The following is a 144,179-nucleotide window of genomic DNA, read 5'->3' on the forward strand; positions in this document are numbered from 1 at the left end:
TAAAAATTGCGTCGTTGTCTTATCGTGATTGGATAATGTAGGCATCGCCTTGGCCCATTTTGTAAAATAATAAATGACAACGATAATATACCCATGCCCCCCGACCAAGTGAGGGTTATAGGTCATAAAATCTATGCCCCATTTAGCGAAAGGACCGACGGTAATGACAGGATGAAAAGGGGATGGGGTGCACACATCTTCTGTTGGTAAATTTGGCATGCATGACAGGAACGGACAGCGAGAATGTAATCCTTAAAAATAAGGGGCCAAAAATAACCAAAACAGAGGATTTTTGGGGCAGTAGAATAACCAGACATGTGACCACGACAGGCACTAAAGTGGCAGTCATTCAAGACTCGTTCAGCTTCCTCAAATTTCAAACAAAGTCGGAGAACTGAATCAATGCCAAGACGGTACAAAGTGTCCCCAACAATGCGATAAGGCTGAGAATGATGGCGAATACGTCGCCGAGCATCCTTGGACAAATCAGGACGAAAGGAGGACGTCTGTAGGTAGACAATAATGTCACTGTACTAGGGATCGAGGGGACTGATCAAGAAAAGGTATCATCCGGAATGCGATCCTCTAACCGAGAGGGAAGTATAGCGGACGGTAACAAGCAAATAAATTCAGTGAAGACAAGGGACTTCTTGGACTTGGTAGTAGTAAACTCCAAATATAACTCTTGAAGGATAACAATCCATTTTGAGTGCTTCCCCCCCAACAACTGACGTGACAATATGTACATCATCGGGTTGCAATCGGAAATCACTGTCGTCGTGCGCAAAAAAATATAATGATGGAAACGTTGGACAACGTGAATAGCTACCAAGGCAAGCTTCTCGACACAAGCATATCGAGTTTCAGTGTCAAGGAGGTTGCAGCTAAGATAATAAATAACATGCTCGAAACCATCGTCGTCGTCTTGAATCAAAACCATGCCAATAGTGTTGTCCGCAACAGCGAGATAAAGAGTATAGTCATGATGGTAATCAGGTGGATGCAATAAGGGATCATAAACAAGGAGTGCTTTGAGTTGCTCGAATGACTCTTGGGCAATGTCATCCCAAACAAAGGGAGTGTCACGCTTTAGAAGTCAGGTGTAGCCTTTAGCAACTTCGGCATAGTTAGCTATAAAACGATGTAAGAAATTGGCTTTTCCCTGCAAAATCTGCAATTGCTGCAAAGAAGCAGGAGGAGGGAGATTCAATATAGCTTCAACTTTGAGGGGATCTAGATGAATTCCCTCTTTAGAGACGACAAACCCAAGAAGTCTTCCGGATTCGATGCAGAAGACACACTTATGCAGATTAATACGAATATGGTAATGTCGACAGCGAATAAAAGTCTCGTGAAGGTGGTTTGGATGGTCAGGTCGTTTAGCTGAATGAGCCAGGAGGTCATCCAGATATGGCTGAACAATGGGATGAATGTCATGAAATGCATAAGATATTGCTCGCTAGAAGGTAGCACTGGAATTTTTAAGGCCGAAAGGAAGCTTCTTGTAAGAAAAGGTACCCCACAGATAGATGAAGGCAGTTTTGTATTGATCTGCAGGCGAAATATTAATCTAGTTATAACCAGAAAATCCGTCCATAAACGAGTAGATCTCACTCCCAGCACAATTTTTGATGAGCTGCTTGATAAAGGGTGTAGGATAATTATCCTTTGAGCATGCACGGTTGATGTCACGGTAATCAACACAAACCCTAATAGTGCCCTGCTTTTTGGTCATAGGGACAATATTAGAGACCCAATTAGTCAATGGGATAGGGTAGATAAACCTGGCCTTGAGAGTTTTTCAACTTCTCCCTTAATAGTCGCAGCCTTTCTCAGGTGCACGGGACATAAACATTGTCGAACAGGCTTGGCACCAAGATACGTAGGGATCTCGTGTACCACGATACTAGGGTCAATACGGGCATTTCTTCATATGACCAAGCGAACATGTCGCGAAATTCTCTGAAAAGATCGGTATAGAGATGAATCTCCTCTAGAGTACAGGTAACTCAAATGTGGATATTCTCAACAATCCCCAGTGAAGTCGCCAACTTGTGAGGTAGGAAATGTTCCCTCTACAGACAAAGGCAACCCCTCTAGCTCTATAGTGGGTCTAATCACAGCAAGACAAAACAACAACTAATTTCCTTAAACATTGATTGTTGAAAGAGCCTACCTCAAACTGGTGTTCGATGGAGCTTTCATTGTGCCGCTTCAACTATCATTTCCTTCTCCTCAATGAGCAATTAACCTGAAACAACACAAGAGAACAGCATAACACGTAACCGAGAAAAAAAGTGATCTATTCACTTACAGAGTCAAGGAACCATAAGCTATCAAGTATATTTCACACAAGACATAGGAACCCGTTAATGCAATATAAATCAAAGCATAATATTATAACTTACTTCTATTATCAATTTGCGGAAGCTTAAAGATCGAGTTGAACAATATAACCAGAAGAAGAAGAATCAATAGCACAATACACATGAAAATACTTTGGGGAAAGCCTCAACTAAAAACCCCACACTATTATATTATCATACATGGTGGAAATACATAGTAATTATACAAAGCCTTAGCTTTCACAGCTAGCTAGCTCTCAATACAATCCTCACAGATGCTCACAAGCAATCTTGGCTTCTCTCCATCCTTCCTCTATGCCCTCCAAGCTCCTATTTCCTTGCATTGTTCCTTGTGGATGATTTGCCTTTTTCCAAGAAGAAAAACAAGCCTTCAAAAATGTGCAATCCTCAAGGATGAATCCTTGACTGCATACATGAGTTTTCTCCATGAGAAAACACATGCAATTGATAGTACACTATCCTTGAACATTAATCTCAACTAGGTATTTCTCATAATAGACATGAATGAGTTTCTTATGAGGGAATCTTCAGTTAACTGGAGTAGCACTAGTTGAGTGCATTAATGCATCAACTGACTATTAACTCACTATTAGTTCCTCAAACACTTTGGAACTAATTTAACTGGACTTAACTCAATAAACTGAGTTAACTAATTACAACTCAAATATAACTCAATCTTATCTCCTTAATTTAAGGGATAACTCTTGCATGACTTCAGAAAGACTTCCAATTTGAATTTCTCCAACTAATTAATTTAAAATAAATTAATTAATTATTTCCAAGTAGTTGTTAAGACTAAATTCGATTTTAATTCACAATTTAATTCAAGGATAAATTAAATTGGAATATTCTTGTTGCCATATTTCAAAACTCCCTCTCAACAAGAAAAGGATTATCTGCCACCTCGATCCTGTCTCTATGGAACTCGAATTTACACTTTGACAATGCCTTTGTCAAAATGTCAGCATCTTGTTCCTTTGTCGAAATATGTTGCAGCAACATGATCCTCCTTGCTACACAGTCTCTAAGATGATGATACCAGATGTCGATGTGCTTGGACATATCATGAAATACTGGATTCTCAGATAGTTCGATACAACTCTTATTATCACAATAGATCACAGTTGGATCCATCCTTTGATCAAACAAACCAACTAGGATTTTCCACATCCAGATGGCCTCACATGTTGCCTGACTTGCAGCCATGTATTTTGCCTCTGTCGAGCTGAGTGCAACCGACCTCTGTTTCCTGCTATACCAAGAAAATGTCGCTAACCTAAGGTTGAAACTCTCTCCTAATGTGCTCTTCTAATCTGATGGACTCCTAGCCCAATCTGCATCAGTGAAGCCTTGTAGCTTCACTCCCTCTGTCTGTCTGTACCATAATCCATACTGAGATGTGCCTCTGAGGTATCTCAATACATGCTTTGTCGCCTTCCAAAACATCTTGGTAGGTTGAACTATCGCTTGATTCAGCTGGTTCACTGCATAGCACAAATCTGGTCATGTGTTCATTAAGTACATCAGTAAACCCATAAGCTGCCTATACACAGTAGCCTCTACCACTTCTCTTGAAGTAGCAACCTCCTTCCTCCAGTTACCTGCTAGAGGTGTCTGCATGGGCTTGCACTTCTCCATGTGGAATCTCCTGAGTATCTTGTTGGCATACTTGCCCTGAGACACAAACAACTCCCCATCCTTCTGCCACACTTCCATTGCAAGGAAGTAATGCATGAGACCCATGTATTTCATCTCGAATTCTCTTGTAAGGTCCTCCTTGCAAGACATGATCAATTGATCATCACCAGTCAATATGAGATCATCAACATAAAGTACGATGATCAATAGCTTACCTTTCACCACGATGTGGTATAAGTTCGCATCCGCTTCACTTTTTGTGAAGCCCAACCCGCTGAAGTAGTTGTCTATCCTGGTGTACCAAGCACGAGGTGCTTGCTTCAGCCCGTACAACACTCTCTTGAGTCGGCACACATGCAACTCACGATCGAAGGTCTCAAAATCTTCTAATTGCTCTATGTACACCTCTTCCTCAATCTGGCCATTGAGAAATGCAGTTTTCACATCCATTTGATGGATCTTCCAACCTATTTGTGCTGATAGTGCCAACATAGATCTGATAGATGAGTACCTTGCGATAGGAGAAAAAGTCTCATCATAGTCAATCCCCTCAACCTGTGAAAATCCACTGGCAACAAATCTTACCTTATGCTTCTCCACACTACCATCAGCAGCTTGCCTTACCTTGTAAAGCCAACGAGAACTCACAACTGACTTGTTCTCCAGTCTCGGAACCACGTCCCAAACACTGTTATGAACAATGGAGTCATAATCCTCCACCATGGCATCAACCCAAATCAGTTGTTGCATTGCTTCCTCAATGGAAGATGGCTCGGTCTTAACACATTCCCCAGCAAGGGCCATGTATCCAGTGTACTTCTCAGGTGCCCTCCTCTGTCTACGCTGAGAAAATGGTGCTCCCACATTCTCTCTCGCATCCTCCAATGATTTGTTAGCTTCTCTCGTGTGCTTCCGTCCATCTCTGGAACACTCTGCTTGAGTGGACGTCTCCACTCCTGGAACCTCTGCATGCAGCTGCTTCGCATCATTCCGAGGCTCCTCCTCCTTAGGAACCAACAATTCCTCCACAGCGTATAATTGGAGCTCCCTCTCAAGGAAAATTCGCATGGCCTTCTGCTCATCAAACTTGAGATCTTTGCATACCACTGTCATCCGAATGGTAGGCAAGTACACCCGATAGTTGTGAGGTGTATTGGTGTACCCCACAAATATCCCCAACTCTGTTGTCGACTCAAGCTTCTTCCATGCATCCTTTGTCACATGGCAATATACCGATGAGCCAAAGATCCTGAAGTGACCCACATCTGGTCTCTTACCGGAGAAAGCTTCCTCTGGTGTCTTCATCCCAAGTATGTGATGCGGGCTTCTATTTTGCAAATAGACCGCTGTGTTGCATGCCTCAGCCCACAAGTGAGGTGGTAGTCCTTAGTCATGCGGCATTGCCCGTGCTGCCCCTACAATAGCTCTGTTATTCCTCTCAGCCACCCCATTCTGTTGTGGTTTATGAGGTGCCGTCAACTCTCATTTAATTTCTTCCACTGCACAGAAGTCCTTAAACTCTTGAGAGACATATTCTCCACCATTATCTCTTCTCAAGGCCTTGATCTTCTTCCCTGACTCTTTCTCGACCAAAGCTTTGAACTCACCAAACTTTGTGAAGGTTTGGTCCTTCTTCTGCATGAAATAAATCCAGCGTTTACGAGAATAGTCATCAATGAAAATCACATAATACCTTTGCTTCGTTGTGGATGTTGTCGAGAATGGTCCACACAAATCAGTATGAACTCACTCTCAGATAGCCTCTGCTTGACTGTCTCGATCATGAAAGGAAGACTTGGTGTACTTTCCCAAGGTACAACCTTTGTATGTGTCAACTTGCTCAAGTTTACCTTTGGGAAGTCTTGTAGATATATGTTGCATTATCTTCAAAGCCCCATGATGAAAATGGCCCAACTACCTATGCCACAACTCGCCAATGTCTTGGCTTTGCACAAATTCTACTTTCATACTCAATGCTGCACAATTATCTACCTCTAGTTTATAGAGATTCTTCACCCAAATCCCTATCCTCTTGGTCTAACTCGTGGCTATGTCTTAGGAACACCTTTCCTTTACTGAAGACAACAATGTAGCCTTTGTCCTTCAACATCGCGACTGATACCAAGTTCTTCTTCATTCCAGGCACATACATCACATTTTTCAAGGTGAGAGGAGCTCCATGCTCCCTCTGAAAAGCAATCGTGCCCACTCCTGAAACACTATACCTTCTGTCATCACCCATCTCTATGCGCATCTTGAGGTCTTTCTCCTCCAAGGCACTAAATAATTTTTCATCACCGGTCATGTGGAATGAGGCTCCACTGTCAAGATACCAGACACAACCCATCATCGATGACACCATGCATGCGATGAGGGTAAAGTCCATTTCGAACTGAGAGGTTGATGCCTCACCTTCCGATCCTTCCGGGGATCCCTTCTTGGACTTCTTCGATGGGAAATTAGTTGCATAATGTCCCATCTTGTGACAATTAAAGAATCTTACTTTAAACATGTCACCCTTTTTCCCTCCATGAGAAGAATTTGATTTGAAATGCGAAGCCTTCCCCTTCCCTTTCCTTGCCTTACTTGCTAAGGCCAGATTTTCTTCACCATCATTCTTGGATGAAGAACCATCTCGTCTGCTCCTTCTGATCTCCTCTTGCATAAGATCTGACCATAGTCGTTCCCAATCCGACAGTTTCTCCCTTCCATTCACAGAGTCCTAGTAGTTATTCCAACTCTTTGGAAGGCTAAGGAGAGCGAGGCTCACCATATCATCATCGGCAGTAGTTATTCCCACACTGCCAAGCTCATCTCTGTAGGTGGTGAGCTTGTTCAGATATGTGGAAATAGTATCGCCCTTCTCCATCTTGATTCTTCGAAGCTTTTTTTTTAGCGCCAATTTCCTCTAGTCACTATTGTTCTGATAGAGGTCCTTCAATGTCTTCGACATTGAAAATGGAGTATCCTTCCCATGGAGACTCGAGAAAATATGGTCTCTAACTCCCTCAAGGATGATCCATCTCGCCTTCGCCACACACTTCTTCCACTCAGCCAACTCTTGTGCATTAGATGAAGCTGGCTTTGGGATTTCTTGATCAATGAATTCCTTCAAGCCATTTTCTTTTAATACAACCTCCATTCTATCTTTCCATGCTATGTAATTTGAGCTACCTTCCAAGGCATACTCGCGTCTCAAGCCATAGAATGCCATTGGCCAACCTTGAAGTATGATATGAATTCGATTTGCCCCTGCAACCCTGAACTTCAAACTTCGAATTCTCTTCTTAGTATACTATTCATAGCTCTGATACCATGTAGAAAATCTGTGATAGGTTAACCCGGTAATGCAATATAAATCAAAGCATAATATTATAACCTACTTCTACTATCAATTTGCGAAAGCTTAAAGATCGAACTGAACAATATAACCAGAAGAAGAAAAATCAATGGCACAATACACATGAAAATACTTTGGCAAAAGCCTCAGCTAAAAACCCCACACTATTGTATTATCATACATGGTGGAAATAAATAGGAATTATACAAAGCCTTAGCTCTCACAGCTAGCAAGCTCTCAGTACAATCCTCACAGATGCTCACAGGCAATCTTGGCTTCTCTCCAGCCTTCCTCTCTGCCCTCCAAGCTCCTATTTTCTTGCGTTGTTCCTTGTGGATGATTTGCCTATTACCAAGAAGAAAAACAAGCCTTCAAAACTGTGCAATCCTCAAGGATGAATCTTTGACTGCATGCATGAGTTTTCTCCATGAAAAAACGCATGCAACTGATAGTACATTGTCCTTGAACATTAATCTCAACTGGGTCTTTCTCAAAATAGACATGCATGAGTTTTTGATGAGGGAATCTTCAGTTAACTGGAGTAGCACTTGTTGAGTGCATTAATGCATCAACTGACTATTAACTCACTATTAGTTCCTCAAACAGTTTGGAACTAATTTAACTGGACTTAACTCAATAAACTGAGTTAACTAATTACAACTCAAATATAACTCAATCTTATCTCCTTAATTTAAGGGATAACTCTTGCATGACTTCAGAAAGACTTCTAACTTGAATTTCTCCAACTAATTAATTTAAAATTAATTAATTAATTATTTCCAAGTAGTTGTTAAGACTAAATTCGATTTTAATTCAAAGACAAATTAAATTGGAATATTTTTGGTGTCATATTTTAACAAATAAAAATTAATTCAAAATGAATAAAAACAAGAATAGAAACTTTAAAATTTAGAAACATGGTTCTTGCGTGGTGACATGTAAAACACACCAAAATAACGATGGACCATATTAGAGGGCTATTGTCGATCCTAGATGGACACCGAAATAACGATGGACCATATTAGAAGGCTATTGTCCATCCTAGATGGACACCAAGTCAATGCCTCAATATCAATCAATCAACCTCATTATCAATTAGATGAAATGTTGTAATACATGTCTACTATACAAATTATGATGGTTTTTAACTAAAACCTAAGAAAAAGCCATTATTTTTACTGTGTTGAATAAATAAATAAAATTATTTGAAATCAAGAGAAGAGATGGGGTGAAGTTGTCTAACAACTTATGAAATCATGCATACAATAGATGAAAATGAAATTTGCTTCTTGTAAATAATTCCTTTAAAAACTTGGTTATTGATTTTTAGACTCTTGTGGTGTAATATTGGATTGCAAGATTTCAGGAGAGAAATCCACAATAGTCTTTTTTGTTGGTGTACATTTCAGATATCTATTGTGGGTTTCTTTCCAGAATTCTTGCAATCCAACACGATTATTTTTCTTTTGTAGTTCTTTTTTCTTTTCATTAACTATGTCAAAATTATTCATTGTTCCAAATGTAAGTGTACACCCTAAACTACTAATTGATTTGTCTCCCAAGAGGCAAATGATCACTATTTAGCACATATACTTCCATGAATAAAGAGGAACCTATCTCAATTATATCCATACATTATCTTTAGCAATTGTGATAACCTAAATTTATATAAACAATTAACAAATCAAAAAATATCTTCATACACACTTTATCCATGCCTTTGATGGATTTGTTACAAATTCTCTAGGGGATTGCCAAATAACCTTAGGTGGAGACTATTATAAAAACTTAGATGAGAGTTTGGAAAGAAGCACCATAGGTAAGGAATTTGGAAACAACCTTAGATGTTCTTGTTTCAAATTATACTTCTAATAATCAAAAGCTTTAAGTAGGCTTGTAGCAAGCTCTCTAGATAATTAAATATCGTGTATTTTATATTTGAATTTTTTGGAACAATCCAATAGCAACCTCAATCCTTGGCTCAAATTTTTCAATCCCTTCCACCAAAAAGCCCAATTTCATGAAGCAACTTGGTTTAATCATTGTTCCCCTCTATTGTGTGTGATATTTTTTTCTATTAATGATTTCCTTCTTTGGATACTTTTCTCTTGTCATTGTTAATAATTGATGAAATGTAAAGGGTTGTTCATGAGCATGATATCCACCAAAATCGATAATCAAATTTAAACTAAGAAATTTAGATTTCCTTCTTTGGATACTTTTCTCTTGTCATTGTTAATAATTGACGAAATAAAAAAAGTTGTCGATGAGCATGATATCCACTAAAATCGATAATCAAATTTAAACAAAGAAATTTAGAGTTTAGTAATTGGAACTCTAAAATGTAGCAGTAATCAACACCCTTCCCATCATTAAAAGGGGCCTCATTTGGAGGATTGGGAATGGTGAGTCAGTCCGGATCGGGATTGATCCATGGATTGGCAGCGGAAATGCCTACCAACTCCCACAGGAACTAATCACACTGCTAAACCACAATGGTGTCCATTTCATCACACATCTCGAAGACCCTCGTAACTCAACCATCTTCCAGCAAGCATGGCATACAGGAGAGGCATGGAACATCCCGGAACAATGGCAAAGACAGTGGAGAAATTATTTGCAGACTTTAATAGAAACCCATGTGTGCCTAAGAGAAGAGGAGGATGAATTGATCTGGGGATATAATAAGAATGGGCACTATTCCTCCAAGGAAGGGTATGATATTATGCATGTTGATCACAAGCCGGACAGAGTGATGAGCTGGTAGAGACATTTATGGAAGTTAAAATCCCCTCCGCACACAAAGCTACTGATGTGGAACATTATAATGGATAAAACACCTACAAGAGCAAACCTCAGGAAATGGGCTTTCCCAGGCCCGACTTGGTGTGTTTTATGCCATGCAGAGGAGGAATCAAATCACCATTTATTCCTCACATGCCCCACTACCCAACTTCTCTGGTCTCAAATCCGGCACACACTAAGTATCATGCATTCCTGGAGTGGGGTCGATATCCCAAATGCTTGGGAAAGATGGTGGGAAGCTGCAACTGAGCCGAGAACTAGGAATCTGCCGCTTTTGGTCAACTGGCACATATGGATGTGCCGCAATAACATTATTTTTAGGGGCCGGAATATAATCTGGTCACTGATTCCACCAAAAATTTGTACGAGCTATGGGGAAATCTCGGCAGATGAACAAGTTTTTAGAACTCGGAACATCACACAGGAACTGATCGACAAAGCACACCCCTGGGCATACTTCGATGGTGCTGCACAAGTACAGGGATGTGGTGGAGGCATTATACTTTATCTATCTGATACACATTACTTTCACATTTGCATGGGGTTGGGAGAGGGTACAAATAACTTTGCAGAGTTGCTTACTCTCCGACATCTTTTACATTTTGCAATCCTCAAACAGTGCAGACACATACAAATTTTTGGAGATTCCAAAATAGTCATAAACTGGTTCAACAACACAACATCATGCCATGCATATACTCTCAGAACTATTTTGGATGATATTGTTTTTCTCAAAACACATTTTGTTCATATCTCATGCACTCATATTTACAAGGAGCGTAATGAAGGTGGGGACAAGCTATCGAAAGAGACAATGCATTGTCCTCGAGGAGAATGGATGATCACAGAGCACACACCTGAGCGAACCTATCAGTTCTTCCACAGACCATATATGGATCAGGAACTACGGAGGGCAGACAGGCCCTAATATCAACAGTCTTTAACAGTCTTTTACAGTTTTTCTATTATGTAATTATCACTTTTTGGCAATAGAACAGCAAACACCATTGGTGAATTTTTGAATATGTAATTATTTTATATATGAACAACAGTCACTAGCACACCCAACACAAGGTCTTTTTGTAGAACTTACAGTTCAAACTCTACACAGCTGACTACGGTCACAGTGCTTGCATATGCCTATGGCATTTACAGTGTGTAATTTTCAACAAATTAATGAAAATTACGATATTTTCTCCCCAGGGGGGAAAATATTATTTTATATAAATTTCTAGCATATGTCAAAAAAAACCTAAAAATTATAAAGCATTTGAATTCCAATGCTCTATCTTCCCTCTCCTTTCAAGTCCAAGATCAATGTATAAAATTGAACTTGTTACCCTCTAATTAACAAACACCAGGAACTCAATAGTCCTAGTCAACTTGTTATTTGGTAATGACTAAAATGCCCCCATAAAAAGATGGAACATCTAAACTTTGACATAAACAAAACTATATAGCACTTTACACCCATGTATTTAGAGAAAAAAAAAAGGGCAGCCGCCCTTCCCAATGGAAATTCCAGAATATAGAACCTTCCGAGTATGTTACATTTGAACTGTCCATTTGTAAATCAATTAATGGAATTTATGGAATACAATGCAAGCCCAGAGAGACAAAATGCAGAAAGCAAGCAAATGTGATGGACAAAAGAAAGAATCTAATCCCAAAATGAAATGCGCTTGATTTGTTTTATTTCAGGTGTCTAACCTTTAACGTGACTGTAAAAATGTTTGTTTTAGAGAATTGGAATCGAGGATGATTGCAAATGCCTCTGAACACCAATAAGACGCATTAGTTGTAAAATATTTAGTGACGTCCTTCGCGTTCTGAATTGAAGACACAAATCGGTTGCCATGGAATGGGACACTGGCTAGATTTGCATATACGACAGACCTCATGCCATTCCTTGTAAAAATCAAATGGTTACATAGAGGATTACATTTGAATAGATTGCATATACAATATAGCAGATGCCATTCCTTACAAAATTCAAATGGCTACATAGAGACTTCCATTTGAATAGATTATTTTTTTCTATTTGAAGAGGAGATGAATACAAGAATTATACAGTGGAGATATCAACTTAATCTAAAATTTATCTCACTTGGTTTATGTACGAAACTAGACACTTAAAAAAAACTACTATTCAAAACATTAGTATACAATGTCATGCACGAGTCCCAAACTTGCCTTGCAGTATCCAAGAGTAGTTCAAATTTGGGTCTGCACTAACAAATCCTGTTAGCCTGCTGAGAAGAACTCTGAAACATGATTACTATCCTAGGGGCCCTGCTCGTTGATAAACGCACATTGGGCAAAGTTCATTCAGAGAATCAACAGTCCTAAATCCACCAACTTCTTGCAATCCAGACCAACCACGTTGTGTGAGGAAATAGCGAAAATCTTCTTCAGTATAGAAGGTCTTCTCCTCAGTGGTACACGTCAAACTGTCAGACTCATCGTAAGTGCATACCTTGATGGTTAAGCCTATGATAACATCAAAAGTGTAAAACTTTTAGATTGGCAGCATATTAAGCCATAAGATTGTAATAAGAATGTAATGTCTGCTCTCTTGCTGTTATCTGCCAAGGGACTGCAGAAACCACCCTATACTCCCTAATGTTACTTGCGTGTATGAGAGAGTGAGAGAGATCTACCTACCCTCATCAAGACAAAGTATATAGGTTCCCAAAGGCATATTCCTGTCAAGGCTATGCACAACTCCATCCTCATCTTGTAACCAAAAAGACCTTTTAGTACGTAGTCCAAAAGCAGGTCTAATGGCCCCTGATATCGCTTCAGCCGTTCCATCAATACCAATTCGTCTGGTGATATCACCCCACTTAACCAGAATCACCTTTCCATTGTAAGGTGTTTGATTTTCTCCCCCTGCATTCAAAACTTGACCACATCAACCAAGCATACAAAACTGACTCTGAGCAACCTGTCCTAAACTGATATAACTGCCAAAATGAAGTCTTTGAAACCTGAAGCACTTCCACATTTAGTAATTATAACACCAGGAAAATTAAAAGCATAAATTATGTTCTTTGCAATGCCAATATTTTACTAATGCGCAGACCGGTGGTATGGCATTAGCAATGTCAAACTAAACATGAAAGACCTTTCTCATCAAATTATGGTCAATTAATGGAAATACAGCAAAAATTTACCATTTCCAGCGGCATCCCTCCAATTCCAGGGAGGCGTGCCATTGGCAGCAGTTGCATCAGATAATGGCATGGCCAGGGGAAGTCTGTCATGATCCAATCTCCGTTCCATATTGAATGGAGACCTGCCAGTTCCTACATAACACAAGGCCAATTGTACAATCATAAAACATAATATATATTGGATGACTTGCAGTCCTGGTCATAAACTCTGCACACAGCCAATATACCCCCAAAGTATAACAACCAGTTACAAAGATGAAGTCACCGGTCTCAAGTCCGTACTCAATGGTGGTTACATAGCTTCTATCAAAATCCAAACAGATAAAGCTGAAACTGTAGAAAGAAAAAAAAATGCTTTGCAAAAACAAATATTTCAACAGAATAAGCACGTGAAAAAAACAACACAAGTTTAGAGTCTACATTTTACGTTGATCAAAATCAGTTAAAAACTTAAAATCAAAACCATTTATAACTCAGATCCTACAACTACAAGGAAGCGAACCCATATATCACAGAGGGACCTCTATCTGATGCTAGCACCAGAGTGAAGGAGGATCTATCGCATCAAACCAGGGGACTTGCACCTCAAAGACAACTTCCAGATTAGGAAAGTTTTTGGTGCATATACTGCTTCAGAAAGCACCTTTGTTTCACTATTGTGATTGTCGACTTATGCACATACAGTTTAATCAACAGAATATGGTGAAAATATTTCAGGTCAATTTAAACTGCAAGGAAGTTTGATGTTATTTGCAATCACATAGATTCAGCTATACCCCTAATCCTAAGAAAAACAGCTGAGTAAACTAATCAAACCACAAAACAGGTCAGGCAAAGCTTGGAATTAACCATCTACCTATGGAAGGTAGCCCTAGGGGCGATAATGGGTATATGATGCCTACTGATACAATAAACTGATAACCAGAGAGAAACAGGACTGCTCCTAAGACCTTCTTCAGCAGCTCTTTCACCGTTCACGTGTTATATATTAAATGTAAGCACGATTGACATCAATTTGACTCTGTAACAATGGACCTTATATAAGATATATGATCATTTCCATTTCAAAACAGAGATATCATACATATCTTTAGTGCTAAATCTGAGATCAATCCTTCTATAATATAGCTGTAGTCTGTCTGTTATACATTTTGGAGGGTTTTTTGGCATATTTCGGTCTAATTTTCTCAGAATCTGGCAGGGATTTGTTGGAATCACAATTTTGAGTTGTGAACTCTCCACAATCCGAGTGCTCCAGGGATTCTTCAAGATGTTGAATCCATATATGCAGTCAAAAACCCATTTTAAACAACAAAGATCAAGATTTGACCCTAAAAAATTCATCGGAATCTGGCCAAAAACTCCAAAACATATGATAGTTGGACAACACCTATAATATATGGTCATATCCCTTTCAAAAAAAGGGATATCTTACATATCTTTTAGTGCTAAATGTGAGTTCATTGCCTAGACGAGAATAGGCAGGAGTATCCATAAATAAGTTAAGGTTTCAAAGGATCAGGTAGGGTATATTCAATAAGGTTTTGAATGATAGAGACCAGCATAAAGAGGGATCAAAAAGAAAATCAAAGTGCAAATCTCTCCATACTTGGAAGAACCAGAGATAAGATCGATCTATGCTGTGTGTGTGTGTTAAATTTCATTAATGATCTTGTTCTTTTTTACATTTCGATTTTGCATGATTGATTTTACTTTTGTCCATTTTCATTTATAGTGTCACACGTCACATCGAAATTGGTTTGTAAAATGCACTGAGCGATGCCCTAATATTTAATGAATAGACTTTATAATGGGATTTAAAGGATAGAAAGCCCAATAAATATCTTCATGACTGACAACCTCTATCGGTTCAGGCACATAACAATACTAACAAAATATGGATCTTTCATATCACAAATTACCATTTCCAAAGGTAAAAAACCAAGTTCACTCATACCCGAACCAAATATTCACTAAGTCAATACACAAAACACAAACTTCTGGTCACAAATTAGGACAGACACCTTCCGAAGTGTTACCCTAAAATCTATACTTTAATAGATAAGTCCAAACACCAAATCCGAACCCTAGGGCAACTTGAGGACATAACCTGTTGTCACCTTAATGATCGTCCATAAGTTCTGTTCTAACACAATGGATGGAATCCCTAATAAGACTACAAATCTACATTTTAAATGTAGATTTAGCCTTTTAAGATGTAAAGTGTGAAGACAAGCAAGACCTAGTGCCTTGTCTGTGAACAGCGGAGTTTACATTCTAGACAACAAATATAATAGTGAAAATGGATGAAGACGACATGATCAAATCACTAAACAGCAAGTCTTATCAACCGACAACCGCTCTGATATATATGAAACAGCAAGTCTTATCAACCGACAACCGCTCTGATATATATGAAACAGCCAAGTGAAATGCTCAATAAGACAACAATACATCCATAAACTTCTTGCAGCTATATAATATATCAAAGCTGAAATTAAGTATGAGAAACAGAATTCTATTGAATGAAGTTTGAACAGCTCCTTAATACTTCAGAAATCAAATCCGACATGAAATGAAGTGAAGAAGGTTTACAGGACACACTTCAGCATCCTCTTCAAGAAAAGAACAGTCAACTATGATAAGCCAAAACAGCCCTTTACACAAAGATGTGATAGCAATACATCAATGGCAAACATACTATTGACGGTGCCGGAAATTCCACCAAGACAAGGGTATCCCCCCAGTATAATGTCCCAATTAGACTCCATACCATTTGGGGTAGAAGTCCCATCCGGAATGATGGCCTGGCTGCCATTTAACTTAAAGGTTTGCCTTGGCTGCCATCAACAACATAAGAGCGCACATGCACAACTTTTGAGACAAACAATAAATGTTAGCTTTGTGAAACATGCAATTATAATGTGTATAAAGTACTTCCACGGGCAGAATAAAATGAAGTGAGCCTTTCGGAGAATAATAATAGTACCACTCTAATAAAGACACACACACATAAAAAGCATCGTTAATTAGTTTGAAAATAGTTCTCAAAATAACAACGATCATGAGAATCAAACAAAACACACATTCAATTAATATGTGTATTAAAGCTAATAAAATAGTTCATTCTCTTTAGCACGTAAACACAAACATATACCAAAGACATCAAAAGAAAAGTCTTACAACATTTCAGATATATGTTCATTCTCTTTAGCATATAAACACAAACATATACCGAAAACATCAAAAGAAAAGTCTTACAACATTTCAGATATATGTATGAAAGTACATCCGGCTCTTAGACCTTCAAAATATTGAGTGAAAGTGCCAAGATAGAAAAGTACAAAGATGTCTCACTTGTTTCAATAGTTAAATATGAAGCCACAACTTTCTCCTCAAAAGAATGATATCTCTTTCCTATGCTATGCTTGAGAAGCCAAGGCTAAAAGTCTTTTACTTGAGGCATGAGGGTTTATTTATAACAAATGAGGTGAACTTTCACCTTCTATGTGTGTAGTATATCTAGGGGGGGTATTATGGGGTACAGAGAGACGTACCCAAGGGAATAATGTAATAATGGGATGGGCCATAGTTAATAAATAAAGTGGTTAACCCGCATCATGTAAGGGACCACAAGTAGCTAGCAATAATGTAATAAGCCCATGGTATTAGACATATGGTATTGAAAGAACCATGGTAATGAACCATGCTATTGAATGTACAAATCTTATATAGAGAATAGAGACTCCCCATTGAGAGATGTCAAAAATTATTGTATTGGCAAGCATATGGCTTGTGGAGTGTTCTCCTTCCTTAAGGAGTGATTGTATGGTGTTACCCTACCTCAAGGGTTTGATATTAATAAAAATCTAAAGTTTATCTATTTCTATCTTGTTATTTCTGGGTATATTCCAATTTCCTATCATATATTTTCAGGTCAGATCTATAACAAGTGGTATCAGAGCACTTTTCTTGGGCAAAGCGGAGAATTTTTTTTTATTTTTGCAGGAACTTTTTGGGGCGACAAGTTTGCAGTTCAAATCTGTAACTTTTGGTGCAAAATTTGAAGAAACAAATTGCAGATCCGGATTTTTTGCGAAAAAATATCCAATTTCAAAAAAAAAAATCAGTCGAATCAAAGACTGGATGAGGGAGATTTCGCTGATTTAAAAATCCGTTGTGTTGCGGAAATGTTTTGACGAAAATTCGTGGACAGCGGATCTCCAGCTAATTTTTGTCATTTTTGTGGGGAATTTTTTATAAACTAATTGCAGATCTGAGATCCTCTTGAAAATTACCCAAATTAAAAAAATAAAATAAAAAATCGGTCGAATCAGAGTCCGAATGAAGGAGATATCGCTGATTTAAAATCAGCGCTCTTTTTTTACGGCGGGACAATTGCAGCGCAAATCTGAAATTCCAGAGTGCCCAAATCGGGATTTCTATCACATGGGAAGATGCAGAATGGTTGTTCTATTTCCGAAAACAGCTCATAATAAGGATTCTGAGCAATATTGACTAAACTGTGGCCATTTTAAATTTTCGCCAAGTGAATTTTTTTCAAAACCCTCTTCATGGCTTCTAGCAAAACGTTTTTTACAGGGAAAGTTGATGGGACGACTATTGAAAAATTTATACAAGATCAGAAGCAATGTTACCAGACTCTGAATTTGCAATAAATCGGCGAGGCAAAAGAGCAAAGAGTTTAATCGGAACGGCAAAAAATCAGTGAATTCAATAAATAAAAATATACACATATATTGAATTAAAAAAAAAAAAAAAAAAAAAAACATTTTTCATTAGTATTTGGTAAATCCATGTCTAAACAATGCATAATATCAATTGATGTGAAAAATATCATGAATGAATAAGTATCTCATATATGTTATGAGTCCAAACATGATCCAAAATACTAAGTCTTGAGTCTTGACTCCTAACCAATGACTACATAGAAGCAGAAGCATATGCTTCTAAAAATTTAAAAAAAACTGCATACTAATTAGGGAAAAAAAAAACAATAACTACGAGGCTAAGACTCTTAAGAGTGAGAACTAGAAGCGATTCCTCCCTCTCCTTCGCTTGCTTGAATCTCAAAGTTCTCCAAGTCATGTAGGCTTAAAAGAGGAGCCTTCTCTAATTGGACCCATTCTACCGCATTTATAGTTTGCAAATCTATCTCTTCAAGGTCGATTGGTGAATGATCCAAACCTGTCATTATCATGAATGATGAGACATTGAAATGTGAATTGGAGTTTGACTTTGAAGTTTGAACTTTAAAGTACAAATTAGATTATGAAACCTTCAAATTCAAGCTCTCAACTAGCATTTGCTTGTTGCGAAGTCGTAGATTGTAATGGACAAATACAAGGTCAATTAAGTGTTTTTGTGTCAATCGGTTGCGCTTCTTAGAATGCATTTTCTCAAACATGCTCCAGTTGCGCTCACAACCTGAATCACTACATACTTGGTTTAAGATTCGAATGGCAAATCTCTTCAAATCTGGCGTATCACTACCAAAGTTTTGCCACCAAAGACCTAGCAAGTGGCAAGGGTTTGTGAGTAGAAGTACTAAATACTAAATAGTAAAAACTTAAAAAGACAAGAAAATTTAATAAAACATTTAACATACAAAATAAAGTTTAAACAAATTTAATGAATTGATGAAGCCTTCAAGCTGGGTACCTGGCAACATCTTAGACCTTTCTCGTATAGCACTGGTATAGGCAAACAATTTAGATGGCGCCCTATAATCTTGTAGTTGGGAAAAGACACGACTTTGAAATTCTAGATCAGGGGAGCACCTTTCCATGCATGTCGTAAGTCCTCTGCCAACCTCCCCAGCCTCATTAAATTTGCTCTTATCATAAAAATATTATGGGTTTAAGAAGTACACAGCATCATGTAAGGGGGAATGCAATTTCCTATCCCAACGTGCATCAATAATGTCCAAAAGAGGCATATACTTTGCCTCTTCATCCCCATATCTTCTTTTGATGGCCTCCTTTCTGAGATCCATCGCCTCATAAATGTAACCCATAGCGGGTTTGTCACCATCAACCATCCTGAAAGTTCAAGCATTCAAATTTAAAGAAATATGAAACATTGTAAATAAAAAGAAGCTTGAAATTAAATTTTAAAAATGAAAAATTTAAAAGACTTGAAGTACCTGAGAACTCCAACAAGGGACTCCGTCAAAGCAATAATCCCTTCGGCATCTTTCCAGAAATCATCATTAAACACAAGTGCAACAATTGCAATGCTTTCAAGGGTCTTGGAATGTTTAGATGCCATCCACTCAGGTCCCAAGAACATCCTCTTCAAATCTATCTTTTGCTCAACCACAGATTGCAAAGATATGTAATTTGTTGCAAATCTAGTCACTGCAAGCTGAACAATTTCTTTACCTTCAATGTATTTTCTCATGGTGTTTAGGACAATAGTGTGGTTGTATAGGTATTTGGTTATGGATTTTGCCTTCTCCACAACCTCATGTATCCAATGAAACTTACCAATGTCCTCAAGCATTAAATCTATGCAATGGGCAGCACAAGAGGTCCAAAAAATAGTGGGGTGCCTAATCTCAAAAAGTCTACCAGCAGCCAAAAGTCTACCAGCAGCCATATAATTAGTTGCATTATCGGTGGCAATTTGTACAGCATGTTCTTCTCCCACTTCTTGAACGACTTCCTCCATCATTTCACATATAAGTTGGGCAGTCTTAACCTTGTCTAAAGCATCCACTAATTTGAGAAACATTCTGCCTGTTGGACAAGATACAAGGACATTTATTAAAGTTCTATTCCTCTGATCTATCCATCCAGCACTCATGATGGTGCACCCTGTTTCTACCCATGATGAACGAAACTCAGATAGCACAAGCATGACATCTTCAACACTCTCTAACAACATATATGTCCTAAGGCTCTTTGATGAAGGGGCTTTGAACCCTGGACCTGCAATAGCAATTGCATCAATCATAGCTTGCCAATAAGGACTTCTAGCACAGTGGAAAGGTATGTCAGAATAGTACCAAAAGTTAGCAATGGCTTTCCTTGCCCGACTATGGATATTTATTTTCCAACTAATGGCATCCAAGGTAGGTTGGGAACCGGGTTTTTTGCGGGGAGAAAAGAAGGTGTTTATGTTTCCACTTCCAGTGTTGAAGGAAGGAGGATTCATTTGGACTTCAGTTTGACTTGGACTTGGAGGCATGTGTGGGAAACTTGGGAACGACATTGAGGATTCAACAGAGGGAGGTGACAAAGAGGGTAGTGGAAGAAAAACCATCAACTCCAAGAGTTCCTATTTCAATATTTTTCTTTGCTTTCTTGGCATTATGCTGACGCAACATATCAAAGGCCAAGGTTGCTTGGTGTTTGACATTTTCGTCAACCTTGTTGCAGAGACCTATATCATGGCCAGGTATTTGTGCAAGGTGGAACTTGAATCTATAAATGCCTCCACTACATTTCGCTTTGCAAAATTTACGAAGGAGCTTGGGATCTCCGGGAATCTTGTCACAATAAGCCCAAGCAAAGTCCTTCTCCCTCAGCATTGTTGTTGTTTTGGACTTGTGTTTAAATTGTGGATTCTGTTAAGATTTGGAGTCGTGCCCATTGCCTTCTGTTTAATTTGGCTCCTATAAACAGTAAAAGACAATAAAAGATTAAAATTAAAAATTCCATATATGTGCTTATTGAATCATCCATGGAGACTCAAATGATGTATATGCAAGCTTGATAATTTATGTGTTGTCCTATATTTATGTGTTGATCAATGGTAAAAACAGGTGAAGGTAAAAGCCCAGTCATGCATGGAAATCCATCCCAAAGCCAACTCTCACGCGATAGAAAGTTAGAAACAGTAAGAAGTTAGAACCTGAAACCAATGTTTTACAACTCGGACTCGGATTCGGACTATCGACTCGGACTCGGACTCGGACTCGTAATGCTCGATTTCAATGACTCGGTCGTTGTAAAAAATACATTAAATATTTATTTTTTTATAAAAAAACATAATTTTAAATATTTTAAACATAATTTTAAAGATTTTCATTCAAGTTTCCAAACACACAACATTATAATATACATGGAAGACAACATATGATCAAAGTAGGCTCATGAACCAATCCATTATATCAAAATGGTACGGTGGTACCCAATGGCAATAGTAAATACATAGTCAACTGTAGTCTGTCATACATGATCAAAGACTCAAGAGTCAAAACAAAATACAAATAACCAAGGAGGCTAGTAGCTACTGCCAGAGGAGCCAAGAACATCTCGACCAATCTCTGGATCATCATCATCAGAGTCAGACAAGGGGCCCCATGGCTCCTCATCATCATCGTCTCCAACTGCAACTGTAGAAGTGGTGCCAGTACCACTAGGCTGTGCAGCAGATGCAAGCTGAGATAGAGTACAAATGCGGCTGCGCTTCTGTCGTGGCTGAGCAGAGGAAGCACCTACAACTGGAGTCCTACTAGCTGGCTGTGAGACTGAGGCTGGTGGATTGGGATCTGCATTCAACTGAACACGCTGCAGTGGATCTCCAACATCAATTTCATCAAGATCCTCATCAGGATCAAACTCTAGTAGACGACTCTCCACTACCCAATCTGATGTTGGATCAATGTCTTCCAACACAATGGGATCTGAATCAGGTCTTTTGTTCAGCAATTGGTTCCATCTGAGCCGAAGGTTGTATTGGACAAAAACTAGATCATTCAACCGTTTTTGCTCCAAACGGTTTCTCTTCTTTGTGTGAATCCTCTCAAAGACAGACCAATTGCGCTCACACCCAGATGCACTGCAAGTTTGACTCAAAATACGAATTGCAAACCTTTGCAATTCAGGGCACTGGCCACCAAAGGCCTCCCACCATTGTGCTGCAAAAAACATAGGAGTGTAATGAATTATGAGTTAGATGAAGGCTGAAGCTCAACAAAATTACAAATTATATCTAACTTTCAAATTATAAATGATTTAACAAACTTTAATAAAAAAAGTAAAACCATTAAGAAATTGAAAATTGAAATTTTTGTTTACCTGGCTCATCTGCTTCTCTTGCAATCTTTGCTAGGTTCTTCCCAAAGGTACCTGTTGCATTGCTGAAGGATGTGACCTGCTGATGTATCAGCAGCTGATCAGACTCCGATGGGACCATGCGCTCAATGCAATCAACCAGTCCATCTCTGACCTCCCCCCTCAAAGCTCCTGACTCCTTAGCTTTATAATGATACCGTGGGTTCAAAAAATACCCAGCTGCATGTATAGGGCGATGGAGTTGATTGTTCCATCTTTCATCAATGATTGCCCAAATGGGCCCATACTTTGCCACTCTATCCTTGTATGCTGTCTTTATTTGCTCCTTTGCTTGATCCATAGCCTCATAAATGAAGCCCATAGCCAACCTTTCCCCATCCACCAACCGCAACACCTTAACTAGTGGCTCAGCAACCTTCACAATCTCTGCTGCCTTTCTCCAAAAAGTTTCATCATGGACTTTCCTTTTCAATTCTCTGCCTTCTGGTTTGTTAGACCAACTGCTTTGATTCCAATCATCACTGGAAAACATCTTTTGCAAGTTTCTATGTTGGGAAAGCATAGATTGCAATGTCAAAAAATTTGTAGCAAATCTAGTGATGGCAGGCCTAATAATATCCTTGCCTCCAGTGTGTTTCCTCATGAGACTCAAAACCAGTGTATGATTGTAGATAAATTTTGTTATGCTTTTGGCATTATCTACAGTGTTTCTAACCCAATCTAATTTTCCAATATCCTCAAGCATGAGGTCTATGCAATGTGCAGCGCATGGGGTCCAAAAGATGGTCTTGTGTTTTTCCTCTAACAGTCTACCAGCAAGAACATAGTTAGAGGCATTGTCTGTGATGATTTGAACAACATTAGCCACCCCCACATCCTGAATAACCTCATCCAATAGCTGAAACAACAAGTGGCCATCTTTTACCTTATCAGATGCATCAACTGATTTTAAAACATGGTTCCCTGTGGGCAGAAGACAAGAAAGTTTATGATGGTACGGTTTCTTTGATCAGTCCATCCATCTGACATGATGGTACACCCTGTTCTTGCCCATGATTCCTTGAAATCTTGCAAATACTCATTAATTGATGTAATTTCTTTCTGCAAACGAAACCCCCTTAGCTCTTGCATAGTAGGGCCTTTGAAGCCTTTTCCAGCAGCATGTATGGCCTCAAACATAGGCTCATAATATGGTGAACGAGCAGCATTAAAGGGGATATCAGCATCATACCACCATCTAGCTATGTAGTCACAAGCAGTCTCCCTCAATTCTTTCTTCCAATGGTCATCTAAAGTGGGTTGAGCAAGACCTTTACTAACTTCAGGACCATGTGCATCTGATGGAGAGGAGCCTGAGTGAGTGAAAAAACTTTTGATAGTCCCATCACCCTTCATTCTACCCTTTCCCTTATCTTGAACAGAAGCAAAAGAGGGAGGAACATAACGGAAAGGGTTTGATGCATCAGTTTGAGGGATAGAGGAAGAACCCTCAAACTCATAGTGGGGGTTGGCAGCCATCATTCTTTGTATCTCCCTCTTCCTCCCAATTTCAGCCTGTATCTCTTTTTGCCTAGTCTTTTCTGCATTAAATTTTTCAAAGCTTTCCAACAAATTCTTTCTAATCTCCCCAATTTCATTAGATTTACATGCAGTAATATTGCCTTTAATCCCTGCCAAGTGTTGTTTCAGCCTATTAATCCCCCCAGGACCTGACTTAATTTTCCTATGGCAAAACTTGCAACACATCTCATCATCAACCATTTCAACATATGCCCAAGCAGGATCTTTTGCTCTAGGTGCCATTTTTTGACTAGGAAAACAATCTGAAAATGAAAAAAAAAAAAAAAAAATTGATTCAATGTTCATTTATTTGACTAAAAACACTCTCTAAGCTATCTTGATATGCACCTAAAATTTACTAAGTAAAAACAGATTTATAGAGGTGGAAAAAAATACCTCCAGGCACAAACTGCCTCCTCAAGCTTGCTCCAAAAATCAGCTCCTCAATGCTGCTCCAAATGGCTGCCCAAGAAGCTCCTCACTCCAGCTACAATGCTCCTCCAAGACTCCTCACTGCTGCTCCAAAACAAGCTCAAGAACTGCTCACTAACTCTCAAAGAAGACTCTCACTCAAATGCATAAGACTGCTGTGAGTGAAATGAGAGCATTTGGCTGTCTTAAATAGAGTTTGGGAGGGGGAAATGGACCCCAAAAGCATTAAACAAATCACAATAACCCTTTCAGCTCCACAAACCCTAACTAACTTTATAAAAAATCAGCAAAAAATTGATTTTTTTTTGGTAAATACGCTGCCCAGCCGTTTTGCTTTGACCCGGCCGAGTCAATACGGACCCGGCCGGGTTGACCGAGTCAGCTATGACTCGGCCGGGTCATTGGATGACCCGGCCGAGTCATAGCTGACTCGGTCAACCGAGCCGGGTCAAGGGCCGGGTCACTAATTTTTGCAATGAAACGGAACGAAACGGCCGTTTCCGTTTCGGTTCGGCCGTTTCGTAAAACAATGCCTGAAACCCCTCAATGTCGCTCGTCTCTGCAAACTATAAAGTCTGGAATGTGGCGTCGATACAACTGCAAACTGCAAAGTCTGGATTCTGGAATGCAGCATCTCTGCAAAGTTTTAACAATAGTGCACAGGCCCCATAAGTATCTTCTCGAATTTATAGAAGAAAAGGCCACCTGCTTTTGCATGAATCAATGTTGTTGAAGCATTTAACTTTGGAACATTCAAAATCTAACCAAACACTGAAATGTGCCAATTTGCACAAGATATCTATATGAAAAACTGTCCATGAGATGCCACCCAGCTACAGTGGTTGTTTACACAAACTATTTGAATTTTCAACCAAGGAATGTGATGTGCATTACCAATTAATGAAAATTGATATATACTACGACATGGCAGAAGAAAGCAGCAACATAGTAAGTCTATAAATATATAAATGAGGGAATCTGAGAACCTACGAATGTTTCCTCCACACATCATTAATCATAATATAAAAAAATATCTAACTGTTTCATACAGAAGAGTATAGTTTCTGGGATGTCCTACCAATTCATATATGAAGTACTGGTTCCTTAGCCCAACCACACAAAATATGTATGATTTAAGCAAGAATGACTCTGTTCTTATTGCATCACATATCACGGTAACAGTATGGAGTATAGACTCTAAAGAGAGTAAGGATGAACAATGGTTGACTGCAAACTAATGCAGTGTCTATTCAAACGGAAACGCCTAACGCAGTTTCTGCAAACTAGCTGCAAACAAACGCAACGTCTCTGCAAATGGAAACGCCTCAACGTCGCTGTCTCTACAAGGCCTGTGGCAAATGCGGCGTGCAAACTGCAAATATATTGAAGCTCTGGTATAAAAAGAAGAAAATTACATTGCAAGATATTTCCATTAAGACCCAAGCAGAGACTATGGAGGCAAAAGCACAAAGCTTTAATGACACTGACACATCAGATGATGAGCCTTTGATGGTCAACAACCAAACACAAACATCAAAACAGGTACCTGAAAAAGCACCAAACACCACTCAGGTTCCAATTGTGGAGGAATTCAAGAAAGATATTCCATCAGTTAAAGCTTTAGCATATCACCACCCACATCACCCAACGAGACAACAACTAATAAGGTAGCAAAGAACTAGAAACAAGGACAACAACCCCAGGACGACTGATAGAGTGGTGCGACGATCCACCCACAACACATCAACACAAAAAAGCTGCCAGTCTCAACTTCCATCTCAAGCAAGTGAGACACCAACTGGATCAAGGGTTCACCTTTCTCTTGGATGGATAGATGCACATGCATGATACCAATGGACTACTCTTTTGAGTAGGTCTTATTATTTGTGTTCTTCTTATGTTTCGGGGACGAAACATGTTTAAGGGGGGTGGAATGTAGTATACCTAGGGGGGGATATTATGGGGTACAGAAAGAGGTACTCAAGGAAATAATGTAATAATGGGATGGGCCATAGTTAATAAATAAAGTGGTTAACCCGCATCATGTAAGGGACACAAGTAGTTAGCAATAATGTGATAAGCCCATGGTATTAAATATATCGTATTGAGAGAACCATGGTATTGTATGTATGAATCCTATATAGAGGCTAGAAACTCCCCATTGAGAGATGTCAAGAATTATTGTATTGGCAAGCATATGGCTGGTGGAGTGTTCTCCTTCCTTACAGAGTGATTGTATGGTGTTACCCTACCTCAAGGGTTTGATATTAATAAAGGTCTGAAGTTTATCTATTTCTATCTTGTTATTTCTGGGTATATTTGCTATTTTCATATATTTTCAGGTCAGGTCTATTACAATGTGACTCCTGAACTTCTCATGACTCTTGAGCTCCCCTATGACCTTTGGACTTCCTAGTGACTCTTCAAATTCCACATGTCCTTTGGACTTCCTAGTGACTCTTCAAATTCCACACGTCCTTTGGACTTCCACACTTAATTTTCATTTTATTATTTTTTAAATACAAAATTACATCTGACAAAATTGTGGCAAAAGCCATAAAACAACATAGGCATATTTACATTCACATTAGGGAAACTGTATTTCAGCGACAGTGACATGCAGCTCCATTGTGACATATTAGTGCCAAGCTCTATATTTTGTTGCTATATCTCTGACCTTTTGTGGTAGATTTGGATTGAACCTGATCTTGCCCTCCAAAGCATCTGGATATATAGTTCTGGAGTCTGATTGTACATTGTTCCACAACGTGACTGGCTTCATATGTAACTTGACTAGCTCAACTACATATTGCAGAACAGAGTCTTCAATCACTTCCAAGTCATCTCGAGTGGTCACCTATCTAATGTGGTCCAAGAATTCTTCTAGTTCCTGCCTGATAATACTCCTATGTCTAACCTCCCCAAGTGCACCTATAGAAGGTATTTTGTGTACTCGCACCAAGGTTTCCAATCCGTTGTACAACCACATATATGCTGCCATAGTGTTGGTTATATGAGTGTTGAGTTGGTCATAGGTCTGCATATGCATCCTTATCTCTTCCTTATCCATCTCCACTTCATACCTTTTGTTTCCTAACCAACGATGCAAGCGCATTAAATGCTTGGCGCCCCATTCTTGGATTTTATCTATAGTTGTATAAGCTAACTTCAAGATTCTCCTGAAGCGTCATTGCCTTATGCAAAGTGATCATCTCTTCATGTGCTTGCTTCATTATGTCTTTCAATGGCTTGATTTCTTCGTGTATAGTTAGCAATAACTCTTCTCTGTTGGCGCTAGTGGAAGACAACCTTTGGTTTTCAACAAGGAGGTGATCAATTTGTTGCTTTTCACTAGCCAATTCCTTCTCCATTGTTCATTCTTTTGCATCAAGAAATCTATGTTCTTCTTTGTGGCTACTGCAAAGGTTGTGTTTGCTTAAGCGACTACTCTAGGATTGCTCTTGGTGTTTGACACAATGACCCTTTCTGTATTAATGGAAATAGGATGATCAAGATCATTTGGGAAATACCTCCTTCTTTCTTGAATGATCTTTTTTTTAGCTCATCAAAGGTCAAGTTGGAGATATCCACAATCCTATCATCAAGTGGAGGTGTAAACCCCATTTCACTGAACGGAAGATGCCCACTAAACAGAGGAGTTGAAGGTCGAATCTTTAGAGGAGCTATGGTTGGCTCAGTTTGAGTTGTCCAGTTCTCTTATTCTTGCTCATAATCTGCGTCTCAAGCCTCTAAATTGTGAAAATTCCAATATGGAATCCTATTGCAACAACTGGTATTATTTCTACTAATTGTTAATTAATTTAACAATTTATCTACTATGGCAAATATCGAAATAAAGTTATAAACATACTGCAACCTTCACAAATAAAATATTGTGGAAAATAATGCACTGGAAACTGAGAAATGCTAGCACACACATAAAATATGAGACAATTATTTTTGGACAAATGTCTGCGGAAAAACCCAACTTGGGAAAACCGGTGAAGCAGTGAGGGTTTTTGTTATTATGCAGCAGTGAAAATTTGAGTACAATATGGATCCCTGAAATTGGCAATCCACAGCAAGAAAATCTGCGCAAAACTATTGAAGGGAATTTACCCTTCCTCCACAAGCAATCCTGGCACAAGTTTCCTACAGAAAATTCGGCCTCCTTAAGTTTTTGCGTCACCCTCTATGCTGGACTACACAGTCACTATGACATCTAGCCTTTGACTGGTCTCTGATGAAGTCGTTCTACCTTTTGCTGCTGAGAAATTTGTCTCTCCGACCCTCTAGATCCTCTACCTGACCTCTAGATCTGAGAACAATTTTCTCTCCAGCGAATTGAACTACCCTCTCTAAAGCTCCTGCACAGAGCTCTACGCTGCCTCCCTAGGATACCTCGACCCTCTTGCTGCTGCCTCTCTGGATTTGGAAAACTTCCTCCAGATCACTGTCCCTACCCCTCACTCACTGCTTCAATCTCTAGCTCTCTCCGGCAACAAACCACTGCTACTCTGGAAATCGATCTTCCAAGAAATCGAACTGCTCAAGTGTCTTCTCCATCACCACATCGACCTCCTCTTATAATCCATTGTTGGAGCACAAACGGTCAAAATTAAAACATAATTGATGGCTAGGATCATCTTTAGATCGATCCGTGTGAGTTTCTAGACTATTCTCTCATTATCTCAACTAATGTTGATTAATTAACCATGTTCCCTACGTTTAAACATGGGAAATATTAAAAAAAACGGTTAATAATCTAATTGAGAAACTTCTAGGCCGAATTTCCAGAAACGATTTCTGGGTTTTGGAGATCTCATGTATTCTAGCCCCTCCACCAAATTTTGTGACTAGAACAAATCCGATGCTACAAAAACTGACATAAATATTCTTCTAACTTTCTCGCAAACTCCTCTTCCTATCTGTTAAAATTGGCAACTAGGGCCAAACTCCATGTCGGTCATCTTATTCATCGCTGATAATATTTTTATTAGATTCCTCTCGTCGAGGGGTGTAGGATTGATCTAAAGATCATCCAATTCTGATAAGTATTTATGGAGATATGAATTTATTTTTATTTGGAATAATTATCAAGCCGACCAGCAACTCATGTAGGCTCAGAAGCCCAACAGTCACATCTATTCAATCATCAACATTTGTATATAAATACAGGAGGTCTTTTCCTCATTTGGACATACTCATCTCACACATCTCTCTCTCTCTCTCTCTCCTGTGCAGAAAAAAGGCTCTTCTCCTACTGCGCAGAAAGAGACTCTTCTCTCACACGTGGAAGGAAGATGCAGAATTTAGGGCTGCAACTGCAGATCGGAAGTTTGACCACCAATGACCATCAGACTCTCTCTCAGAACTGCATTGTAAGTGGAACTGACACTCCTCTGAAGGCCGCATTTTTTGGTGAAGGAATCAAGCCGATCCGACGGTTGGTTTGCAAGATATTGTCTGCCCTAGTTTCGCTGATCTAGGGTTTGTTGCTGCTAATGTAAATCAGATTTATGTACTATTTCTCTCTTCTGAATTATTGAAGATAAAGGAAGATTTGATCAAAGGGTTTCACCACAATGAGGTTTGTCCCTGGCTAGCCGCCACATCTTGTGTCTCTTGTCTTGGCTTGTTTTTTGTCGATCGTTTAATGTTCTATCTGCTCTTTACTTTATGTACATGTGATTGCTAATTTGTGGATAATAATAAGAAAAAGAAGTAAACTGCTCTAAGCATAGAACATACCATAACTTAACACCTTCTGGTTTCTTCTTCATCCTATAGCCTTTGTTTCTCCTCTTCTTCCCTTTGTTTTCTAAGAACTTCTTCTTGGCTTCCTCTTCTTTTCTTTTCTTCAGTTCTTCTTTCTTCTTTTGCATGTCCTCTTGCTTCTTTTCTTGCACTCTTATTTCTTCTTACGTTATTCCTCTTCTTTCCTTTTACTAGCTTCTTCTAATTCTTTCCTTCTCCTTTCAGCCTCAATTGTGCCTATGGTGTGCAGATCAGTCTTGAATATCTTACTCTCTTCTTCAACATCATGTCCCTGCTTTCTCTTTGGCTCCTGTTGGGTCCCCTTCTTAATCAATGTCTAACATATGTGCTTATGAGAAGGGCCTGCTTCATCGCCTGGTCCAACTGGTCTAGAAGGATTATACCAGTTCTTGATCTTCTCTTCATCTTCCTGGGAGACATAAATATATGGTCAGGGGTATCTTAGCTTTACACAGTGTTGCTTGCAAACACCTCTAGGGTCATATCGGTGGACGCGCATCTCACCAAATCTGAGGTAGTTAAGTTCCTCCACTTATGCTTTTGCTACCTTTAGATTCTTTACTTCATATGACCCTATTTGCAGAGGGAATATAGGCCAAGGTGACTTCTTCGACTTCTGCAATTGTTGTGACAGTCCTGTGCAAAGCTGGTAACCCACCTGTGCAAAGCTGGTAACCCACCTCTTGCATGACTACCTTATTCGTTACATAATTCGGCATGAGATGTGGAGGCTTATAAGCACCGAAGACTCTGATAAATGTGCCCTGAGAAAATGTAAACCAATCTGCAACTTCAACAATCGCTTCTCTGGCCTTGTCAGTCATGCAAGGTGCCTCAACTTCAAATATCATTTGATATAGCATTGCAATGAAGTGCTCAGTTATCTTCTCATACACTCCCCTATAGTTGACCTTTGACATTGTCTTACAATAGGTATGGACAGGAGGTTGTTGCTTGGTCCATTTCCACTCTAGATCTAGGAATTCATTCTGGGCACAAATCCCATCAAGCAAGTAGGCTGACATAGAATTCAGGTTGCTCGCGTTGTGAAACTTTTTTCGCCTTTGCGACATTCCTCTGTAGTTGTTGGGCTAATATGTCCAACCAATTGAAGATCTTTCCCTCAAAAACACATGGGTAGGCCATATATACCCATCCTTCTTCGAAGAATTTTGTGCTTCGCATCCATGCAACTTGCAACACAAAGCCATAAGGTATCGATACACTTTCCTCAATGACTTTGTTCTGTAAAATCCTTCAAGCTTTAGCCTAATTTTCCTGATTCCTGCCACCATGTCTTAAGAACATCCCTTGTAATAAACTGAGAGTAACAAGCCACATAGAATTTTGAACTCAAGTACTCCTCTAGCTTCTGCGGCTTGTAATAGGAATGTAGATCATGGGGCTAATATGTAGCGAGCTCTTGCCCACTTGCACTACTAAGGATCATATTCGTAGAGTTGAGATGATGCAGTATCCATCCTATCACTTCTAAACAAGGTAATGTCGGATACCTACTAGCAATCTTGCAGAATCTGGACTTTTTAATATTGTCATACACTTCCCTGTCCTCGAGGTCTTATGGGAACTCGTCCTTGATAAATTCTCTGAATATCATTTGTCATGTTAAGGTGGTGGACTTATCAATGAAGCACTTTGCATCTAACAGAATAGGTATTTTGGCTCTCGGGTTGTCCATGACATCTTACATATTGCTCTCTATAGCCTCCCTTGTTGGTCCTTTCTGAGTGATTAGAGGTGTAGTGTCAATGGAACATGTCAAACTAATAAGCTTTGGATTTGCAGTACCTAGAAATTGGAATTCACTCATGGAAAACACACAATTAGTTCCACAAAACCTCTTATTTTATCTTGTTCATTTATGTAAAAGAAGTCACTATGAAGGGACACTGCACTGGTTCTAAGCACAAGAGTGCAGGCTTGAGGCAAGGGTGGTTTCACTGGCCACTAGAAGTGCACTCTGCACTAAGGGTTGAAAGAGGGACTGGCTTGAGCACAAGTTGCATCAACAGGAGGCATCGACTAGAGGCTTAGCTGCGAAGAATGCGCAGTGCGCTCATGCTAGAAGAGAGGCTCCTTCTTGAGCACAGGTCCCATCAGCAAGAGGTAGTAAGTGCATGCTTAGGTCCAGGAGATGCACAATGCGCTCTTGCTAGCAGAGAGACTCTCTCTTGAGTGCAGTTCGCATCAATAGTTGGCAAGGGATGCATGCTTGTCATCTAGGAATGCGCTCTACACTACATGAGAGAGAGTCTAGTGTTGGGTGCATGTCGCAAGTCTAGTGGACAAGGGGTTGGAGACTGTGGCCTGGAAGTGCACTCTATGCTCTTGGAGAAGACAAGTTCTTTGAAGGATGCAAGTCGCAATTCTAAGAAGCAAGGACTTGTTAGTTACTGTCTAGGAGAGTGCAATGCGTTGGTGAAGGATTGGATCATTAAGCGTTGTCGCAATACATGAAGACAAAGATCTACTCAAGAATTGACTAAGTGTTTGATGAGAGCAAGCAAGGGTAATCATATGGATCGAAAAGACTGGCATGCACACTCATATATACAACCATAATCATGATCGAAATGCAAACAATATTTAGAATACGAAGAGACACTAAAGTCATTATGCAAGCACTGAAGCGACATTTGTAAGAGTGAAATTTCAAAGCACGGCAGATGAGAAAGATTACCCGAAAGATGGCGCACTTGCAATCAAAAGTGGAGAATGCTCCTTGTGCTCCAAAAGTTCGCAAAGCTCCAAAGCGAAAGATACATGTGAAATGAGCTTTGGGCTAGGCTCTTTATATAGGGAGAGCACAAATTAGGGTTTGAGAGTGCGCTATTGCATGTCACAACAATCAAGGGGTAAGGATATGATAGCTTTCACTAATGAGTGTGATAGCATTATCTTTAGAAAGTGCGCTCTGGCTATCTTTGGAAAGTGCACTCTAACTGTCTCTAGAAGATGTGCCCAAACTATCAACAAGGAGTTCGCTAGGCTTGCTCCCAAGAAGTGCGCACATGTTTTCGACAGGAAGTGGGCTCTACCTGTTAACAAGGAATGTGCTCCGCTGTCTTCGAGAAGTGCGCTATGCCTATCTTAAAAAAGTGCACCATGAAGGGAAAATCACTGGGGATCGTGAATGCATGGTGCACCGACAATTAGGATTTTCTAGGAGAAGACTTGAACACTTAGAAAAATATGACCAAGTATGACTTTGATGACTTGAGACAACATATCACATGATCATTATGGGGCTCCAAAATTTAAATGAAGGCAAAATTTTGGAGGGTGTTGTAGCAGCGACAACACATACATACACATGAGATCAGTGAGAAAAGAAGAAATTGGAAGCTCCAATTCATTATGCCCGTTCTCCCTTGCCTGCAAAAATAAATTGTACTTAGCCTTAAGAGTGTTCTCCTCCTCTTGACGTTCTACTTTGCAAATGAGAAGATTTTACTTTAGTAGCTCCTCTCCTCAAACAACTTTCCAATAGAATATTATAATGAATAATCTAAAATGTTAGAGATCCATCTTTTCTTCCGATATATAATAATAAAATACATAGAAAAGTTTTTGTAATCTCCTTGAAGGACAACATTGTCCATTGTAGGTGAAGATATCCACAATGACATGTGTTTGCTCACACTAGCTATTCCCTCAATTTATGCCATTGAGCATTTCCATGAAAGATGCCATAATCATCATCATAATGTTCTTTAATTGTGGACCATTCCACATTTTGAGAGCCCCTTGCCTTCTTTGACGTGTAAAACTGAACTTGAGACCTGTTACCACAAAATCTGTCACCAAAGTGTAAAAGCCCAAGCACCTAGCTAATAGACTTGTATAACTAGGAGGTTGGCCATTGTCACCTTACCAAATCTCCTCTACGCTTTAAATGGGTTCTCCTCTGGCTCAAGGGAGGCTTCCTTAATTAGGGTTGTTGGAATTCTATGGAGTGCAAAGGTGATTTAGAGAGTAGGTTCCAGTAAAACAGACTTGTAAAAGTTGAAAAAAAAGTGGTTGGTAGGACCAGAACTTAGTGCCTAGTTCATTGGATGAAAAAGGTCAACCCTTGAACTTACCCCTTGCTAATTGGGGGCTTAAAGACCAGCACATTTTGTTAGGATGGATGTTCGGAGACAGATACAGATACACACTAGGGGTTGGTTCCCAAGGAAACTAGTTATAGGATTGATTCAGTAATAGTTCAGACACTTTTTACACAGATTGGAGAGAGTTGCTATTTTTAGCAGATTCCCTACTTTGTCGGAAATGGATTTCCTGGGATGGAACAATAGTATTGATCACATATTTGAAGTCCTTATGAACTCATGATTCCAATGAGGCTTTTCCAAGTGACATGCATGGCACTTACTATTTTTAGCAAATTCCATCTGCAGACTTGTCAAACATAAAGGTATACTCAGAATCCTTGCAGATTTTGGGTTTATTGAGTTAATTATAGGCAACATGCAAACACTTTTTATTTTTAACAATGCTTGCATGTCAATTTTGATCACGGATTTGCATTCCTTACTGAAAGATAAATCTGATGATTATAATTTCATGGAATTCCAAGGAATTAGCAGTGGTTCCATGTCAGGTTTAATTACATATTTAGGTTCCCCATTGATTATGATCCAATGGTGTTGTTTTCATGTAAATCTGAGAATTTTCTATTTTTAACAGTCGACACATGGCAGTGTTGATTATGTATTCAGGCTCCCCACTGAGTTCTGAGTTTGATGATGTTGGTTTCATCCAATTTTGAGAACTTCCTATTTTTAGCAATCTTCATGTGGCTGCACCAACAGCATATTCGGGTTCCCTTAGATTCTAAGAACAATGAGTATAATATTGTGGACATGCAGACATATTTCTATTTTAACAGTGCCTATTTTCAGGTGTGCTATATATGGCAGGGTCCCCCTATCTATTTCAAACATTTGATACCTTTTCCTATTTTTAGGGGGTTCCTAATTTGGCGTGTCTATTTTTAGCAGCATGAGGTGACAATCTAAGGGTTGACATGTGGCAACAATTGGGGATGCATGGTTGACAAGAAATTGGATAAGTCATTGGTGACATTGCAATTGAGCAAGTTGATATCTCTCAATCCATGTGCATTCCCTTTCCTAAATTCTCATATTTTCCCTCCTCCTTATCCCTATTTTCTCTCCTAGTTTTCTCCCCACTCATCCCCCTAAGTTTTCTTCTTTTTCTCTCATATTTTTCATATTTCCCTCCTAAAATTCCTCCTCATTTTCCCTCCATGAGATAGAAAGTAATTCAAACCCCTAAGACAAGTTCTAAAAAAGAGTTGAAACTTAAGTCAAATTGAAATTTTTTCTTCTTTGTAAGTCAGCAAGGAGACATTATATTACTAAATAAACATAGAGTACAAAAATGGCAACTGGTCTGCCAGATTGAAAACCTGACCAGCTGCAGAAAAATATGGATCACACTCTTGTCCAGGAAAAATATCAGATTGACGTGTAAAATTGAACTTGAGACCTGTTACCGCAAAATCTGTCATCATATAAGTGTAAAAGCCTAAGCAGTGAAGCACCTAGCTGATAGACTTGTATAACTAGGAGATTGGCCATTGTCACCTCACCAAATCTCCTCTACGTTTTAGATGGGTTCTCCTCTGGCTCAAGGGAGGCTTCCTTAATTAGGGTTGTTGGAATTCTATGGAGTGCAAAGGTGATTTAGGGAGTAGGTTACAGCAAAATAGATTTGTAAAAGTTGAAAAAAAAAGTGGTTGATAGGACCAGAACTTAGTGCCTAGTCCATTGGATGAAAAAGGTCAACCCTTGAACTTACCCCTTGCTTATTTGGAGGGTTAAAGACCAGCATATTTCATTAGGATGGAGGTTCGGAGACAGATACAGATACACACTAGGGGTTGGTTCCCAAGGAGACTAGTTATAGGATTGAATCAGTAATAGTTCAGACACCTTTTTACACAGATTGGGGAGAGTTGCTATTTTTAGCAGATTCCCTACTTTGTTGGAAATGAATTTCCAGGGATTATACAATAGTATTGATCACATATTTGAAGTCCTTATGAACATAGGATTCCAATGAGGCTTTTCCAAGTGATATGCATGGCACTTACTATTTTTAGCAAATTCCGTCTGCAGACTCACTTGTCAAACATAATGGTATACTCAGAATCCTTGCAGATTGTGGGTTTATTGAGTTAATTACAGGCAATATGCAAACACTTTTTATTTTTAACAATTCTTGCATGTCAATTTTGATCACGGATTTGGATTCCTTACTGAAAGATAAATCTGATGATTATAATTTCATGAAATTCCAAGGAATTAGCAGTGGTTCCATATCAGGTTTGATTACATATTTAGGTTACCCATTGCATTATGATCCAATGCTCTTGTTTTCATCTAAATCTGCAGTGGTTCCATATCAGGTTTGATTACATATTTAGGTTACCCATTGCATTATGATCCAATGCTCTTGTTTTCATCTAAATCTGAGAATTTTCTATGTTTAACAGCCGACGCATGGCAGTGTTGATTACATATTCAGGCTCCCCACTGAGTTCTGAGTTTGATGTTGTTGGTTTCATCCAATTTTGAGAGCTTCCTATTTTTAGCAATCTTTGTGTGGCTGCACCGACAGCATATTCGGGTTCCCTATTAGATTCTAAGAATAATGAGTATAATATTGTGGATATACAGACATATTTCTATTTTAGCAGTGCCTATTGTCAGGTGTGCTATATATGGCAAGGTCCCTTATCTATTTCGAACATTTGATACCTTTTCCTATTTTTAAGGGGATTCCTAATTTGGCGTGTCTATTTTTAGCAGCATGAGGTGACAATCTAAGGGTTGACATGTTGCAACAATTGAGGATGCACAGTTGACAAGAAATTGGATAAGTCATTGGTGACATGGCAATTGAGCAATTTTATTTCTCTCAATCCTTGTGCATTTCCCTTTCCTAAATTCTCATAATTTTCCCTCTTCCTTATCCCTATTTTCTCTCCTAGTTTTCCCCCCACTCATGCCCCTAAATTTTCTTCTTTTTCTCCCATATTCATATTTCCCTCGTAAAATTCTTCCTCATTTTCCCTCCATGAGATAGAAAGTAATTCGACTCCCTAACACAAGTTCTAAAAAAGAGGTGAAACTTAAGTCAAACTGAATTTATTTTTTTTGTGAGTCGGCAGAGAGACATTATATTACTAAATAAACATAGAGTACAAAAATGGCAACTGGTCTGGCAGATTGAAAACCTGACCAGCTGCAGAAAAATATTGTCTTGATCACACTCTTGTCTAGGCAAAACATCAGATTTTTCTGTCTCTGATATCTCTTATACTGTTCAAAAAATTGACCTTTCCTATGACTACTATTGGCATGTCTGCCTATCTGAAAATCTTGCCAACTATGTTCTGCAGACTTTGACTTAACAAAAGAAACACTATAATGCATAGATAAGCTAAAAACAAACATAACAATAAAACTAGTCACCGCCATGAACAACTATCAGAGGGTTTCCCCATGCTAAGACTTCATTTTACTTGGGTTGAAGCCGCCTCTAGACCCGCATCAGGAGCTTCCATAGGAGCCACCATTGGAGCCTCTAGAGCAGCTGAAGGTTGGACTCTTGCGCCACTAACCTCACGAACTCTATATTTCCTTAGACGGACAGGGGCCCCTTTCTCATCCCCCAGCGTAATATCCAAGATAGATTGAAAACATGGTATGAATATCCCCAATTCAACTAGCCTGCAGTTTCTCTATATTCATCAAACCCTTCAGAACATCTTCAATTTCCCTCAAGAGTTGGTTTTTGGCCTTTAACTGAATTTCTGCCTCAAGCTGCCTCTTGGCCCTCTCCTTTGCAGTCTCCACTTGCAGCTTCCCCACCAAAGTCTTGACGTGCCATGCAGTCTCTAAAGTTTTATGATACATAGTCGTTCGCATTCTAGATTTCCCGGTATTGATAATCCAATACACTTCTTCCTCTTCTCTGTTATCTGGGACAACCCTTCGATACCTTCGAATCTGCGACACTGTAGCATGGTAATTGACAGAACAATCCTTGTCGCCGCCTCCATGTGCGATTGCTTGTTGGAATTGTTGACCACTGGAGTGGCACCTAATGATTACATGAAGACTCCATGCCCAAGGATGTACCAATGGACACTTGTACCATCAGATATCATCAGTGAACAGAGTTTTTAAACTCTACTTCTATCTTCTCATCATCTTTCATGTACCCAGATTCCACACCCTGCGGGGAATTGTAATAAGTGATACTAGTAATGATGAGTTTCTTGAGTTTGTAACAGACCTAGGATGTTGGGACTCGATCAGAAAACGAGTACACCTTGAAGTGTTTTTTTTATCTGGTTAATCATCTCTTCTTTTACAGAGGCAGATCATTTTTTGGGTTTTTTCACTCACTTTTTACCCCAAAGCCGAGGTGACGGTTTAAAGGTTGAGCCCTTAACATATCTTAGTGTCTAGAGTCGATGTATATTACCATACTAGATCACACAAAAAATTTCGTGGAATTTGGTTAGGTCTAGGTAGTCATTTTTTAATTTTTTAGATTTCCGGCAGGTCAAAAATTGCAAATAAAATTGTATTTAAATTGTAATAAGTGTAGTCTAAAGAAGTTGTATGGGGTATGAGTAATGAAAATTACATCTCTCACCCTCAACTTTCTACTATGACACACTTTGAGGGGTTAATAATGTGTTTTGGACCCTCAAAACCCACTTTCCTAAGTTTAGGGGGAAAGCAGGCAATTAATTAAGCCAAAAATTAAATAAACGAAGAAAAATAAATATACATACATGCTAAATGTTGTGGAATGAAGTGGAAAATTATGGGGGAGTTAAAGTGAAGTCCCAAGGTGATGTGGACTCCTAAAATCAAGGAAAGGACATGTGCTCAAATAAAATCTGATTTCTAGCATTAAATGAGAAAACTGCTTACTTGGAAATTCGAATTTGTGAATTTAATGCACATCTGGGAGGATTTAGGAGAATATTTGGTGTATATTTTTGTGGAAAATTGTCCCCACATGGGGTACCACACATATACACTTGTCATTCCATCATAAAATTCGAATTTGGCACATAAGGGAAGAAGAAAATGATGTCCACTTGTTAGAATTCGATTTTTACACTTGACATTGGAGCTCCATTCAACAAATGCGAATTTCTCTTTGGGATTGTCACCTCATGCCACTTGTTTAATCACTTTTACATTGGGATTGGCTCCAATTCTATTTGTCATTGTCATTCTTCATTGGGATTTGTTCCCAACTCTCTATATAATAGAGCCATGGGCTCTCATATTGTATCATGTAATACGAGCTACTGTGCCTGAAGAGACTGCGAGATTGTATTCACTACTTGCAATATAATACAACAGCCTTTGGGGTAAAGCGTGATGGTGTTCTTCTCCTTGCATGTGTGGTATATTCTTGACTCATTGTTATGATTCTATATATTTCCTCGTGTCATTATTTCTTTCATGCTTGTTTCAAGTTATGTTAGTATGTAGTTATCTCATATTAGCATAAGAATTAATTATTTGCTTTAGGAAAAGAAATCTTCTAGTGGATAATAGATGTATCTCTAGGAATTCTTTCCACTGCACTTATTTAATTTCATGTCAATTTAATGATTTGTGGTGAAGTTTTGTAGATGAATCATTATTTGCTCAAGCTTTTCAAGCGTGAGGGGAAATTCTCGGAGGAATCAGCCCATTCTTGAAAAATATTGAAGTAGAACCCGCATGTTTTGAATTCCAAAGTCTCATTTATATTTGTGTCTTGCAGGGATTCTTTCAAATTTCTTAAAGCTTTTATTTCTTGCATCAAAATATTAAAATTGAAAAAAAATATTTTTTACATATTGTACTTCATTTATCAATATCTGACTATTTCAAAGAGCTAAGTCATGGCTAGTCAAAGAGGAGAGCTTGCTCATACTCTTTGGCCTAGTCTCTTGTAGATTATTTTTGTAACATACTTTGTTGTCATTTTGGTCTAACATTTAAGTTATTTTCGTATCCTTTTGAGCAAGATAGTTTCCATGCTTTGATTTGTAGACTTATTCATCTTGAAAGCATTTATAATATCTTGTGCTAACAATTTAGTGTTTCACTTTTCAGGGTTATTTTGGCTTTCCATTTGAAAGCATTTCACTTCATTTTAAGCAAAATACAATTTTATTTCTTAAAGAGAAAATACTTGGAAGGCACTGGTTGTTTATGTATTTCATGCTTATCTTATGATGGTTATTGCTCATATCAATTTTTTGTTTATAAATCTTAAAGAGATAATCTATTTAACTCTAACAATTCTCCTAGAAACTCACATCCTTTTAAATTAACTTTTCATTAGGGACCACCCCCCTTAGCTAACCTAGGACATAGCTCAAATGGAGAGAGTCGGGATTAGTGTGACAACCCCTTCTCTGAGTTCCCTGCCACCAACCACACCTTGTAGGTAGGTGTAGGCGGCAGAGTCAACATTTTTGGCGCCATTGTCGGGGACAGGTCTTCTTGTACCTGATAAATCCTTGAGAAATCAACTAAGTTTTGCGTTTTGCATGTTGGATTTTAGTGTTAGATTCCTGTTCAAGTGGCGACTCCACTTATTTCATTTTCTACAAGGATTTCTGCTTGAAGCTTGCTTCTTGTAGATTTCTTGCTAATCTTGGACATGAGCCTCTCTCTGGTATCCATTTTCTCTTTCAAGGTCAAGTGAGCATAACATCATGAATGATTTGTTCGCCCCTTGTGATTTTACTAACATTTCAGGCTATCCAAATTTCATTCCGGATGAAGCTATTAGGGCTATTGAAGAGTTGCCTTGTTTTCTAGGTAACAATGCCATTAGTACTGAAACTCACCTTAGGAATTTCCACCTTTGTGTGAGCAAATGGTGCCATGATATTAACCATGAGGACGTTAAAATGAGACTTTTCATCTTTTCATTAGATGACGATGCTATGGATTGGTTCATAGACTTACCTGCTAACAATTTTGATTCTCTAGAATCAATCATTGATGCCTTTGAAGAAAAATATGGAAATGAAAGAAAGATCAAAACTCAAGCAAATGATAATGATAAGGATCTCATCAAGGGGTTGACTAGAATGATCAAGGATATGTAGCTCAACGAAGTTCAACTTATTAAGACCATGGAGGAAAATCATGCACAAGCAATAAAAACCATGGAAGCCAATCATTCTAATCAAATGGCCAGTTTTCAAAATAGGTTGTTCATCATGGAAGAAAAACATGTGCAACTAATCAACACCATGGAAACAAATAATGCCAAGGAAATAAGTGTTATGAAGGCTAATCAAGTCACTTTTCAGAATAGGTTGGATGAAATGGAAAGATTACAGGCACAAAAATTCCAACTTTGGTTAAATGACAAATGGGAAGAGAACAAAGAAACAAATCACAAGCCTCCCGGTCCACTAAAGCAATCTTCATCTCATTATGAGGTCATTTACTCCACTGAAAAATGGCTAATTGATGGAGACTTGGATAGCAAGGAAACTAAGGGGAAGCAAGTTTATAATTATGAGATTGATCTATCACCCATGTTAGAGCAGAAGCAAAATGGACAAAGGCAGATCAAAGAAGTTTTGGATACATCGAATTTTCCATCAAAGCATCTTCAAGATCAGGCAGAAAGGTCTACTTTGATCACCTCAACATCAACATCACAATCTATTAAGAAAAAAAAAGAAAAAAGCAGAAAGGATTTGGTAAATCTGATGGCCATGTACAACACAGTGTTGGGATTGATCAAAGTACTCAAATATTCAGAATTGGACACGGCACATTAAAAAAAGCAGCCCATGGATCTGCCTGAAAGTAAGCAAGTCCTTAACATGAACTTCATTGAGGACATCTGACGCTATGGGGCATCTTTTTGTATCATATTTCTAACCTTATCCCTTGTCATTTTTGTTTAATTAGTTTTATTTTGAGAATAAATTGTCATTTATGCTCTTAGAATAAATTTCCATTTCTTCATTTTTGTACTTGATTTCATTTGATGATATTTAGAATGGATACTGTTGATATATGTCTTTTGTCAATGGATGCAGATTCCAGGTTTTTGCACACTATTACTTCATATCTAGTATGCATCCCCATATGGAGCCAAATGTTGACCACTAGAGTGGCACCTGATGATTATATGAAGACTCCATGCCCAAGGATGTACCAATGGACACTTGTATCATCAAATATCATCAGTCAACAGAGTTTTTAAACTCTACTTCTATCTTCTCATCATCTTTCTTGTACCCAGATTCCACACCTTGCGGGGAATTGTAATAAGTAATACTAGTAATGATGAGTTTCTTGTGTCTGTAACAGGCCTAGGATGTTGGACTCGATCAGAAAATGAGTACACCTTGGAGTGTTTCTTTTATCTAGTTAATTATCCCTTCTTTTTCAGAGGCAGATAATTTTTTGGGTTTTTTCACTCACTTTTTACCCCAAAGCCGAGGTAACGATTTGAAAATTGAGCCCCTAACACATTTTAATGTCTAGAGTTGATGTATATTACCATACTAGATCACACAAAAAAATTCGTGGAATTTGATTAGGTCTAGGTAGTCATTTTTTAATTTTTTAGAATTCTGCAGGTCAAAAATTGCAAATAAAATTGTATTTAAATTGTAATAAGTGTAGTCTAGAGAAGTTGTATGGGGCATGAGTAATGAAAATTACACCTCTCACCCTCAAATTTCTACTATGACACACTTTGAGGGATTAATAATGTGTTTTGGACCCTCAAAACCCACTTTTCCTAAGTTTAGTGGGAAATTCGGCAATTAATTAAGCCAGAAATTAAATAAATGAAGAAAAATAAATATCCACACATTCTAAATGTTGTGGAAATGAGGTGCAAAATTATGGGGCAGTTAAAGTGAAGTCCCAAGGTTCTGTGGACTTCTAAAATCAAGGAAAGAACATGTGCTCAAATAAAATCTAATTTCTAGCATTAAATGATAAAACTGCTCACTTAGAAATTCGAATTTGTGAATTTAATGCACATCTGGGAGGATTTGTGAGAATATTTGGTGGAGATTTTTGTGGAAAATTGTCCCCACATGGGTTACCACCCATATGCACTTTTCATTCCAACATAAAATTCGAATTTGGCACATATGGGAAGAAGAAAATGATGTCCGCTTGCCAGAATTCGATTTTTACACTTGGCATTGGAGCTCCATTCAACAAATTCGAATTTCTCTTTGGGATTGTCACCTCATGCCACTTGTTTAATCACTTCTACATTGGGATTGGCTCCAATGCCATTTGTCATTGTCATTCTTCATTGGGATTGACTCCAATGCCATTTGTCATTGTCATTCTTCATTGGGATTTGCTCCCAACTCTCTATATAATAGAGTCATGGGCTCTCATATTGTATCATGTAATACGAGCTATTGTGTTTGAGGAGACTCTGCGGGATTGTATTCACTACTTGCAATATAATACAACAGTCTTTGGGGTAAAGTGTGATGGTGTTCTTCTCCTTGCATGTGTGGTAAATTCTTGACTTGTTGTTTTGCTTCTATTTATTTACTTGTGTCATTATTTCTTTCATGCTTGTTTCAAGTTATGTTAGTATGCAGCTATCTCATATTAACATAAGAATTAATTATTTGCTTTAGGAAAAGAAACCTTCTAGTGAATAATAGATGTATCTCTAGGAATTCTTTCCACTGCACTTATTCAATTTCATGTCGATTTAATGATTTGTGGTGAAGTTTTGTAGATGAATCATTATTTGCTCAAGCTTTTCAAGCATGAGAGGAAATTCTCGGAGGAATCAACCCATTCTTGAAAAATATTCAAGGAGAACCCGCATGTTTTGAATTCCAAAGTCTCATCTATATCTTATTTGTGTCTTGCAGGGATTCTTTCAAGTTTCTTAAAGCTTTTATTTCTTGCATCAAAATATCAAACTTGAAAAAAAAAATTACGTATTGTACTTCATTTATCAATATCTAGCTATTTCAAAGAGCTAAGTCATGGCTAGTCAAAGAAGAGAGATTGCTCATACTCTTTGGCCTAGCCTCTTGTAGATTATTTTTGTAAAATACTTTGTTGTCATCTTGGTCTAACATGAGTTATTTTCGTATCCTTATGAGCAAGATAGCTTCAATGCTTTGATTTGTAGACTTATTCATATTGAAATCATTTATAATCTTGTGCTAACGATTTAGTGTTTCACTTTTCAGGATTATTTTGCCTTTCCATTTGAAAGCATTTCACTTCATTTTAAGAAAAATACAATTTCATTTCTTAAATAGCAAATACTTGGAAGGCACTGGTTGTTTATGTATTTCATGCTTATCTTATGATGGTTATTGCTCATATCAATTTTTTGCTTATAAATCTTAAAGAGATAGTCTATTTAACTCTAACAATTCTCATAGAAACTCACATCCTTTTAAATTAACTTTTCATTAGGGACCACCCCCCTTAGCTAACCTAGTAGATAGCTCAAACAAAGAGAGTCGGGATTAGTGTGGCAGCCCCTTCTCTAAGTTCCCTGCCACCAACCACACCTTGTGGGGTTGAAGGCTTTTCTCACTGACTTGTAGGTAGGTGTAGGCAGCAAGATCAACAGGAACCAATGCCCTGTGCATCACCTCTGGGTCTGCCTCTCAGCCTACCCCCCGCACTTCAAACCTTGCCCACTACACTCTCTGAAACCTTGGTTGCCCTCGTTGCTACAACTATCACATGCTTACGGTTCCAGCACCTTTCTACATTCTGCCTCTGGTTAAGAGTGTCAATTCCCAAACCCCAATTTAAAGGCAATATCACTAACTTGCCTTGCCGTACTAAATTTTGAGTGTTTTCCCTCTTCATTTTTGGTATCTCCAATCTGCCAGCGATGTTGTTATTCATTCGTGTGTGCCTGTGGGCAACCTATTGATCATTCGCCCCTCGTGATGGTTTGTATAGGCTAATAATCGCCATTACCCTGCTCCTATACGCCGCCTATTTTGATGTTGTACCTTCCCACTCCTCTCACTGCTCTTTCATTAATGAGTCGATCTACATGACGAGCTATTATGGAGGAAATCCCTTCCTCTCCATCTTCGACCATCATTCTATCCCTATTCTGAATACACGTGTCCCTTCCGCATCCCAATTATAACTTGCTTGTCCTTCCATTATGAGGATTTATTCATTCGCATGGCCAAGTGGGTCTATGTCTTGATTCGAGCCCACCTACACTCTGTCTTCCCGACTTGGTGACATGTAGTTATCTCGCTCGACCAACTTACGACAATCCCCCTTTAGCTAACCCTCCGATAACTCCTCCCACGCCACATCTATCAACGTATGTACACTCCCTACACCTTCATTTGCCAGCCTGTCCACCATCACATTCGCTAATCTTCGAGCAAGGGTGAAGTCCATCATTTTCAGCACCCCCAAATGGTACTGTATGTGTTGTATTAACTGAGCCAAATGTCAGTTTCTTGTTACTTTGCCTATTTTTGCACCACATTGAAGCCTACGTGCTGCTTGGATAGCTAACGATGAGTCTCCTTCGACCATGGCATTTACCATTCCTTCTCAAACTAACAGCTCCAGTCCGTGCTCCAGGGCCTAGAATTTTGTTGCATTGCTTGAGGCATGGCCTAAGTTTATGAAATATACTCTGCGCATTTAGCCAATCCAGACCTGTATTACTCCTCCAGCCCCTGCTTTACCAGGGTTCCCTTTCGATGCCCCGTCAAAATTCAACTTAAGGAAACCTTGAGGGGGAGCCAACCAGACCGCGGATCCCAACTAGATATGGCACTCTCGTGGTCGGTGTCCCAGCACACTCAGGTATTCCAAGTATAATTACTTTAGAATTCTTGCTTCCTGGGGGGATGGTCAATCCTCTGAAGGTTAAGTCCCCCTGCTAATTATTGTTTCTTTTAGCTGACGCCTTATTTCTTCCACCAAGCTATCAACAGGGAGCTTCTTATCACAAAATATTTATCTATTGTGCTCCTTCCACGCTGCCTAGAGAATGAAACCCGATACTAGATTCCAGGTAAGGTTCACCACCTCAATTTTCATATAATACAGTCTCCATTTCCTTACCATTTCCTGTATGTTCTCCCTGTTTCAGTCTGTTTGTCTAAAGATGAAATTCATCTAGTCCCGTATCACCTTCGTATAGCTATAGGTGTTCAATAGATTATTAAGATTCTCCTTTGCATTTTCACAGAGGCAACACCATGAGGCTCCAATATATCCTCTCCTAAGTAGATTGTCCCAAGTTAGAACCTTCCGGTGGAAGATCAACCACATAATTTTTTTTATTTTTGGCCAGTGTGCAGACATCCATAATTTTCTCCATGATGGGTCGTATATGCTAGTACCTCCATCACTGAGATATACTTTCACTTCCTTAAGATTGAAATCCTCTCCTTTTTTTCCCCACCTTAGTTGGTACTGGTCCTCATTAAATAAGATTTTTCGCTTACTCAGTTACTCTGTGAAACGATAAACTACTTGGTCATTCTGGGTTGGTTACTAAAAAATGGTAAGGCTCCATCGTCTCCATTTGTTACTTTCTAGACCCTGATCCCAGAACTAGTGGACTTCTTTTTAACCTCGATTTTCCATAATTAATTGTATGGGGCGCCATTCCTCCCTGTTTAACTTGCCTTCTTGTTTCCACGCATCATCCCAGAACAGGGCATCCCTTCCATTTATAACCTCTCAAAAGCAATTTTGTTGTAGTATCTCTCTATTATTCCAGGCTAAGTTCCAAATTGTCAACCCCTGAATAGAGCACAATAAGTGGACTAGGTCATTTGTGTGGCAATTAGGTGCATACTTTGCTTTCCACAGCCTTGCCCATGGTGTTGACCCCCCCTTTAACCACCTCCACCATAATTTTGCTCCACTTGCCTTATTAGTTATCTCTGGATCTCGAATACCAAGACCTCCAGCATCCTTGGTTTAAAAATTGTATTCCAGGCCACTAGCACCCATTTTCTTTTGTCATTTGCCCCACGCCAAAGAAAGTTCCTCTGGATTTCCCAGAGTTTTTGCACCACTCCTTTAGGAACTAGAAGGATAGATAACATGTAACCCGATATTTCTTGTAGCACCGCCATGATCAAAACAAGACAACCAACCAAGTTCAGAGCCCTGACGGTCCATCTCTTGACCCTATCCTCAAGTTTTGAGATAACCTTTTCCCAGTTAGATTTCTTCCATAGGCTTGAACCGTTAGAGGGGCCCCTAGATATTTGGATGGGAGGGATCTTCTTTCGAAGCCTAAGATAGCAGTTAAATTTCTCTGGATAGGAATGTGAGTATTAAAGAAAAAAACATCGACTTGGAATGGTTTATCTCCATACATGAGGCTGACGCAAAAGTGTCCAAGATGAGCTTAAAAGAGCGAGCCTCCTTGACAATGGGAATATCGTGCAACATGGTATCATCAACAAATTGTTGATGCGTTGTAGCCTGCCTTCTTCATGTAATTGAAGGCCTCTTATGTCACCTTCTCTGTTAGCAACAGAGATTGCTTGTTTGATGCCTTCCACCATTATAACAAATAGGAAAGGTGACATAGGGTCCCCTTGCCTAATTCCCCTAGACAGGAAGAAAGGTTTCACTAGAGCCCTGTTTAACAGAATTGAGAAACTGGGTGATGAAACAAAGGCCATAATCCAATTGATCCATTGATTGTCAAAGTCAAACACCCCTAGCACTGCCTCCATATACTCCCAACTGATCTTATCGTAAGCCTTTGACAAATCTAGTTGTATAATCATCCCTGCTTTTTTCTGGCTCTTTAAAGAGTGGGCAATCTCATGCGTGTGTATCACATTGTCCAGGATATGCCTTCCCTCCACAAACCCAGACTTTTCTTTTGAGATCAGAAATTGAAGAACCATTTTCATCCTATTGGTTGCCACTTTGGATATGATCTTGTATAACACATTACAGAGGGCTATTAGCCTAAATTTATTTGGAGTACTTGCCCTATATTCCTTTAGTATAAGGGTGATAAAAGTCAAATTTAGAGCCTTCAATATGGTTGCATAATTTTGAGAATACGCGACCACCTCATATATATCAGTTTTAACTATTTCCCAGCATGCTTTAAAGAAGTCAATAGTAAAGCCATCCAGACCAAGGGCTTTACCATTGGGGATCTCATTTACTACCTGGGCCACCTCTTCCATGGAGACAAACTTATTTAAATTCTTATTATGCTCTTCCGTGATCAACTTAGGGATGTGCTTTACTATCCTCTCGATATCCTCCATCCTATCCACCTGGGGCTCCTCTGCAATTTTTTGAAATGTTGAACTAGGACTTGTTCAATATCCTGATGTGCTTCATAGGTATTCCCCCTATCATCCTTAATCTCGAAGATTCGATTGGAGTTTCTATGTTCAATTATTGATCGATGAAAGAACTTAGTGTTCTTCTCACCCTCCCTGAGCCATAACACTCGTGATTTCTGTCTCCATAGAATTTCCTCCTGTCTACATTTTTCCTCCCAAAGATTCAGAAGCTTTGTCTCCTCTCTTCTCCTTTCCTCTAAATACCCTTCTGTCATCAATGTCCTTTGTAATGCTTCCATCTTCAGTTCCAAGTCCCTTTTTGCTTGGAAGATATTACCAAATTCCATCTTATTCCACTGCTTTAGTTTCAATTTTATATATCTTAACCTTGCCTGCAATATGTACATCTTGGATCCTCTGATTGAGATCGGATCTCCCCACCACTGTTTGATATTTTCCATGAAAGTAGGATGTTCTAACTAGAATGCCTCAAATCTAAATGGCTTATTTTTAGGGGTGCCTAACATCACAATCATTAATATCACCAGCCAGTGATCTGATCCTCCGCAGGGGAGGAGATTTGCTTCCATATCTAGCCCTCTCATTAGCAAATCCTCCAAAATTAAAAATTTGTCTAACCTTGATGCAACTTGATGTTGCCCTCCATGCTTATTACTCCAGGTGAAATAGCCATTTGTTGTTTCCATATCAATTAGATTAGCATCATCAATGAATTTTTTAAAAGATTTGGAGTCTCTATCTATGCGTCTTTGGCCTCCCTTTTTGTCTGATAGGGATGTTATCATATAGACCCCCCCCCCCCAAAAAAAATCCAGGGGAGGTGGGGTTTTCTATTTCTAAGCTCTTTCAGATCTTGAAGGAAACTGAGCTTCTCCTCTAACCTTTGAGGCCCGTAAACATTTGTAACCACGAGTGTGCCCCCATGACCCCTATTACTTGCAGTTCCAATGATAAATAGGATCTCGTGGCTTACGCATCAATTAGATTCAGCACCTGGGGGTTCCACAAGGTCACCAAACCACCTGCAAAGCCTTGCGCTACGACCTCCATAACCATAAGACCCCTACCTAATTTCTTAACTCCATGATCTTTTCTACATAACACTTAGTTTCTTGTAAAAAAACAAGGTCTGGTTGTTCCATTCTAATCTTCTTCTTAAGAAGTCTTTGTTTCTTGAGCCTATTTATGCCTCTTGCATTCCATGTTAAAACTTTCATAATTAACTCTGAATATTGGGTTGCAAGATTAGCGCTCTCATATTACCTATAAGTTTATCAGCATCGCTCCCAGCTCGTGGAGGGCTACACTGTTGGACTTCCTTCCTCTTTTCCGGTGGATGTGTCGTGGTGCTAATATTGTCTGATATCCTGACGCCTTAACTCCCATCTCTACTATGTCTGTATGTGGGCGTTTTTGGCCTCTTAATTTAGCTTCTTCTCTCATCAGGTAAAGATATTGGATCCTATCCATTTGGTCTATTGGGATGGCCTCTAGTCCCTATTTTTGGGCTTGCTCCACCATAGTTTGAAGGTCGATTCCTTCTCTTTCTACTATTTCCTGCAGACATGGGTCCTTTGTACCTACTTCACTTGGGGTCATCTCAACATCTCCTTCAAATTCTTTTGACAAATCCAGTATGTCCAAGTTTTTCCCTAGATCTTCTGTTTACCGCAACATTTCCTCCTCTTTACCTACTACCTGTTCCTCATTTTTGTCTTCTTCAATCCCGTGATTCTCCAAGTTCTCTTCTAACAGGACTTCAAAACTATTCCTCTGTGCCTTTCTACCTCCTTGATTTCTCTATTGTTGTCTTTGATTTGCCCATCCCCTTGTGTTGGGTCTCACAAAACCATTAGCATCCTTTCGTTCCGATTCTTTCCCCTGCTCTTCAGATTTATTTAGATGGCACTCCCGGATTAGGTGGCCATGTTCATGACAGCATCCACACATGAAAGAGATTTTCTCATAATCCACTACTTGTAACCATATTTCATCCCTGAATTCTAGTTTCACTACTTTAGGCAAGGCACCAGAAACATCCATTTCCACACAGATTTTGGCATAAGATGTATATCTTCCTTGAAGCATTGCCTCTGATACCTTAATAAACTTTCCTAGCGTATCCCCTATGAGCTTTAGGATTGAATGTAGCCAATAATCAAGAGGTAAAGAATACAACCTGACCCAAATTGGGACTCTAGTGAAGGTCTCCTTTTCTGGAGTAAAGTTTTCCATCCACAGTCGCATGTACAGTCCAGCTGATGCAAAGAAGCAAGGGACCGTCATCAAAGATTCAATCTTTGTCCTCCATATTCGCAAAGAGCAAAATAAAGAAACCATTTGACCCCAAATGGAGCTCAATCTCCCCTCTTGGTTTCCAATGGTGTTTGATCCAATCACATAGTGCTTTTCTGTGGGACAAAGGCCCAAAACTTGCATATAATCGCATATGATCATATGCGATCTCTAAAGGCTTGTGTCTCGAAATTGATGATTAATGTCGTTGGGACTACAGTTGTTTTGGGCTTACACAGCCCAATGGTCCCTTTTGACTTTTGATGTTGCCGTTGATCTTCCTAATTCCATGTTGTACTTTTGACCCCATCTCTTATCTAACTATTCCCGGCTAGGTTACCTACACCAGTCGCTCATTGGTTGTTCCCTGACACACCTTCTGTTGTAAACCCAAAACCCGACTTGAATCCTTTCCCTTTGTCTGTTACCACATTTTGATAGGAGGGAGCCCCGCTCTCGCCCCCCCAACACCATCTGCTTCAAACCCTAAGCGCACCTGCACAAAAAACCCCGCTCCATCTGAGTATTTCCCCCATTATGTGGACAATAAGTCAAATTGAAATTTTAAAAAAAAAGTGAGGAGAAATGTAACGCAACTCAATTCATAAAATTATGACTAAGTCAAAAGCTAAAAAGGGAAAATGAAGAGAAACTTAAGGCAAGTCAAAGTTTTTGAGAGAAATTACAGAAAAGTGGAATTGGTAAAAAGGAGAGTAGAAAAAAAAAACACTCAAGTTAAATTTTCTAAATTTATCCGGGAGTTATTTTGATCTCATGCTAACTCCAAGATACCTTACTTCCACTCAGGTAAGGGTCACTTAACTGAGTTCTTTCTCCACTCAAAGCCCAGTTAATTCAACCATGCAAAATAATATCCAATAATGGAGAATTCAACCTCTCCTCTTGGGCACAAAATGCAAAAGGAAAAATGTATTTATACAGGTGGAAGGCCAACCTTTCAATAGGAATTGTCTTGAGCAAGAGCAAGCAGCCATACTTTCTTCTCTCTAGTATTCTTCTTTCTCTCTTTTCTAGCTCTTGGTACTATGTGCCTAGGTATCATTGTCTCAAGTTTTGTAAGAGTCAATTTAGTGCAGCCAACTATTTTCCTTTCACAAAATAAAGTCAGTGTAGAACCACTCACTCTAGTTTGTTTGGTTCAATGTTATCTTGAGAAATTATTAACAGTTTTCAGCTATTTATCTGGGCATTTTTCCACTTAAATGTGCTTTCTTCTTGCATTATTTTTCCATATTAAACGTTGTTTTGTGAAGGACCTGTTACTGTTCACTTTAGCAGTGTTGGCAAGATTCAACCAAGACTACTACATGGTACGCACTATTATAAGTACGCCCAATGTCACCTCAACATATTTCTCTTCCTTTAGGCCAACTCCCACTAAAAGTCGCGGGTTGTATTCCTACACATAACAACTCAACCAACAAATAAGTAGACCAATGCCTAAATCAAGTAGATGGAAGAGGTAAGAGTTAGTCTGATAACTAAAAATATGATCTGATCAATGATATGACAGCCCATTAATAATACAGACCACGGTGGAAAAGTACTCAATATGCTAGAAAGATGAGCTAGAAACTCAACAAATTGAGTATAATGGCTTCATACCACAATAGAATGTTAAATGGAACTATTATACCTTTGTAAGAAGAAAATATGCTTGTTGTTTAGACCTGTAACTTTGATCTTTTTGAAGAGTGCAGAAGGCCAGCAAACATAGAATCACTTCAGGGGTCTAAAATTAACCTCTAGTGAACCTCAAACTCAAGGAACTTTGTTAAGATGTTAGTACTATCAAAAATCTTTCCAGTGAATATGAGAAACTAAATTTCGGACAAGTAGTTTGAAAGAAATTAAACCTGCAATATGACTACCCATAAATAAGCCCATAATCGTGAAGGCTGAAAATTGACTTGACCAAAAATGATAATCAGACCTACAAATCTTTTTGGACAGACAATATATGTGCTAATAGAAATAATTAGTCAATGAAAAAGCTTGTTTAGATCTATTTAAATGGATACAAAGGATTTAACTTGGTTTTCATGTATCCCAACTCCAAACCTCTTTAATTGTTGTAGATTATTTCCAAAACCTGTAATTAGCTGCAAAATACTTGGAAATATGATTAGTATAGCAATAGAACACAAATTTAAGGAGGTCGTACACACTTAGGTCTTAGGGCTTCCTTAAATCACATTTTGTGATGATTTTACCATGGATCTAACCAATAAATATGATGTAAACTGCAATTGAGTGAAGAAATTCACTATTAAATATTTTTGTTTTGGACATTTTATGGAATATGATTTTGATTGTTTAGAATATAAAAGAATTTAGGGTTTTTTTATGTTGATATTTGTAGCATCTGTTGTGTTCTAGCCACAAAATTTCGTGGAGAGACTAGAATACATGTACTCTCCAAAACCCAAAAATCGTTTTTGGAAATTCCACCTGGAGACGACTTAATTAAAATAATTAATCTTTTTTTAATGGTGCCTAAGTCTAAACTTAGGAAAACTAATTAATTAAAGGGTATTAATTAAGTTGTGATGAAATCATCTACAAGAAGACATGAATCAGGTTCTGGTTAATCTTGGCCATCGATTATGTTCTAATCTTGGTCGTTGAAGCCTCAATGAGAGATTATAAGAAGAAATTCGATGAGGGTTGGAGAACAGAGTTAAGGAGCAAGGAATTCGATATTGCTAGGAAATCGAACTGTAGAGTAGCAGTTGTGTGTTGCCAGAGGTGATTCAGTAGTTTCGAAGTATTGAGAGAGGGGTAGGGATAGTAAGGTAGGAAGGAAGTATTTCCAATCCGGTCAGTGCATAGCAAAGAGACAATGTATTCCACAAAGAGGCTAACACAATCCAAAGAGGCAGCGTAGAGCTTTAGAGGGAGATCCGTATTTCGCTGAGGAGAAGTCAAGATTTAGTGGCAGGAGCAGGAGTGAGAGCCCGAAGGCCAGAAGATCGAGTTTCTAGAGAAGCAAATGATCAACAGAGTGAGAGAGACGCTAGTCCAAGCAAGGCTAACACAGATCTGCGTAGGGTGACACAGAGGCAACCCAGAGGCAGCAAGGAGGAGCTCATCTTGAGCTAAGGTCGATGTCAGATCACCGTTGGAAGTGAGATTTTTCTAACTAGACTTTTGTCAATCATTTTCTCTATATGGAAAGTTATATTTGAGCTTCCATAGATTTGTACTCAGATTCACTACTGCATAATAATAAAACCCGGGGACATTGGTCCAAAAACAACGGTGTATTATTGTGTGTGCGCATCCATTCTTCCACTGTTTTTATTTCTTCTGCAATATTGTATTTGTGAAGGCTACAGTGTATATGTTTCGATATTTGTCGTAGGAAACTGCAAATAATTTGTTTGATTAATTTAACAAATAGAAGAAACATTATCAGTTGCTGTAGTAGGATTCGGGCTCACCGAATTTTCACATTTTATATTTAAGACAAACTACAATTTTACAAAAAATATAAGGAAAATTGAGATATAATTTCGTAAATAAGGTGATTATGATCCTTCTTCCACAAGAGTAAAGGATAGGGAATTATGTCCTCTCTTGACTTGATATTTCAAGACTTGAAGTTTTGGAATGCTAGGTGGAACACGAAGGATACAACCCTAACATCAAAACAAGACAAGCATTGAAACCAAAACTCTACTAGGCGGGCCTTCCAAGAAGAGATTCCTACAACCAAGCAATTAACAATTATTGAAGATAAGGTTATTTACCTCTAGAGGGGAGAGAGAATCATGTTCGAATAGAGAATAACAACACCTTAAATTAATTAGGAAAGGATGTGAGATGAACCCTAAACTTCCTCCTCCAAGATTCCTTGGATCAATTAGCTTAGCCTTGTAGTAACTTTGTGCCGCTCCAAAATATACCTTTGACAAATATTTGATCAACCAAGCAGAAGAAGAGAATTCACATGTACACCCTTTTGTCTCATGAAAAAATTCACATTTTTAATAGCTTAACAAGTTTACAATGATTTTCCATGGAGGAGAAGGCCTATATTTATAGATGAGGCTCTTCAAAATATCCTCCTTGGTCATCCACAAAATAGGTAACTTGTCATCCACAGAGGTTGAGTTAAGAAATTGATTTTCAAATTTTACATTGGACAAAATCCCAAAAGAGGCAATCATGCTACAACAAAGAGGCCCAAGAGGGTCGTTTTGACCTCTATTAACCAAATGTTCCACTTGTGGCTACATGGTTAACTTGCTTGAGAAATTAGCTTTCTCTTGGTAGCTCAATGACTCAATTTGACCAAGGTTTGACCCTAAAATGGCCTAAGGGAAAGCTAGCAACTAGGACTAGTGTATGGCTTCCTTGGTGACCTCATCTTGCTTGCAATTTGGTCAATCTTTCCTTGGATGCTAATCTCCCTTGCTTCGAGAGCCTTTTCTTGACTTGGGGAAGACTCCATTATGCTTTGCTTTGCTTATTTGACTTTCTTTTCTCCAAAATTAAGGATTTGCCTTCTCTTCTTGCAAACAGCTACCTAATTGAGAGGAAATGTGCTTCAAAATAAGTCTTAAAATTGACTTATTGACCTTGAAATGCCCTTGGAGGCCAAACTTCATCAATATGCCTCCTTAACTTTGCTTGATTTGGGTTATTCCTTCAAGAGGACACAACCTCCATTATTTGACCTTGATTCACCCCAACGACTATCTTAATTCCTTCATATGCTTGATTTTTGTGTTTGTAGTGACCTTGATTAGGTTGTTTTAGCCCTTGGGGGCTTGCTTGTTCACTAATTCTTCAATGTCTACCTTGGAAGGAACCTTGTTGCCTTGTTTAATGAATTTGGTTTGCCCACCTTGCTTCAAACGCTGACGGCCAGCTTGATTGGCAGGATGTTGGCCCTTTCTTGGAGTAGATTGCACTTTGTGCTTGATAATTAGCCCTTGGGGACTCCAAAGTTGCACACTAAACTCCAGTGTTCTAATATTAGCCTTTTGTTCTTTTTATTACTCCATCAAAATGACCTTGAAGAGAATGACATCATGCCACACATCTGGTACAAGTGGGATTGCGCTGATTTCACTTGAGCATTAAGGTGATTTGACTTGTACGAGTTGTCTTCTTGCCCTATCTACCTTGTCCACTTCATCACTCGGCTTCAAATTTTGTTGCTTGTAATCCCACATGGAAATCCTGTTACCCACCACCAATGGGTGACACCGATAGGAGAAATTGTTTCTCCTAGATTGTCTTCATCCGACAGCCAACAACCCCTTGGAGCCACCAGATAGCTCGATGTGCCACCATCTCTGCCATATAAGTCAGCCATTATGTGCCCTCGCCCATCTGTTATGATCGTATGTTTGAAGGTGGGCCTTCCAACCCCAAAGGTATGGCTTTTCATTATGTAATTGGGTATTTTTGCTTGCTTATCATGGACACAACTGGACATGGATTAGTAGGGGGATTTGGTAGAAAGAATGGACTTGGTCTATACCCTTGTACCCTTGTCTAACTTGGTGGTTAGTCTTGTATCCTAGTCCCATGGGATCTCCTTTATTGGCTACTTTAGGAGTGGCACTACATGGGAAACCCCAATTTTGGTTGCATGTTCCTACTTCCCGACATCACATACATCACTCCCCTCCGCCTAGTATAGCTTGCTTCACATATTTCCCAACCGGGTCCACATTTGTCCATTGGGTCCACAAGGAGTTAGCCTCCCCCTCCCCCTGTCCACACTTTGGGTCAAGCCTTGAACGATGCCCCAGAGGTTGATGCAACTAAAAGAAAAGTTAAAATCATAATTTGACCACTTACAACAGGAAATGTACCATAAAATGCAAATGATGGCCAAGACATAAAGATTTAGCATGTGGGCAAATGGCAAACATGAACTCTATCCCTCTCATTATGGCCATCACCCCGGTTCCTAGGGCCCCCTATGTGAGCCCCTTCATCATTGAGGAACCCATGATTGTCCCAACCCTTGGTGGACAATGAACCACCCAACCTTAAGGGAGTATTCATTGTTATATCATTCACATCATGCTTTCATTCCTTGGAGCCCCGAGCAGTTATAAAAATAAAAATCAATAAAAGGCAAAAGGCATATGAAAAAGGGTGGAAAAACAAAGGTCAGGGTAACTCATGTACCACAATTGCTTCCTCCTACATCTATTCACCCATGTGTGGGCTTCCCTCATTATAGCTACCCTTGTACCATGGCATGTGGATTGGAGCCTTCCCTTGCTGCCGCACTTAGTTCCACCATTATTTCACATGACACCTGCCATTTGACGGATGTACCATGGGCCTGTCACTCCCTTAGAGGTTGAAACCATCTAATAGGGTCCTTTATTAACCTCCCTCTTGAACTTGGGGACACCTATACGTTCTAAAACCCATTATGGAAGGGCATGCCACTCTGAAGTGCCCACTTGGTTCCATGATTTGTAAGCTCATTTGCTCAATTGCACTAATGAATTGTTGTGTTGGAAGCGAAGAGACACATTGGATCTTATACAAGATTGCAAGTGGGTCATCATCTTGGAGTTTGGTCTCCCTATACGGGATCCAAGCCCTCCAGAGGGTCTTAATGGCATTTGTAGGGTGAGTGTTGAGAGCCATGGACCTCCACTATAGCAAAGAGCAGATAGCCACGCAATGGGATCCTCAGCACCACTTATTTCCTGCTCATGTCCCACTTGTTCAATGATGATGATGCACCTGGACCACCTTGCCCAACCGGCGACACACTTGCACCACACACTTAGCAGTTGATCCAGGGCCCAAATGGGGTTGTCTCACCTAAGGAAACAAGGGAGGGCTTGCATCATTGTCTAGCCCTTACAGATGGAGCACAGGCTTGTTCGATTGAATTGGAGACCCATGTGGATGTTCTTTGTGCCCCCATAGCCACTTGGGAGCACCACACGTCATTTTCTTGGAGATCAAGGGGCACCCCCTTCATCATTGTTATTGGAGCCCTCCTATTCATTATGGTACATGAGGGACTTCATCTGGCCTTCCAACAACCCTTCTAGCTATTTTTCTACCATTTTAGCCCTCTTGAGAGGTTAATTATTCATGTTATGGAGCTATTTGGTGGGCTTGTGATCTAAAATGCAGAAAATTAGACCGTTCTCTCAATGTGTGCGAGGCTAAAATGGAACTGGAAGACGATTGCTCAATAAAAATGCATGAGATAACTTAACAGACATTATACTTTAAACCATTAAAGTAAAAAACGCATAAGTAGCAGTTAAAAAAATGCAACTCAGTTTGTTGATGAAGTTCATCCCTCCTGGACTACGTCTCCCGGTCCACTTTAAATTGAGCGCCCGTTGTATTAGGAAAGCGCTAACAAATTTTCTTACAAAGAGAATCCAATTGAATAGAGTCCTTGGACACAGTTGGCTCTGTCCAATGAAAAATTATGTGACTCGGCGTTCTGACGACCAGCTTACAACAACAAGCGATGAATAGGAAAAAATATGGTTGATTTCTTTATACACAAGTTGACCCAACTAATGCACGCAGGCACCATCGGATGCTGTGTTAAGATGGTTCTCTGAATTGTCTTTCTGTCGCCTGTCTCCACGCCTAATTTGGCTTCAAGATGACCAATCTATGCCAAGTAGAGCTCTGAACGCTCTTAAGGACTCTCACACTGAATATGTGTTCTCCACAAGTGGGTTTATGTGTTAAATATTCGAATTTTTTTATAGAATGGGGAATGCTATTTTTAGCATAGTTTGTTTTATCAACTTAGTAGCTGACCAATGAAATGGCTCGGCCCTTTATGACAAATGGCTCGGCCCTTTATGACAAACCATACGATGATAAAACATTAGACCACCAATCTAAACTTATCCTAAGTTCTAATTACATTGGCACATTAATGCATATTAAACAAAACCCTTATCCTAAGTCTTGTTTAATGCATAGCGAATTTGGAGTTTGAATGTCATTTGATTATTGGACGGTGTTGTAGCAAAACCATAGAACTTTAATTGTTGTTCCAACTTTGGCGCATAGCAAAAACAAACTTAACCAAAGTTTCAATCTGCCATATATCGTGGCGCATTTCCCATGATCCGATAGCTAAATTGTCACTCCTCGTGGCGTTAGTTGTAACCTCCATTTTGTGTTGCGGTGAGTCCATTGGACCAAAACCTGATGGCATTGACACAAGCATTGGCGCCGGTGTTGTGAGTTTGTTGCAGGCCCGAGCAGTGCTCTGACACGCTACCTTCGTGGCAATCTCGTCCTGCTCCATGGCCTGGTATTCCTTCGTGGCATGGTGGTAGACGACCCCATAGCATACCTCGACTGTAATCCTCCGACGGTGCTAACCTGTGAACCAATCTTCCGCCTATTAACATAAATGGTTTGATATTTATAGTATTACAACCATATTAATAGACCTGCTCATCAACCTTCGTTTCTGACACGGTACTGGATTTCCAGTCAATGATGACGTGTATCAAGTCGTGACAGAACCTCATCCAATGGCTTGCTGAACTCTTGCCAATGCATCTGAATTGGAAGACCATAACTCTGCTATCCATTCCGTTTGCATGGCGGACCAGATCTTTGATGCTTTGTTGGCATAGCTGACTTGGCGCATCCTTCATTGCGTTATCTCTGGCACAGTCACACAAGTTCTAATGCTTCCCATCCGGCCAGATCCATGTCCATGCAAACCTGTGGACGATATCGATGTGATCGTTTATGATTTGATGCTTGGAATATATCCACCTTTCGGCGGTCTTGAACAGCTTAACTGCCTGTTGAGCTGTAGCTGACCTCCGCTTTGTTGGCCCAGTGTAACGATATTCAAATTCGCTTTTTATACAATGGACTCTGTCGTGGCTTTTGACATACCCATTACATTTCATCATATGTATTTTTAAAATGCCATTTAAATGACATAATCCAATACGACATTTGTGTTTTGCATATGGTTTGTAAACTAAAGATATAGTTTGTAAATATTTTAACAATGCGCTATGTTAAAAAGGTGATACAATGTTATGCCACTAAGGTTTTTACACATGCGCTTTTAAACATTTAAACCATTCTCACCATTGCACTTAGGTTGGATAATAGTATTTCCCACTTCAAACTTTGTAGGATGGTTTTTCAGTCACCTTGCCTTAGCTCCATATGTTTTGGCATTTTACCAATGCCCCTTATTTTAAAACAACATAATACAATGGCCATCATAGCTTTAGGGTAAATGAAACTTAACTCAATGTTTTGACATCATTAACATAAATGTGCCAAAACCATTAATCAACATTTGTTTCTTACCATTATTCTTTTGCAAGATTTTGGAGATAGGATTCGACTTGATGCCACGTGTCAAGCGATGGAAACTCCATAGGCCCAGCCTCTTTTGCGTCTCTGTTTCCTGAACTTTGACAGATGATTTCTCCATCATCCTAAGTCCAACTAAGAAACAGTAAGAAGTGTCGAATTCAAAATGACAGACACTTCAACCTGATGTTGTCTTTGGGATGTTCTATGACTGCCCATTTTCTGCACAAGCTGATAACAAATTGCTACATGGGAATTGGTCGTTAAGCAAAATTTCAACTTAAACTACAAGATCCATTTTGGATCAGCTTGTCACCAAAAGTATTGTTATATTTTGCACATTATTTTATTATAGGGACATCATTAAGCTAAATTAGGCCATTCGAACCCTTTAGAGGATTGTATAAATATAAGAGAGGCATTCTCTCTCATTCATCATCACTTGGATTTGGGATATATCTTTCTAAAGATTTCGGACCTGCAATTTGTGGAATGATTTGGATGATTAAATGCATTTTGATGTGTGGAATATTTTCGCTATCTCTCTTGGAGCTTCTATTTGGCAAGTTTATGGATGGATATACTCTTTTTGTCATGTAAGTGCTCTTTTCATGCAAATTTCATAATGTTTCATGTCTAATGTATGGAATGTTATGTCATGATTTTACTTGTGCCCTAAAAATTAATGTGAATTTATGAAACACTTGTAATGTTAGCTCATTGCATATGTTATTCATCTTGGCAAGAAGAACGAATTTTCCTAGGGGTAGGTGGAGCACCTTTTACCTTGAAACTCCATAAAATCCTGCACATTGAAGTACAAAAGTCTAAAGTTGTCGTGTAGTTCCATCCATTATTAGTGAAGTTGCTTCTTTAGGCCTCCTTGAAGAGCGAAGTTCCCAAATCTTGACCATTTTGACTCCAATCTTCCCAATAGCTAGGCATTGGTCCTAGATCCTTGATGATCAACCCTAAATCCCTTTTCATCCACCTTTTTCTTGTTTTTATGCCGTAACCTTAACAGCCTCCTAGGGCCTATTGTGAAATGCATTGGTCTGGTTCCAAGCAAGTGAAAGTCGGTCCATAGTTGTGTTGGGTTGTCCTCTAGGTCTCCACAAAATTTCAAGCTTTTCCCATGGTTGGATTTGGAGAAACCATAAGCCCTAGCTCGAACACCATTTTCGTCCTAGGTTGCTTTAGTTAGAAGCTTTCAAAGGGTCATTCCTCACTCGAAAACTCAAAGGAAGTTCATCTTTAAGTGACCCTTCTTCTCATCCTTGTTTCACCTAGACACATTGTGGGATGATCATCCTAAAACCCTAGGCCTTGCTTAGATCCCCTAGGTCTCTCTTGTGGTCCCAAACCTTTATATGCTTGTTATCTCACAAGACCTTAAGAGAGCTCCTCCTATTTCTTTGGGCATCCTTGATCTAGTACATTCTTTGTGTTGATTATTCTTATAACCTATGTCTAGGCCTCCCTCCCTATAAGCCTTTCCTGGAGAGCCCCTTACCTTGCTTTTGGAGCAAGCAAGCCACTATCTGAGCCTCTCCTACAAATGGGCTTTGGAAATCAAATTGCACATTGTTATTGACCCCATCATTCTATTGATTTCCTTGATAGCAGGACTCCTCCCAATGGTGAATGTTCGTAAAGAGCAGGGGACATTGACTGAGGTGACAGTGGGTCCTTGTCTCGTTGTTTCCATTTGGTATAGTAGTTTCCCTTTAGGAACCCCTCCTAGGACCCCTACTAGATTGAGCGCAAACATTTTTGGCATCGTTGCCAGGGAGACGAGACATGTGTTTTGTTCCCCATACAACAATATTGACATATCATTTTTGGTGACTCCATTGGAAGAACGAAGCCCTAGTTCTTCATTGAAATTTAAGGTCAATGTTGGTAGGGTGAAGCAAACATCACCCTAGGCATCTTTAATTTCACCCTGGCGACTCTTACATAATTTACATGTGTATCCTAATAGGATGTATTTCTTTGATGATTTCCTTGCCTTGGACATCACTAGCATCCCTGGGCACCCTAATCATGTCACAAGGAGGATGTACGTGGGGTTCCCATGTTTGACGATGATCCACTCTTTGCAATTGATCATGTATAAAGATTTATTGTCCATACTTCAAAGATGAAAGTTGTCTACTAGGATGTCCTTATATTGTTGTTCATGAGATCCCTCCATGATCATAATTCATTGTTGCATAATAAAAAATCTAGGAACATCTCATATATTGACAAGTTCTTTGATGGCTTTCTTAGACATTTTCAACTATGCCCTTTACTAAACATTCAAGAGGAAGGCTTCATTAAGCATCATGATGACCTTGGGAATCTAGATGATGAGCAAGAAGGAGGGTCCTCCCTGGGTCCACATGATGAAAAAGGTGATGAAGACAATTTTCAAAACACGTGTGATAGGGAGGATGAGTATATGGAAAGTGAAGTTGAGGTTAACCCTACCTTTTTCGAGGATACTATTTCTGATAATTCACTTTTGAATACCTTGGAGAAGGTGATCTCGTAACCCCTTCAAACATTGATAACAGTGATTACTTACATATTGAAGAAGGGAAGTGGGAGGTTCATGGGCAATGTTTTGACAAGGACCCTATTTATGACACCAATGATGATGATATCAATAGGCTCCTTGTTTTTTCCTCACGATCTTGGGAATATATTCGAGTCTCGTGTGGACCTTTTCTTCAACTCTTCTTACACTATCACTGATAATGAGAAATCCTCTCTCTTAAGTGTGATCATCATAGGCACCCTGCTTGTTGTGTATCTCCATGTCATCAGTCTCCTTTTCCTTCTAATCGTGACCTTATGGTGGCCACGAAGCATGATATAAATGATAGGGACCACGATGAGGATGATATGCATGAGCTTGTCATTCATCAAAAATTTCAGAGCTTAGTTGTTGATATCCCTATCTTTTGGTTGAAGAAAAGGATCTTGTGAAGTAGATTGCATCCCTTCGCTCCCTCTTCACTCATGATCCTCCATATGTGGACATTTTATTTTCCCACCTCCCGCCCTTGTGACCTTCCATATAGTCATTCCTGCCCTTGCCTTTGGATCTATTACATGAAAAAGCAGAGGGGCAACTATTCTCATATTGACTGGATGATATGTTGGTTGCATTGGGTTTATGATTACACTTAGTACTTGCTTTGTATAATATGCATGTTAGAGTATGATGCATTGCATGTTGATTTTTGCATTAGAACTAACATCATATTATATTCTCATGTTAGATTAGATGCATTTAGATTAAAATTGCATTTAGAATTAAATTTTGCTTTTTGTTGATTTTTATGGCCTAACAAAAGCATGGGCAATCATAAGACACCACAAAAACATGTTGCCCCATGTGCTTGGTTTTCAATGTGCAGGTAACAGGTCTAAGATCCCAACAAATTGTTGGTGTTCTCATGACCTCCCCGTTGGAGTACGTTCGTGCAATCTACTAAGAGATCATGTCCCAATTGGAGCCAAATGTTACCTACCACCAACGGGTGACACCCATAGGAGAATTGTCTTCTCCTAGATTGTCTTCAACCGACATCCAACAACCCCTTAGAGCCACCAGATAGCTCAATTTGCCACCATCTCCACCATCTAACCCAGCCATTATCTGCCCTCACCCATCTGTTATGATCGTATGTTTGAAGGCGGGCCTTCCAACCCCAAAGGTATGGCTTTTTATTATGCACTTAGGTATTTTTGCTTACTTATCACGGACACATCTAGCATGGATTAGTGGGGGGATTCAACAGAAAAAATGGGCTTGTTCTATACTCTTGTCCCCTTTTCCAACTTGGTGGTTAGTCTTGTATCCTAGACCCATGGGATCTCCTTTATTGGCTACTAGCTTTAGGAGTGGCACTACATGGGAAACCCCGATTTTGGTTGCATGGTCCTGCTTCCCAACATCACATACATCACTCCCCTCTGTTTATTATATCCCCTTGGGCCTTTTCACATATTTCCCATCTAGGTCCACAAGGAGTTAGCCTCCCCCTCCCCTTGTCCACACTTTGGGTCAGGCTTGGAACGATGCCCTGAAGGTTGATGCAACTAAAAGAAAAGTTAAAAGCATAATTTGGCCAACTTACAATAGGAAAGATACCATAAAATGCAAAAGATTGTTGGGACATAAAAATTTAGCACGTGGGAAAAAGCCAAACATGAGCTTTACCCCCCTCATTATGGCCATCACCCCGATTCCTAGGGCCCCTTATGTGAGCCCCTGCATCATTGAGGAACCCATGATTGTCCCAACACTGGTGGGCGATGAACCGCCACACCTTAAGGGGGTATTCACAGCTATATCATTCACATCAAGCTCTCATTCCCTGGAGCCCCGAGCAGTTATAAAAAGAAAAATCAATAAAAGGAAAAAAGCATATGAAAAAGGGTGGAAAAACAAAGGTCGAGGTAATTCATGTACCACGATTGCTCCCTCCGACATCTATACACCCATGTGTGGGCTTCCCTCATTATAGTTACCCTTGTACCATGGCATGTGGCTTGGAGTCTTCCCCTACTACCCCACTCTGTTCCACCATTATTTCACATGACACCTACCATTTGACAGATGTACCATTTGACAGATGAAACCACCTAATAGGGTCCTTTATTAACAACATCCCTCTTGAACCTGGGGACACTCATACATTCTAAAGCCCATTATGGAAGGGCATGCCACTATGAAGTGCCCACTTGGTTCCATGATTTGTAAGCTCATTTGCTCAATTGAACTAATGAATTGTTGTACTGGAAGGTGAGGAGACACATTGGATCTTATATAGGATCGCAGGTGGGTCTTCATCTTCAGGTTTGGTCTCACTATATGGGATCCAAGCCCTCCAGAGGATGTTAATGGCATTTGTAGGGTGAGCATTGAGATCCATGGGCCTCCACTATAGCAGAGAGCAGATAGCCACGCCATGGGATCCTCAGCACCAGTGTTGATTTGGGGTAGCATTGGATGTGCTCTAGCCACGAAAATTGGTGGAGGGGCTAAAGCACATGAGATCTCCAATACTCAAAAATGGTTTGGGCAGATTCTAAACAGTTTGGGAGATATTAAAATAATTAATATTTCTAATGGAGTCCCTAAGTCTAAACTTAGGGAAAATAAAATATTAATGTGAATTAATATAAAACTGTGTTAGAAGGGTCCAAAAGTCATGGATCAAGCCAGAGTTAATCTTAGCCGTTGATTAGGGACTTAATCTCAGTCGTTGATTTGTCAACGAGAAAAGTATAAAAGGAGGCTTGAGGGTCACTTGGAGAACACACTGAGGGAGACCAATCAGTTCAATTTCTGGAGCAGGGTTAGCTGAGAAATTCGAACTAGTGGTCTGGTGAGCAGTTAGGAGGCAGCAAGTGCGGAACCATTGGAGACCAGCATTGAGGCAGGAGAGGCAGATGCAGGGCATTTCAGGCAGTAGACGCAGAGGCAACAGGAGACTACACAATCACTAGAGGGCCTACGTGGGTGGCGCAGAGAGGCCCAGGGCTGATGCAGTCAAGCAAGGGCTGACGCAGAGTGTTTGGGAGCCACGCAGAGGTTATCCAAGTTGATGTTGGGACTAGGAGAAGTGTTGGAGAATTTTTCTCTCTGTGGGTAAGCCAGTTTGGCACCCTGTTGTACTGAAGAATTATTGAATAATAAAATTCTCCCTTGCTGCACCAGTTTTCCCACATTGGGTTTTTCTAGGGACTGTTGTCCAAAATATCTGTGTCAATGTGTTGATTCTTGTACATGTGTTTGTTTCTGTATTACGGTGTGATATCTGCAGCAGAATTTATTTTAATGTTTATTGAAGGAATTTCATAAATAACTTATTGAAGAATAAGTAGGAAAAGTAAATCAGATGTTGTAGTGATAGAATTTTCACAACCACTTATTGTTTTCCCGTGTCCCACTTGTTCGATGATGATGATGCACGTGGACCACCTTGCCCAGTCGGCTACACACTTGCACCACACACTTAGCAGTTAATCCAGGTCCTGGATGGGGTTTTGTCTCACCTAGGGAGACAAGGGAGGGCTTGCATCATTGTCCAACCCTTACAGATAGAGCACAGGCTTGTTCGATTCAGTTGGAGACCCATGAGGATGTTCTTTGTGCCCCCATAGCCACTTGGGGGCACCATAGGACATTTGCTTGGAGATCAAGGGGCCACCTCCTTCATCGGTGTTATTGGAGCCCTCTTATTCATTAAGGCACATGAGGGATTTCATTTGGCCTTCCAACGGCCCTACTAGCTATTTTTCTACCATTTCAGCCCTCTTGAGAGGCTAATTATTCACGTTACAGAGCTATTTGGTGTGCTTATGTCACCAAAAGTATTGTTATTTTGCACATTATTTTATTATAGGGGTATCATTAGGCTAATATAAGCCATTTGAAGCCTTGAGAGGATTGTATAAATATAAGAGAGGCATTCTCTCTCATCCATCATCACTTGGATTTGGGATATATCTTTCTAAAGATTTTGGACCTACAATTTGTGGAATGATTTGGACGATTAAATGCATTTTGATGTGTGGAATATTTTCGCTATCTCCCTTGGAGCTTCTATTTGGCAAGTTTATGGATGGATATACTCTTTTTGTCATGTAAGTGCCCTTGTCATGCAAATTTCATAATGTTTCATGTCTAATGCATGGAATGTTATGTCATGATTTTACTTGTGCCCTGAAAATTAATATGAATTTATGAAACACTTGTAATGTTAGCTCCTTGCATATGTTATTCATCTTGGCAAGAAGAACAAATTTTCCTAGGGGTAGCTGGTGCACCTTTTACCTTGAAACTCCATAAAATCCTACACATCGAAGTAGAAAAGTCTAAAGTTGTCGTGTAGCTCCATCCATTATTAGTGAAGTTGCTTCTTTAGGCCTCGTTTAAGAGCAAAGTTCCCAAATCTTGATCATTTTGACTTCAATCTTCCCAATAGCCAGGCACTAGTCCTAGATCCTTGATGGTCAACCCTAAATCCCTTTTCTTCCACCTTTTTCTTGTTTTTATGCCCTAACCCTAATAGCCTCCTATGGCCTATTGCAAAATGCATTGGGCTTGTTCAAATCAAGTGAAAGTTGGTCCATAGCTCCGTTGGGGTGTCCTTTAGGTCTCCACAAAATTCAAGCATTTCCCACAGTTAAATTTGGAGAAACCCTAAGCCCTATCTCCAACACCATTTTCGTCCTAGGTTGCTTTGGTTAGCAGCTTTCAAAGGGTCATTCCTCACTCGAAAACTCAAAGGAAGTTCATCTTTAAGTGAACCTTCTTCTCATTCTTGTTTGACCTAGTCACATTGTTGATGATCATCCTAAAACCCTAGGCCTTGCTTGGATCCCCTAGGTCTCTCTTGTGGTCCCAAACCTTTATATGCTTGTTATCTGAGAAGACCTTAATAGAGATCCTCCTATTTCTTTGGGCATCCTTGATCTAGTACATTCTTTGTGTTGATTATTCTTATCACCTAGGTCTAGGCCTCCCTCCCTATAAGTCTTTCTTGGAGAGCCCCTTACCTTGCCTTTGGAGCAAGCAAGCCATTATATGAGCCTTCCTATGAATGGGCTTTAGAAATCACATTGCACATTGTTATTGACCGCATCATTCTAGTGATTTCCCTAGTACCAAGAATCCTCCCAACGATGAAAGTCCGTAAAGAGTAGGGGACATTGATTGAGGTGACAATGGGTGCTTGTCCCGTTGTTTCCATTTGGTCTAGTAGTTGCCCTTTAGGAACCCCTCCTAGGACCCCTACTAGATTGAGGGCTAACAAAGGCCACTTGCCCCAAACTTCGGCCCACTAGTGTAACCAGATTTCTATGAGGTTGTTCTGACTACTTTGAAGGACAAGTGGTTCATCTAGGCATAGAAAATCAAATGGACACCTTTTATGCCTCAAAACCTATAGCATGATGCCTTGGGAGATGCAAATGCATTGGAAACTATCAGACTATCAGGGTGCAAGGCCAATGCCAAAAGGGAGTGCAAAATACATAAGACACTTGGCACATGTGGGGTATGGAGTGCACCGAGATCAAAGAGATAGTATTAGGGAAAAGTACATACGGTGATCACCCTTACAGTTAGGGAAAAGTACATATGGTGATCGCCCTTACAAGGCTTTATTGACACAAGTGCTCCGTTAAACCATGATTCCTAGCAATGCTTACTCCATGATACCCACACACCATCCCAAGATATAATAATATCCATTAAGGCAGAGAGTTACTTCCTACCAGGGGGAAGTCAGCAATGCCATAGAAGCAAACATATTATGAAACAAACAATGCCAAGAATAGCCATGGCCATCCACACCAACAGGGATCTAAGAGTCACTTTCACAAGATAACACGCACTCACATGGCTTTGCAAGGCTATAAGGCACAGATTTTGGTCTTATATGACGCAGCCAAAAAGATCTAGAGTACACCTGCTAGAGGAGGTAATAGGACCATTCCACATATTGAATTACAAAGTTGACATAATTGTTTGGCCAATAACTTGTTGGTCAAACACCCTCTATTTTATTGCTTTTTAAGTGTTTTATTGCAGATATACAGATTGGAACAGCAGGTTAAAACATTAGGGACAACCCTCTGAGGGTGGTAAGCACCAGTCCAGTCCAAATGGAGAGGATGATTTTCCTGTGACACATAGGGCAAATTTTCCTATATGTTTGTTGAATTTTGTGGCTGATTTTAAAGTTTATAATAGCTTTAAAGGTGTAAAAAATAGTGCTAACACGTCATAGCAAAGCTCAAATAGGACGTTGTTCTAAAGATGGTAGAGAGACAGTATGGCTGAAAAGTACAAACCAAAAATGTTATTTTCCTGGCTGCCCTGCATTGCAGAAATTGTGCCAAGGGTGTTGCATATATAGAAAACACCCAATACTAGAGGATATTGCAGCTATCAAGAACCATCTATGAGAAACTTCATGAGCAAATAAAGAAACATATTCATGAGCAAGTTCTAATGATAACATCACATGGAAGATGAAAGAAGTACATCAACTTCTAATCCCTGAAATATATGTTGAGTTATTTTAAGGACAAAGGGAAAAGTAATAAAAAGATATACAAACATCCTCACCCTCAAGAAATTGTTGGTTCTCCAAGTACATCCAAGAAATTTGACATTAAGCTCCAAGGGAGATCAGTCTTCCAAAATCCAACCATGCAGAAGTAGTGAGGGAGCTGCTCTTTAAATAAAGTCTCTAGCACAACCTCTTAAAATAAAATATAACATTCCCTTTGTTATAGAAATTGTTGGAAGTATACAACTCCTCAATGTGGTTGACCAAGGTCCAATATCCTCCTAGGTGAATGTCCATGTGTACAAAAACAAGTATCAAGAAAAGAATGCTGCATTTACAATCTCCAGTAGCATGAATGAATGTAAAGATTGTTCCACCTTTATGATACCCTTGCATGAAAAAGAAATACATGTTGACTAGCTCAACTTGATCAACATTAGCAACTCCATAAAATATGTAGATTGATTCACGCGTGTTGTCCCCATGCTCTGACTCGTGAGTTGACATGAAAATCAAATGGAGTGTGGATCCACATTTTTCCAAGCACAAATATAAGAGATAAGGTGACTTCATGTTGTGGATCCAAACTGGACTAGCTTTAAAAACACGATTGAGTGAAACATTCCAACTCTGTACAGCATGCCTATTCATGGAGAATGATGACCCTACAGCTGTATTTCCATGCCCACCTCAAAAAAAACCACGTACTTTTTCCGTGAAGGCCTGTGACTTCATAAATATGAAAATAAAGCATGAGGTGGCCCCATACAATTATAAATATGGATCACATATGGCCCACAGCTTCATAAAGATAATGCTATTTATGTCTAGCTCATGTATGAAAGAGTTGGCATACACACCCCCTGTTCAGGTTCTCGGGTGCGTTGTAACCTTGGCTTAAAAGAGAGAAAGTGGCTATGTCCACAGCTAACTCCATGTGTGTATCAACCCCTTCATATGTTCTTCAAGTCGAAACGAGTGGCCATGGTAGGAATGTGATCAATTTGAGATGTCATGTGTGAGCTATGGTATAAGTCAATACCGCCATATGAAAGGATCTTGATAAAGTATTAATTTCCCACCTCCACATATGTGCCCTTTAAGGCACATAGTAAAAAGAAAGTTATATGGCTTCCATATATGAAAAGAAAGGTAACTTGTGGCTTCACGTAACCCTTACCAAGTACACCCACATGGTACATTATGACAAAAAAATTGGGCTAACAAGTTGAGTGGCTTCCCTCAATATATGTACCTTTTTATACATGTGGGGAAAAACATAATATGGGTGAATTTTACAAATAAATTGTCTTCATATATGTGTCATCAAGAAGTACCCTATAAGGTCCCACCCAAGTGGATAATCCCTAGGAGAAAAAGTTTCTCCTATTTTTTCAGCTTGTCAGCCAGCAGTCCTATGATATTCTATAGATATCTAGCCTCAAATGCCCTCCATCCATTCTATGATCAATGCTTTATGATATCTAGCTTACTCATCAAATGAAGGTAGGACATCCATTGTAAGGCATATTAACCATTTTTGAAGTCATGTGCTTTCGTTTATGCATCCTAGTATGGGTCATAAATTGAATTGGACAATAGACCACTTTTGGTTGTATTATTGTTCCCACACTTTACCTTAGTGGTTATACCCTGTCCCTAGTCCATTGTGACTTCCCTTGAGGCCTTTTCTTTCCACTATTCAGGAGGGGCACAATGATTGATGTTGTGTGTCCATGGTAATCCATATTTAAACACTTTCCATATATCCCTTGTATCCACATATCCCATATTCAAGTTGATTGTTATCTATCACTAGTATTGGTTACTTGTGTTCCTCATTCTTGATTAGGGAGTTGGAAACTTTGCCATAGGAGGTTGATGGGGCAAAAAGAAAAGAAAAAACATGAGCCATAATGATAAAATGCAAAAAATTGGCTAGGATATAATAAAATATGGGGACCAAAGCCCAACCTGAGCTTTACCCCTCAAATTAGCCCTCACTCAGTTCCTAGATAATGCATGAACAATCAAAATAAAAGAACTTTAAATATTCCAACCCTAATGAACAATAAACCACTTCATCTATAAGCGGCGAATTATGCATCAATAAAAGCTTGTAACCCAAACTATGCAAGAAAAAAAAACTATGAAGAAAAAGAAGAAGGGTGGTAAAAATAGGCTAAGGAAAGGGGTAACTCAAGTCTCATGATTGCTCCCTCTTCACATTATAACACTCAAGAACAATGGAATTTCATAGTCCATACAAAGACTGTGGCATCCTTCATGAAGTAAACCCTCAACATGCCACTGACCACTTGCACCTATTGATTGATGGATCAGACTAGGAACTATTCCTCCCCTTAGGGTTAGAAGCAACTAATAGGGCTATTGGATAATTGTCCCATATCTAAGTGTGGTAGCTTGTTTACAAACCCTAAGCTAGGAAGACATTTGAAGATGATATTTGTGTGAAGTACCTTGTTGACTTTTGCATTAGATATCGCCCACTATGATACTCTTATTGTTATTTTACCTATTATGATAATCTCACTTGATTTCAGGGTATATTTTAGATGTTTTCTCCCAGATACAAGTGCCATCCCTTGATGGATTTATTGGGACTTCTCCAGCACTTTCGAGAAGAAGCGTTAGGTCCCTATACTACTAGTGTAACCCCTTATTGTTATTAGTACAACCCCCTTATTATATTGTTGTGCCCATGTAGCCCCCATATTGTTATTATTGTGCCCCATAGAAGCCCACTATTGTTATTATTGTGCCCTTACATTATTATTGTTATGTTGGCTTTGATTATATTATGACCCCTTAGACTCCTATATATAGGAAGGAGGTCTTGTCATTTGTATCATCCAAGAATTGTTCATTTGTGTAATGTAAAGGAGGTTGCCCCCTCGAAGAGGCTTATTTCTAAGGCAATGATCTATCTTTTCTCTCTTTTTGTGCGCTGGTTTCATAACATTTGGTATCAGAGCTTTGGATTCTAGGGTTTCGCTGCTCCAAACAAGTCATTGTGGTATTTTTGCTATAACTTTTTTTCTGCAACATTTCAAAAGCTAACAAAAAAAAAACCATTTGAGAAGAAATCTCACTGAACCTCGCGTCTAAATTGCAGATTTTGTCTCGCTATATTTTTGGAGATATGATCTGAGGAAGTTAGGGCTTTTGCAAGCTCCAAAATTTCATCTAAAACAGGTTATCGTGGAATTTTCGCTATAACTCTTTCACTACGAAGTTTCAGAAGCTAAAACAAAAACCCATTTGAGAAGAAATCGGTCTGAACCTTGGCTCTGAATTTCAAATCCTGTCTCACTATATTTTCGGAGATATAATCTGAGGAAGTTAGGGTTTTTGCAGACCCCCGAATTACATTCCAAACAGGGCACCTTGTGAAAATCGTCATAACTATCTCTCTAAGCATCAGATTGAAATTTCGCAAGAAGTTACATAAAGAGGACGGACTGTAGTTTTCTATGTATATTTTTCAGATCCGAAGGTCAAAATAGTGACACATGGAACTTCATACAAGTTTGCTCTTCTGAAAAGGTATATAGTCAGGTCATCTTGGGAGATTGTACATAACTCTTTGTTGGAGAATCCAATTTCGATCAAACTGGTGGCATTAGAAGGAGGACGCAGAGGGCTACAGGTCGTGATTTCAGAACTAGAAGATCTGAAATTACAGAGTTACAGTGGTTTCAAGATCGAGCTCCTAAAATCAGGAAAAAGCGAGATGAGGAAGTTTGATGGCAAGGATCCGGTAAATTGGATACTACAGATGGAGAAATATTTTGATCTACATGGTGTACCATTGTTACAAAAGGTACGTATTGCATCTAATTATTTAGAAACGAATCAATTTTTATGGTATAAAGGGCTTTGTTCTCGTAAACCACTTGTTACACGGTCAATTTTCACGGAGGAAATGATAGCACATTATGAGGATACAAAGAGAAACACCTTCTTTAGCCAATTGATAAATCTCAAACAAAAGGGCTCAATGGCAGAACACATTGAGGAATTTCAAAAATTGAATATGAGGGTAAATGATATTCCAGAGAAGAAAATGGTTGATGTCTTCATAGGGACTTTAAAGGATAACATTCAACACGAGGTTCGTCTTTGGGAACCTGATTCATTGGAGAAGGCATTCCGGTTGGCAAGAAAATATGAAAGCGAAATTATGGAAACAAGGAATCCCACCACTCACGACTATAATTATGGAAGTGTTTTTTTCCTAGCCTTCCACAACCTACAAGGTTTACACCACAACAATTGGAAGAAAAAATAGAGAAAGGGCTTTGTTACAATTGTGATAGAAAATACACTAAAGGTCATAAGTGTGCTAAGAAGAAATTATTTTACATAGATTATGAAGAGGAGGAAGAAAAGGATCAAGAAACATCAAAAGAAGAGAATATACACCAAGAATCCACCCCAGAAAAAGAAGAAATGAATCCGACCATATCTTGTAAAGCATTGGAAAGTATTACCACTCCTCAAACTCTCAAGATAGAAGGACATATCAATAAGAAAAAGGTTCAAGAAGTGAAAAATCACATCGAGAAAGAAGAAATGAATCCGACCATATCTTGTAATGCATTGGTCGGAATTACCACACCTCAAACTATCAATATAAAAGGACATATCAAGAAGAAAAATGTTCAAGAATTGAAAGATCACATCGAGCATGAAGAAATGAATCCAACCATATCTTGTAATGCATTGGAAGAAATTACCTCTCCTCAAACTATCAAGATAGAAGAACATATCAAGAAGAAAAGGTAATAGTGTTGATTGATTCGGGTAGTACCCATAATTTTATTCATTGTAAGATAGCCAAGGAATTGAATTGCTTCCTATATCCAGCACCAGAGTGTCAAGTGATGGTTGCAAGTGGAGGAACCATAAATTGCTCTGGAAAGTGCCATAATATCAAGCTATCCATGGGAGAATATGTATTAAATAGCCCAATGCTTTCCATTCTAATGCATGGTGCTGATGTTGTACTTGATGTCCAATGGCTACAATCTTTGGGTACAATAGCTTTTAATTTTCAAGAACTTCTCATGAAATTTTCTTCAGAAGGAAAGGAAGTTGAGTTAAGGGGTATCGAAGGGAAACCTGGAAAGGTAATAAACTCTAACAGCATGATAAAGCTTCTAAATAAAGAACAACGGGGCGTAATTGCACAATTATGTTCACTAGAGGATCCCACATCGAAATCATGTATTTCTCCAGATCTCCAAAAAGGTTTTGGACAATCATTTCAAGGTATTTGAGACTCCCAGAGGCCTCCCACCTATTCATGATCATGATCATGCTATTCATTTGATTCCAGGAAGTGTTCCTCCAAACATCAGGGCTTATAGATATCCATGTGCCCAAAGGAGTGGGAACTCATTTAAAAGTTGCAGAAGATCCCAGTTCAAACAGTATTGCGAGAACTTGACAAGGAAGGAAAAATCATATTGAAACCTGAAGCAGTCACAGAACCGAGAAATCGATAGCTACGAAATAGATCAATTTTGGGGTATCTCATCAAGTGGAAGAACTTACCCGCTGAAGATTCCACATGGGAGGACAAGAATTTATACAGAAGCATCAAGAACTATTCAAGCGTTGAGGACAACACTTTTTGAAGGAGAGGGGCATGTTAGGTCCCTATACTACTAGTGTAACCCCTTATTGTTATTAGTACAACCCCTTTATTATATTGTTGTGCCCATGTAGTCCCCATATTGTTATTATTGTGCCCCATAGAAGCCCACTATTATTATTATTGTGCCCTTACATTATTATTGTTATGTCGGCTCTGATTATATTATGACCCCTGTAGGAATTTACAGGGTAAGTTCCACAGAAAGAATACCAAAAGGACACCGCTCACAACCAGATCTCAAATCAATACACCAGTATTTTTGACGTGGTTAAAACCCTCAGAGTGCAAGGAGGGAAACAGTCCACGGCCTGTCCCAACGTGGGTACTACAGGCAATTTATTAATCAAAGAATGAAAATTTACATAAGCTTCTCTCATGCACGGATCACACGAACAATGACCCTCCATGCGCTTTAAATAGAACTCATGGACCAATCGGGTGTCAAGCCACGGATCAAGTGTCGGTAATACCGAGGTGAGAGTGAACCGTCGGATCACTACATATCGTGACCGTCGGATTGTAAGTTACAAAATGTACAACGGTAAAAAACACACTTTACCTAACTCTAACCTAACTCTATGCTAGACCAAGTTGAACTTAACTATATCCTATGTGTCGGAATATCCTAACATCCCCCCTTAAGAACAACTTGGGATAAGATTGAAGGATTTACAAATATGACACAATAGGAGAAGGAAGGAGGCACTAGAGCCTATCCCCCCTTAGTGACAACTTCCTGAACTCCAAGCATATATCGAAGTTTAGTGAACTTCGCCTCTGTGAGAGCCTTTGTGAAGATGTCTGCAACCTGATCATCCGTTGGACAATATTGCACTTCAAGAACATGGTCATGAATGAGCTTTCTGATGAAGTGCATGTGTAGTTCAATGTGTTTGTTGCGCTGATGCTGGACTGGATCTTTGCATAGCTGAATGGCACTTTGATTATCACACCAAAGTGTGGTTGGATGCTGCTGCTCAAAGCCAAACTCTGATAGGATCTGACGAAGCCACAAGGCTTCCTTACTAGCTTCCACGGCACCACGATACTCTGCTTCTGCTGACGAAAGAGAAATGGCAGCCTGTTTCTTACAAGCCCATGTAATAGGTCCTGAACCAAGAGTGAAGACATAACCAGCAGTAGACTTCCGATCATCAAGGTCACCAGCCCAATCAGAATCAGTGAAACCAACTAACAGAGGAGCTGCTTTGGCACTGTAATGAATCCCAAACTGTACTGTACCTCGAACATAACGAAGTATTCTTTTAGCTGCTTTCCAATGACTTTCATGGGGGTTTTGCATAAAACGAGCAACAAGGCCAACAGCAAAGGAAAGATCAGGACGAGTATGGGTTAAATACAAGAGTTTTCCGACAAGTTGACGGTATAAGGTAGCATCAACTTCAGGAGAAGTACAAGAGACTGAAAGTTTGACTCCAGACTGAAAGGGAGAAGGGGCTGGCTTACAGTCTTCCATGTGAAAATGACGAAGAATATCACAAGCATACTTGGACTGGGAAAGGAAAATACCTTCTTGGGATTGCAAGACTTGAAGACCGAGAAAATAGTGTAAGTGTCCTAAGTCTGTCATTTCAAATTTCTTTTTAAGGCTGGACTTCACATGGTCTATAAGGTTGGGATCACTACCAGTAAGAATAAGATCATCAACATAAAGAACAAGGATGATAAGAGAGTTGCCCACTTTCTTGGTGTAGACAGTATTGTCAGAATGACACCTAGAAAAGCCAGTTTCTAAAAGAAAGCTATCCATTTTGGCATACCAAGCCCGAGGAGCTTGCTTGAGGCCATAAAGGGATTTCTTAAGTCGACAAACGAGGCTGGAGTCTGTTTGTATGAAGCCAATGGGTTGTTCCATATAGATTTCTTCCTGCAAGTCCCCATGCAAGAAGGCAGATTTAACATCCATTTGATGGACTTCCCATTTTAAAGAGGCAGCAAGGGAAAGAACAAGGCGGATAGAGTTCATTTTGGCAACTGGAGAGAAGGTTTCAGTGTAGTCAATGCCTTCAACCTGTGAAAAGCCCTTAGCAACTAGACGAGCTTTATGTTTATCAACTTTCCCATCTGGTCCATACTTGGTTCTGTAAACCCATTTGCATCTAACAAGTTTGCGTCCTTTTGGTAGAGGAACAAGATCCCATGTATCATTTGTCATCAATGAATGATATTCTTCATTCATAGCTGCTTCCCAATGTGGATGGCCTGAAGCTTCTGCAAAAGTGTCAGGATCATGATTTACTGGAGCTTGAGCCAGTAAAGAAGAGGCTCTTTCAAACTGAGAACGTGTACGTCGCTGATCTGTAGGATCACCGGCAAGATCACCTGCTGCATCCCGAGTAGCACGGACCCATCTTGGAAGTTGAGGATCCTGAGAAGGTGGGGGAGGATTATCATCCTCGCTTTCATCATCAGAAGAAGAAATGTTTTCAAAGATAGAAGAGATAGGAAGAGGTGGCACATCCGCCGGACTAGGCTCGCAGGCCGATTTATTTTCATCAAATTTTACATCTCTTCTAATGATAACATTTTTGGACTTAAATGGAATAAGTCTATAACCTTTTACATCTTCAGAATATCCAACAAAAGTACATTTCTCACTCTTAGGTTCTAAAGCTTTATGCTTTTCATCTGGAATATGGGCCCATGCTTCACTTCCAAACACACGAAAGTGACTTACATCTAGTTTAATGGAACTCCAAGCTTCTTCTGGAGTGATATTTTCTAGAACCTTAGTAGGAGTGCGATTGATTATATAATTTGCACAATTAATTGCTTCGGCCCAAAAACTAAGACTGAGTCCTTTAGATTGCAGCATACAATTAGCCATTTCCTTTAAGGTGCGATTTTTCCTTTCAGCTACACCATTTTGTTGTGGAGTGTATGGAACAGTATGTTGCATTTGAATTCCATTTTCGGTGCAAAAGTTGATGAATGCGTTTTTAACATATTCTCCACCATTATCAGTTCTTAGCTTAAGAATTTGATGTCCAGATTGTTTTTCAACAAATGCTTTGAAGGCCAAAAAAGTGCTAAATACTTCGCTCTTGAGTTTTAAGAAGTATACCCAAGTGCGTCTAGAGAAATCATCAATGAAAGTTAAGAAGTACTTGCAGCCAGAGAATGAAGCAACAGGAAGAGGACCACATAAATCACTGTGCACAAGCTGTAAAGGGGCTGAGGCGTGCCAAGAGGCACGTTTGTCAAAACTGTCCCGATGATGTTTTCCGAGTACACATCCGGAACAAACACCATCTTTGCAAGATACCATAGGAAGACCTATCACCATATTTTCTTTACATAGATGCTGAAGGGAGCGATAGTTTAAGTGACCAAACCGCTCATGCCAAAGTTTGCTCACTTCATCATTATGAGCAACAAACACTGAGGGAAGATGGGATGACCCAAAGTTGTGAAACTTATACAACCTTTTGGAATCATCAGCAAGACCAGTAGCTAGAATCTGTTTAGGATCTTTTAGATCCTTGATTACAACATCATGAGGTGAAAATTCAACAATTTTACCTTCACCTGAATGAGTTATCTGATAGACAGATAGAAGGTTGCAGGATAAGTTTGGAACACATAATACATCATTGAACTGACCATTGTCTAGATGAACAGTTCCAGTCCCTACAACATTAAGAGATCTATCATCACCAACATATATATTTTTGGTGTTACAATCATTTAAAGAAGAAAACATGGCTTGGTTTTTGGCCATGTGACAAGAGGCTCCAGAATCAATGAGCCACTCATGAGAATGAGAAGAAGAAGAAGATACATTTAATGCATAACCAGACTGAGATGATTGACGATGACATGCAGAAAATGCCGTTCCGGAAGTTGAAGTTGAAGTAGGCTCCAGATGGATGTTATGTTTCTTCATTGCGGCTTCCAAGGCTTCCATCTTCTTAAAGCATTTAGATTCTAAGTGGCCATCTCGATGACAAAAGTTACAATGTCTATCAGTCTTCTTCCATTTGTTTTTATTGGGCTTATCATTTTGCTGAAATGATCTTTCATTTTGAGGCTGAGATGGTGTAGGACCATTCTTTTGAGGATATGACTTCTTAGGATTCTTTGAATTTGGGTGCTGCTGGGCGGCTAACGCTTTTGTGGAAGAGTTTCCAAGATTAAGAAGACCAAGGTGTAAGAGTTTTTCTTGTTCTCTTATTAATGAATCACAAAAGGAGTCAAAAGAAGGGGCCTTGTATTCTTGTCCTTGACAAATGAAAGCTTCTCTTGTAGAATGGAAAGTGGAAACAAATACAGAGTAGGCTGGTCCTAACTTAGTAAGGATGGAATAAATAAGGTTACCATCATCTTTCTTGACTTTAACACCTTCCAAGAGATATCTAAGGGTCTTGAATTTTGACAAGAAATCTTCAATGCAAGAAAAATTATTAAGATCCAAAGTAAGCAGCTCATTTTCAAGTTGATGGGATCTAATTTCATTTTTAATCCCAAAAACTTTAGCAAGTTTTTCCAATGCTTCATGAGGAGTCTCAAGTCCTGCAATGTGGAATCTAAGATCAGGAGAAATAGACATCCCTATCAAACCACGTGCTTGATCTTGTCTATTTTCCCATTTTGCCGCCTTGTCTTCATCTTTGGGTTTCTTCTCTTGGTTTGTGGCTATTCTGAAGAGACCTTTACTTCTAAGTAAGTCTTCCATGTATTCTACCCATTGGAAGTAGTTAGTGCTGTCAAGAATGACTTGGCATGGACTTTCCATTTTTTTTAAAAAACTGAAGCTGAAGATGCTGAAAGTAAGTGTACCAACGGATAGATCTCAAAAAAATAGGCGGTTTTAAAAAAAACGGCTTTGAAAAAGGCTTCCGGATGAAGAAGTTATGGCTCTTTGAAAAAAACTTGTTGACGTTGCCGGCAAAGTGCGTGAATGTGCGGGAATGAAAAAATCCGCCCCCACAAAATGGAGACTTGAACCCAAGACCTCTACTCTCTAAAAATAGCTTTGAACCAATTGATCTATACAAAAAATTTGAGAGAGAGAGAGAGAGGGGGGGGGGGGGGGCCTCGATTTGCGTGCTTGCCTTGAGAAAGCTCTTTTTCCCTACAAAACACAAAACACAAAACCCAACACGAATATGCAAAGAAAAACGAACCTTGCGGCTCGAAGTTAGCTTTAGCCAAAAAACTAGAAATTTAAAAAAAAAAAAAAATCTCAAGGTTAGCTTTAGCCGAAAAACTAAATATTTTTCTCAATGTTTCTGATTTTCCGAGATCACACTAAGGTGCAGGGAAAAGAGCATACGCATGAGAAAAATCCTTCCTTTCTGTTTCTGATTTGCCCAGATCGCACAGAGTCGCAGGGCAAAGAGCATATGCAGAAATGAAAGGTATAGATCCGGTTAAAAAAAGGCTAAATAAACTGAGACCGAAATAAGCAGAGAGAAATTAACAGTAAACTGCAAAAAAACACTGTATACCTCCCGATCTAAAAAATGACGCAGCTAGGGCTACCGGAAACCTTTTCGCATGAAACGAAAGGGGTTCCTCACTGGAACAGATGCTCCGAACGCAACAGAGCAGTCCTCTCGGCCCGAAAGCAGTCAGAAACAACAGATCTAGGAAACGACAGCCGCATGCAGTTCTACCGGCTTCAGATTTGGATCACCAACGGACGCGGCCCTCAAATAGCTCTGATACCATGTAGGAATTTACAGGGTAAGTTCCACAGAAAGAATACCAAAAGGACACCGCTCACAACCAGATCTCAAATCAATACACCAGTATTTTTGACGTGGTTAAAACCCTCAGAGTGCAAGGAGGGAAACAGTCCACGGCCTGTCCCAACGTGGGTACTACAGGCAATTTATTAATCAAAGAATGAAAATTTACATAAGCTTCTCTCATGCACGGATCACACGAACAATGACCCTCCATGCGCTTTAAATAGAACTCATGGACCAATCGGGTGTCAAGCCACGGATCAAGTGTCGGTAATACCGAGGTGAGAGTGAACCGTCGGATCACTACATATCGTGACCGTCGGATTGTAAGTTACAAAATGTACAACGGTAAAGAAACACACTTTACCTAACTCTAACCTAACTCTATGCTAGACCAAGTTGAACTTAACTATATCCTATGTGTCGGAATATCCTAACAACCCCTTCGACTCCTGTATATAGAAAGGAGGTCTTGTCATTTGTATCATCCAAGAATTGTTCATTTGTGTAATGTAAAGGGGGTTTCCCCCTCGAAAAGGCTTATTTCTAAGGCGTTGATCTATCTTTTCTCTCTTTTTGTGAGCTAGTTTCATAACAAGAAGTCCAACCCCAGTAGGTGACCCTACAGGGCACCATAGCCAAGACGTTGACCACTTTATGAGGAGCGTTGAAATCTTGTATCCCTATTTGGAATGATGCTCCTTGGTATCCCAAGGTGCACCCAGACCTGTCCAAAGAACAAGTTTGTTAGTTCTTTTCCACTAATGGTCTTTTTACAGGGCATCAGAACACACATCTTGCTGAATTTGTCAATTACCACGAACCGGTAGTCATGTCCCTTCCTAGTTGTCGGTAAACCTCCCACAAAGTCCATGGAAATACTTTCCCAAGGACGAGTAGGTACAAGTAAGGGATGATATAGACCTTGTTTCCTGTTTCTGGCTTGCTGGTACAACAAATCGTGCATCCTCTTATGAACCTAGCTACTTGCTCTTGCATCTTGGGCCAATACACATATCTCTGCAAGATAACCACAGTCTTCCCTACACCAAAGTGCCCTGCATCCTTGGAAGCGTGAGCCTCTCTAATCAATTGTAGTTTCTCACCTTTAGGAACACGTAACTTATCCAACTTGTAGAGTAACCCATCTTGGAGATGGTAGTCAACGGTGTTGTCACCATCGTGCCCATGATTTTGACTTTGCAGCTGCTGATACACCTCTTTGAAGTCCTCATCCTCTAAATATGCCTCTTTGTATGCATAATGGGTGAATGGTTCCAGGTGCATAAGAGTCCCCAAAGCTGTGATCTTTGATGTGGGTGATCCATATTAGATCATTATATTATTTTTCATCCATCTCGATGCATTCAAAGTGGAAAAAGTGAAGGAATCAGCGAACGAGACCGTTTTTACCACGAGGACTCATTTTGGCAAAACGGGGTCTAAAACCTTCTGGGAGCGTTTTGAGGCATCAAGCGACGTTTTTTTGGGGTAAAACTTTGTTGCTTTAGCGCAATATCTTTTCATGCTATTCTACACACAAATATCTTTCCAATGGCGGAAGAAACACGCCAATTGGAGTCTGTATGCAAAAGTTATGCCACTCATAAGTTGACCTCATTGTTTCAAAAAACAGCCGAGTCGACTCTGACTCGGCCAAGTCAGATCGAGCCAATGCTTGGCCGGGTTGGCTCGGTGGCCGAAATGGAATGGCTGGCCGGGTTGTTACCGAGTCAGTCATTGACTTGGTCGACTTGGTAACAACTCGATCGACTTGGTAATGACTCGGCCGACTTGGTAATAACTCAGTTGACTCGGCTCTTTGACAAAAATCTTGAAGCACATTTGTCAAAAGTTGTTCCGCCTCCTACATATCAATGGTTGGGTTGTTGTTTATTGCATATTTATAGCCCTAAAGTAATCTATCACTGTGAGAAAGGTTTGAAAATTACAAGGCCGAAGTATGGTTATCCTAGTGGCATGAATTAGAAAACTGAAACAATGCATTGAGCCATACAATGTTTTTAAAAAGGCAAACGTTTTGGCAATGGAGTAGTAAATACATATTTACCTCTGATTGTTCTAGTGGTTCTACTACCAACAAGCCTAACAATAGGAAACAATGTCTATATCATCCCTTACCTGTACCTACTCGTTCATGGGAAAATAATTCCATGGAATTTGTGGGAGGTTTACCAACAACCAGGAAGGGACATTATTACCTATTCATGGTAGTTGACAGGTTCAACAAGATGTGTGTTCTGATGCCCTATAAAAAGACCATCAACGGACAAGAAGCAACAAACTTGTTCTTTGGATGGGTCTGGTGCACTTTGCGATACCAAGGAGCATCATTTCAAATAGGGATACAAGATTTCTCAGTGCATTCTAGACTACATTGTGGGAGAAGATGGATACAAAGTTGAAGAGATCTACAACATTCCATCCACAGACAAATGGGCAGATAGAAGTAGTCAACACGACTTTGGTGCAACTTTTAAGGGGATACAACCATAAGCATCCAAAGACTAGGGATGAAAATCTGGTAAATATACAACATTCGTACAACATAGCAACCAACACTTCTACAGGATAGTCCCCATTTGAGAATTGTTTTGGAGATTTGCCACCTTCACCTTTGGATATTGCATATGGGCAACAAGGAGAAGTGAGGCAAAATCTTACAGGAGATGCTTTGAGGGCTGAAAAATTTATCGAAAAGATCAGGAAAATCCATCTATAGGTACAAGGCACACTGTAGAAGTCACAGGAGATGTATAAGGTCAGGCATGATCAACGTAGAACTGAGAAATCATTCAAGGTGGGAGACAGAGTATGGCTACAGTTGAAAAACGAGAGGCTGTAGGGGTTTGGTAAGAAAATCAAGGCTTTGAGGTATGGTCCCTTTGAGATACTGGAAAAGGTGGGTGATAATGCCTATCAACTCAGTTTACCACCATATATGTGCTTTTATTTAGTTGTGGATGTAGAAAATTTGAAACTCTATGAGCCTTCCATGCTAGATCAGGAAGAGGAACAAGTTCTGCTTTCTGTGGAGTATTTGGCACCAGGTGCTCAGGCAAGGTTGAAAAAAGATATAGTTTTGCAGAAGAGGTCCACAGCTACAAGACAAGGGCAACATGACCTTTGGCAGATTAGGATGAAGGGACAACTTCTAGGCAAAGCTAAATGGTACACCATTGAGAAGGTGGAGGAAAAGTTTCCTCAACTCATTTAATAGAAGCTTTTGGGAACCAAAAGCCTCCTAAAATGGGGAGGTGTGATCCAGATTGGATCATTATATTATTTGTCATCCATCTCAATGCATTCAAAGTGGAAAAAGTGGAGGAATCAGCTCACAAGACCGTTTTTACCGGCGGGAACCAGTTTGGTAAAACGGGGTTTGAAACCTTCTAAGAGTGTTTTGAGGCATCAAATGATAATAATAATCGTCACAACAGACCTAATAATAATATATAAACATTCTAAATTTCTAAGCTATTACAATTTTTTATTATTAAAACTCTAGATCTATAAATTTAACTGTAATTAGTGCATGCATGCGAATGGAAATTATGTAGAAAAGTAGAGAATGACAAAATAAGCTCACACACACACATAAGACACAAGATATGCTTTGGGAAACCCTTTCTGGAGAAAACCAAATTGGAAGTAGAGGTAGATTCGCTCTCTTTCTCTGTTTGGAAATATGGTTGCAGGTACAAAGAAATAATGCATGTGGCCCATGGGCTGCTACAGAGCAAAAATCCTTTGTGTGTGATCTACCTCCTATCTCTCCTGGCTATCTTTGCTGAGCTATGGAACAAAATGCTCTTGGAAGAATGAAATGCCTCTTCCTCCTATTGGCTCAGTTATAACATAGCCCGATAGCCTACTATTGGTTAAGTTTGACTACATCAAATCTTAACTAGAGTTACAATAGAGACTCTTCTAGAGTCTTTTACATCACAAACACATGACTAGCCCCTTTTCCATGAATAATGGGGGCTGACGTGACATCCTCCCAAATTATAGTGTGAAAAGAGGAAGGTCAACTTCTGAGTGGCATAACTTTTGCATACAGACTTCGATTGACGCGCTTCTTGCGCCGTTGGAAAGATCTCTGTGTAGAACCCCCAAAAAATGTCGTTTGATGCCTCAAAACGCTCTTGAAATGTCTTAGACTCTGTTGGAAAGATCTCTATGTGTAGAACCCCCAAAAAACAGTCCCATGAGCCGATTCCTCCACTTTTTCCACTTTGAATTCATCGAGATGGATGAAAAACAATAAAATAACCCAATCCGAATCATTCAGTGATCAAGTCCTGAAGGCATCTAAAGGCTCCCTGTGCTTGGAAGGCAGGCAAGTTACATGATTCTATTGCTTACGAGGCATCGATAAGGCATTCTTTGATGTCTGTAACAAATCTTGGAGAGATCCTATGGCCTTCTTCATACTTTTCCTGGTATGATGGATGTTAGATTCAAATTGATTGATCTCCTTGTAGATTAGGTGTGCATGTTCGCTGATTTGGATTAAAAATCTCGATGCCACATGATAATTTTGTTCAAGTAGTCATACTTCTTGGACATGTCTCTGTACTTCCAGTTTAGCTATTCCACTACTATCACGGTTTCATCAAGAATTTCATTTACTTCGAAGACCAACTTAAAACTAATTTGATGGTAAGATCTGGTCAGTGAGTCTTAAAACACTAGTTTGGAATTCTTTTAGATAGTGTTGAGATGATTTATGATATTCAACTTGTTTTTTTGGTTTAGATATGTTTTCATCTCTTGTTGGGTGTCATTCCATGGTTTACATGATCTTGCTTTGGGTGATTTGAGCTATATTGCCATTCCTATCAAGGCCAGTCTTATAGGATTCATCATCTTTACATCAATGACGACTACCTTCATAGTCTCAATCACTACCTCATCCATGTTAGTCTTTTGTTTTTTGTGGGTTTGCTTGTTTGGTACCTTTTTTTGTCATATGAGAACATTTCCAACGTTGTTGAAGGGTTGCCTTCGAAAGTTTGAGACATTTTTGTAAGGCACTATTGGAACTATGTTTCTTCAGTTGCCATAAGAAGGGGCCCTTTGATCACTACTAGCGAGTGGATGTTCTAATTGATCTAGATATTTGGCTTGTTTCGTAGTTGTTCGCGGTGTATTATGTGGACTAATCTAGTTTTTGGTTGCCTGGGTTGTTCCTTTTTTGTGTGGTCGAGGTAGTTTTTGACTATAGCATCAACCTTCTCTTTGTCGTTGTCTCTGAGAACTTAGATGTTCTCAACTGTTTTTCCTTTGTCATATTGCTGAGTAGAAGGGTACCCTTTGGTTATGGAACTCATACTCTTTGGTACCTATTCCAATGCAGATTCTATTGCTTTCTTCTATGCTTTAACTAAAACTTTCCTCCTTTCCACAACTTACTCATAATTTACATCATTCTCATTCCTCTTTAGGACATGGTTAATGGGTGTATGGCCAATCTATGACTTGGGAGGTTGCATTAGCTTCCATTATCCTGAAAGGATCATGAATTTTTGAATGATTATATTGCAAAATAGTAGCCTTATTGTTTAAGCTAATGGTGATTGGGGAAGGTGGGCAACTCCTTTTTTGCTTCTTCTTCAATGTAGGATTGAAGCCATGTAAGGATCATTGATAAGCTATCTCATTGAGTGCCAACTTACTATTGAGATTTATAAGGGTTAATAGAAGAATCGATAGAACCAAAGTTCACCCAAATTTTGAAATAGCCTCATCACGAATGTGCTAGAGAGAAATGAGTCTCGTGTGTTAAATACCCAATCCTTGGGATTATGGTGTTGTAAATATTTAATCAAGGAGAAAATGGAGAGTAATATTTTAATAGGAGCAACCATCTGACTTGTGGGAAGATGAAACCAAAGTTCACTTGTGTGTGTGAGAGAGAGAGAGAGAGAGATTCTCTTTAATTTTTTATTTAATGTGTGGTGTTATTCAATGTGTTGACTATTAGTGGTATCAAAGTCTTGGTTTCTTAATTCCATAATTGCTTGGGGTTGTTTGTGAATGTTGACATGGGTCTCAGGTTTATGTTTGAATTTCTTTACTTGCCTTGTCTTGAGTTCACACTGATGCCATGCACCATATTGGTAGTCAACGAGTCAACCTCTTTAGCCAAAATTAGAACTTGCAAGCAAATTTATTTGTCACCTTGCAGAGAAATCAATTTCTTCTGGAGTTTTGTTATCATTTCTCGATCCACTGCCATTATAGTCTTTGATTGTTGTTGATTAGAGGATAAAGAATCGTACCTTTGCCTGGTTGGAGTTGCTCCACTGACTTATTGTGACCAAGATGACCTAGCAATGTTGGAATTGATGCTCTGGACAATCCTACTGTAGGGCATCGTTTTGTAAATGGAGAGGTGCTTTATTTATTGCCGCTCTTTTTGCAATGGCAGGCTTGTTCATTTCATTGTTGGATTCTCTGAGGTGATTTTCGCTTGCACCATTCTTTCCAAAGCCCTAAACCTAATTTCGCATCTAGCTTTCTTAACAATTCATTTTCCACATCACATGTCCAACGATCCTCAATACATTTCATTTGTTGGTTTCTCAAAGCATTTCATTTGTGAGTCCCTCAAAGCATCACTCTCTTCTTGCTTCTTGATTATATAGAATTGTTGTTTGAGCCTGTCGGTTGAAAACAAAATCTAGAGCTACCATAATGTTTGCTAGAAACAATGTAAACATTATCATGGAAAGAAAGCTCCCTGTGTCGACTTTGTTCAACTCGTAATATTGAAGAGCAATGTCAAGCATTTTTGCACCTTGTCCTTTTGATATGTATACAAGGGTGTCAGGGTTTGGCTCCTTGTCCTTTTGCTTTGTATACAAGGGCGCTAGGGTTTGGTTGATTCATAGCTACAAAGTCATTGTGGCATAGAATGCACTTGCCTGTTGGAGCTTGTCATCACCTCCTTGCCATTTTTATGAACTCTCCAACCTTAATTTTGAGTTTTGCAACTAAAAATTCAATTGGCAGATGGTCCATTATGGTTTTGAATGCCAACAAATGAATTTGAGTGTCTAACATGCTTGGGTCGGTAGATCAACTACAAATAAAAAACATGGATACAAGAAGAAAGGAAATCCCTAAAGAGTAAAGCATAATGTTTCCAGTTGATAATACACCTAGAATTGCACAACAAAATCATCTCAAATGTACTTCTTGGGCTATCAACTCAAAGAAATTTGAGCCTAATTTAATCTTAGCATACAAAATATCTCAATTTACAGAAAATTCCCAACACTTAGAGATTGAGACAAACTGTTTTGAAAAGCAACTGATGGCAAAAATGCATTCTCTTGTTTTTCTTGTTGGTGTGATGCTTAGTGGAAAAGAGAATTATCTACAATGGTCAAGGAAGATTGAGCATACCTTGATCTTTATTGATCTTTGGGATGACATTTGTGATGGTAATATCAAACCTATAGCAAATAAAAAGCTTGTCATATGGATGAATAAAGAGAAGAAAGCATATGCCTTGATTGTTGCTTCTATAAGTGAAGGGGTGAGTTGTCAAGTTAGATCTGTCAAAGATTCCTGGAGTGCTTGAAGGAATTTGAAAGATCTGTATTATTCACATCCATTATTGAAGCTAATTCAATTGTTGATGGAATTCTTCAACCTATAAATGAAGGATAATGACCCCACAAATTTAGCTTATGAAATTAAAGTCATCATGCATGACGTTGATGCTACTAGTGTGAAGATAAACATTGCTTTTAGGGCCTTCATCAAGGTCCTTTGCCCCACATATTCTCACTATCCTGGATTACTTTCAATTTTGACCCTTTGGTGGAGAAAATTGCAAAGCGTGGGAAAGCATTTAGGATTAAGACAACCCAAATCATAGGAGAGACTACGTGCCTTACTAAAAAAGGGAAGAGTTAATCACATGATTCTTCTAGAGGAGAAGGTAGTAATAGAGGATGTGGAAAGAAGAATTTTAGAGGTAGGGGAGTGGCACAATCAATGTGAGAGATTTGATATTCACTGTGTTTGTTGTGGTAAGAATGGACACAAAGCAAAGACATGTAAAATTCCATGGGAAAAGATAAAAAACAAGTAGGAACAAAAGGAAGAAAAAGGCAAAGCTCTTGAATTTATTTGCTCATTTGGTTGTTTCTCACTGTAATAGTGGCACAAATGAAGAATTGTTTAAAGCTTCATTTGATTCTCGGAGAGATGCATAGTTACTTGACAGTGGTGCTACTTGCCACGTGACATTTTAAAGAGATTTCTTTGAAGAATTGAATGACTTTGTAGAGGGTGCAATGTACTTTGCAAATAGATCCAGTCTCAAACCTGCAAGATTTGGCACCATCAGGATTAGGTTGCCTTGATTCGCAAATTTTCCTCTGCATGATGTTCTTTATCTTCTTGAATTGCAGAGGGACTTGCTATCTCTTGTGCACATTTGATAGCAAAGCCATTCCATTAAAAGTTTTGATGGAAAAGTTGAAATAAGGTCTGTCTCTCGACATCATGATCATCATGATAGGATGAGAGGATAACAAATTGTTGAAGCTAAAAGGGCCATCTGCATAGGCATAGAGTTTTGTGTGCCTTTCTCACTATGATGAAGTTACATTGTTTTCCAATCTCTTGTGGTATGCTAGATTTGGGTACATCAACTAGTATTTGTATGTTGAAGAAAAATGGTGTTTTTGGTTTGCATATGCTTTCAAGGAATTTGAAACAATCTGAGGCTTGAATCCTTGGGAAACACAACAAGCAGCATTTTCATGATTCCACTTTGAGAGCATGTTGAGACTAGATCTCAACTTCAATGATGATCAACAGTTGAGATTTATCTAATTTACCAATGCAAATAACCTTTGCCTTTCAATAGATTAAAGCTCATTATCTGTTAAGGTTAAAGTGTAATTAGCTAACTTCCACATGTCTAGACAATTAGACATGTGCAGAAGTACCTGCTTGAGTACAAACATCAACACTTGGTCCTTATGAGCTTATTGCTAATGAACCTATTTTGGGTGACATGAATGCGATTTCATGACATTGCTTTCTTTAGTAGTTCACTTGTTAGGGCTTCCATGACATTTTTGAGCACATATTTGGGTTCCTTGCAGAAAATAGAGTCTAATGAGACTATTTTCATCATGTCAGATTTTACAATTTTTGGTCATGCTATATTTGGTAATGTTCTCTTTGTTCTCTTTATTTTCAAATTTTCCTGCTTTTTGGGTCATGCCTATATGTTAATTTTAGTTAACATGTTCTTTGCTTAGGACAATTACTTCAATGTTCCATATTAGCCCATTTACAATACCATTTCATTTCCATTAGCAATAACATAAAGCATTATCACATTGACAGTAACTGAAGAAAGAACATAAACAATAAATGCAGAAGATAAGCCAAGACAAGAGAACACAAGAATTTGGCTCAATCCAGGGAAAAACCCCAGGATGGGGAAACCCTTGATCAATCCTTCTTATTATAAATATCAAATGTTCAGCAGAGGGAGAGAGTACAATAAAGTCAAGGTCAAAATTGACTTGCCAATTTGATGATCCAAAACCACTGTCCAAATGCCAAACAAACAACCCAATCAAATTTGCAATTTCTGCACTCTGTCAACAGCAGTCAAACTGCCCTAACCAGTGGTCAATGGTGGTAAAAGTAGCTTCAAAAGAGCTTGGTTCTGGTTCAAATAATGTGACCTCCTTTGCTGATTGAAATGAGCCCAAAACAGTCCAATACTGAGCAGTCAAACCTGGTCAATGTGACGAGGAAATCTGCGGTCAAAGGTCTGCAATTAGGGCTGCAGTAAAAGTGCTCAGATTGCTTCAGATTCTGTGCCAAAGGATGTGGCTTGCTAGAACAAAGATTCTTCACCAAACAACGCAGTCAATGCCAAATTCACTCAAGTCAAAGCTAGTCAATGTTCCAGAACAAAATGGAAACTCAGCCAATAAGAAAACAGACTTCCTCCTTCGCACGTGTGAAGAAAAGCTTGTGATCTTGGAGCTGTACGAACCAATCTGATGAAGAAGAGATAAGAAATGTGTGATATGGATGTGCCAAATGAGGTTGGAGGTCACTTCTATTTATATGAGATGGAGAGGGGTTCAACTTGTCTAAATAACCCCAAGCCGACCTTGACAAATTGCACATGTGTGGGCTTCACTTCAAAAATATATTTCTCCTTGTCCGATTTCAGTGATCTTTAGGTCAATTTTGGTCCTCTCTAAAAGAGGAATTCAATGCAACAATTATCTCCATCAAATGAGTTGTCCAAAGTGGAATTTCGCTCTAGTTGTATATTTTAACACTCCCTCTCAACAAAGTAGAATTCCACCTGCCAGTATCTATCCATCATCATGCCATCATGATAATCATGTACTATCTCTGTATCTCGTCTCGTCTCTACTGAAGATTGATATAGATAATAAGAAGGATTGATCGAGAGTGAGTCACAGGACCTTACCACTCTCCATTGACAAAAGTCAGTCCACATAACCAGGGGGAGAACTCTGATCGGACTTGATCCTGAGTGATCAAGTTGTTGAACATCATGCATCTTAGTCATAGAGAGTACGACAGTACATGATGTGTCCATTTGCAGTGCTATGGTCCCATCTCTTTTCCCAACTCATTGACTAGATGAGAGGTACTTCCCATGAGTCCCAGACTACATGGGGGTAGGATGTATGCTGGGGCATCCACAGGAGAAGGTGAACCACGCATCATGCCCATATGCCATAGGAGAAGGTGACCCACTCATCCTATGCATATCTCATCAACTGTAGGGGAAGATGAACCACTCACCCTACACATGTCAACCACCATAGGGGAAGGTGAACCACTCACCCTATGTGTCATCCACCACTATATATGTATATATCATACTGGGGTATATACTCACAGGGGAAGGACGAACCACTCACCCTATAGTCGCACATAGCTCCAAAAAGTATCCCAGGCCCCCAGGAGCTCCCAATTGTTGATTTGGGGTAGCATCAGATGTGCTCTAACCATGAAAATTGGTGGAGAGGCTAAAGCACATGAGATCTCGAAGACCCATAAATGGTTTGGGGAAATTCTGCCCGGTGAAGGAGATATTAAAATAATTAATATTTTTAATGGAGTTCCTAAGTCGAAACTTAGGAAAAATAAAATATTAATGGGTATTAATATAAAACTGGGTTAGAAAGTTCTAAATGACATGGATCAAGCCAAATCTAATCTTAGTCATTGATAGAGATGTAATCTCGGCCGTTGAAAACTCAACAGAAAAAGTATAAGAGGAGGCTTGAGGGTCACTTGGAGACACACCAGAGTGATCAGTCATTCGATTTTCTAGAGTGAGGTTTGCTAAGAGAAGTCGAATCAATGACCAATTGCAGCGAGGGCAATGAGTATGAGACAGAGAGGCAGAGATAGTGCCGAGAGACCAACGTAGAAGCAGAGAGAGGCAGACGCTGAGCCAGAGGAGCCACAGAGAGGTAGAAGAGACTGCGCAGAGGCCAGAAGGGCCTACGTCATCCACGCAGAGGCTGCAGGAGTGATGCAAAGGGCCGTAGAGGTTGCGCAGTGCCTCAGAGGGCTGACGCACAAGGTTTCGGGCTGACACAGAGGCTAGGAGCGCTGACGTTGAGCTTCAGATTGTGTTGGAGAGGGTTTCGTGGGGCAGACTTTCCGAATATCTGCTTCCGAATAGAGAGGTATTACTGCCAGATTATTTTCTCTGTCAGGTGAGCCAATTTGGCACCCAGTTGCACTCAGGAAGACTGCATAATAAAATAAACCCTCAAAATTGTTGCACCGGTTTTCCCAAGTTGGGGTTTTCTAGGGACGAGTTGTCCAAAAATAACGGTGTCATGTGTGTGTTTGCATTAGCGGTTGATATGTAGATGGTTGAGACTTGATTGTGTTTATTTCAGTATTTATATGGTTAAATAACTTGTTCGTAATTAACAAGTAGGCCAAATAAACCAGAGAATACAGATAAAATTTCTAACGGGTAATACTTAGAAATTTCAACATCAATGCTCAATGTTCAACAGGGACCCTCATAGTAGGGTCTTTTCACGACTCCCAACCTCTTTTTGAAGGAAGATAAACTTGACCTTACCAAGAAGCTTTGTGAGGATGTCAGTAACCTGCACATCCATCCTGAAATGATGGATCTTGATTGCTCCCCGTTGTACCATATCCCAAATAAAGTGGTACCTGATGCCAATATGCTTGTAGCGGTCATGGAACACAGGAATCTATGAAAGGTGAATCCCACTCTGATTATTGCAATATACAACAGTGTTTTCCATGTGTGTTCAAATGGCTCACTGAAGAGTTTTCTCAACCAAATGGCTCACTAAAGAGTTTCCTCAACAAAATGGCTTCATAATAAGCCATACATGCTGCTTTATACATTCAACTTTAGCGATGTTCCTAGAGCAACAAACTTCGGTCTTTGATACATCCACGAAATAAAAGTGGATCCCAAGATATATAACACCTAGATGTGCTCTTTCCATTTACCACACTGCCAGCCTAAGCAACATCGGAAAATCCATGGAATCTTAGATTCCTAGCAGTGTACCTCAAACCATTGTTAATTGTAATAGGGATATCTCAATGAGCAGGTATCCAATATATGAGGCTTAACCATAAATTGTCTCAGAGTCTTCGTAGCAAGGTATATGTCTAATTGAGTGTTTAACAAGAACTCCAGCCCCCCCACAACTTATCTATATCCGGATCAACAATTTTTCCATTTTGCCAGATCTTTAAGCGTGGGAAGTAGTGCATCGGGGCTAGGTCTTTCATCTTGTCTTTAGAAGTCAACTCCCTCTTACATTGATAAATGGGAGGATCATCATTTGTTAGACAGATATCATCAATAGCTGCATCTTCACAAACCAATCATCATAGCTTGACCATAGCTCCCTCTGAACATCGGGAAAGTGACCTTGCCCAAAACATAACCATTGAGCTATCTGCAACCTGCTACCTTTCCTATCATTGATCCTTTGGTCCATGTGCCAAGATCATTCAATGATAATTATATAGTTTCCATGCAGCTACTTAGGTAACAGAGATATATCGAATCATCATCAGAATCAGCTGTCATGTCTTGCCTTCTTCAACGTTCTTTGATGTGGTCTTCCTTCTTGTAACAATCATCAAGAAAGAAGAGTCATCAAGCCATTCTGCCAGGGATTCTATAGCTCCCTCTGAAGTCTTACTTCAGTTGATCATCTAGCCTTCAACAATGTGCTATGTGGAAACTGAATCAACAAACTTCTAGGAAGCATGCTTCAAATCAGAGAAAAAAGACTCCGAAGAATCATTATGGTCCTTCTTCAATCAGGGTGAAGAAATCCTCCCATGAGCTTATCCAAAACCAACGGCTTTATTTCTTCATTGCTAGATGACTGCTACCAATCCATTATAAGGAGGTCCTTCTCATCCAGGCATCTGTATCCATATGACCATTCTTCATAAAATCCTGGCTTTACATATCAAAGTGTCCAATGATCCAACCAAAATCAGGGTCCTCTCAGTTCCCTCCTTCTAATGCTTTCTTCAGGAGGCACCTGCAATAAGTACTTTGTCCTTCATGATCATAAGGGCTGCTGCAAGGGTCTGCTCCAAGATGCCATGTACTGCTCTCAAAAGAGGAAACTCCCAAAGTTGCTCACATTGCAACTTTTATCACCATATTCTTTTTGCTTCTTTAAGAGTGAAGACTTCAAAGCCAAAATCTGTTCATAAAGGTATCATAATCCTTGTTGACTCTGCCATCTTCAAGACTTCCTTCCAATGAGTCTCCAAACAGGGATATCATAGATCTATCCAAATTTTGATAGGACCTACCGATGTAGTCTGCTTCTCCATGTGTTCCTTTAAACAAAATATAGTATGGCTGCTGCTTTTCTTGCTTCAGAACTTCAGGACATAAACAATATGCTACTGCTCTTTTTATTACTGACAGCTTCAGGACACTCGGAGAGATTTTTCAATCAAGGAGACTATTCCTTCTCAAGGCTCTTCTTCAAAGAACTTGATGTCCTTTTTATCACTGTATATAAGTTTGTAGTTGTTTCCTTTCTAGAAACAGAGATCCAAGATCTTTGCCAAGATTACCTTTTAACAGTATACCTACTCTGCTACAGGTCTTCAAGATAAATCACTGTATAGAAGATTGCAAGGAGACTGTTTCTTCTCAAAACTGAAAGAGGACTAATGTCTTTCTTATCTCTATTACAAATATTTCAAATACTTGCACTGCTTGATGCCTGTAGCTTTTCCTCAAGAATGATCAATCTGCCTTCCAAAAGATGTTTGACTACAAGATATTCTGAGATACCACTCGTTTGGTTAGGGCTTTTTCCAAACACCAATAAGTGTGCTCAGACTTCAAATATATATAGTTCAAAAAACAACACATGTATGCCAAATACTGAGGATGGATTCTTGTCATACAGTCCAGACTTGGAGAAAGTATATGCTCAGACTAAGTGTCACAAGATTGGCTTCTTAAGTGATTGACAAAGCTCGGATCAAATCATTTTAGGACTGTGACTTCCTCCTTCAAAGATGAAGACCTCTGATATATGAGTAATCTCCACAGGTCGGCTTCTAGTCTGACTGTTAAGTCCGCATAGTATAAATATAAACTCCAAAACTGTGCTTCCTTCTATCTCAAAAATTTATGTACAGAACTGAAATTCAACAATTTGAATTTTAATACTTGAAGCTATAATCTTCCAAACATAATGATTCTTATAAGATTGGTTCACTGATCAAACTTGCTATGTTTGTATTTATATAGACTGTGATCCACAAGATCTCATCTTCTACACCTTAGTACTGGATTGCGGAATTTCCTTCAAGTATGATGACTATAGATGAGTGATAAATCAACCAGAAGTGCTTGATCTTGATATTAATACGTGCACAGGACCTTGGCTCCTTCATGAAGTTTTAGGCCTCCCAATAATACTTACTCAGTGCATTATGGACTACATTGTGGGAGAAGATGGACACAACGTTGAAGAGATCTACAGTGTTCCATCCATAGACAGAAGTAGTCAACAAAACTTTGGTGCAACTTCTGAGGGGATACAACCAGAAGCATCCGAAGACCTGGGATGAAAATCTGGTATATATACAACATCCTTATAACAAAGCAGTGGACACTTTGACAGGAAAGTCCCCATTTGAGATTTGTTTTGGATATTTGTCAGCTTCACATTTGAATATTGCATATGGGCAGCAAAGAGGAGTGAGTGAAGATCTTACAGGAGATGCTTTGAGGGCTGAAAAATTTATAGAGAAGATCAGGCAGATCCATCAATAGGTACAAGACACACTGGAGAAGTCACAGGAGATGTATAAGGTCATGCATGATCAGCACAGAACAGAGAAATCGTTCAAGGTGGGAGACAGGGTATGGCTACAGTTGAACAAAGAGAGGCTGCAAGGGCCTGGTAAGAAAATCAAGGCTCTGAGGTATGGTCTCTTTGAGATACTGGAAAAGGTGGGTGATAATGCCTATCGACTCAGTTTACCACCATATATGCCCACATTTACTCAGTTGTGAATGTAGAGAGTTTGAAACTCTATGAGCCTTCCATGTTAGATCAAGACGAGGAACAGGTCCTACCTTCTATGGAGAATTTGGCAATAGATGCTCAAGCAGGGTTGATAGAAGATACAATTTTGCAGAAGAGTTCTAGAACTACAAGACAGGGGCAGCATGACCTTTGGCAGATTGAGTTGAAGGGACAACTTCTAGGCAAAGCTAAATAGTACATCGGAGAGAAGGTGGAGGAAAAATTTCCTCCTCATTCAGTAAAAGCTTTTAGGGACCAAAAACCTCCCAAAATGGGGAGGTGTGATCCAAATTGGATCATTATATTGTTTGTCATCCATCTCGATGCATTCGGAGTGGAAAAAGTGGAGGAATCAAGTCACGGAACCGTTTTTACCGGCAAGATCGAGCTTGGCAGAACGGAGTCTGAAACCTTCTAGGAGCGTTTTGAGGCATCAAATGACATTTTTTGGGGGTAAAACTTTGCAGATTAGAGTAGCACATTCTCATGTTGTTCTACACATAGATATATTTCCAATGGCACAAGAAGCGCGTCAATCAAAGTCCGTATACAAAAGTTATGCCACTCAAAAGTTGACCTTCGTATTTTCACACTTATAATTTGGGAGGATATCGTGCCAGCCCCCATTATTCATGGAAAAGGGGCTAGCAACATGTTTTTGATGTAAAAGACTCTAGAAGAGTATATATTGTAGCTCTAGTTAAGAATTGATGTATTCAAACCTAACCACTAGTAGGCTATCGAGTTGTGTTATAAATGAGCCACTAAAAGAAAGAGGCAGCCCATTCTCTCGAGAGCATTTTGTTCCATAGTTGAGCAAAGGTAGCCAAGAGAGATAAGAGGTAGAGCACATAGAGAAGATCTGTGCACTTTAGCAACCCACGAGCCACAAGTATTACTTCTTTGTACCTGCAGCCATATTTCCAGACAGAGAAAGAGAGTGAAGCAGCCTCACCTTCCAACTAGGTTTTCCCCCAAAAGGGTTTCCCAGAGCATATCTTGTGTCTTGTGTGTGTGTGTGTGAGCTTATTTTGTCGTTCTCTACTTTTCTGCATAATTTCCATTCGCATGCATCCAGTAATTACAGTTAAATTTACAAATCTAAAATTTTAATAATAATAGTAAAATTGTAATAGTGTAGAAATTCAAAATTTTAATATATTATTGTCAGATCTATTGTGACGAATTGTCTGGTGGAATATCCATGACAGTTTATGGATCACTGAAGCAAAGAACATACAACGGAGATAAGATAAGATAATTTTATTAATGTCCAACGAATGACCATAAAGTAGGTCAACGGGACTGCCGGTTACATAAGGGGCCGTGCCCAGTAGGAGAACCAATCGGTCTCCTCAAAAAGACAAATGCTGAAAGGAAGATAGAAACTAAAACGAGGCGGGTTGGGAAGAGCGTATGGAGCTCCGATCCCGGCCACGCCTGTTGATCTCTAGACTGCGTCGTAGGATCACTGGTGAAGAAGACCCTGGGGACGCGGATGTGGGAGTCCGCTACTCCTAACATCCGAGGCCGAGAGAAAAGAACTGTGGGTAGTTCAGTAAGGTTTGTTGGTTTGAAGCGGTGGGCGTTGGTTGCCTCCCATTGTCTTGTCTCCATGATCTAACGATCCTGGGCCGCCTCTCGGGGAGATGCCTGGAATGGTTCTGCTGATGGGCCCTCGTAAGCAAGGGGCCTCTCCTCTTTAGTGAAAGAGGGTCTGTCGATCTGTGTGAGTCGGACTGATCGGTACTCGGACTAGTTGATCTCTTAACTCCTCGGGCTGAGGGGAGTATGCTGAAGAAAGAGGTGATCTAACGAGCAATGTTGGGTCGGACGGGAGGCTGGAGGATATGCTCCCGATGCTTAAGAGTCTCCTGGATGTAAAGTGCGACGCATCTCTGGTCCGTGTAGATGAAGAAGCTGGATAGGTTCTGTGGTCCTCTGAACAGACAGTGGTAGCGACCTCTGATCTCATAATATATCGGACAACCGAAGATGAAGTGCCATTCGGTTTCCACCTCCTGTGTATGGCATAGCCGGCAAGTCCTGTCAACTCTCTCTATCTGGTGGTCTGTCTCTACCCGAAGCCTATGTGATCCAACTCTGAACTGCCCGAGGGGGATCCGAAGAGCATGCATCCAATGTCAAAGCGTGTACTGGGGGCGAACTGTAAGCCCGTCTCTGATACTCAAGAAGTGCTCTGCATAGAAAGCCATCTTTGGGCGCAGGCCCCTGGGGGGTTAATCCATGTGACCTGGATAAACTGCCTGTAGATGTCTTCCTTGATGATCTTATTTAGTTCCTGCCTGGGGGGGAGTCCTCTGGGGGCGTTCAGGGAATACTGAAAGGGGGGGAGATGATCTATATGGAGTCCCACTGCCTCGAGGAACTTCGAGACCCCTGTATACCAACACTTGGCTTTTCCTGGTTGGGTGCGGCCGATGGTCTTAGAAGAGTAGTAGGCTAGATAAGGGTACTTGTCGCGTCCTTTCAATGTATCTGCGAAGCTCCGGGCTCGGTGAAGCAGTCTAAAGGCTGTCTCAAGGCGGAAGGGCTATGCACCAAATTCGGCCAGTATGATTTGTTGTGGGACAGTATGCTTGCAACGAATAATACGACAGAGGAGAAGGGTTTGAACTCTCTCAACTGCTGCCCAATCTGACTCAAGTAAGGAGGGGCCCCAAATTTCCGATCCGTACAGGACCGTGGGTCGGATCAAGGCGTCCATAAGGCTCAACTTTGACGAGATATCCTGGAAGTGATGGCGGAAACATTGTCTCTCTAAAATGGCTAGAGAGCCATACACCTTATTGATCCGAGGTTGCAGAGTTGGCCGCATACTGAACCGGGGGCCCGAAAACTGTACTCCCAAGTACGTGTAGCTATTGGTAATCTCCACTTTCTCTCCCTTGAAGAGAAATCGGAGATCCTGAGACTTCTTCGTCCCGTTGAAGACTATTACCTTTGTCTTACTCAAGTTCACTGTCAATTTCCGGAGATCACAGAATAGGGCTAATGCATCCAGCTGCCTCTGGAGACCTTCTAGTGATGAGGATAAGAGTGCAATGTCATCTGCGAAGAGTAAGATATAGATCAAAACCTGATGAAGATAGCAACTGTCAGAGTCCTGTATGTGTTCCCGCAGAAAGGCTTCGAGCTCATCAATATATATCCCAAATAGGGTGGGGGAGAGCAGGCACCCCTGCTTAACTCCAATCGTGCTCCGGATGAACTCAGATAGTCCCCCAACAGTGCGAAGACGGCCCAGGACAGACTCGTAAAGACGCATAACAGCAGTCAGCCGGGGGTTTGAGGTATTGATGTCTTTGAGTCGCTGTAGAAGATCCTCTCTCGGGACTGAATCAAAAGCCTTCCGGAAGTCCACAAAGCAGCAGTACACCTTCGAGGACCGGTGGCGTGCTTCCTCGATCACAGCACGGAGTGTAAAGATGTGGTCAATGGTCTGATGATCTGGCCTGAAACCAGCTTGGCCTCTGGCCTTGAGATCTCTTTCTTCGAAATCGCCGGAAAGCTTTCTATGAAGGATAGTGGCTGACTTATGGATGGGATATATAATATGGTGGGACCATATGGGGGGGAACCCTTCTCGGACCACATGGTTGAAGAGATCTGCTAGGTATCCGACTAAGGGTCGGAGGCCTTGTTTGAAGAATTCGGCTTGGAATCCTTCCTCGCCTGCTGCTTTGATGCTATTCATCGCCCAGATGGCTTCCCTGACATCTTTATCAGTGAACAGGTGGCAGGAGAGGGGAGGAGATGTGACTTGGATCTGGGACTGTCCGGGAATGTCGTAAAGGCGGGAGGTGTGTGAGAACATGGAGACTGGGTCGAGATCAGCGGGAGGAGGAGAGCGTCGGGGGATGATCTTGCCCCAGAATTGCTTGGGGGAATGGGTAAGGAGGGCAGAAAGTTCCCGTCTTTGTTGGGAGATGAACTGTCGTTTTTTGTGGCAGAGGAGGCGACGGTAATTCTTTTGGATGGCAGAGTATGAGGGAAGGGACTGACGGAAGGCTTGGCGAAGATACTGGTGGAGGAGTTTACACTCTGTATCGTACCATTTGTTCATAGGGGAAGTTCCTGTCTTGCGGGAGGTCGAGGTGGTCCGAATGGAGTGGGGAAAGGATTTAAGCGCCGACTCCCAGATTGCCGAGGAGAGACAGTGGTACTTATCCGAAACAGTCTCGAGACGGGAGAAGTCATCCGTGTCGGGGAGGATTTGTCGGAGTGAGGAGGAGAAAATGTCGGGGTCACCCTCATCAAAACGGAAGATGGTTCTACCCGGGGATCGGGGGTGGGGGGTGGGTTGGTCGAGGGGGATCAAACTGAAGAGAAAGTGAAAGCAGTGCGTGGTCGGCTAGAGGGATGGGTGATACGGAGAGATTCCGGATAAAAGGGAGCAATGTTCGACCGGTTAAAGCGTAATCCACCACACTAGCCCCTCCTCCATGAGGCCTACACGTGAAAAAGTGGGATTCTGGGAAGCGCGAGAGGCCGTTCAAAATTTTCAGCTCATGTGATTCGCCCAACTGCAAAAGATGTCTACCGTAGGCTGTGATGGGGCCCAAAGCGTCCTCCGAGATCCTCTGCATGCCTACTAAAGCCAGGTCAACACCCCTAGTACAGAACACATCCTCGGACCGGTCGTGGAGTGGGACCTGATGATCCTTGGTACAGGCATTGAAGTCCCCCATAATGATAATTTCTCCATCAGAGAGTATTTAGTGATGTCGGGGTATATGTTGGTGAAGGGGTCCCTTTCTACACCATCGTGGATGGCAAACAGAGATGTGGTTGGGGGAAGTAATAAACTGCAATAAAGATATCCCTCAGGGGTGGGACTCCAGTTCTGATTCGGATCCACATGTATTTGGCGTACTCATATGTATTTGCCACTGTGACTTTGTCTTTGAGCTCGTCTTTGACTAGGCACGCTACTCCCCCTGACCCTCTGACCCCCCCTGAGCTCCTTGTTTCCTGTCTACATACTGAATGCCATTGGTACCCTGTTATGTCTGGGAGAGGCCGTACTGGGCTCTCGTGGGTCTCTGTTACTAGGAGGATATCTGCTGACTCAAGGGCATCATAGTTAATAACATATGTAGAATGTAGATCAAAATGTTTTTAACTAGTATATTAAAGACTGCCATTTGGAATCAAATCCTTTCCAGTTTCACCTCTCATGTCAAAGCTACCCTCAACAATTTTCAACTCTTTGTTTGTGACATTTGGTCAGTCCAAAAGAATCTGGTAGTTCCTAGAAGTTTTGAGCTGAATAATGTATTTTCAGTGTTAGAAGAATATGTAAATCACCAATGAGAGTTGAATAGTCGAAAATATGAAAATTCACTTGGGTAGACTATTACTCCCGTTTTGTTTGTATAAATATAGGGATAAGAGTCAAAAAGAGGGCTCTTAGACATCTACCCAAACCCTGAGGAAATTTAGCTATGCTTTAATAAAGCTATGGTGAATTTTGTGGATGGATGTTGTGTCTTAAATTTTCTTGCCATGGTTTATTTGTGAGTATATTCCCATGAATGTTTTTATGGTGTTTTTGCTCATGGATATCTGAATGCGATTCTGGAAATAGAGTTGAGATAAGATATCAGCAGTCGTGATCATGCTGTCTTAAATTCATTCTTTTGAATCTGCTAAATGATGTAGGTTTTTGTTGTATATGTTTCCTCCTCTATCTAAAGTATGTGCAGATTTTTCTGTTTCCAGCTCTTTAATTCTACCTCTTTAGATGTAAGAATTTATTTTCTGCACTTAACCCATTCTATATTCAAAAATATAAAATCTAATAAACTAAAATGAATCCAGTAGCCACTAGCAAAAATCATGGAAACCCCAAATTGAGAGTCTGCTAAACCCCGTACAATGACAAGAATCAAAAGCGCATGTCAAGATAGTGCTTCAGAAAATACCTATGCCTCACAATTGCTATTGTTACTCTGTACATCTAAAGTTTATTCCATAGAAGATGGTGAAAAACAAGTCGTAAAAATGTTTTAGGGCAACCGCAAGGAAGTTTGATGTTATTTGCAATCTAAAAGATTCAACTACCCTTAAAGCATAAGGAAAACAGCTGGATGAAGTTTGAACTGATCAACTGAAACAACAGGGTAAGGCAAGCCTCTTAATTAACCTCCTACCACTGGAAAGTGGCCCTAGGGTTGATAATGGGAATATGACGGTCACTGACATAATAAAACCGATAACTAGTCTAATACGACGGACTTCTCCCAATACCTTTTCAGTAGCTCTTTCCACAGTTCACATGTTATTTGTTGGATGTTATTTACATCACTTTTACTGTAGTATCAATGAGCCTTATCCAATATATAGTCATTTCCTTTTTTAAAAAGACATGTCTTTAAATAATAGATATGAGATCAATGTCTAATTAAGTCTATGCAGGTTATTCCTCTTCCTCCATATAAGAATGACAGAGAGCTAAGGACGATTGTACAAACCTTCTTTATTCATAGATAAGTTACTGTTCCAAAGGCACAGGCAAGGTATATTTATTAAGATTTGATTCACACACATCATCACAGATCTATTAAACAAGGAGAGGGATCTTTTTTCACACACAACATCATAGATCTATTAAACAAGGAAACGGATCAAAAAAGAAAATGGATAACTGAATATCTTAATGCTTAAAAGATTTGAAATTAAGATGTGTGTATATTAATGTTTAATTATTTTTTAATTATTAATTTTATTTTTCTCCAATTTGAAAGTATTACACACCTCATCCACTCCACTCTGAACTATAAAATACACCTCATTTTTCTCCATGCGATGATATATAGACCTAAAAAGAATCCATTAATGCCTATTTTGGGTTCTTAATGCACAACATGCATATAAGGTAAAGAGACTTGGTGATGAGATTTAAAGGGTAAATTAATTATTTTCACAGCTGACAACCTCTATTGGTTTGGCACATAACATTACTATACAGAGAAATAGATCGTTCAAATTACCATTTCTAGAAGGAACAAAACTGGTTCACTCAAGCCCAAACCAAATGTTCACTAAAGTCAATAAACAAAGGGCAAACCTCTGGTTGCAAGTTTGAACACTGATTCAGAAGAAATGCATTTCATATTTTTAATAATTGAAGCACGTGAAAATTCCTCGCGCCTCGGAAAAAAAAAGGAAAAGAGTTCACACACAACAATGGATGGGGTTGATTAATTTGAAGATATATGAAGCAGGGTAGTGAAGAGGATGCATACCCTTGGGGGAGAAATGAGGATAAGAGTCAAGGTCAGCGACCTTATTGGGGCTTCTATAAGGAGCAGCCTTGGCCCGTTCTCTAAGCAATTCTTCCAGGTCCTTGTAGCAAGACATCTTGGCGGATCCATCGTGGCTGTCATGGTGGTGCTTGGCCTTCTTGTATTCCTTGAGGAGGTTTCGCCATTTGTCTGTGCACATTGTAGGAGACCTGTCGAATCCCCGCTCTCTCATTCTGAGAGAAATCTTGTCCCACAAATGCTTGTTAGATTTGGAGGTGTTGAAGAGACCATCAATCTCTCTTCTCAGAGCAATCAAAGCTCGAATCTCGTCATGCCCCCATACCTCCGCCCTCTTCTTGGGTGTAGTCTTTATCTCATGATCTTCGCCGTTAATGTCACTTGACAGAAGCATGTGGTGGTGATGATGATGCTGCTGCACCTGTGCCTGCAACTGCATGCCGTTGGTCACAACCTCCATTGTCTTCTACTTTTGTCAATGGATTCTCTCCGTCGTCTTAATAATAATGAGAATACTATCATCACAGTAGATGATGAGAGATGCTCACAGGCCGTTACTTCACCTGTAAACAACAAAGCTCCTTGAAAGCCTGTAAACCTATGATCTTCTTATCTGTTTCTATATTAAGTTAAATCCCCGTCTCTGTATCTGCTTTTATGTTTTATGAAATTTTTTGATATTATAAATAGTATCTCCTTTTCTGTATTATGAAAATTTATTATATTATAATAAGATTTTCACTAACGGTTTATACAGTGGTAGTTGATGGTAACTAAATGTGATTATATGAAATGAAATTATATTTTAAGGTTTATTTCACTAAAAATAGTTTATGAGATTATTAGTTTTTTGCAATTTAATCTTTCTCTGATTCAAATTGATGATGAACTGGTCTAACTTTCCAACAATTCCCTCTTTAAAAAAGTCAATGTCAAGAAATTGATGCTAACTTGTTCTCATAACTTTCTCTGATGTCTTTGAATGCATCACATTCTAAAATGAAATGTTTTTCCCATTCCACAATTGAGACATGCAAAAGGTACACACGTCTTTTCCACCGTAGTGTTTCACACCGAAGTTGATGTGAGTTGATCCTTTGTCTTCCACAAAATGCTAGCTCCAATGAACTCTTTTTGTCATGTTTCACACAGAAGTTGATGTGAGTTGATCCTTTGTCTTCCACAAAATGCTAGCTCCAATGAACTCTTTTTGTTGTAAATCACACATCAGGTTGAATTCGTCAATGTAATATTTCTTCTTTCTACCCAACTCTTTTCCCCATACATTTTTACTAAACTTCACCATAACAAAATCCTTTAGCTCCTTGCTATTTGTGGGACAGTGATTGAGGTAGATATTCCATTTTTGCTCCATGTGTAGTTTTGTTTCATTCATGTTTTCTTTCTTTCATTCATGTCTTCATTGAAGATAATAGTAGGCCATCTACCTACTCTCATTCGCTCAATTCTTTTTAGATATCTTAAGAGCCGCATCATAGCAATTGCTTCAATGGGAGTTGCTCCTGTTTCACTAAACATTATCTCGTATGGCACTGAACTATATATATATATATATACAATTAAACTCGACATTATCTCATAAGGCACTGCACTTTTTATTTATATATATATATATATATACATACAATTAATAATTAGGGGTGGATAGGTTTTTTAATTATATAAAAAGATTATGATTTTAAATTAGTATAGCCTGTAGAAATTCTCACTGTAGATTAAACTGATTATGCAATGTACTAAAACAAAATACTCAATCTACTTCTACTATCAAACTTGTAGAAGCTTAATCGATTCTACTTCTACTATCAAACTTGCAGAAGCTTAATCGATTTTGAGCAAGATCAAAGAGAACACATATAACAGAGAAGAAGAATCAATCACACATGAAACACAAAAGTATACTTTGGGAAAAGACTCACCGAAAAACCCGCTATTTGTATTATCATACAAGTGGAAATATCTCAGGATTACACAAAGCTTTAGCTATCACAGCTATTCAGCTCTCAGTACAATCCCTCACTGCTGTTCATAGACAGAATAAACAACACATATGCCTTCTCCTCTGTCTTCCAAGCCTCCTATTTCCTTGCGTTGTTTCTCCTGGGTGATCCAGTTGTAACCTGTGTGATTATGATCACACACACTACATTCACCTCTGTAGAAACTACGCAATCCTCAAGGAATGGATTCCTTCTACATGCAAAAGATTTCCTCATGGGAATATTCCTGCAACTGATAGTGCATTGTCCCTGCGTTTAATCTCAATTGGGTCTTTGTCTGCACTGACATGCATGAGTTATTTATGAGAGAATATTCAGTTCTCTAGAGAACACTAGTTGCATGCATGCATGCATTAACTGACTGAACTCACAATCAGTTCCACAAATTGTTTGGAACTAATCTAACTGGACCTAACTCAGTTAACTGAGCTAACTAATTACAACTCAAATATAACTCATCCTTATCTTCTTAATTAAGGGATAACTTTCTGTTGGGTCCCTATAATACTAGTGATTACCCCATTACTATTGTAGTTATACCCCTTATTTATATTGTTGTGCCCCTATTACCCCCATATTGTTACTATTGTGCCACATAGAAGCCCACTATTGTTATTGTTGTGCCCTACAATATTATTGTTATGTAGGCTTTGATTGTATTGGGACCACTTAGACTCCTATATATAGAAAGGAGGTATTTTCATTTGTATCATCCAAGAATTGTTCATTTATGTAATGTAAAGGAGGTTGCCCCCTCGAAGAGGCTGAATTCTAAGGCATGGATCTCTCTTTTCTATCTTTTTGTGAGCTGGTTTCATAACATTTGGTATCAGAGCTTTGGATTCTAGGGTTTCGCTGCTCCAAACAGGTCATCGTGGCATTTTCGCTATAACTTTTTTTCTGTGATGTTTCAGAAGTCGCAAAAAAAACCCATTTGAGAAAAAATCGCGTTGAATCTTGGGTCCGAATTTCAGAGCGTTTCGCGCGATATTTGCGGAGATATGATCTGAGGAAGTTGGTCTTTTTGCAGACTCCTGAATTACAGTCAAAACAGGTGACCTGGGGAAAATCGTCATAACTTTCTCTCTGGGGATCGGATTGAAATTTCGTAAGAAGGTACAGAAAGAGGACGGACTGTAGTTTCTTGTATGTGTGTTTCAGATTCAAAGGTTGAAACAGGGACTCGTGGCATGTCGTACAATTTCGCTCTACTGAACCAGTCTAAAAGAAAGTCATTGTGGGAGATTTCACATAACTCTTCCTTGGAGAATCCAATTTGGCTCAGACTTGTGGAATTGGAAAGAGGACACAGAAGGCTACTACAGGTAGAAATTTCAGAATTGGATGATCTGAAATTACAAAGATACATCAGATTCAATATCAGGCTTCTATAAAGTAAAAAAAAGGTGTGTAGTTTTTTTTTTAATTTTTGTGTAAGCTTGGTTTAACGGAATTCAAAGGGCATAGTAAAGCATTATTATCGGTAACTAATGCCCCGAGGAAAGAAAATGCAAACACCTAGTAAGGAACCTGAAAGCTCTAGCATGACTCATGAAGAAGAGGAAGAAATGCTACATGATATATCAAAATTACAAGAACAAGTGCAACAAATGTCACGCTCACAAAAGCTAACAGAAGCTAAGATAAGTGGCGTGGAATCTAAGATAAATGGCGTGGAATCTAAGATAAAGGGCATGGAAGCTAAGATGGATGATTTGAAGACAGATTTGAAGAGAGACATGGCAGATTTGAAGATAGATATGAAGACAGACATGGAAGAATTGAAGAAGTTGCTACAAGAAAGGGTCACTAATGGTGAAAAGGTAGTAAAGGAAACTCATGATGAGAACAAAAGAAATGTTAATCATGATTCCATAGACTCTAATGTTGGATCGAAGACTCACCATGTTCCAAAAATCGATATGAGGAAGTTTGATGGCAAGGATCCCGCCACATGGATATTACAGATGGAGCAATTCTTCGATCTCAATAATGTGCAAAACACACAAAAGGTACGTATGGCAACTTTATATTTGGAACCAAATCAGTTTGTATGGTATCAATGGCTTTGTTCTCGTAAACAATTTATCACTTGGGCAATTTTTACGGAAGAATTGATAGCACATTATGAGGATACAAAAAGTAACACTTTTTTTAGCCAATTGATAAGTCTCAAACAAAAGGGTTCAATAATGGAGCACATTGAGGAGTTCCAAAAATTGAACATAAGGGTAAAAGATATTCTAGAGGAGCATAGGATTGATGTGTTCATAGGGTCTTTAAAGGATAATATCCAACATGATGTGCGCCTTTGGGAACCTGATTCATTAGAGAAGGCATTCAGGTTAGCAAGAAAAATGGAAAGCAAAATTATGGCAAGTAGGAAGCATACCATTCACAACTATAAAGACGGAAGTGTTGTTGCCCATAGTCTTCCACAACCTACAAGGTTGACACCACAACAATTGGAAGAAAAAAGAGCAAAAGGGCTTTGTTACAATTGTGATAGCAAATACACAAGAGGTCATAAGTGTGCTGAGAAGAAATTATTCTACATAGATTGTGAAGAGGAAGAAGAAAAGGAGCAAGAAAGGTCAAAAGAAGATGATATATTCCAGGAACAAAGCCTAGATGAAGAACAAATAAATCCGACCATATCTTGTAATGCATTGGCGGGAATTACCACTCCTCAAACCATCAAGATAGAAGGACAAATCAAGAAGAAAAAGGTAATAGTGTTGATTGATTCAGGAAGCACCCACAATTTTATTCATTGTAGGGTAGCAAAAGAATTGAATTGCTTCCTATATCCAGCACCAGAGTGTCAAGTGATGATTGCAAATGGAGGAACAATAAATTGCTCTGGAAAGTGCCATAATATCAAGCTATCCATGGGAGAATATGTATTGACTAGCCCAATGCTTTCCATTCCAATGGGAGGTGTGGATGTTGTACTAGGAGTCCAATGGCTACAATCCTTGGGTACAATAGCTTTTAATTTTCAAGAACTTTTCATCAAATTTTCTGCGGAAGGAAAGGAAGTTGAATTAAGGGGTATTGCAGGGAAACCAGGAAAGATAATCAGCTCTCATGGTATGACAAAGCTTCTAAAAAAGGAGCAAAGAGGTGTAATTGCACAATTATGCTCGCTAGATGTTTCCACATTGGAATCATCTATTTCTCCAGATCTCCAAAAAGTCTTGGACAATCATTCCAAGGTATTTGAGACTCCCAAGGGTCTCCCACCTATGCGTGATCATGATCATGCTATTCATCTGATTCCAGGAAGTGTTCCTCCAAACATCAGGCCGTACAGATATCCCTATGTCCAAAAAAGTGAAATTGAACGTATGGTTGCAGAAATGCTAGAGGCTGGTATAATTCAACCGAGTCAAAGTTCTTTCTCAGCTCCAGTAGTATTGGTGCACAAGAAGGATGGATCATGGCGCATGTGTCCAGATTATAGGGAGCTCAACAAGCTCACTATTAAAGATAAGTTCCCCATTCCTGTTATTGATGAATTACTAGATGAATTGCATGGATCAATTTACTTCACCAAGTTGGATCTTCGTTCGGGATATCATCAAATCAGAATGAAGATTGAAGACATTCCAAAAACGGCATTTAGAACTCATGAGGGTCATTATGAATTTTTGGTCATGCCTTTTGGCCTTACCAATGCACCTTCAACATTTCAAGGTTTGATGAATTCAATTTTCAAACCATTCCTTAGAAAATTTGTGTTAGTATTTTTTGATGATATACTAATCTACAGCAAGTCTTGGAAGGATCATGTTGAACATGTTGACAGGGTGCTACAACTATTGGAGGAGAAACAATTATATGCAAAAAGATCCAAATGTTTCTTTGGAGTCCAGGAGGTGGAATATTTGGGTCATATTGTATCTCATGAAGGAGTTAAGGTAGACCCTAGCAAAATTAAAGCCATTAAGGAATGGAAAATCCCCACATCCATAAAGCATCTGCGAGGATTTCTTGGGTTGACAGGGTATTATCGCAAGTTTGTTAAGAATTATGGGAGAATAGCAGCACCTCTAACAACATTATTGAAGAAAGATTCATTTTCATGGACTCCGGAAGCAACAAAGGCCTTTGAACATCTTAAAGAGGCAATGTGCCAAGCACCGGTCTTAGCTACACCGGACTTCACAAAAACCTTTATTGTGGAATGTGATGCTTCAGGAAATGGAATTGGTGCTGTTCTAATGCAAGATGAAAGACCCATTGCTTTTGAAAGTCGTCCAATCAAGGGAAAGTTTTTAAGCAAAGCTATTTATGAGAAGGAAATGTTGGCAATACTCCATGCACTTAAGAAATGGCGACCCTACCTAATGGGAAGACACTTCAAGGTAAAAACGGATCATGATAGCCTTAAATACTTTTTAGAACAAAGATTATCCTCTGAAGAGCAACAAAAGTGGGTCACAAAGATGTTGGGTTATGACTTTGAAATCATCTACAAAAAAGGGAAGCAAAATGTGGTGGCAGATGCACTCTCAAGAAAGGATGAGGATGTGGAAGCATGGTTGTGTGCCATTTCTATTATCCAACCAGATTGGATAAACGAAGCAAGGGAGGAATGGAAGAATGACGAAGAAGTGTGGGCACTTATTCGAAAGCTACAACAAGATTCCAGTACTTCTGATACATTTAGCTGGAAAAATGATTCGTTATGGTACAAAGATCGCTTATACCTCTGTAAGAATTCCCAGCTAAAACAAAAGATTCTTATGGAATTGCACACTTCTCCCTTAGGAGGGCACTCAGGATTTTTAAAAACTTACCACAGGATTAAGAAGGAATTTTTTTGGGATGGCCTTAAATCAGATATTCAAAAGTTTGTGGCGGAATGTTTGGTTTGCCAGCAAAATAAAGTTGAAACAATTAAGACACCGGGTCTGTTACAACCGTTATCCATTCCAAGCCAACGTTGGGAGGAGGTTTCAATGGATTTTATCACAGGTTTACCCAAGTCTGAGGGAAAGAGTGTCATCATGGTGGTAGTTGACAGACTTACCAAGTATGCACACTTTTGTGCATTATCACATCCATTTAAAGCCAGTACAGTTTCTACTGCATTTATGGAAACAGTTCAAAAGCTACATGGAAACCCAAAGATTATTGTAAGTGACAGAGATCCCATTTTCACTGGAAATTTTTGGACAGAATTATTTTCTTCTCTTGGTACTCAGTTAGCTCATAGCTCTTCTTATCATCCTCAATCTGATGGGCAAACTGAGATAGTAAACAAATGTTTGGAAGGATATCTTCGTTGCTTTGTATCTGATAAACAGACACAATGGGTCAAATGGTTGCCTCTGGCTGAATGGTGGTATAACACTTCCTTCCATACAGCAACAAAAATGACCCCATTTATGGCACTTTATGGGTATCAACCACCATCCATCACATCATATTTAAGAGAAAATTCTAAGGTTCAGGCAGTGGAACATCACATCGAACATCAACAACAAGTCCTCCAACTCTTAAAGGATAACCTCGTGTTGGCACAAAATAGAATGAAACAACAGGCAGATCAACATCGCAGTGAAAGAAGTTTTGATGTAGGTGATTGGGTATTCTTACGGCTACAACCATATAAGCAAATGTCCCTAAAGCAAGCTAAGAAGGATAATAAATTATCACCAAAGTATTATGGTCCGTACAAGGTGTTGCAAAAGATTGGTACTATGGCATACAAATTGGAGCTTCCTGCAGCTTCTCGATTGCACCCAGTCTTCCATGTTTCATGTTTAAAGAAGGTTATAGGTGACAAGCTCCCAATTCAAACAATATTGCCAGAACTTGATGAGGAAGGAAAAATTATATTGGAACCGGAAGCAGTCACAGAAACAAGAACTCGACAGCTACGAAATCGATCAATTTCAGAATATCTTATCAAGTGGAAGAACTTATCCGCTGAAGATTCCACATGGGAGGATGAGAATTTTATGCAGAAGTATCCGGAACTACTCAAGCGTTGAGGACAACACTTTTTTGAAGGAGAGGGGCATGTTGGGTCCCTATAATACTAGTGATTACCCCATTACTATTGTAGTTATACCCCTTATTTATATTGTTGTGCCCCTATTACCCCCATATTGTTACTATTGTGCCACATAGAAGCCCACTATTGTTATTGTTGTGCCCTACAATATTATTGTTATGTAGGCTTTGATTGTATTGGGACCACTTAGACTCCTATATATAGAAAGGAGGTATTTTCATTTGTATCATCCAAGAATTGTTCATTTATGTAATGTAAAGGAGGTTGCCCCCTCGAAGAGGCTGAATTCTAAGGCGTGGATCTCTCTTTTCTATCTTTTTGTGAGCTGGTTTCATAACACTTTCTCAATCAAAGAGATAATTGTTACATGTCTTCACAAAGACTTCATGTTTGAATTTCTCCAACTAATTAACTCAAGATGACTTAATTAATTATTTTTCAAACAACTGGTGAGACTAAATTCGAATTTTAATTCTCAATTTTAATTCAAGGACAAATTAAAATTGGAATATATCCTGAAATGTTATTTTTAGCATTTCTTATTGCTATTTTCAACACTCCTTCTCAACAAGAAAGGGATTATCTGCCGCCCTGATCCTGTCTCTCTGGAACTCGAATTTACACTTTGACAATGCCTTAGTCAAAATGTCAGCATCTTGCTCCTCGGTCGAAATATACTACAGCAACATGATCCTCCTCGCCACTGAGTCTCTGAGATGATGATACCGAATGTCGATATGCTTGGACCTGCCATGAAATATTGGATTCTCTAAGAGTTTGATACAACTCTGATTATCACAATAGATCGCAGTTGAATCCATCCTTTGATCAAACAAACCAACTAGAATTTTCCGCATCCAAATGGCCTCACATGTTGCCTGACTTGCAGCCATGTATTCAGCCTCTGTTGAGCTAAGTGCAACTGACCTTTGTTTCCTGTTGTACCAAGAAACTGTAGTTGAACCAAGGTTGAAAATTCCTCCTGATGTGCTCTTCCGATCTGATGGACTCCCTGCCCAATCTGCATCTGTGAAGCCCTGTAGCTTCACTCCCTCTGACTGTTTGTACCATAATCCATACTGAGATGTGCCTATGAGGTATCTCAAAACATGCTTAGCTACCTTCCAAAACATCTTGGTAGGATGAACCATAGCTTGACTCAACGGGTTCACCGCATAGCACAAATCTGGTCATGTGTTCACTAAGTACATCAGTGAACCCACAAGCTGCCGATACACAATAGCTTCTACTACTTCTCCTGAAGTAGCATCCGCCTTCCTCCTGTTACTTGCTAAAGGAGTCTGCATGGGCTTGCAATTCTCCATGTGGAATCTCTTGAGTATCTCATTGGCATACTTGCCTTGAAACATCAACACTTCCCCATCCTTCTGCCACACTTCCATGCCTAGAAAGTAGTGCATGAGGCCCATGTCTTTCATCTTGAACTTTCTTGCAAGGTCCTCCTTGCAATACATGATCAACTGATTGTCACCTGTCAATATCATATCATCAACATAAAGAACAATGATCAACTGCTTACCTTCCACCATGATGTGGTACAAGTTCGCATCCACTTCACTCTTTGCGAAGCCCAACCCGGTGAAGTAGTTGTCGATCTTGGTGTACCAAGCACGAGGTGCTTGCTTCAGCCCGTACAAGGCTCTTTTGAGTCGGCACACATGCGACTCACGATCAAAGTCTCAAAACCTTTTGATTGCTCTATGTACACCTCTTCCTCAATCTTGCCATTGAGGAATGTAGTCTTCACATCCATCTGATGGATCTTCCAACCCATTTGTGCTGATAGTGCCAACATCAATTGATAGATGAGTACCTCGCTACAGGAGAAAAAGTCTCATCGTAATTGATCCCCTCGACCTGTGAGAAACCATGGGCAACAATTCTTGCCTTATGTTTCTCCACACTACTATCAGCAGCTTACTTTACCTTGTAAAGCCAACGGGAACTCACGACTGACCTGTTCTCAGTCTTGGAACCACATCCCAAACACTATTCCGAACTATGGAGTCATACTCCTCCACCATAGCATCAACCCAAATCAGTTACTGCACTGCTTCCTCAAAGGAAGATGGCTCAGTCTCAACACATTCCCCAACAAGGGCCATGTATCCAATGTACCTATCAAGTGACCTCCTCTGTCTACGCTGAGAAAATGGTTCTCCCACATTCTCTCTCGCATCCGATAACAATCTGTTAGCTTCTCTCATGCACTTCCGCCCATCTTTGGAAGACCCTGCTTGAGTGGATGTCTCCACTCTTGGAACCTTTAAATGCGGCTGCTCCACATCAGTCTGAGACTCCTCCTCCTTAGGAACCAAAAGTTCCTCCACAGCCTGTAGTTGGAGCTCCCTCTCAAGGGAAACTCGCATGGCCTTCTGCTCATCAAACTTAAGATCTCTGTGAACCACTATCTTCCAACTGGTAGGCAAATACACCCGATAGTTGTGGGGTGTATCAGTGTACCCCACAAGTATCCTTGGTCACATGGCAATATACCGATGAGCCAAAGATCCTGAAGTGACCCACATCTGGTCTCTTCCCGAAGAAAGCTTCCGCTGGTGTCTTCATCCCAAGTATGCAATGCGGGCATCTATTCTGCAAATAAACCGTTGTGTTGCATGCCTTAACCCACAAATGAAGTGGTAGACCTTGGTTATGCAACATCGCCCGAGTTGCCCCCACAATCGTTCTATTCTTCCTCTCGGCCACCCCATTCTACTGTGGGTTATGAAGTGTCATTAACTCCCATTTAATTCCTTCCACTGCACAGAAGTCCTTAAACTCTTAAGAGACATGCTCTCCACCATTGCTGCTTCTCAAGGCCTTGATCTTCTTCCCTGATTCTTTCTCAACCAAATCTTTGAACTCACAAAACTTTCAGAAGGTTTGATCCTTCTTCTGCATGAAATAGATCCAGCATTTACGAGAAAAATCATCAATGAAAATCACATAATACCTTTGTTTCACGGTGGAGGATGTCGAGAATGGTCCACACACATCTGTATGAACTCGCTCCAAGATTGCTTCGGCTCGATTGTCTCGATCATGAAAGGAAGACTTGGTGTACTTTCCCAAGGTACAACCTTTTCATGTGTCTACTTGCTCAAGTTTACCTTTGGGAATTCCGATAGAAATTTGTTGCATTATCTTCAAGGCCGCATGATGCAAATGGCCCAACCGCGTATGCCATAACTCGTCAATATCTTGTCTTTGCACCAATTCTTCTTTGGAACTCAATGCAGCACATTCATCTACCTCCAGCTTGTAGATTCTTCACTCGAATCCTAATCCTCTTGGTCTGACCCGTGGCTATGTGTCTCAGGAATTCCTTTCCTTTAGTAAAGACTACATCATAGCCTTTGTCTTCCAACATCGCCACCGATACCAAATTCTTCTTCAGTCCAGGCACATACTTTACATCAGTCAGGGTGAGAGGAGCTCCATGCTCCCTCTGAAACACAACCGTACCTTCACCTGAAACACGGTACTTTCCATCATTGCCCATCTCTATGCGCATGTGGAGGTCCTTCTCCTCCAAAGTACTGAATAAACTCTTATTGTCGGTCATGTGGAATGAGGCTCCACTTTCCAAGTACCAAACACAACCCACCATCAATGAAACCATGCATGCGATGAGGGTAAAATCCAATTCGAACTGAGAGACCAGTGCCTCACCTTCTAATCCTTTTGAGGATCCCTTCTTGGATTTCTTTAATGGACAGTTAGTTGCACAATGACCCACCTCATGACAATTAAATCATTTCACTTTAGATTTGTCAATTTTCTTCCCTCCATGGGAAGAACTCGATTTGGAATGGCAAGCCTTCCCTTTCCCTTTCCTTGCCTTACTGGCTAAGGATAGATTTTCTTCATCATCATGTTTAGATGAAGAACCATCTTTAGTGCTTCTCATGATCTCCTCCTGCATCAAATCTTACCATAGTCGTTCCCAATCTGGCAGTTTCTCTCTTCCATTCACTGAGTCATGGTAGCTATTCTAGGTCTTTGGAAGACCGAGGAGAGCAAGGCTCACCATATCATCATCGACCGTTGTTACTCCTACACTCCCAAGCTCATCTCTGTAGGTGGTGAGCTTGAAATAGTGTCGCCCTTTTCACATTTGATTTTCCGAAGCTTGTCCTTGAGCACCAACTTCCTCTGGTCGATGTTGTTCTGATATAGGTCCTTCAATGTCTTCCCCATTGAAATGGAGTCTCCTTCCCATGGAGACTCGAGACAATATGGTCTTGAACTCCCTCCAGAAGAATTCTCCTCGCTCTCTCCACACACTTCTTCCATTCCGCCAATTCTTGGGCATTAGTTGTTGCTGGCTTGGGGACTTCTTGATCAATGAAGTCCTTCAAACCATTGTCTTCTAATACTGCTTCCATGCTATATAATTCGAGCTGCCATCCAATGCATAGTCGAGTCTCAAGCCATTGAACGTCATTGGTGAACTTTGAGATGTGATAAGAAATTGATTTTGTACCTACAATCAAGAACTTCAAACTTCAAACTTTTCCCTTCTCAATATGTTGTTCATAGCTATGATCACCTTTGCTCTGATACCATATAGGATTTCTCACTGTAGATTAAACTGATTATGCAATGTACTAAAGCAAAATACTCAATCTACTTCTACTATCAAACTTGCGAAAGCTTAATCAATTTTGAGCAAGATCAAACAGAACACATATAATAGAGAAGAAGAATCAATCACACTTGGAACACAAAAGTATACTCTAGGGAAAGCCTCAGTTAAAAACCCCGCTATTTGTATTATCATACAAGTGGAAATATCTCAGGATTATCACAGCTATCCAACTCTCAGTACAATCCCTCACTGTTGCTCATAGACAGAATAGACAACACATATGCCTTCTCCTCTGTCCTCCAAGCCTTCTATTTCCTTGCGTTGTTTCTCCTCGGTGATCCAGCTGTAACATCACACACACTGCATTCACCTCTGTAGAAACTACGCAATCCTCAAGGAATGAATTCTTTCTACATGAAAGATATTTCCTCATGGGAATATTCCTGCAACTAATAATACATTGTCCCTGCCTTTAATCTTAACTAGGTCTTTGTCTAAACTGACATGCATGAGTTATTTATAAAAGAATATTCAGTTATCTGGAGAACACTAGTTGCATGCATGCATGCATTAACTGATTGAACTCACAATCAGTTCCACAAATTGTTTGGAACTAATCTAACTAGACTTAACTCAGTTAACTGTGTTGAGATTGAAACAAGATGATGGAGCTTAGTGAAAAGAGTCGCCTTCACTAAGTGGGCCCGCAGGCAAATTATGGCGCAAGTTCTATTTTTGGATCCCAGCAGGGATGATCACAGCAGGAGTGACCACAACAGGGATGATCACAGCAGGAGTGACCACAACAGGAGTGATCACAGCAGGAGTGATCAAAGTCTATTTTTAGACTGGCTGTCCAAAATAGAAAAGTCAAATATTATTGTCTCATAATAATATTTGGACTATAAACTTGATCTTATTCTCTTGGAGCACTTCAGTTTGAGCTACAGATGTGGCACATGGAGCTGTCAGAAGGAAGTACGCTTTCTTTGTGGGTCAGTTGAGTTGTTGCATGCATGACTTCAGTTAGAACTCAATCAGTCGAGTTTGGTGGAGTTGATTGTAGAGTTGATGGAGTTGTGTTCAGTTTGACTTGGTTAAACTAGTTGTAATTAGTCTAACTGCAAATAGACTAATGATGAACTGTTAAACTAATTATTAACTCATAATGCAACTATAGAATACATCAGTTAACTCGGTTTCATGTCAGTGCATGTTCAGTTCAGCAGGGATAGGTGTTAGAGGATCAAATTGCTATCAGTTGTGACTATAGTTGTGCATGATGATTTGCACAATCAAAGGGATTGAGTATGCCTATGAATTGGCCAATACCAAGTGATTATAGCCTCTTCTCACGTCTTTCCCAGTGTGAGTGATTCTTTGGAGGTAAATACGAGTTTGGTAAACCATTCTCATTCAATTCTTGAGCAGGTATTGAGCTGTGGAGGCAGGCAAGTAGTGGAATAGATTTGGAGATCAGATTTGAGTTGTATTGTGTGTAACAGGTGGAGCTGGTACTAGATTGCTTGTGATAAGCATTGTATTTTGTAATGTTACATGTTCTCAATCATTAATATACAGATAATGTGGGGTTTTTAGCGAGATGCTTTCCCCTGGTTACATACTGTGTTAATGTGTGAATGCTCTTGATGTTTTATTGTTATTAATGCTGCTATATTGATGATTAACGTAGAGGAGCTTATGTATTGTGTATGTATTCCGCAATAGTACATGATCAGGATAATCTCCATTGAATATGTGTTTATTATTCAAAATTTCTACATGGTATCAGAGCGAGCTGATTTGTAGAAGAAGTTCTACATGGTATCAGAGCTATTGATCATCTGATCTACTATTCAGGAAGTGTTTACATTCTATTTCTTCAGGCAGAGTCTGTAATCGGGCCAGGTAGCCTCTGGATTCATCCTTCTTTTGGAAGGTGAGATATCCGGTGAATGCCCATACAGTCGATCTCTGTACGAAAAATATTTTGTTCTCATGAATTTTAGATCGGAAGCGGTTGAGTTTGAGCTGGTGGAAATCGAATTTGTAGCAGTGTTGTTGAAATGTATTTCAATGGATTGCAAATGTTATTCCAAAGCAAGAGCGAGCTGGCGCTCAAGGATAAACTCAGAAACAATAAGTATGAGAATGGATCTTCATCAAAGGTATCTGATGAAGAGAATTGCACTTTGGCTACCAAAGCAAAGAAGGGGAAGAACGAGAAAGCTTCTCAGTCTGGTGCGAAAGGCAAGAAGCAGGACATGTCCAAGGTGAAGTGTTTTCACTGTCACCAGCACAGACACTATGCCACTAATTGTCCGCAGAAGAAGAAGAACAAGCAGGCTGCTGGATCTTCAGCAGGAGAGGCTCTAGCCTCGCAGTTTGAGCTTGATTTTTCATTGATCGCATGCTTGGTTTCAAGTGTGATGGGATCGGTGTGGTTCTTGGAAAGTGATGCGTCTTTTCACATGACGGGAGATAGAGATTTGTTTTCTGATCTGGAGGACAAAGATCTTGGAGTGCACATTGAGATGGGTGATGATGGTAGATACAGTGCAACCGGTATCGATACCATTTCCTTTAAGAGGGAGTCTGGTAAACCCTTTGTATTGAAGGAAGTCATGCATGTTCCAGGATTGAAGAAGAATCTCATCTTTGTGGCGATGTTAGAAGACAAGGGGTATGATGTTGTTTTCAGCAAGGGAAAAGCTTTCCTGCGCAACAAGACAACTGGTGAGACCCGGAAGATAGGGGTTCAAGTAAGGAACCTTTATTAGTTGCATGTAGGTGGATGCGCAATAATGCCATGCAAGGCAGAAGGATTGGTGAGCCGGGAGGATGGCGAGTTGTGGCACAAGAAATTGGGTCACCTTCACCATGGAGCCTTGAAGATACTGCAACAGATCACTACAGGGCTTCCTAAAGGCACCCTTGCGCAGTCATATCAGTGCAAGGGGTGTACTTTGGGGAAGTTTGTGAAAGCCACCTTTCACGAGAAGGATAGTCACACCACAACGATCCTTGAGAGAATTCACACAGACGTGTGTGGACCTTTCTCAATTGCTTCGACAGCGAAACACAGGTATTATGTGATTTTTGTTGATGATTTCTCTCATAAGTGTTGGATCTTTTTCATGCAGAAGAAGAGTGAAACATATTCAAAGTTCTGTGAATTCAAAGCACTGGTCGAGAAGGAGTCGGGGAAGAAGGTGAAGGCTCTTAGGAGCGATAATGGTGGTGAATACATCTCGGACGAGTTCAAGGATTTCTGCAAGGCAGAAGGGATTCGAAGAGAGCTCATAACTCCCCATAACCCACAACAGAATGGGGTAGCTGAGCGGAAGAATAGAACGATCGTGGGTGCTGCACGGGCGATGTTGCATGATCAAGGTCTACCCCTTCACTTGTGGGCGGAAGCATGTAATACAACAATTTATGTGCAGAAACGTTGTCCTCATAGGATACTTGGCACGAGTACACCTGAGGAGGCTTATTCTGGTAAGAAGCCTGATCTTTCTCATTTGAGGATTTTTGGTGCTGATGTTTACATGCATGTGACGAAGGATGCCAAGAAGAAGTTGGAGCCGACCGCAGAGGTTGGGATATTTTGTTGGACACCTAATCCTAAATGGGTTAGTGTGGAAGCCGAATGGACAAAAGGAGTCCAAGAGACCTTGGGATGTGGAACCCAACGGTCAGATATTGTACTATAAATGTATATCAGTTGTTAATAAAAAATGTACTGCATGTTTTATCTTTCATATTCTCTCTTGTTGTCCATGTGTGTTTAACATGGTATCAGAGCAGGCGTATTCCTGCCCTGCATAATTAATTTGAGCCATTTATTTTATGGCTTTTCTGTGCAAGTCAGTTCTGCATTTCATGAATGTTTTATCAGCCGTATTTTAGCTGCATTCTCTGCAAACAATTCCCCAAATAGAAAATTCTGACATACCTCATGCTCTGACACTTCCATTGGTCTGAACGTTGCTCCTGTAGCTGCTCCACCTGCATACAAAAGGCTGCTCTCTGCATACAAAACGTCCCTCTGTCTATTATTCACCTGTGATTCTTCATTATTGCATCTTGGTTTAGATACATTATTACCTGTGTTTCCTGTGTTTCAAAACGTTTATGGGTTTCCTGCGTGAAAGGATTCTCCTGGTGACGAGGTGGCTTCTCTGTGTCCTTAGGCAACTCTGGTCGCATTGATTCACCTTTCTGGAGTGCTTCTCTGAATTCAATAACTTTCTCAATTTTTAGCAGAGCATCCCACATAGCTTTATCCGAGGCTAGTGAGATGACCATTCCCTGGACAGCAGGATTACTTTGAAGCATGTCAAATGCTTCACGAACATTGTCATGTCCATCCTTATGCACAATTCTGTACTTTTCTTCATGCAATTCTTGCTCCATTTGGTTTGGGTAAACTAAGCTCCCATAGGAATTGTTCTCGGTCCCTTGCACGGTTGAAATTTTGACTGAATCGGAATTTGCATGTACTGAGCATCGCCCCACCTCCCATCTCTTCTTATTCCAATCTCAAAAAAAAAAATACACCCTTGGCCTCTCTTTACCTGCCCAAACAAAGAGAGACCAGTTCTATGATTTGTGGATATGTTCTCTTGACAGTTAAATTTTTTGTCTGCCAATCCAAAAAAAAAAATTGCTAAAGAACTTCTGTATCGGCTGCTGCCGCAGAACTTGGAGTGGGGATCGTTGTTGAAAGCGTTGGTTCTTTAGTTTTGTTTTTAAGATAAGACCCTGAGAAAATACCAGCGAAGAGAGAATCATAGAGGACGAGTTTGCACGACTGACGAGGAATACGAACCGTCTTTTCTCTTCTATTTTGTGTGAAGTCAGTAAAGGGTGGTTCATAGATCGTACACGACTGCGCGTAAAAGGGAGAGGGCACGCTATTGATGGTTGATTGGACAGAGGATGAATATGAGCGCACGCAAGTAAGGATGCTTCTCATACAATGGGAAGCTGCACCAATGGTTTTGGTTGCCATAGATAAAATTTTATGAACGCCGGAGTACTTCCAGTAGACTATATTTCTCTCGCCCTGATTTTTGGAGTGGTCTGAACAAGAGAATATTGAGGACCTGGTCTTTCACAACAAGGTCCCCTACTGTGACAGAATCTTGAGACAAGAATCCAGAGATTGCACACTTCCATACTGAATATCACAGGATTTTCCATTCTTTTTGTAGGTGCTTGACTCGGATGCCTTGAATGGAAATAGCAAGCCAACGAGAAGTAACATTTGGAAGACGACACCCAAAGATTTGAGCTGCCGGTATCAAATATGACCGTAAAAGTCTGAGCTGAAGTTCCAATTCCAATCTCTCCGAAGTACTGAGTGTCCAAGTAATTCTTCAAAGGAACATAATCGCCCTCGTCAGACTCGAAACCCCAACCTTTGCGCAGACCAAACTTCTGAATGAGTGTGTCCGCATGACAACCATTACGCATTGAAGTTTTAGATGTATGTTATGAATTTTATTAGCGTTGTATGATTGCTGTTGTGTACAATGACTACAACCTTCATTGAAATAGTTATGAAGTTTATTAGCACTGTATTTTATTTTGCTCAACTTCAAACAGAGCAAACCTGCTCTTCTTTCTAAAGTTATTTACAATAAAAACCATTTTTTATATTGCTGGAAGTTAGTCTTTTGGTAGCCATCCCATTGATTTGTTATTAGCAGTCGGAGGAGTCAAGTTTCCAACATTAGTGAAAGAGGATGGGATAGCTTGAAGCTGGTAGAATAAGGTGATTATTTGAGACAATGGACAAATGAACATTATCTGAACTGTATTGACAGCTTGAACTCTTCCAATGTACTTATTGTTTGTTGGCATACAATAGAGGAATTTATTTGACAGCCGGACATAAAGGAGAATCAATTTTCAAGGAAATATTTATTTCTGGCAAAGGATTATCAATTGAGTAGATTTCCCTCTTATCATCGGGCACATTTAATTTTGAAGAATATTGCATTATTAGCAATTTGCCTTTACAAGTACATTTGTGATCATTTGTTGACTTGAGTTGTTTAAATAATGACAAAAATTCATCGATTATTGGAGTTATTGAGAACTCTAATCGTATCAACTGCTGACAACACAGTGCAAATCAGGAAAGACACTCTCTATGACATTCAGACATGCCTGCATAATGTACAGGAAAATATTGAGTTTTTGCAGCTTGAGACAAAGCTACAACAAGAAGAACTACAACAATGGAGTCATCATTCTGAACCTGTTTCTGTTCAGAAGATTGAAACAGACTCCCATAAACAACAAGTCAATAATGTTATTGTTCATTCAAATAAAGCAGCAGTTGTACATGCAGATGCAGAAACTCAGTCTGCACTTCCCAAGCCCATCATTAGACCTTGGGAACAACTTGTCCACAACAAGCACAGAACTGGTCTTGGATATGACAAGGACTTGTCCTTTCATATTCCAGACTACTCCAAGCCCATTCAGTTTTAGAGTGCTGGATTTAGTCATGACAGTTCACCTCCAGCTGTTCCAGATTCTACTCCTCTTCCACTGCAACAACAACAACAACAGATTGTGAAATGCCAACACTGTGACTGAGTTGGCCATTTGAAAGATCACTGTTTTGATCTTCATCCATGTAAGCATTGTCATAAAACCAACCATTCTTCACACAGATGCTTCAGAAACAAACGTCCTACAAGAACAAAGATTCATCTTGGATGGATCGCTTCTTGGAAATGGGCATCAACAGCCAAGAAGATATTCCAAACACATGTCAGAACTTGTTCCAGAGTATTGAAAAGTCTTGCAGTTGAGTTTTCTCCATCTTCTCACCTTGTATCTGACAGGGGGGGAAATGATGGTCATCCACAAGCTTCAGAGTCACATCAAGCGAGCCTGAGCCACAACCTGCCACACCAGTTTCAGAGTTGTAGCCAGAGACAAAGATGCCCCTGAACATGCCTTCAGTTGGCAATCTGGGACACTTCCTCTAGCAGAAGACTTTAGCTTCTTGCCAGTTTTGGAAGAATTCCAGGAACACAATTGAGAACACTTCCTATAGCAGAAGACTCCAGCTTCTTGCCAGTTTTGGAAGAGTTCCAGGAATTGCATTAAGCATTCCAGAGTTGTTGGTCATCCTTAAACCATCACAGGTTGAGACTTCCCTTTTCAGGTTGAAGTTTTACCTTTTATGCGGAGTGAGACCTCCCTTTTATGGTTGAAGGTTTCCCTCTTTAAAACAATAGGATCACTTCCTCTAGCAAAAAACTTCAGTTTCTTGCCAGTTTTGGAAGAGTTCCGGGAACTGCACTAAGCGTTCCAGTGTTGGTGGTCATCCTTAAACCACCGTCCTTTATACCAACATTTCATAGGGCACATTCAACCTAGTGCTGCCATGCATTTTTGCACATTTTGTATTTTAGCTCTCTTCTTGGACTCATACATAACCCTTCGGATTAAGGGGGGGAATGTTGGACACCTAATCCTAAATGGGTTAGTGTGGAAGCCGAATGGACAAAAGGAGTCCAAGAGACCTTGGGATGTGGAACCCAACGGTCAGATATTGTACTATAAATGTATATCAGTTGTTAGTAAAAAATGTATTGCATGTTTTATCTTTCATATTCTCTCTTGCTGTCCATGTGTGTTTAACATATTTGTGGGGTACACTGATACGCCCCACAACTATCATGTGTATTTGCCAAACAGTGGTAAAACTGTTGTGCGACGGGATATAAAATTTCAGGAGGAGAAAGCCATGAAGTGTTCGCTTGAGAGGGAGCTACACTTGCATGCAGATGAGGAGCTATTAGTTCCTAAGGATGAGCTTCAGGACGTGGATCAGCCACAGGACAAGGTTCATGGAGTGGAAGACACCACTCATGCAGCGCCAACCATCAGAGGGCGAAAGCGCTTGACAGAAGCTGAGCGACTGGCTCAAGATGCAGAGAAAGTTGTAGGACCACCTACAACCCAACGCAGGTAGAGAGAGTCACCAGATCGATACACTGGATACATGGCTCTTATGAGCAAGTGTGTTGTGACTGAGCCATCCTCTTTCGAGGAAGCTGTGGAGGATCCCGCATGGGTAGACGCCATGGTGGAAGAGTATGATTCTATTGTTAGAAACAATGCATGGGAGATTGTTCCTAGACCGGAAGGGAAATCAGTGGTGGGTTCGAGATGGATCTACAAAGTTAAGCAGGCAGCTGACGGGAGTGTGGAGAAGTACAAGGCAAGATTTGTTGCCCGAGGCTTTTCACAGATAGAGGGGATCGATTATGAGGAGACCTTTGCACCTGTCGCAAGGTATTCTTCCATACGGACGATTCTAGCTCTCTCAGCACAGATGGGATGGCACATTCATCAGATGGATGTGAAGAATGTGTTCCTCAACGAAGTCATTGAGGAGGATGTGTACATTGAGTAGCTCGAAGGCTTTGAGGTCTTCAGCAGCGAGTCGTATGCGTGCAGGCTCAAGAGAGCGTTATATGGGTTGAAACAAGCACCACGTGCTTGGTACACATGGATAGACAGCTATTTCACAGGACTTGGATTTTCCAAGAGCAAGGCGGATCCTAACCTATACCAGATTGTGGTGGAGGGTAAGTTGCTTATCATTGTACTGTATGTTGATGATTTGATTCTAACGAGTGATGAGTTGTTGATACTATCATGCAAGAAGGATCTTGCTACAGAGTTTGAGATGAAGGACTTGGGCCTCCTTCACTATCTCCTAGGATTGGAAATATGGCAGTGCAGTGGTGGACTGTTTGTTTCTCAGGGCAAGTATGCTTGGGAGATACTGGAGAAGTTCAACATGCACGGCTACAAGCCTGTTGATACTCCTCTTCTGGAGGTTGGAGGAAGGAGGATGCCACTTCAGGAGAAGAAGTGGATGCCACTGTTTATCGACAGTTGGTGGGATCGCTGATGTATTTGGTCAATACATGACCCGATATATGCTATGCAGTTAACTAGCTTTCACAAGCTATGGTTAAGCCTACCAAGCTCTTTTGGAAGGCGGGCAAACATGTATTGCGCTACTTGAGAGGCACATCGAGATATGGATTGTGGTACAAACAAGAGGATGAGGTGAAGTTACGTGGCTTCATGAATGCAGATTGGGATGGGAGCTCAAGAGGTCGAGTATATAGTAGCAAGGACATTGGGTACCATCATATTAGAGATTCTGTGCAGCGGAGGATCATGTTACTTTCGTACATTCCAACGGAGGATCAGGATGCTGATATTCTGACGAAGGCTCTCACTAGGAGAAAATTTGAATACCACCGAGGTAGGATAGGGGTTGCTGATAATCCATATCTTGTCGAGAGGGAGTGTTGAGATTGCAACAAGATGATGGAGCTTAGTGAAAAGAGTTGCCTTCACTAAGTGGGCCCGCAGGAAAATTATGGCGCAAGTTCTATTTTTGGATCCCAGCAGGAGTGACCATAGCAAGGATGATCACAACAGGAGTGACCAAAGCAGGAGTGACCACAGTAGGAGTGATCACAGCAAGAGTGATCAAAGTCTATTTTTAGACTGGCTGTCCAAAATAGAAAAGTCAAATATTATTGTCTCATAATAATATTTGGACTATAAACTTTACCTTATTCTCTTGGAGCACTTCAGTTTGAGCTACAGATGTGGCACATGCAGCTGTCAGAAGGAAGTACACTTTCTTTGTGGGTCAGTTGAGTTGTTGCATGCATGACTTCAATTAGAACTTAATCAGTTGAGTTTGGTGGAGTTGATTATAGAGTTGATGTTTGTGTTTAGTTTGACTTGGTTAAACTAGTTATAATTAGTCTAACTACAAATAGACTAATGATGAGTTGTTAAACTAATTATTAACTCATAATGCAACTATAGAATACATCAATTAACTCAGTTGCATGTTAGTGCATGTTCAGTTCAGCAGGGACAGGTGTTAGAGGATCAGATTGTTATCAGTTGTGACTATAGTTGTGCATGATGATTTGCACAATCAAATGGATTGAGTATGCCAATGAATTGGCCAATACCAAGTGATTATAGCCTCTTCTCACGTCTTTCCCAGTGTGAGTGATTCTTTGGAGGTAAATACGAGTTTAGTAAACCATTCTCATTCAATTCTTGAGCAGATATTGAGTTGTGGACGCAGGCAAGCAGTGGAATAGATTTGGAGATTAGATCTGAGCTGTATTGTGTGTAACAGATGGAGTTGGTACTGGATTGCTTGTGATAAGCATTGTACTTTGTAATGTTACATGTTCTCAATCATTAATATACAGATAGTGTGGGGTTTTTAGCGAGATGCTTTCTCCTGGTTACATATTGTATTAATGTGTGAATGTTCTTGATGTTTTATTGTTATTGATGCTGCTATATTGATGATCAACGTAGAGGAGCTTATGTATTGTGTATGTATTCCACAATAGTACATGATCAAGATAATCTCCATTGAATATGTGTTTATTATTCAAAATTTCTACAAACTGAGCTAACTAATTACAACTCATCCTTATCTCCAATTAATGGATAACTTCCCCAATCAAAGGGATAACTGTTGCATGTCTTCGCAAAGGCTTCATGTTGAGTTTCTCCAACTAATTAACTCAAGATGAATTAATTAATTATTTTTCAAACAACTTCTGAGACTAAATTCTCATTTTAATTCAAGGACAAATTAAAATTGGAATATATCCTAAAATGCTATCTATAGCAATGCTATTTTAGCATTTCTTGTTGCTATTTTCAACATAACCATATTAAAATTATTAATGTGGTTGATATAGCCAAAGGGTTCATAAATATAATTAAAAAAAATTATTCCAATACTAAAAATGTCTTAATAGTGCACACATTTACATGATTAACCATATATAAAAAGGTTATGGGTTAATTTTAACTCTAGAAAAAAAATGAATTACAAATCTTATTGTAAAATGGACCATTTTGCTAAATAAAATTTGCTTATATATAAATGAATGTTATAAATAATAATGAGGAAATTATCATGGAGGAACTTATTAGAATTGGAATAATCTTAAATCCCTAGGAAATTGGTGGGCGTTTGGTGGGACGATAGCCACGTGACATGAATCTAATTTTTTTAATTTATTAAAAGTAATGGATCTTAGAAACTTTTCCAGTGGGTTTTTCCAATCTAATCTCTCTAAAATCTTGCAAGAATTTATTGAAATCTCCTGCACAATCAAAGTGCCCTAAGGGTTTTTCAGGGTGTTGAATCCATATATACAGTAAATTTTTTTTGTTTAAATAACACAAATCAAGATTTCACCTCAAGGTTTTCCCCTAAGGGTCTTTCAAGGTGTTGAATCCATATATGAAATGAAATGAAATGATATTTTAAGGTCCACAAGACTAAAAATAGTCTATGAGACCATTAGTTCTACGTTTTTCGCTCTTTGCAATTCAGTGCTTTTCCTATTCAAATTGACGATGAGCTGACCCAACCTTCCAACAATCCCCTCGCTAGGAAGACAATGCCAAGAAACTGATGCTAACATGTTCTCATAACTTTTTGTGATGTCTTTGAATGCATCACATTCCAAAATGAAATGTGTTTCCGATTCCACAGCCCCAGACGTGCAAAATGTACACACCCTTTCTTCCCAAGCTTCTTTAGGCCTTTTCCACCGTTCTGATTCACACCAAAGTTGATGTAAGTTAGTCCTTAATTGAGAAATAAGAACCTTTGCCCTCCATGAAATACTAGCTCCAAAGAACTCTTTTTGTTGTAAATCACACGTAGGGTTGAATTCCTCAATGTAATATTTGTTCTTTCTACCCAGCTCTTTTCCCCATACCTTTTTATGAAACTTCTCCATAACAAAATCCTTTAGCTCCTTGTTATTCGTGGGACAGGCATTAAGGTAGATATTCCATTTTTGCATCCATGTGTAGTTTTGTTTCATCCATGTTTTCTTTCTTTCACTGATGCCTTCATTGAAGATAACATTAGGCCATCTACCTACTCTCATTTGTTCAATTCTTTTTAGGTATCTTATGAGCCGCACCATAGCAATTGCTTCAATGGAAGTTGCTCCTGTTTCACTCAACATTATCTCATAAGGTACCGAACTTTTTATTTTGAACTTGCTCATGATCAAGCGTTTTTGGATTTTCTCAATTTGTTTCCATTTTGAGACGGGAGTGCTGCTAGCCCACAATTCACACCCATATAGCATCATTGGACAAACTAGGAGTCCAAAAAACACTTTAATAGTTTTCCAATCCCATAACTCTGCCTCTCTACATCTGTTTTGAAGAGCATATAATGCTTTCCACCCTCTTAAAATTCTCTTCTTTCTGCAGTCCTCCCAATTGAGTTTGTTGTTGAAATCAATCCCAAAGTACTTGTACTCATTTACTTCTTCAAGAATTTTGTCTTCAAAGAAGAAAGTATGCTGGATCTACTTCCTTTTATTAGAAAAAAGCATTATTTTGGTCTTGCTAGTATTGACTTGCATCCCCACTGCTCTACAAAAATGCTCAAGGGCATATAAGTGCATTTTCAATCCATGAGCCAATTTAAAAATCAATACAATATCATCAGTGTATAAAAGAAGCTTTGTCACAAACTCCCCCAATTGAACACCATCTCTACCTTGCAGATTTAACTACTCTTCCAATTTATCAATATATAGACCAAAAAGAGTGGGGGATAGAGGGCAACCTTGCTTGACTCCAATGTCACTTCTAAAGCTTTATGAAATACCAGTTGAGGTTCTAATTTTGACTTTCACTTCTTCATAAAGTCTATGGGTAGTGGCTCTATAATGCACAAGAATTTCAAGTCCTTCCATTCTACGCCACAGCTTATCCCTATAGATTGTATCAAATGCTTTTTTGAAGTCAACAAAGCAGCAAAATACTTCTTCTTTGTCCTTCCAAACCTTTTCAACAATGTGTCTCAATGTGATGCCATGATCCACTGTAGAATGTTTCGGCCTAAAACCCGCTTGTCCTCTTGCTTTTCTTCTACCATGCTGCCGAAAATCTTTGCAAACAAAGGATTGATCATAAGTGTTCTATAGTTGGATGGATTATTAATGTCTCCACTTTTAAAAAGGGGTATTGCTAGGCTAGTTGTCCAGTCTATTGGGAATCCTTGCTCAATGACGTTGTTGAATATTTTCATGATGTGCGGTGCAAGAGCGTTCATTCCCCATTTTAGATACTTTGCTTGAAGTTCGACCAAGTTCTTTGTCTTTCTTGTTTTCAACTTCCTAATTCCATTATCCACCTCTTGGAATGTGAAAAGCTTTGAATTTGTGTTGATCCCGGGGGGGACTCTGCCTCATATTCTTTCTCATAGAGTTGCCTTGCATATTAAAACCATTGATTGGTTGTAATATTATTTTCAATTTGTTTCTTCCTTGGTTGCAGTTCCTGCCAAAAAATCTTTGGATTATTTTTGCTTAAATATATTAACTCTTCTCTCCTTGTTTACATGAACTCATATTTTTTCCTTTTTAGTATCTGCTTATATAACTTTACATTCATCTTCCCTTTTCCTACCTTTTTCAAGGTTCTCCTTGCCATTTTGCATTCCTCATCAAACCAAGCATTTACAAGAAAGTAGTTAGATTCTGATTTCCTATTTTCTTCTCTTTTGCACTTCTCAAGTGCACTTTCGATTATATTTGTTAACTCATGGCTGTTGAAGCGTTTGAAACCAATTTTCTCCTTCTGAATTAATCTCTCTAACATTGTCTTGAAGATAGTACCATTTTCTTGTGTTAGAAGAATTTTTCCTCTTGATAGTGATTGTCGAGAGCATTGGGTTTTCCTCCTATGTTGCCTTTCCCCTAACCATGATGATCTGAAAATCACCCTATGAGTGATCTCAGTTAAAGATTTATTAAATGAAGGTATTACAGACTCATGTGTTGGTCGATGTCTATGTTATTTTAGGCAATGGATCGATCAGATTGCAAAATACACAGACACTTGAAATGGAAAACAACAGAGAAACACAATAAGCAAATACAAGAACACAACAAATTAATAAGGAGTTCACCCTATCCTCCAGGGCTACGTCTCCGGTCCAGCTTTCAGTGGTGGCCTTCTTTTATTGTGTCTTAAAGCAGAGAATTACAATGAAGGAGCTCAATATGAGTCTCCTGAAACAGAATTGCTTGGTAGGGTGGTTCTTGGATTCCCCAAGCCACTAGAGTGCACAGACTCTTTTCCTTACCAGCTCCTGACCTTTCTGGTCTTTAATGGAAGGAGCCCAATGTGGTGCTCAGTCCTCATAGATCCTCTCAAGGATGGCTTGAACCTCTCAAGCTCTCTGGTGCTCGACGCTGCCTTTGGTCAGCTCGACTCTCTGTCTTTCTCCTTTTGCTTCACTATCTTTTCTTCGTTTTCTCTGTTTCTTCCTTTTCTTCTATTCTCCATCTTCGGTGTCTTCCACTTTGTCTGTTCATGGATTTAAAGCCATTCGATCTCATGGCTGTTCGATTCCCATTCCACCTCTGTCGAATCTGTTAGCTACCTATACCAATAGGTTTCATATTTCATGATTGGCTATGAAAGGTCCAAATATGCTCTGCTTTGATGATTCAAAGATCACATATTTCCAAGAGAATCCAATCTGTGCTTATAGCTTGGTATGGACTTAAATTTTGATGGATGGTCCAACAAGTCTAATCTGGATCATTCCATGGTTTAAATTTGCCTTGTAGATTAGAGAAAGAAGTCTGTCCAAACTGTTTAATCTTGGCAGACAAGTAGTTCAGGTAGAGAAGAAAAGGCTCCCAACAGCTTAATCTGGGACCTTGGAAGAAATAAGGGTAGAAGTAGATAGAAAAAACAAAAGAAAAAGCCAAAGAAAAGAAAAGGCAGGTAAGGGTCTGCAAGTCCAAGTGCACCCTCCAAGAAGAAATAAAAAATGCTAGGCAAATAGATGGGTAGGCAGTTGGGGTTGCAGAAGGGCCATTTCTTATCAGTTGCATGTGTGCTAACTTTGTTTACCAAAGCAAAATCAATGAATTGAGAAGGTGTCATTCTTCATCAAGTTGCAGCAAGCCGGAAGCATGTCTAACCTCCCTTCTTCCCCTCTCCATTTCATTACTAACACTCCCTCATCAGCTGAGATTCATGGAAGAGATTATGGTTTCTTGGTGGTTCTTGTTCTTTCAAAAGCCACATTTCTTGTGTAAAAATCTTTTCATTTTGATCTACTCCCTAAGCTAAGTGTTTCTCAAATAAACTTAGCTTTGTCTCCCCTAATCCACTTCTTTCATCCATATTAACTCTAACTTTACTATATAAATCCCCTATATCACCTTTCCCCTACTAGTATTAACACCATGGTGTATAAACCCCAAATTTTGTATAAATATCCCTCCCCTTGGCATTATAGCCATATGTTCTCTAAAAAAGGAATCAAAATGACATCCGGTCACTTTGATGAACCTATATCTCATCTCTCCCCCTTGCTTCAAGTCATTCCACTCATCAAACCATCATTTGCAAAGAAGAACCCTATAAAAACCCCTTCCTACCCCTAAAAACCCTTTGAAATTATGAAAAAACCCCAAAAAAACCCACTTTCGCCACTTAACCAAAGTTGGCGCATATATGTGATTTTCCAAATACATCGAAAACCTTACAAAAAACCCATACCTTAAGGTTTTCCGCCGGGCGCTGTTTTCAAAAACAAATATTAAATTATACCCGCCCGCATCCGTATCCACCGATCACATCGTCCTCCCGTCCATCGTCGGATCGGACCCATGGGATCCGACGGCCCTCATTGATATCGGAGCGGCCCCCAGGACAGACAATTAGCGCCCGAGAAAATGACGAAGGGATACGTCATGGCGCGGCCACGCGTCACCCTCTCGGGTCTCTCGGAGCGGCCTCTGACAAAACCAAGGCCGTATCGTAACCGCTCCGGGAGACCGTAACTGCTATGGCACTTAACCGTAACCGCTGTGTCACTTACCGCCCAGTTCGCTGGTCCCGCGTCAGACCCACGTCATCGCCACCCTGCCATCACATCAGTACTCTTGTCTGCCCCTGTGCCAGCGTGTCTGCCACCACATCATCCCCATGGACCAATAGTAGCTCGCCACCTCACCCGATGACGTCATGCTGACGTCATCTGAGCTTGACCCCACCCTATGACGTCATGCTGACGTCATCCGAGAAAACGCGCCAAAATGCCAAAAGTCCATATTTAGGCCAATTTTTGCGTTTTTTCGTACTTTTGCTGCCAGAACTGTTGCTTTCTCTGCATGATTGTTACGTCCAAGTTACACCACCTTTGCTGAAGCCAACTTGGAGACATCCAGCGCGCCATTTCCACAGTCATCCATGACCATTGCTCGCTCTTTACCAGGTATTCTCCATTAAAATCCTTCATATACCTACTCTGTCTGTGATTTCCCTCGAAAGAGCTTAAGCGACGTAAAACTCTCAAAATTCACCGGTGAATCTTGATGCCTAGCCCCCATTTACCATTGCAAGCTCGAAAACCACCAGCTGAGCCTTGATTTCCTGAGTTCTTATAAAAAACTGTGAACTGCTCGCGCAATCGTGAGACAGTTGGTCAATCCATTAAAAACCTGCCACAGAAGACAAAGTGAGACCAGATATTGGTCTTATTCGCAATTCAAACAGTATTTCAAAGTGCTGTGTACCCACTTCACCCTCTGGTCCCTGAAATTCACACTTTCATTGCAAGTAATCACCTCTGTGTTGTTCTGCCTACTTCAACCAGTTCACCTGCAAGACAGAAGCTTAATAGACCATGGAAACTCCAATTGCACTGAACATCAAGCCTCTCAATGCCCCTCATAGGGAGTTGGAATGGAAAGCTCTGGGAGATATGGATTATCAAATGTTAGACTGGTTTCCATTAGGCTCCAAATACAATATTCAGATGCTAAATGAGTTGAAAGCCCAACACCTTAGTGGAGCAGATATCCTAGGGATTTGGGACTCAAACTTGCCCATCTACAACCTCCCCCAGGTAAATCCTATGCCAGAGTTGATCCACAGATGCCAGGAGTGCTATGATCCATGCCAAAGAGCTGTCCTCAGCCCTACAGGCTCAATTCTGTTCCATATCACCCCAGAGAGCATAAATGAGATGCTGCATTTCCACAATGCAAAACCATTGACCCCCCTCTACATGCAAAACTTGATAAAGAAGGGGAATAAGTTGTCAAATGACCAGATCATCAAAATCAACCAGCTGTTTGTACAACCAGACTCTGAAACCATCAGAACTCCTCCTATTGGATATGTATACTTAAATGAATTGGGCAGAATGCTAGTGGATTTGATCAGCTATGTCCTAGGGTTCAAGGGAATGGAAGAGGTGGATGAAATCATAATGGCAATGCTGTCTATATTCTCTCCTGGAAAGCCTCCAGCTGTACATTATGACTATGCCACATATATTGCAGATAGGATCCATGACCAGCTGATGAATCTGCAGAGGGAAAGACTGTTCAGATATACTTCCTACATTTACCATCTATTCTTGTTTAATCAACCAGGCAGCTTCTTCATTCCCCTAAAACAAGTTAATGCCCAGGGGAATCCAAGATCAGTTGTGTTTTGGACCTCTGTTTTTCATTGCACCTCTGTGTCACCATACACATACTGTGAGTTCATAGACTTATTCATACATCCAGCTATGACATTATTGTATGGTGTTCCCCCTCCAAGGCTAACTGATGACATGAGGAGAATTCTCCATCTAAACAAAACCTACAGCATTGGTAATTGGTACCTTTACCAAGACCACACAGTCATCAGAGTATATGGCTGTGAGTTGAAGCCTTTTAGGCTGCCAAGGTATGTCCCCATGAGGCTTTTTGCCCTTGAATACTTCAGGCAATTTGAGAATGCCGACTACCTCCACTTCCAAAGTAAGAACAAGAAGGCACAATTGAAGGTAAGGAGCCAGCTGGGCCCTTTCCTATATAACAAAAAAGAGGAGGGATGGAAAGAGGCAAACAGTATCCTAGAGGCCCTCAAACTGCAAACTAGCTTTGAGTGGATACCCTATGACCCCAATCATTTTGTTTCCCTCAGGAGGATAAGATACAAATTGGGTACCTATTCACATATAAGGCAGCCTGAGATTGAGCAGTATGCCAATGCATTAAGCTGGGAAGAGGGCACCCTAGAAGAGGAAATCACTAGTGAAGAGCTGCTAGAAAGAGAGGCCAGAAATATTCAAAAGGAAACTGACTTAGAAACTTGTGGACAGGTCCCCCTCTCCTACAAAAGACAACTTGGAGCAGCTGCCTCATCCTCAACAACACATCAGCAAGCTGCCATGAATACTCCACAGACAACCAGCAAAGGCAAAGAAAAGCAGGTGGAACAGCCACCTTCTATGACTGAAGAGCAAATGGAAACCCTAGTGCAGCAACAAGAAGAAATGGAGCAGCAGGGAGAAGGGCAGCAGCAAGAAGAACAGCAACAACGGGAAGAACAAAGGCAAGAACAGCCTGTCCAGCAAGAGCAAACAGTGGAAGCCCCTAAATCCACTGAACAAACTGTGCCTCCAAGGCAAGAAACTTCAGCTGAGGCATCAATCCTCCAAACTCCACAAAAGGAGGATACAAGCAGGAAAAGGGACAGAGAGACTCCCCTTACAACATCAGCATCTCATGGGGAGAAAAGACAGAGAATTAATCCCTTCTCAGAGGAAGAAATGCCGATAGGACAGTCCTTTGGTATACCCAGCAGGGAAGCATCAGCAAGCTCCTTTCAACAGGAGCAGGATAGAGCAATGGGAGGAGAAGTGAGTTCCTCAAATCAGCAAAGGGAAGGTGGACCCAGCATTAAGCAGTAGTTCATCGACATTAAGAGGAGAAATGAGCCCATCAAGATACAGCTATATAACCATCTGTTGAACATGGCTCCCACCAATCAACAAAGACTCATGTCTGCATATGATGTGCAGGAAGGCAAAATGATCATGAGTCATTTTATGCCAACAGCGGTGCAGCCCCAATCTGCCTCTGACTACTTGAGGACTAACCTCGAAGTCCTTGCCAAGGATATCCACCCAATGGATAAGATCGAACTGCATAAGCAAACGGGTGAGATGGTCTATGCTTCCTTGGCAGACCAAACATTGGACAACTACAGGCTACAAAATAGCCTTAACAATACAGCCTCTCAGCTAGAGTTGGAGAGAGCATCATCCCAGGCAAAGGACAACAGAATAAGGTCCTTAGAGGACATCATCATAGAGATGGGGCATGATCCCAAAGATATCAAGGGCATACAAGAGATATTAAAATTGAGGGATGCAGACATGGCAGCCTTGAGGAGAAAGATCAAACTCCCAGCCACAATTCACCCTCAAACAGATGATGTTGCCCAGCAAAGACATGATCAACAGGCCACAACCTTGTTGATATCTCTGTATAAGCAGCTAATCCAAACTCAGGAAAAGCTGGGAGAATCGGAGGCTGCAAAAACAGCACTACAGGCAGCCTTAAAACAAAGAGAATAAGGGCAGACCTCTCAGCCTCCTCCTCAAATCATAAACCTTGAGGAAGCTGCCCCAACTACTGTTCCTCCCCCCCAACAAACTGATCAAGCTGCACCACCTACTTCAGCACCTCCACCAACAGAACAGGCCCCTAGCTTGGACATGCAAAAGCTAAAAAATGAGATTCAAGCCCTGGAAGCTCAAATGGCAGAGCTAAATGAGACCAGGGATAAATTGGCCAAGGTGAATGACAGATATGATAAATCCAAGCAAGCGGTGGCAGAGAAGGGCAGGGAGGTGAAAGCCCTCAAAGACAGGATAAAAGAGCTAGAAAATGAGCTCAAATTAGATAAAGTTATAGCTGGGCTTAAGGCAATGCTATGGGCCAACATTGGCCAGTCTATTACTAACCAATGGCAGTATATAGAGACAATCCATGAGCAGCTAGAGCTCATTCCAAAAGCACAAGCTGAAATTCACAAGTCAAGGGCTGCTCTAGGCAACATGCCTGAAGTTGCCACCAGGATGATCAATGTGCTGAATAATAGAACAAGTACTCAGCTGGAAAACATGGGAATTCCCAATAGAACTGAGACCATTCAGTTGATCAAAAGGGTTCTCACATTGAGAAATTTGGTGCAGACATTGGAAAGAAGAACCCAGGACATGCAGACCGAGGTAAAAAGATTCATGGATAAATTCCTGGTGCTGCAAAATAGAGGACTCCCTAGCTTACTGAACAGCGCAGGGAGACTGCTCATTCATGAGCAGTACGCCAAAAGAGTGAATGCATTTGCCACAAACGAAATCCATGAGAAGCCCAGCAGCTCAGAGGAAACAGGGCCAGCTACAGGACAGACTATCTACAACAAGGTAGAAAGTCTATTTTTTATAATGAATGAGATCAATCACCTGTTTGATGTGGCTCCCAATTTTTACAAATATACAGAGGCAGAGGAGACCATGGATGCAATTCTCAGGCATCAACTCCCTACACAAGACTGGTGGACAAATACAATACAGAAAATCTTATAGACAGTGAGTCATTCACCAAATTTTGTTTTTAAAATATGAATTGTTATGTAAAGCACAGTTTACAAAATCAGCATGCATTAAATATTAGAGCTGAGCCAACTCAGCAGAAATTTCGGCCAACGAAGCAAAAGTAGGAAACCACAGGTGGCAGAGCCGAGAAAATACAGTGCATCAAACTTAAAGGCACATTTTCCAGCATTAAAGCAAAGCGGTTCAACCGACTCACTGACCTCCAAAGGTCAAAAATATCCTCTGACAGACTTAAAGAGCAGTTATACTGCATTCAAATCTCTAATAACTTCTTTTCTACTTTTCTGTACGAAGTAATGAAGATATTTTCTCTCTCAGATGACTCAATGCCTGAGATATTTTGTATAAACACTTCTATAAAGTCCCCTTCGCAAGAGTTTGCAAGGTTGTTGTTGATTTCTCCTGAAGAAGTTCTTATGCTGTAATCCTTTCAGAAGTTTAATAAAGAAAGTGATGGAATTTCTCGGATTTCTGAAGTGTTGAATGCGTTCTGATGTCTGTTGAAAACTGTTGGATTCCTGTGTATTACACAATACAATAAGTCTCTGTAACTCTCTCTGTTATGTATTTTTTGATTTGTTAAAATCCATATATGTTTCTAATTTTTTGAATATTTAGCAACAAGGAAAAAGAATAACTTTCAGGATTTATTCAAGAAATACCCTCAGTTCAATCTGTGTTGTTAATGAATGTTTTCTTCAGCTGTAATCTTGATAAGTGTAATTCTTAATTGCTGCACTTTCAGAATACATCTTTCACAGGGACCTTTGTATCAGGAATTCAAGTTTGGTCCTGTGCAACGTGTTTCACTTTCACCTCACCAGCTTAATAGAGAATTCTTAATTGCTTTCTGTTGGCTGACATGATCCGAATGGAAAATGGCATCAACCCATGGTACTCATCCACCCATATTATTTATCGACCCATGGAATTTACCCATGGTATTGTAAATGGCATCCGCCCGTGGTATTGTAAAAATCCACCCATGGTATTCATTCACCCATGGAATTGACCCGTGGTATTGTAACTGAAAAATACTATAAGTAACAAGTCACATTTTGTAAAAGGACAGATTGTCCGCCACAATGTAGCCTTTACAGTTATTATCGGTTTTAATAAAAAAGTTTCTTTGTGGTTTTGTTTATTGGGCATTCTCCTATTTTTCTTCTGGCAATGCAAGTTTTCAGATCTTGGGGGTCTCTCCTCCCAAGATCCATTTCAATCTTTTAGATCTTGGGGGCCTCCCCCCAAGATCCGGATCAGTGGTATCGGAGCAGGTTATGATTCCATGGGAACGAGGGTTTGATGCATGTTTCAGTTTCAAATTTTGCAGCAATATTCAACAAACTTCAGGCATGTGCTACAACCTCCACAGAGCACTTTCTTGGGTCAAGCAGGAAGAATTTTTCTTTTTTCATTTTTTTGCAGGATTTTTTTTGGGCGGCGACTTTGCAGATCAGATCTGAAAAATTTGGTACAAAATTTACAAAATAAAAGACCAGATCTGGATTCCTCTCGAAAAATCACCCAATTTCAAAAAAAAAATGGGTCAAATCGGAGTCCGGATGTGGGAGATATCGCTGATTTAAAATCAGCTATTTTATCAGAATTTTTGTGACGGCGGAACTGTTGCAGCACAAATCTGAGATCTCAGAGTGCCCAGATAATGATTTCTATCACATGGGAAGATGCAAAATGGTCCTTCTGCTTCCAAAAACAGGTTATAATAAATATTCTGAGTTATATTGGCCGAGTTATGTCCATTTTAATTCTGGAGCAGCATTCGGAGTGGGTTTCCATTGGAGACGTGCCTTCCCACCCCACTTTAGTAGGCACCTGCTTCACATTCATCAGTTTCAACATAGCAGCAATCGGCTTGGGTTATTTGGAGATGTGCCCTCCCACCCCAGGCTATGTAGGCACCTGCTACTTCATCAGCAACCAACATCACGGTTGTGGGTCATCCACAAACCCACACTTCATCGAAGTCCATTTGCTAGGCCGTACACTGTTAGTATCACAGTTGGTCACAAGCATTACAGGGTATCTCTATCCTCGGATCTTCGTTCTTCATGGTTATGGGTCATCCACAAACCCACAGTTCATCGAAGTCCATTTTCTAGGCCACACACTGTCAGAATCACAGTTGGTCACAAGCATTACAGGGTATCTCTATCCTCAGATCTTCATTTATCAGGATTTTGTGCTAACCACGTAAAACCCTTATCTTCAGTGGATCTTTATATTCAACAAAGGCTTTGCAGGAGGGAACTTTACGCAATGGGGACCATTGCTTCTTAAGGAGGGAGGAATGATCCGAATGGAAAATGGCATCAACCCATGGTACTCATCCACCCATATTATTTATCGACCCATGGAATTTACCCATGGTATTGTAAATGGCATCCGCCCATGGTATTGTAAAAATCCACCCATGGTATTCATTCACCCATGGAATTGACCCGTGGTATTGTAACTGAAAAATACTATAAGTAACAAGTCACATTTTGTAAAAGGACAGATTGTCCGCCACAATGTAGCATTTACAGTTATGATCGGTTTTAATAAAAAAGTTTCTTTGTGGTTTTGTTTATTGGGCATTCTCCTATTTTTCTTCTGGCAATGCAAGTTTTCAGATCTTGGGGGTCTCTCCTCCCAAGATCCATTTCAATCTTTTAGATCTTGGGGGCCTCCCCCAAGATCCGGATCATGACATGTCTCACCATTCAAGTGAAATTTGTTTGTCTGAGATACACAATAGGCCCTGCAGTTTGAACACCACCAATCCTGCATTTCAAAGCATTTCACAACTCCAGACTCCATTGCCCAATAATATATTACTCTCTAAACACTACATCTTAAGCCCTGAAAGAAATCCTTCAACCAAAACATAAACCAAAACCTGAGCATAATACCTAGCCTAAAACACCATCATAACAGAGACAAATCATAAAGAGAGAGCCCTCTCTGATTACAGTTTGGCTAGAAACTGTGATCCAAAGATTGGTTAGTGGTTACCCCGGCCGTATTCCCTTGGGAGTCATAGGGAACAACCTGGGTGTTAACAGAATCGCCTGCTGCAACTTCCCTTGGAGTTCCCTGTCTCGGCGTCATCATTAGGCTCACAGGGAGTGGCCACTTGTCCTCCTACGAATTATGCCAGCTTTTTCCTCATCGGTTCAATTCTTCAGTTACATCGTGGAATGAGTCATCAGCCACCTCGGTAGTCGAATTGGACGTCAAACTTCTCTTTATCGCGGCTTAATCCCCTGTCCATTTTGGCTTTCCCATCGGGCGCGATCTCAGCCATTAGATCTGGAGCCCCCAGATCCGACTCCATTCGCTCATTTCATGCTGTTGACTTGCTTGACCGTTAGCGCGTGATGAGTAGTGGTTTTCTCTCTCCTCCGCTTGCCACGCGTCGGGCGCTGAGTGCAATCTCTAGGTTTCGGCCAAATCTGCTTACCGCCCAAGGGTGCCCCGGATAAATACCACTGGTTTTTGGAGCATGGGTCCCGCCTTTAGCCTTTGGCGCTTTTTCCCCGTGGTTCTCCCGACTTCCATGCGACCGGGCTGCTCGGGGCCTTGTGCATCAAAAACTGCCTCCTTTTCCCAATCTGGGCTTCCTAGGTGCCAGCCCCCTGTGCAGTCTCCATGGGCCTCGGTCAGCACGCTTTGACCGAGGTCCTTGTAATTCCACGCTAGCTGCTAATTACCACTGTTTAGAGGTTTTCCTGATCGCTCTATGCTCTTAGAATTTGAAGTTTGTCCTGATCGGATACAATCATGATACTTTAATTATTCTTCATGGATCCAATTCGGATCACAACCTTCTCATTGAAAAAGCTTTTGGACCACCAAAAGTTGGTTTTCGAGCATCAACTAAGTGAGGGTACTATTGTCCCACTTGTCCAATCTCAATCCACTTTTCACTACTCGGCTTTGAACCCTTGAGCCCTACTCTAAGGTACTCAACATCTCCTCTGCGCGTCATCCTCACCTTTCTGTCCAGAACTGCGTTAGAACTGTGTCTTCCTGCAATTCACTAAGATATTCAGGTAGCAGGTCATCAATAGAAGGCAATTGAATCTGCTCTTCGAGATCCTCAATTAGAGAGGGTTCAAACAATCTTAAGCAATCTGCGTTTACAACTGCGTAGATGTGCATGTAAGCTGGCAGATCAAGGCGAAAAGAATTTTCACCAATCTTCTCAAGTATTTTGAAAGGTCCATACCTGATGAGCTTTAGCTTTTTACCTTCACCTTGCATCTTTTCCTTGCTGATATACAACCAGACTTGGTCACCAACTTGGAAACTATGCTCCATCTAATGCTTGTCATGCCTAACCTTGTATTTGGCTTGGCTCTTTTCCAGCTATTCCTATATTGCCCGGTGGATCTCCTAGATTTGTTCAATGAACCTAGTTGCCCTGTCCACATCACTATGTTCCTCAACTGTGGTATCTTTACCAAAGACAAAATCCAAAGGAGACCTTGGTGTGAAACCAAAACAGGTCTCAAAATGAGATCTCTGTGTAGAAGAATGTTTTTCTCTATTGTAAGCATGTTGCACATAACACAAATGTTCATCCCAAAGCTTAGGATGTTTGTTGCAATATCCTCTGACTAATTGGATCACTGTCCTGTTAACTACTTCTGTTTGGCCACCAGTTTGTGGATGAAAAGCGGTGCTTTTCTTCATTTTGGTGTCCATCAGTTCCCACATACTTGACCAAAACTTCCCCACAAATCGGGTGTCTCGATCAGATACAATGGAAGTGGGTAATCCAAAATGAATACATACATGTTCAAAGAACAATTTTGCAGTTTGTTTTGTTGTAATCTATTTATTACAAGGTATCAAAATACACATTTTGCTGAACCTATCCACAACAACATATAGATAATCATGACCTTTCCTAGATTTAGGCAGTCCTCCAACAAAATCCATGGAAACACTTTCCCAAGGGTGAGAAGGTACTGGTAATGGAGTGTACAAGCATAGTTTTCTGTTGCTGGGCTTGCTTTTAGCACACATAGTACACCCTCTTACATATCTATAAACTGTCTCATTCATTTTTAGCCAATAACAAAATCTTTGCCGCTGTGCAACAATTTTACTTACCCCAAAGTGACCTCATATCAAAGAAGTGTGTGCTTCTCTAATTATATTTACTCTCTCAGTTTGTGGAATGCAGAGTTTCCCACAATGGTATAAGAGTCGGTCCTTTACATGATAATCCAATTCTTCTACCCGTTGCCTTGACTAGTTGCATATACATCTTTAAAATCTATATCTTGAGAATATTATTCAATGTAACTCTCGTGTAACATAGAATTATGCTTAAGTATAGTAGATGCATTTATAATGGGTCTAGATAACATGTCTGCAACTTTATTGTGTATGCCCTTTTTATATCTGATGACTAAATGAAACTGTTGTAGAAAACCCATCCATCTATAGTGTCTTGATTGCCGCAACTTAGTTTGGGAGTGTAGATATTGAAGTGGTTGATGATCAGCATGTATTACTGTCTCTTTTCCCATTAAGCAATGTTTCCACTTTTCCCATTAAGTAATGTTTCCACTTTCTAACTACTGCAGGATTAAAAGTCTCAAAATGATAACATATGGGTTTACCGTGCTGTGTCAACACTGCTCCTAGGGCATAGTCATTGGTATCTGTTTGGATCTCAAATGGTCTTTGTAGATCAGGTAGTGCTAGTACAAGTGTTGTACTAATATTTTCTTTCAAGGTGTCGAAGGCTTTTTGATGTTTGCCTCCCCACTGAAACACCTTGTTCAATCCGGTTAAAGCATGTAAGGGAGTTGCAATTGAGGAAAAGTTAGAAATGAGCTTCCTCCAATACTCTGCTGCCCCTAAGAAGCTTCTCACTTCTGTAGCAGACTTGGGTTTAGGCCAGTTTATAATGATTGCCACCTTAGAGGGATCTATCTTCAATTCACCACCCCCTACTATATGACCCAAACAATTTAGAGATGTTTTGCCAAATTCACATTTTGAGAGTTTAACATGAAGTTTTTCTCTTTTCAAAACATCTAATGTCTGCTTAACATGCTTTAAGTGTTCTTCCCACATTTTACTAAAAATCAGAATGTCATCCAGATACACAATAACAAAATCATCAAGAAAAGGTCTGACTACATCATTCATTAATCTCATGAAAGTAGCAGGAGCATTAGTCAAGCCAAAAGGCATAACTAGCCACTCATACAATCCTTGCTTTGTTTTGAAAGCAGTCTTCCATGCATCTTGTTCTACCACTCTGACCTGATGGTATCCACTATGCAAGTCTAGCTTGGTGAAATAAACAACTTCCTTCAATTGATCTAAAAGATCATCTATTCGAGGAAGGGGATAACGATTTTTTATTTTATCTTATTGAGTGCTCTGTAATCAATGCACATTCTCCACGAGCCATCTTTCTTTCTCACCAAAACAATTGGTGACCCACATGGTGATGTTCTAGGCCTGATGAACCCCTTCTCAAGCAACTCCTGCACCCGCTTCTTGATTTCAACATTCTGTAAAGCAGGCAACCTATACATTCCAATGTTAGGCAATGGAGCATCTTACTGCAAAATAATATCATGTACTATTTCCTTTTTGGGTGGCAGACCTTTAGGTTCTTGAAACAAGATATCATACTCTGAAACAACCTTTTCTAAATCAGCTTGTTATTTAGCATTACAGCCCTCAAATACATTATTTTTATCAGGTTTCTTTTCCTTTACAACCATCAGTAAGAATTGTTTGCATGAATTTATCATTCTCTTCATCTGCCCTGAGTTTATGAGAGTATAATTATTCTTGAGCTTATGAGCTCTTACAAAGTATTCGATTCCATCTTTAACAAGTAGATAATTGTTCTCAGCTCTATAGAAAATAGCTTTCCTATTATACAAGTAAGGACTTCCTAAAAAAATTCCACATATATCCAAAGGAATTATGTCTAACTCAACCTCATCTACAAATGCTGACCCAAAAGAAAACTTGAGTTTGCACTGTCTAGTCACTTGTATTTGTGCTTTATCATTCAACCATCCTAATGGGTATGGTTTCTTGTGAGGTGTAGTTGACAATCCCAATTTCTTTACAATTGTTTCAGAAATTAATTTTACTTGTGAGCCACTATCAAACAAAGTATCAATCTTTTGATGTTTGGAAATAACTCGAATATAGAAAAGCTCACGTCTTTTTCTCTCATTTTCTTCATCAGTAATAGATTGTGCAGAATTAGTAGTAGATGCTTTAGAATTCTTACCTTTTATACCTGTGGCTGCAATGGTTATTTCATCTCCTGAGTTTGACCCCAAATCTTTCTGAACAGTTG

At 39.9% G+C, this 144,179-nt stretch overlaps 2 protein-coding genes across 2 annotated transcripts; both read right to left on the reverse strand.

Moving 5' to 3' along the window:
- Positions 1–11,810: 11,810 nt before the first annotated feature.
- Positions 11,811–104,260, reverse strand: LOC149185602 (trihelix transcription factor GT-1-like). Its single transcript, XM_089410739.1, has 4 exons — positions 103,578–104,260; positions 13,326–13,457; positions 12,814–13,041; positions 11,811–12,639 (listed from the first exon to the last, which is right to left on the reverse strand). The coding sequence occupies exons 1-4, from the start codon at positions 104,053–104,055 to the stop codon at positions 12,428–12,430; spliced, it is 1,050 nt and encodes a 349-aa protein (XP_089266865.1). The 5' UTR covers positions 104,056–104,260; the 3' UTR covers positions 11,811–12,427.
- LOC149185603 (uncharacterized) lies at positions 20,953–23,012 on the reverse strand. Its single transcript, XM_089412357.1, has 3 exons — positions 22,373–23,012; positions 21,971–22,212; positions 20,953–20,964 (listed from the first exon to the last, which is right to left on the reverse strand). Exons 1-3 carry the CDS (start codon positions 23,010–23,012, stop codon positions 20,953–20,955), a joined length of 894 nt encoding a protein of 297 aa, XP_089268483.1.
- Positions 104,261–144,179: the final 39,919 nt, after the last annotated feature.

The sequence above is a fragment of the Pinus tabuliformis genome, chromosome 3_1, assembly GCF_031772625.1.
Source record: "Pinus tabuliformis cultivar Carrire ecotype Pingquan chromosome 3_1, CPIR1, whole genome shotgun sequence".
In the NCBI taxonomy this organism is placed as follows: domain Eukaryota; kingdom Viridiplantae; phylum Streptophyta; class Pinopsida; order Pinales; family Pinaceae; genus Pinus; species Pinus tabuliformis.

What these genes read in the sequence shown, in the direction of transcription:
- LOC149185603 (XM_089412357.1), bottom strand. Translation starts at nt 23,012, where the DNA reads ATGAGGAAACACACTGGAGGCAAGGATATTATTAGGCCTGCCATCACT. An exon ending in AAGAGAAGCAGATGAGCCAG is followed by an intron (nt 22,213 to 22,372) that starts GTAAACAAAAAT and finishes TGTTTTTTGCAG; the next exon opens with CACAATGGTGGGAGGCCTTT.
- LOC149185602 (XM_089410739.1), bottom strand. Translation starts at nt 104,055, where the DNA reads ATGGAGGTTGTGACCAACGGCATGCAGTTGCAGGCACAGGTGCAGCAG. An exon ending in TCCTCATTTCTCCCCCAAGG is followed by an intron (nt 13,458 to 103,577) that starts GTATGCATCCTC and finishes TGTGTTATGTAG; the next exon opens with GAACTGGCAGGTCTCCATTC. An exon ending in TATACTTTGTCTTGATGAGG is followed by an intron (nt 12,640 to 12,813) that starts GTAGGTAGATCT and finishes ATGTTATCATAG; the next exon opens with GCTTAACCATCAAGGTATGC.